The sequence below is a fragment of the Triticum aestivum genome, chromosome 6B (assembly GCF_018294505.1).
Source record: "Triticum aestivum cultivar Chinese Spring chromosome 6B, IWGSC CS RefSeq v2.1, whole genome shotgun sequence".
In the NCBI taxonomy this organism is placed as follows: Eukaryota; Viridiplantae; Streptophyta; class Magnoliopsida; order Poales; family Poaceae; genus Triticum; species Triticum aestivum.
In genome coordinates this window covers 280,279,994-280,424,172 of record NC_057810.1, presented here as the reverse complement: position 1 = coordinate 280,424,172, position 144,179 = coordinate 280,279,994, and the positions used below count along the sequence as shown (strand labels likewise).

The 144,179-nt window shown below is 45.9% G+C and overlaps 1 protein-coding gene and 1 pseudogene across 3 annotated transcripts; both read left to right on the top strand.

Annotated features, from left to right (window-relative positions):
• Positions 1–32,506: 32,506 nt before the first annotated feature.
• On the top strand, positions 32,507–41,118 carry LOC123136927 (peptidyl-prolyl cis-trans isomerase CYP95). 3 transcript variants are annotated; one of them, XM_044556440.1, is made up of 14 exons: positions 32,507–32,674; positions 33,573–33,694; positions 33,798–33,852; positions 34,191–34,279; positions 34,830–34,854; positions 35,991–36,029; positions 36,285–36,402; positions 37,537–37,703; positions 37,848–38,196; positions 38,266–38,378; positions 38,850–39,048; positions 39,132–39,932; positions 40,042–40,119; positions 40,570–41,118. In XM_044556440.1, the coding sequence occupies exons 2-14, from the start codon at positions 33,602–33,604 to the stop codon at positions 40,904–40,906; spliced, it is 2,463 nt and encodes an 820-aa protein (XP_044412375.1). In that variant the 5' UTR covers positions 32,507–32,674; positions 33,573–33,601; the 3' UTR covers positions 40,907–41,118. The 3 variants fall into 3 exon arrangements, with proteins under 3 accessions (XP_044412375.1, XP_044412374.1, XP_044412376.1); XM_044556439.1 differs by having other exon boundaries at positions 40,561–41,118; XM_044556441.1 differs by lacking the exons at positions 32,507–32,674; positions 33,573–33,694; positions 33,798–33,852 and adding an exon at positions 34,419–34,477 and having other exon boundaries at positions 34,188–34,279; positions 40,561–41,118.
• An 8,961-nt stretch (positions 41,119–50,079) lies between these two features.
• Positions 50,080–119,529, top strand: LOC123139169 ((6-4)DNA photolyase-like; annotated as a pseudogene).
• Positions 119,530–144,179: the final 24,650 nt, after the last annotated feature.

Sequence of the window (144,179 nt, the reverse complement as noted above, 5' to 3'; positions counted from 1 at the left end):
TCCATCTATGAGTTCATCTAAGGAATGAGTCAAGGGAGTGAGTTTGCATCTACATACCACTTGTAGATCGCGTGCGGAAGCTTGCAAGGGGATGGTGATGATGGAGTCGTACTCGACGTGATTCAGATCACCAATGTCCAAGTGCTGAACGGACAGCACCTCCGCGTTCAACACACGTACGGGACGGGAGACGTCTCCTCCTTCTTGATCCAGCAAGGGGGAAGGAGAGGTTGAGGAAGATTGCTCCAACGGCAGCACGACGGCGTGGTGGTGTTGGTGCAGCAGTACTCCGACAGGGCTTCGCAAGCACGTAACGGAGGAGGAGATGTGTTGGGGAGGGGAGGGGCTGCGCCTGGAAGATGTGTACAGCAGCCCTCCCCTCACCCCTCTATTTATAGGGGAAGGGGCAAGGGGGGCCGACCCCTCTAGATGGGATCTAGAGGGGGGGCGGCGGCCAGGGAGGGGGGACTTGCCCCCCAAGCAAGGGGGCCGCCCCCCTTAGGGTTTCCCCCCCAACCCTAGGCGCATGGGCCCAAGGTGGGGTCGCACCCAGCCCTCCAGGGGCTAGCTCCCTCCCCTTTGCGGCCCATGTGTCCCTCCGGGAGGGGTGGCCCCTCCCGGTGGACCCCCGGAACCTCTCCGGTGGCCCCGGTACAATACCGATAAGCCCCCGAAACTTTCCGGTGTCCGTACGACAACTTCCCATATATAAAACTTCACCTCCGGACCATTCCGGAACTCCTCGTGACGTCCGGGATCTCATCCGGGACTCCGAACAACATTCGGTAGTCACATACTAGTCTTCCTAATAACCCTAGCGTCACCGAACCTTAAGTGTGTAGACCCTACGGGTTCGGGAGACATGCAGACATGACCGAGACGACTCTCGGGCAATAACCAACAGCGGGATCTGGATACCCATGTTGGCTCCCACATGCTCCTCGATGATTTCATCGGTTGAACCACGATGTCGAGGATTCGATCAAACCCTGTATACAATTCCCTTTGTCAATCGGTACGTTACTTGCCCGAGACTCGATCGTCGGTATCCCAATACCTTGTTCAGTCTCGTTACCGGCAAGTCACTTTACTCGTACCGTAATGCATGATCCCGTGGCCAACACCTTGGTCACCTTGAGCTCATTATGATGATGCATTACCGAGTGGGCCCAGAGATACCTCTCCGTCATACGGAGTGACAAATCCCAGTCTCGATCCGTGTCAACCCAACAGACACTTTCGGAGATACCTGTAGTGCACCTTTATAGTCACCCAGTTACGTTGTGACGTTTGATACACCCAAAGCACTCCTACGGTATCCGGGAGTTACACGATCTCATGGTCGAAGGAAGAGATACTTGACATTGGAAAAGCTCTAGCAAACGAACTACACGATCTTTGTGCTATGCTTAGGATTGGGTCTTGTCCATCACATCATTCTCCTAATGATGTGATCCCGTTATCAACGACATCCAATGTCCATAGCCAGGAAACCATGACTATCTGTTGATCACAACGAGCTAGTCAACTAGAGGCTCACTAGGGACATATTGTGGTCTATGTATTCACACGTGTATTACGATTTCCGGATAATACAGTTATAGCATGAATAAAAGACAATTATCATGAACAATGAAATATAATAATACTTTTATTATTGCCTCTAGGGCATATTTCCAACAGTCTCCCACTTGCACTAGAGTCACCAATCTAGTTACATTGTGATGAATCGAACACCCATAGAGTTCTGGTGTTGATCATGTTTTGCTCGCGAGAGAGGTTTAGTCAACGGATCTGCGACATTCAGATCCGTATGTACTTTGCAAATATCTATGTCTCCATCTTGAACATTTTCACGGATGGAGTTGAAACGACGCTTGATGTGCCTGGTCTTCTTGTGAAACCTGGGCTCCTTGGCAAGGGCAATAGCTCCAGTGTTGTCACAGAAGAGTTTGATCGGCCCCGACGCATTGGGTATGACTCCTAGGTCGGTGATGAACTCCTTCACCCAAATCGCTTCATGCGCTGCCTCCGAGGCTGCCATGTACTCCGCTTCACACGTAGATCCCGCCACGACGCTCTGCTTGCAGCTGCACCAGCTTACTGCTCCACCATTCAACATATACACGTATCCGGTTTGTGACTTAGAGTCATCCAGATCTGAGTCGAAGCTAGCGTCGACGTAACCCTTTACGACGAGCTCTTCGTCTCCTCCATAAACGAGAAACATGTCCTTTGTCCTTTTCAGGTACTTCAGGATATTCTTGACCGCTGTCCAGTGTTCCTTGCCGGGATTACTTTGGTATCTTGCTACCAAACTTACGGCAAGGTTTACATCAGGTCTGGTACACAGCATGGCATACATAATAGATCCTATGGCTGAAGCATAGGGGATGACACTCATCTCTTCTTTATCTTTTGCCGTGGTCGGTGACTGAGCCGAGCTCAATCTCACACCTTGTAACATAGGCAAGAACCCTTTCTTGGACTGATCCATTTTGAACCTTTTCAAAATCTTATCAAGGTATGTGCTTTGTGAAAGACCTATGAGGCGTCTCGATCTATCTCTATAGATCTTGATGCCTAATATATAAGCAGCTTCTCCAAGGTCCTTCATTGAAAAACACTTATTCAAGTAGGCCTTAATGCTGTCCAGAAGTTCTATATCATTTCCCATCAAGAGTATGTCATCTACATATAATATGAGAAATGCTACAGAGCTCCCACTCACTTTCTTGTAAACGCAGGCTTCTCCATAAGTCTGCATAAACCCAAACGCTTTGATCATCTCATCAAAGCGAATGTTCCAACTCCGAGATGCTTGCACCAGCCCATAAATGGATCGCTGGAGCTTGCATACTTTGTTAGCGTTCTTAGGATCGACAAAACCTTCCGGCTGCATCATATACAGCTCTTCCTTAAGATGTCCGTTAAGGAATGCCGTTTTGACGTCCATCTGCCATATCTCATAATCATAGTATGCGGCAATTGCTAACATGATTCGGACGGACTTCAGCTTCGCTACGGGAGAGAATGTCTCGTCGTAGTCAATCCCTTGAACTTGTCGATAACCCTTAGCGACAAGTCGAGCTTTATAGATGGTAACATTACCATCCGCGTCCGTCTTCTTCTTAAAAATCCATTTGTTTTCTATCGCTCGCCGATCATCGGGCAAGTCTGTCAAAGTCCATACTTTGTTTTCATACATGGATTCTATCTCGGATTTCATGGCTTCAAGCCATTTGTTGGAATCTGGGCCCGCCATCGCTTCTTCATAGTTCGAAGGTTCACCGTTGTCTAACAACATGATTTCCAGGACAGGGTTGCCGTACCACTCTGGTGCGGAACGTGTCCTTGTGGACCTACGAAGTTCAGTAGCAACTTGATCCGAAGTACCTTGATCATCATCATTGTTTTCCTCTTCAGTTGGTGTGGGCATCACAGGAACATTTTCCTGAGCTGCACCACTTTCCCGTTCGAGAGGTAGTACTTCATCGAGTTCTACTTTCCTCCCACTTACTTCTTTCGAGAGAAACTCTTTTTCCAGAAAGCATCCGTTCTTGGCAACAAAGATCTTGCCCTCGGATCTTAAGTAGAAGGTATACCCGACAGTTTCCTTAGGGTATCCTATGAAGACGCATTTTTCCGACTTGGGTTCGAGCTTTTCAGGTTGAAGTTTCTTGACATAAGCATCGCATCCCCAAACTTTTAGAAACGACAGCTTAGGTTTCTTCCCAAACCATAATTCATACGGTGTCGTCTCAACGGATTTAGACGGTGCCCTATTTAAAGTGAATGTAGCTGTCTCTAGAGCGTATCCCCAAAATGATAGCGGTAAATCGGTAAGAGACATCATAGACCGCACCATATCCAATAGAGTGCGATTACGACGTTCGGACACACCATTTCGCTGAGGTGTTCCAGGCGGCGTGAGTTGTGAAACTATTCCACATTTCCTGAAGTGTGTGCCAAATTCGTGACTTAAATATTCTCCTCCATGATCTGATCGTAGGAACTTTATCTTTCGGTCACGTTGATTCTCTACCTCATTCTGAAATTCCTTGAACTTTTCAAAGGTCTCAGACTTGTGTTTCATTAAGTAGACATACCCATATCTACTCAAGTCATCAGTGAGAGTGAGAACATAACGATATCCTTCGCGAGCCTCAACGCTCATTGGACCGCACACATCGGTATGTATGATTTCCAACAAGTTGGTTGCTCGCTCCATTGTTCCGGAGAATGGAGTCTTGGTCATTTTGCCCATGAGGCATGGTTCGCATGTGTCAAATGATTCATAATCAAGAGACTCTAAAAGTCCATCAGCATGGAGCTTCTTCATGCGCTTGACACCAATGTGACCAAGGCGGCAGTGCCACAAGTATGTGGAACTATCGTTATCAACTTTACATCTTTTTGCATCCACACTATGAATATGTGTAACATTACGCTTGAGATTCATTAAGAATAAACCATTGACCATCGGAGCATGACCATAAAACATATCTCTCATATAAATCGAACAACCATTATTCTCGGACTTAAATGAGTAGCCATCTCGTATTAAACGAGATCCAGATACAATGTTCATGCTCAAACTTGGCACTAAATAACGATTATTAAGGTTCAAAACTAATCCCGTAGGTAAATGTAGAGGCAGCGTGCCGACGGCGATCACATCGACTCTGGAACCATTCCCGACGCGCATCGTCACCTCGTCCTTCGCCAGTCTCCGTTTATTCCGCAGCTCCTGCTGTGAGTTACAAATATGAGCAACGGCACCGGTATCAAATACCCAGGAGTTACTACGAGTACTGGTAAGGTACACATCAATTACATGTATATCAAATATACCTTTGGTGTTGCCGGCCTTCTTATCCGCTAAGTATTTGGGGCAGTTCCGCTTCCAGTGACCCTTCCCCTTGCAATAAAAGCACTCAGTCTCAGGCTTGGGTCCATTCTTTGACTTCTTCCCGGTAACTGGCTTACCGGGCGCGGCAACATCCTTGCCGTCCTTCTTGAAGTTCTTCTTGCCCTTGCCCTTCTTGAACTTAGTGGTCTTATTGACCATCAACACTTGATGTTCTTTCTTGATTTCAGCCTCTGCTGACTTCAGCATCGAGAACACTTCAGGAATGGTCTTCACCATCCCCTGCATGTTGTAGTTCATCACAAAGCTCTTGTAGCTTGGTGGGAGCGACTGGAGGATTCTGTCAATGACCGCCTCATCTGGGAGGTTAATGTTCAGCTGGGTCATACGGTTGTGCAACCCAGACATCTTGAGGATGTGCTCACTGACAGAACTGTTTTCCTCCATCTTACAACTATAGAACTTGTCGGAGACATCATATCTCTCGACCCGGGCATGAGCTTGGAAAACTAGTTTCAGCTCTTCGAACATCTCATATGCTCCGTGATGCTCAAAACGCTTTTGGAGCCCCGGTTCTAAGCTGTAAAGCATGCCGCACTGAATGAGGGAGTAATCATCAGCACGAGTTTGCCAAGCGTTCATAACGTCTTGGTTCTCTGGGACGGGAGCGTCACCTAGCGGTCCTTCTAGGACATATTGCTTCCTGGCAGCTATGAGGATGATCCTCAGGTTCCGGACCCAGTCCGTATAGTTGCTGCCATCATCTTTCAGCTTGGTTTTCTCTAGGAACGCGTTGAAGTTCATGTTGACATGAGCGTTGGCCATTTGATCTACAAGACATATTTGCAAAGGTTTTAGACTAAGTTCATGATAATTAAGTTCATCTAATCAAATTATGAACTCCCACTCAGATTAGACATCCCTCTACTCATCTAAGTGTTACACGATCCGAGTCGACTAGGCCGTGTCCGATCATCACGTGAGACGGACTAGTCATCATCGGTGAACATCTTCATGTTGATCGTATCTTCCATACGACTTGTGTTCGACCTTTCGGTCTCCGTGTTCCGAGGCCATGTCTGTACATGCTAGGCTCGTCAAGTTAACCCTAAGTGTTTTGCTGTGTAAAACTGTCTTACACCCGTTGTATGTGAACGTAAGGATCTATCACACCCGATCATCACGTGGTGCTTCGAAACGACGAACTGTAGCAACGGTGCACAGTTAGGGGAGAACACTTCTTGAAATTTTTGTAAGGGATCATCTTATTTACTACCGTCGTCCTAAGTAAACAAGATGCATAAACATAATAAACATCACATGCAATTATATAGTTGTGACATGATATGGCCAATATCATATAGCTCCATTGATCTCCATCTTCGGGGCTCCATGATCATCTTGTCACCGGCTTGACACCATGATCTCCATCATCATGATCTCCATCATCGTGTCTTCATGAAGTTGTCACGCCAACGACTACTTCTACTTCTATGGCTAACGCGTTTAGCAATAAAGTAAAGTAGTTTACATGGCGTTCTTCAATGACACGCAGGTCATACAAAAAATAAAGACAACTCCTATGGCTCCTGCCGGTTGTCATACTCATCGACATGCAAGTCGTGAATCCTATTACAAGAACATGATCTCATACATCACAATTCATCATTCATCACAACTTCTGGCCATATCACATCACATGATCAATCGCTGCAAAAACAAGTTAGACGTCCTCTAATTGTTGTTGCATCTTTTACGTGGCTGCAATTGGGTTCTAGCAAGAACGTTTTCTTACCTACGAATAACCACAACGTGATTTTGTCAACTTCTATTTACCCTTCATAAGGACCCTTTTCATCGAATCCGCTTCAACTAAAGTGGGAGAGACAGACACCCGCCAGCCACCTTATGCAACTAGTGCATGTCAATCGGTGGAACCGGTCTCACGTAAGCGTACGTGTAAGGTTGGTCCGGGCCGCTTCATCCCACAATACCGCTGAAGCAAGAAAAGACTAGTAGTGGCAAGCAAGTTGACAAGATCCACGCCCACAACAAATTGTGTTCTACTCGTGCATTAGAGAACTACGCATAGACCTAGCTCATGATGCCACTGTTGGGGAACGTTGCAGAAAATTAAAAATTTTCCTAAGGTTTCACCAAGATCCATCTATGAGTTCATCTAAGCAACGAGTCAAGGGAGTGAGTTTGCATCTACATACCACTTGTAGATCGCGTGCGGAAGCTTGCAAGGGGATGGTGATGATGGAGTCGTACTCGACGTGATTCAGATCACCGATGTCCAAGTGCTGAACGGACAGCACCTCCGCGTTCAACACACGTACGGGATAGGAGACGTCTCCTCCTTCTAGATCCAGCAAGGGGGAAGGAGAGGTTGAGGAAGATTGCTCCAACGGCAGCACGACGGCGTGGTGGTGTTGGTGCAGCAGTACTCCGACAGGGCTTCGCAAGCACGTAACGGAGGAGGAGATGTGTTGGGGAGGGGAGGGGCTGCGCCTGGAAGATGTGTACAGCAGCCCTCCCCTCACCCCTCTATTTATAGGGGAAGGGGCAAGGGGGGCCGACCCCTCTAGATGGGATCTAGAGGGGGGCGGCGGCCAGGGAGGGGGGACTTGCCCCCCAAGCAAGGGGGGCGCCCCCCTTAGGGTTTCTCCCCAACCCTAGGCGCATGGGCCCAAGGTGGGGGGCGCGCCCAGCCCTCCCGGGGCTGGCTTCCTCCCCTTTGCGGCCCATGTGGCCCTCCGGGAGGGGTGGCCCCTCCCGGTGGACCCCCGGAACCTCTCCGGTGGCCCCGGTACAATACCGATAAGCCCCCGAAACTTTCCGGTGTCCGTATGACAACTTCCCATATATAAAACTTCACCTCCGGACCATTCCGGAACTCCTCGTGACGTCCGGGATCTCATCCGGGACTCCGAACAACATTCGGTAGTCACATACTAGTCTTCCTAATAACCCTAGCGTCACCGAACCTTAAGTGTGTAGACCCTACGGGTTCGGGAGACATGCAGACATGACCGAGACGACTCTCGGGCAATAACCAACAACGGGATCTGGATACCCATGTTGGCTCCCACATGCTCCTCGATGATTTCATCAGTTGAACCACGATGTCGAGGATTCGATCAAACCCTGTATACAATTCCCTTTGTCAATCGGTACGTTACTTGCCCGAGACTCGATCATCGGTATCCCAATACCTTGTTCAGTCTCGTTACCGGCAAGTCACTTTACTCGTACCGTAATGCATGATCCCGTGACCAACACCTTGGTCACCTTGAGCTCATTATGATGATGCATTACCGAGTGGGCCCAGAGATACCTCTCCGTCATACGGAGTGACAAATCCCAGTCTCGATCCGTGTCAACCCAACAGACACTTCGGAGATACCTGTAGTGCACCTTTATAGTCACCCAGTTACGTTGTGACGTTTGATACACCCAAAGCACTCCTACGATATCCGGGAGTTACACGATCTCATGGTCGAAGGAAGAGATACTTGACATTGGAAAAGCTCTAGCAAACGAACTACACGATCTTTGTTCTATGCTTAGGATTGGGTCTTGTCCATCATGTCATTCTCCTAATGAAGTGATCCCGTTATCAACGACATCCAATGTCCATAGCCAGGAAACCATGACTATCTGTTGATCACAACGAGCTAGTCAACTAGAGGCTCACTAGGGACATATTGTGGTCTAAGTATTCACACGTGTATTACGATTTCCGGATAATACAATTATAGCATGAATAAAAGACAATTATCATGAACAGTGAAATATAATAATACTTTTATTATTGCCTCTAGGGCATATTTCCAACACAGTATGAGGCGTATCGTATGAGGCGTCGCAGGGCCCATCTCGCCCTCGCAGCATGGCATACTATGATACTATCGCAATATTTTCTTCTATTTATTTTGTGTGTTTCATCAACTAGTGCCACTATAATGTAATCACGCTTTTTCATTATCTGTGCAAACAGGGTTATTCAGCTGCATTTTGATGGAACTGCACAAATGTACATATGGAACCGTCATATATGCAGAGTGTGAGGTGTGCCAAGTAAAAATTACCGACACCAACCATGCTGCATGCACGCATTGGCATCCACCACCACCAGTGGGATGTGTGGCGCTCTCTATGGACAGATCTTTCTCGGCAGCAAATCCTCTAACCAAATACTAGTAGCTTATATTGGCAGTTTTCTGGGGAGTACTCTTTTCTGAAAGAAGCACCAATCCATTTTTCTTTATTTGTACACTGTGTCACAACTTTGACCCAAAGGTCCAGAGCTATTTTAGGGTGATTGGCATAGTACTCGGAGACTGATTGTAAGCATGATTTTCATTAGCTGTCACACTGATTGTAAGCATGAGCAGGTGGAAGATTAGGTTAGTGCAAAGCTTACCTTAAACCCTACCGCCGCCGTTGAAACGAGGCGAGCGTCGAGGGAACCGTGGGGAACGATGGGGAAGCGACGTTGCGCCATCCGGCCTCCTCTTGCGGTGGGAGAACGAATACTCTTGTGGCTCCGGCTGGCTCTGCACCCTCACAAACGGCACACCATACTCGATCGATTCGTTATCCTCTGGGTGCTCGACCTTTGACCTGTACGCCCACCACCTCCACCTGACTGTCGCCTCGGGAGAATCTGTCTGCTCCATCGCCAAGAGAAGATACTCGATGAACTCGGAGGACTGCGGCGTGACTGCCACCGAGGAGTACATGTACATCGCCGCCCTCATCGCCGCCGTCTCGCTCTTTCACATACATTGCCACATGGCCCGCACCGTCCTCGAAATCTCCCACTCATTATCAAACCAAGTAAGGATCTCCTTCAACCTGGCTAACTTTGCCTGGTCGCCGCCGGTGATCTGCCTGATTCGCTGCTGCATCCTCTCCATAGATGTCCTTCTGAGTGGTCCGGTGCTAGCTTTGGAAGATGGGAGGAGAGACCGTGGTCTTGCAATAGAGAAGAGGGAGAGGTCCGCCATCCTCTCCCTCGCCGTTCACATCGTCTCACAGGGCGGCTGTCTGCCGTCGAGGAATAGGAGGGGACTGCCCCCCCTCCCCAAGCCCAATAGTCGGGCAGGTTGTGAATTGTCAAGAGGAGTTTAGGGTTGTCAGTATTTGCAGGTTGTGAATTGTGTTTTGTGTTGTGTATTTTGAGAGTACTTTCATATATGAATGTCTTTAGAATTTCAGATTTGCAGTATTGAGCATATGAAGTATTTTATGAATTCTAGAGATCTATTTTTAGCACTTAAAAAATGTAGTTTCATAGGAGTATAAAAGTGCAGACAATGTGATTCTCAGAGAAGAAACTGCAAGTTTCAGTTTCAGATAATAAATCGCAAGTTCAGTTTCAGATAAGAAACTGCAACTTTCAGAGGCAGAGCATTTATATTAACACAGCCTTTTCAAACAGGGTTAACATCATGTTGGAAAATTTATTCATGGTCGAAAATGGAACTACCAGCTAGTTAACATCATGCTGATCAACATTAATGCATAGCACATCTTCATATGATGCACAGTCAAAATGCCCACACAATGTCGAGTGTGCGAAACACAGAGAAAACGAGGGACAAACTTTTGGCAAGTGTTGGACGTGGTGTGCGTAGATGACAATGGGGACCCACATGTCAATAAAGGCAGAGGCAAAAAAATTGGAGATATTTTCCCTGCACAGGTGAAATCGAACCCGGGCAGAACAGTTGTCGGGTAGTGTCACTTGGCCACTAGGCTAGTTCAGTAGTTTCATTAATAATAAGGCACTTCCTCAGGTGGTCGGATCCCCTCCTGCGCCTTTGTGTGCTCGCCGCGACGCCACTGTCTGCCGTTGTGAACATGCTGAACAAACGAGAGGAATATGGAGAGGACTGTACATGGAGAGGCGGACAGTCGGGACCCACCAGGTCTATGGCCGTATGCAAGCAAGTGCCTCATCGAAAAAATACTTCCTCCTAATGCTATACTGACATTGGGGCCCACGGGTTTGTCAACATAGTTACATTTTTTTAGGTTCTTCAACGTAGTTACTATAGGAGATAAATTCACAACAAAGCCGGGGAGCTGGCAGGTATCATTTATTATCACTGGGGCAGCAAGTATCAGCTGGGTTTTAGGCTGCCCCGTTTAGGCTTTCATTTTTAACATGTGCAGCCCACGACCTCGGATGGGAGGTCCATAGGCCGGTCAAGCCTATGGACCTCCCATCCGAGGTTTTATTTTTCCTGAATATCGGCAGCCCAATTTATGTATTTTTTTGAAGAAAATGCAGAGGTCTGTTCTATTTTTCTATATAAGAATAGGAACGCCAGGTCCAACTTCTGTTTCCCTTCTAACTATATTATATATATTTAAATTATTTTATATGTTATTATATGTTATTTTTATTGTCATCATATATTTAAAAGATACTTACATATGTAAGAAAACAATATCCCACATCTTATTAACTTATAAAAATATTTTCTTAACAATAAAATCCTGGATTGTTTTGGCATGAAAATCCTAGTGATTGTGTACAAAAGCTTGGTAAAATTTAAGGACGAATGTAATAATATCACTTATTATTTAAAAATATTTATAACAAAATGCTCAGTCCCTTTTTATTTTTTGATAACATTGCTGGCCCAACCCAACATTATAATTAGAATCAGCCCAGCAAAATCGTGTATTACGAGAAAGTGCAAATGGCCTATAATTTTTTAGGAAATAAAATAAATGGGCCGCATGGACGCTACATTATTTGTTCACCCAGCCCAGCTAATGGCTGTAATTCAAAAAAAAGATCAAATTGACTGTAAATTCTACCGCGCAAAAAAAGACTGTAAATTCTGAAAAATGGGTTGAATACGTGCCACATTTTTGGAGGCTGAAATGTGGGCCAATAGGTCGAAGCCAACGCAAGTTGTTGTCAATTTAGTCAACAAATGATTGTGACATGTTAGCCGTTGGATTTACATCCAACGACCGGCATCCATCTTCAATCTCTCGTCTTCTTCCTCCAGCGCCGCCGGGACCACCTCCCGCCTCCTGCTGCTAGCAGCTCTGCTTAGCACGCTTCGCTATGAAGCGCTACTCCACCGTTGGCCAGGCCATCCCTCCACCCCTCCACACCTCCTGTTCTTCTCCACCGACTGCCGAACCACACCGCACTAGAACCAGTTAACCCTCGTACACCTCTCCGTCTGCGACTCTACTCCCGTGTCTTCCCATCTCCGGCTCGTTTGCTGTCCGGGGCCTCGCCGTCGTCCACCACCTTGGATGCGCTCGGCGCGGCGTGGTCAACATGGTCAACGAACGACACCATCCGGAGTAGACTGTGCGTGGAGAGGCTGACAGCTGGGTCCACGGCCGCACACAAGGAAATGCCTCCTTATTACACGCAAAATATTGATTCCTCCACCTGACATCTGGGACCCACCGGAAGGGTCTCTGTATTTCGCGAAAAAAACGTGCCCCCCGCTGACAGGTCGGACCCACCATCTATCTTCGCACGCAAGGAAGTGCCTCCTTATTACGCACAAAAAATGAATACTCCCCCTGCCAGCTGGAACCCAGCATAGTGGGAGGCTGACTTGTGGGCCTATCAAGTTGACGGGGATGGAGGGCTTTGTCAACTTAGTCAATATGAACGATTCTAGCTCCTATTACCGTACGATGTTCATCCAACGGTCATAGTGCTTCTTCAACCTCTAGTCTTCTTGCTCTAGCCGTCCAAACCAGCGCCGGTCATGTTGCGTGCTCCTGCCTCCCATGGCCAGCTGTGATGCCGCGGAGGCCTCACCGCCCCCTACTACTCCCACCGCTGGCCAGGCAATCCCTCTACTCACACACACACCCTGTTATTCTGCGGCGACAGCAGCCTCACACCGCAGCCAAACCAGTGAACCCTCGTACTCCTCTTCGCATGGGCATCCACTGCTGCGTCTTCCCCGGCTCCGCGTCGTCCCCTTCCTAGGCCTCGCCGTCGTCCACCGCTGTGGTGCTTTCGGTGCGGCGTGGTCAATGTGGTCAACGACCGAATTCCATCGGAAGAGTACTGTACGTGGAGAGGCTAACAGCTGGGTCCACGGCAGCCACAAGGAAGTGCCTCCTTATCACGCGGAAAATAATTATTCCTCCACCTGATGGCAGGGACCCACCGGACGGGCCACCGTATTTCACGAAAAAAACGTTTCCCCCTGACTGCTGGGACCTACCAGCTACAACTTCGCACGCAAGGAAGTGCGTCCATATTATGGGCAAAAAAATGATTCGCCCCCTGACTGCTGGGACCCACCAGCTACATCTTCGTACGCAAGGAAGTGCGTCCGGGCAAAAAACGATTCGCCCCCCTGACTGTTGGGACCCACCAGCTACATCTTCGCACGCAAGGAATTGCCTGACAGTCGGGACCCACCTGGTCGAAGCGTACGTAGCATTGTCATTCTGGTCACGAACGTGTACGTACATATATACTGGTCGATGTAGAGGCGCGCACGTGTCGTAGTAGAGGCGCGCACGTAGCATGTACACGTATGTACAGCGGCCAGTGTGCAAGAAAGAAAATACGACCACGTATGTGTACATACGGGCGGGGTCTCGAACACCTACTCACGCATTCGTACGCCCAGGGCTCATGTACATGGCTGGGTCGGAACGGAGAAACCGCGTCATTGTCGTGTTCATGGGGAGGCAATGGAATGCATCGTGTTCATGGGGAGGCAACGGAATGCTCGTGTTCATCAGGAGGCAACGGAACGCGTGGGAGCCAACCGGCTTGGATGGAACATGCGATGGAAACGAGGCCTGGCGTACCGCAGAACGGAGGAAACAGTCTTGTGTTCGATCGGCCACGTTCGAAACGGGATCCTGTTCATCGGGAGGGGTCTGGCGTACCGCAAAACGGAGGAAACAGACCTCCTACAGTCGAAACGGGGGTCCTGTTGATCTGGAGGGGTGTGGCGTACCGCAAAATGGATGAAACGGACTTGTGTTGGAGCGCTACGGTCGAAACGGGGGTCCTGTTCATCGGGAGGGGTGTGGCGTACCGCAAAACGGGACTCCACGGGATACTGTTCATCTCCACCGTCGACCTCCTCCAGCCTCCACGGGCTACCGTCGACCTCCTCCAGTCTCCACGGGCTCTTGTTCATCCAGCCTCCACCGCGCGCTACTCCACCGGCTACTATTCAATCACCCCTCCACGGGCAACCCTCCACCATCTACTGTTCATCCAGCCCTCCACGTGGTCGTCCTGTTCATCCAGCCCTCCACACCACGAGGTCCTGTTCATCCAGCCCCAACCGGCTCGATCGATCGGGATCCTGTTCATCAAGAGGCAATGCCAGCGCTCACTGTTCATCCACCCCCTCCCCCCTGCAATGCTCACTGTTCATCCCAGAGGCAGCATCGATCGGCTTCAGTTAGCAGCAGTAGTGAAGGAATCACTCGATCGGGTTCAGTTAACAGTCATCAATCGATTGCTCGGGTTCAGTAACACGTAGCCTGCAGTGCAATCGCTCGGGTTCAGTTAGAGCCCAACGCCTCGCTCGGGTTCAGTTAGAGCCAATGCCTCGCACACATGCGTGTATGTGTATGAGAGAAATGTGCATCGCTCGGCCCCCGACCACCCACCGTAATCGGGAACTCCCCGAAATTTTCCTCGCCCTCGCTTCTACCACGGATTTTTTCTGTCATGGACGGCCCAAAGAATGTCATGCAGCTGCGTCACCGGCCCACCCTGGAAGAAAAGCCCATTTTCTGTCATGATTTTTTGTAATTGAAGTAGGAGCCCACCACATCTATGATGATACCGGGTTTTGTCACAATTATCGTCATAGAAGTGTCATAAGTATGACAGAAAAATTTTCGTCCGGCCCAAAATGTCACGGATGTGTCTTTTTTTGTAGTGGATATGCAATGAATCAAGAGCGACATGTATGGAAAATTATGAAAGTGGCTTTGCCACAAATACGATGTCAACTACATGATCATGCAAAAGCAATATGACAATGATGAAACGTGTCATGATGAACGGAATGGTGGAAGTTGCATGGCAATATATCTCGGAATGGCTATGGAAATGTCATAATAGGTAGGTATGGTGGCTGTTTTGAGGAAGATATAAGGAGGTTTATGTGTGATAGAGCGTATCGTATCACGGGGTTTGGATGCACTGGCGAAGTTTGCACCAACTCTCAAGGTGAGAAAGGGCAATGCACGGTACCAAAGAGGCTAGCAATGATGAAAAGTTAAGAGTGCGTATAATCCATGGACTCACATTAGTCATAAAGAACTCATATACTTACTGCAAAAGTTTTATTAGCCCTCGAAGCAAAGTACTACTACGCATGCTCCTAGGGGGGAGGTTGGTAGGAGTTAACCATCGCGCGCCCCCGACCTCCACACATAAGGAAGACAATCAAAAGAGCACCCCGTGCAACAAATTTGTTACACAACTTTTACCATACATGCATGCTACGGGGCTTGCCAACTTCAACACAAGTATTCCTCAATTTCATAATTACCCAACTAGCATGACTCTAATATCACCACCGCTATATCTCAAAACAATTATCAAGCATCAAATTGATCATAGCATCCAATTCACTTCCTATGATAGTTTTTATTATACCCAACTTGGATGGTCTAGGACCAATTTTATAACCATAGCAAATACCATGCTATTATAAAAGACTCTCAAAATAATATAAGTGAATCATGAGAGATCAACAATTTCTACAAAATAAAACCGCTATCGTGCTCTAAAAGATATAAGTGAAGTACTAGAGAAAAATTATCTAGCTCAAAAGATATAAGTGAAGCACATAGAGTATTCTAATAAATTCCAAATCATGTGTGTCTCTCCCAAAATGTATGTACAGCAAGGATGATTGTGGTAAACTAAAAAGCAAAGACCCATATCATACAAGATGCTCCAAGCAAAACACATATCATGTGATGAATAAAAATATAGCTCCAAGTAAAGTTACCGATAGAAGAAGACGAAAGAGGGGATGCCTTCTGGGGCATCCCCAAGCTTAGGCTTTTGGTTGTCCTTGGATTATCTTGGGGTGCCATGGACATCCCCAAGCTTAGGCTCTTGCCACTCCTTATTCCATAGTCCATCAAATCTTTACCCAAAACTTGAAAATTTCATGACACAAAACTCAACAGGAAATCTCATGAGCTCCATTAGAGCAAGAAAGAAAAACCACCACTTAAGGTACTGTAATGAACTCATTCTTTATTTATATTGGTGTTAAACCTACTGTATTACAGCTTCTCTATGGTTCATACCCCCCGATACTAGCCATAGATTCATCAAAATAAGCAAACAACACACGAAAAACAGAATCTGTCAAAAACAGAACAATCTGTAGCAATCTGTAACTTTCGAATACTTCTGGAACTCTAAAAATCCTACAAAAATAGGAAGTCCTAGTAAATTTGTCTATTGATCTACTGCAAAAGAATCAACTCAAATCCATGTTTCTGTGATTTATTATAATTATTCTCATGCGTGCAGAAGTTTCTGTTTTTCAGTAGAATCAAATTAACTATCACCCGAGATGATCCTATAGGTTCTACTTGGCACAAATAGTAATTAAAACATAAAACCACATCTAAAAAGAGGCCAGATGAATTATTTATTACTAAACAGAAGCAAAAAACAAGGAACAAAAATAAAATTGGGTTTCCTCCCAACAAGCACTATCGTTTAACGCCCCTAGCTAGGCATAAAAGCAAGGATAGATCTAAGTATTGTCATCTTTGGTATTCAATTCATAAGTAGCTCACGTAATAGATTCATAAGGTAATTTAATTTCCTTTCTAGGAAAGTGTTCCATGCCTTTCCTCAATGGAAATTGGAATCTAATATTTCCTTCCTTCATATCAATAATTGCACCAATCGTTCTAAGGAAAGGTCTACCAGGGATAATAGGACATGAAAGATTGCAATCTATATCAAGAATGATAAAATCTACGGGCACATAATTCCTATTTGCAACAATAAGAACATCATTAATCCTTCCCATAGGTTTCTTAATAGTGAAATCCGCAAGGTGCAAGTTTAAAGAGCAATCATCAAATTCATGGAAACCTAGCACATCACATAAAGTTTACGGAATCGTGGAAACACTAGCACCCAAATCAAACAAAGCATAGCATTCATGATCTTTAATTTTAATTTTAATAGTGGGTTCCCACTCATCATAAAGTTTTCTAGGTATAGAAACTTCCAATTCAAGTTTTTCTTCATAAGATTGCGTCAAGGCATCAACAATATGTTTGGTAAAAGCTTTATTTTGACTATAAGCATGAGGAGAATTCAACACAGATTGCAACAAGGAAATACAAGCTACTAAAGAACAATTATCATAATTAAATTTCTTGTAATCCAAAATAGTGGGTTCATTGCTAAGTAAAGTTTTGACCTCTCCAATCCCACTTTTACCAAATTTAGCATCAAGATCTAAAAACTCCGAATCATTAGGATGCCTTTTAACTAAAGTTGACTCATCTCCAGTCCCATCATTATCAAGATTCATATTGCAAAACAAAGATTTAATAGGTGACACATCAATAACTTTTAGATCTTCATCATTATTTTCATGGAAACTATAAGAACACGCTCTTACAAAGCAATCTTTCTTAGCACGCATCCTAGCGGTTCTTTCTTTGCACTCATCAATGGAAATTCTCATGGCCTTGAGAGACTCATTGATATCATGCTTAGGTGGAATAGATCTAAGTTTCAAAGAATCAACATCAAGAGAAAGTCTATCAATGTTTCTAGCCAATTCATCAACTTTAAGCAAATTTTTTTCAAGCAAAGCATTTAAATTCTTTTGAGATATCATAAATTCTTTAACACTATTCTCAAAATCAGATGACATCTTATTAAAATTTACATAAGAATTGTTGTATGAATTACCATAATTATTAGAGGAATTACTAGGAAATGGCCTAGGATTAAAGTTTCCTCTGTATGCGTTGTTACCAAAATTATTCCTACCAACAAAGTTCACATCCATAGATTCATTATTATTCTCAATCAAAGTAGACAAAGGCATATCATTGGGATCAATAGGAGCACTCTTAGTAGCAAATAATTTCATAAGTTCATCCATCTTTCCACTCAAAACATTAATCTCTTCTATCGCATGAACCTTTTTACTAGTAGATCTTTCGGTGTGCCATTGAGAATAATTAACCATAATATTATCAAGGAGTTTAGTAGCTTATCCTAAAGTGACTTCCATAAAAGTGCCTCCCGCGGCCGAATCTAAAATATTTCTAGAAGCAAAATTCAATCCGGCATAAATTTTTTGTATGATCATCCATAAATTCAAACCATGTGTAGGGAAATTGCGAATCATTAATTTCATTCTTTCCCAAGATTGGGCAACATGCTCATGATCAAGTTGTTTAAAATTCCTAATATCGTTTCTAAGAGATATGATCTTAGCGGGAGGAAAATACTTAGAGATAAAAGCATCTTTGCACTTATTCCATGAATCAATACTGTTATTAGGCAAAGACAAAAACCAAGTTTTAGCACGATCTCTAAGTGAAAACGGAAATAACTTCAATTTAACAATATCATTATCCGTATCTTTTTTCTTTTGCATATCGCACAAATCAACAAAGTTGTTTAGATGAGTAGCGGCATCTTCACTAGGAAGGCCGGAGAATTGATCTTTCATAACAAGATTCAACAAAGCAGCATTAATTTCACAAGATTCAACATTATTAAGAGGAGCAATCGGAGTGCTAAGGAAATCATTATTGTTAGTATTGGAAAAATCACACAATTTGGTATTATCTTGCGCCATCGTGACAAGCAATCCAACACACAAGCACACAAGAGGCAAGCGAAAAAGAGAGGCGAATGGGAAAGAGAGGGTGAATAAAACGGCAAGGGTGAAGTGGGAGAGATGAGTTTGTGATGGGTACTTCGTATGTCTTGACTTGAGCGAAGACTTCCCCGGCAACGGCGCCAGAAATCCTTCTTGCTACCTCTTGAGCACTGCGTTGGTTTTCCCTTGAAGAGGAAAGGGTGATGCAGCAAAGTAGCGTAAGTATTTACCTTAGTTTTTGAGAACCAAGGTATCAATCCAGTAGGAGGCTCCACAGAAGTCCCTCGTACCTACACAAACAAACAAGAACCTCACAACCAACGCGATAAAGGGGTTGTCAATCCCTTCACGGCAACTTGCAAAAGTGAGATCTGATAGCGATAATAAGATCAGATAAATATTTTTGGTATTTTTATGATATAGATTGGAAAGTAAAGATTGCAAATAAAGATAGATCGGAAACTTATATGATAAAAGATAGACCCAGGGGCCATAGGTTTCACTAGTGGCTTCTCTCGAGATAGCATAAGTATTACGGTGGGTGAACAAATTACTGTCGAGCAATTGATAGAAAAGTGCATAGTTATGAGAATATCTAGGCATGATCATGTATATAGGCATCACGTCCACAACAAGTAGATCGAAACGATCCTGCATCTACTGCTATTACTCCACACATCGACCGACTCCTGCCTGCATCTAGAGTATTAAGTTTATAAGAACAGAGTAACGCATTAAGAAAGATGACATGATGTAGAGGGATAAACTCCAGCAATATGATATAAACCCCATCTTTTTATCCTCGATGGCAACAATACAATACGTGCCTTGCTGCCCCTGCTGTCACTGGGAAAGGACACCGCAAGATTGAACCCAAAGCTAAGCACTTCTCCCATTGCAAGAAAGATCAATCTAGTAGGCCAAACCAAACTGATAATTCGAAGAGACTTGCAAAGATAACCAATCATACATAAAAGAATTTAGAGGAGATTCAAATATTTCTCATAGATAAACTTGATCATAAACCCACAATTCATCAGATCTCGACAAACACACCGCAAAAAAGACTTACATCGAATAGACCTCCAAGAAGATCGAGGAGAACTTTGTATTGAGATTCAAAGAGAGAGAAGAAGCCATCTAGCTAATAACTATGGACCCGGAGGTCTATGGTAAACTACTCACACTTTATCGGAGAGGCTATGGTGTTGATGTAGAGGCCCTCCGTGATCGATTCCCCCTCTAGCGGAGCGCCGGAAAATGCCCCAACATGGGATCTCGCGGACACAGAAGGTTGCGGTGGTGGAATTAGTTTTTCGTGGTGCTCCTGGATGTTTTCAGGGTACGTGGATATATATAGGCGAAGGAGGTAGGTCAGGGGAGCCACGAGGGGCCCACGAGGGTGGGGGCGCACCCTCCTGCCTCGTGGCTTCCTCATCTGCTGCTTGACGTCCACTCCAAGTCTCCTGGATTGCGTTTGTTCCAAAAAGTTCGATCCCGAAGGTTTCATTCCGTTTGGACTCCTTTTGATATTCCTTTTCTTCGAAACACTGAAATAGGAAAAAAACAACAATTCAGGTTGGGCCTCAGGTTAGTAGGTTAGTCCCAAAAATGATATAAAAGTGTAAAGTAAAGCCCATAAACATCCAAAACGGGTAATATAATAGCATGGAATAAAAAAAAATATAGATACGTTGGAGACGTATCATGCATCAACCCCTATGCATAGATTACCCTAATGTCACCTCGGCAATCCGCGAGTTGAGTGCCAAAACATATATCAAGTGAATCGATATAATACCCCATTGTCACCACGGGTATTCATATGCAAGACACATATCAAGTGTTCTCAAATCCATAAAAGTATTCAATCCAATAAAACAAAATCTCAAAAGGAAAACTCAATTCATCACAACAAGATAGAGAGGGAGAAACACCATATGATCCAACTATATTAACAAACCCACGATACATCAAGATCGTACCAAATCAAGAACACAAGGGAGAGAGAGAGAGATTAAACACATAGCTACTGGTACAAACCCTCAGCCCTGAGGGTGGACTACTCCCTCCTCATCATGGTGGCCACCGGGATAATGAAGTTGGCCACCAGTGATGATTTCCCCCTTCGGCAGGGTGCCAGAACGGGGTCTAGATTGGTTTTTCATGGCTACAGAGGCTTGCCGCGACGGAACTTCTGATCTAGGGTTATTTGATGGTTTCACTATTTATAGGATTTTTTTGGCATCGGTTTCACGCGAAGATGGGCCTCGAGGTGAGCACAACCCATCGGGGCAAACCAGGCCCCTCTGGCACGTCGTGGTGGGTTGTGCCCTCTTCGTGGCTCTTCTGGCCCTCCCATGAAGCTTCGGGGGTCTCTTTTGTTCCCAAAAAATCGTCAAAAAGTTTTAGCTCATTTGGAGAACTTTCATTTCTGCACAAAAAACAACACCACGGTAGTTCTGCCGAAAACAGCGTCAGTTCGGGTTAGTTCCGTGCAAATCATACCAAAACCATATAAAATTGTTGTAAACATGGCATGAATACTTCATAAATTATAGATACACTGGAGATGTATCAGCTTGATGTCTTCGTCTTGTGTAGCTCTTTGATGACTTGTCTTTCCTTTCCAAATCCTTGCTTCTACGAGAGGGTCTTCGTTCATAATGATCATCTATACACCTTCTCTCTCTTGGTGGTGATTCATCTCTTTTACTTCTCCTTTTTGGTGAATCTTCTCTTTTCTTGTAGGGAGTCCTACACTCATTGGAGTAGTGTCCGGGTCTTCCACAATTGTAGCAATTACGATCATGACTAGAAGATCTTTTATCATTGTAGGATCTTGACTTGGAGCTTCTCTCTTTGCTTCTATTCTTGTAGAACTTTTGAAGTTCTTCACCATTAAGCTTAATTCCTCATTGAGGACTTGTTTCTCACTTGATGTTGTGGGAGCATCACATGAAGCTTTGCAAGCAACACTTGACTTGTTGTGGAGCTCTTCCTTATCCTTAAGTGACATCTCATGAGCAACAATTCTATGAATGACTTCCGTGGGCTTGAGATCTTTGTAATTGGGCATCATTTGGTTCAAGGTGCACACGGTATCATATTTTCCATCCAAGGCTCTCAGGATCTTCTTAATGATGAATTTTTCGGTCATCTCTTCGCTTCCTAAGCCGGCAATCTCATTTGTGATGAGATCAAGCCTAGAGTACATTTCGACGACTCCTTCACCATCCTTCATTTTGAACTTGTCAAGTTGACTTTGAAGCACATGCAATTTGGATTCCTTAACAGACTCGGTACCTTCATGCATATCAACCAAAGTATCCCAAATTTTCTTTGCATTCTCAAGGCGGTTGATTTTGTTGAATTCTTCAGGGAACAATCCGTTGAAGAGAATATCGCAAGTTTGAGATTGTATTGCAACATCTTCATTTCTTCCGTGGACGCTTCATGATCCGATTCTTTTCCATCCTCGAAGAAATGACCTTGCAAGCCAATGCGCACAATAGCCCAAACTACGGGGTTATGACCAAGAATATGCATTTTCATCTTATGCTTCCAACTAGCAAAATTAGTACCATCAAAGTAAGGACCTTTACGGTGGTAGTTTCCCTCGCTAGATGCCATACTCTCCTAGGTTGTGAAACCAAGGCTATGATCACCAAAGCTATGGAAATCAACGCAAATGGAGACCAAAGCTCTGATACCACTTGTAAAATCTAAAGTAAGTCTAGGGGGGTGATTAGACTACTTGACCAAATAAAAATCTAACCTTTTCCCAATTTTAGTTGTGGGCAGATTTTAGCAATTTAGCACAAGTCAAGCAATCAACCTACACATGCAATTCTACGAGTTTAGCAGCGGAAAGTAAAACATTGCATATGAAGGTAAAGGGGAGGGTTTGGAGAAGGCAAACACAATGTAGACACAAAGATTTTTGGCGTGGTTCCGATAGGTGGTGCTATCGTACATCCACATTGATGGAGACTTCAACCACGAAGGGTAACGGTTGCGCGAGTCCACGGAGGGCTCCACCCACGAAGGGTCCACGAAGAAGCAACCTTGTCTATCCCACCATGGCCATCGCCCACAAAGGACTTGCCTCACTCGGATAGAACTTCACGGAGTAGGCGATCTCCTTGCCCTTACAAACTTCTTGGTTCAACTCCACAATCTTGTCAGAGGCTCCCAAGCGACACCTAACCAATATAGAAGACACCACTCTCCAAAAAGTAATAGATGGTGTGTTGATGATGAACTCCTTGCTCTTGTGCTTCAAATGATTGTCTCCTCAACCCTCAACTCTCTCACACAAATTTGGATATGGTGGAAAGATGATTTGAGTGGAAAGCAACTTGGGGAAGGCTAGAGATCAAGATTCTTGTGGTATGATTGGTATATCTTGATCTGAACACATGAGTAGGTGGTTCTCTCTCAGAAAATGGAAGCTGGAAGTGTAGGCATGTTCTAATGGCTCTCTCACATATGGAGAAGGGGGTGGAGGGGTATATATAGCCTCCACACAAAATCCAACTGTTACACACATTTGACCCAACTCGGTCAGACCGAATAGAAGAACTCGATGAGACCGATTTAGTTCAAAATGTGAACGTTAGGAATCTCGGTGGGACCGACTGGAACAACTCGGTGGGACCGATATGCTAGGGTTAGGGCAAAACCTCATCTTGGTGAAGCCAATTCCGTGAACTCGGTGAGACCGATTTCAGCAAAGAGCAAACAGAGAGTTGGTTAAGCAAACTCGATGTGACCGATCGCTCATTTCGGTGAGACCGAAATGTTACAAAGGGAAACAAAGAGTTTGCAGGGCCATCTCAGAGATACCGAGATCCGTATTGGTGTGACCGAGGTGTTAGGGTTTCTGGCAGTGGCTATGTCAAATGAACTCGGTGGCGCCGGATAGAATAGTTCGATGGGCCGAGTTTGACTTTGAGTTTTGGACATATTTGGAAATGAGAAAGTGGTTGAGGGCTTTGGAGCAATATCACTGAGCACTTTGAGAAAGTAGACCATTAAGCAACACCTCATCCCCTTTCAATAGTATTGGCTTTCCTATGGACTCAATGTGATCTTGGATCACTAAAATATAAATGAAGAGTCTTGAGCTTTTGCCAATACGTGTCCTTAGCATTTTGAGGGGTCCACATCTCTAGTCCATGTCATGCCATTCAATGAACTATCTGAAATATATTAATGGATATTGGTTCAATGAGCTACATGTTGTTATGAATTACCAAAACCACCCGAGGATTAGTTGCACTTTCAATATGCTTGCACAAAATTGAGACATTATTTAGTGCCGAGCGCTTGCATAGTAGCTTGTCAAGCCAATGTCATTAAATACATGTTGCATAGGCCAATTCTTAGTGGTAGAATTGGCAAGTGGGCTTATGCTTTGACTGAATATGATTTGTCTTATGAATCTCTAAAATCCATGAAAGGCCAAATGATTGCTAATTTTATTGTTGAGCATCGGATTAATGACAAGCATGATGTTGATATAAACCTTGTTACGTTAGTACCATGGAGACTATATTTTGATGGTTCGATTTGTAGCAATGGCCAAGGTGTTGGTATTGTTTATATATCTTCTCATGCCGCTTAGAATATTTTTGCACAAACAATCAAGTCGAATATGAAGCATTATTATTCGGCCTAGAGATGTTACTTGCTATAGGTGTTACACATATTGAGGCTTATGGTGATTCATTACTAGTGGTGCAGCAAATATCCAAAGTCTTTCAGTGTTTGGATGAATCACTTAATGTTTATCTTGATAAATGTCTAGATATAATCTCTACTTTGGACTATTTTAGCATTGCTCATATATCTAGGCATGACAATTGTAGAGCAAATGAGTTGGCACAACAAGCATCCGACTATCATGTTGATCATGTCATGTTTCATATTTGTCAAAAGCCGATGTCTTGTCTTGCCAATTTAGGAGAGGCCGGACCAGAGCTCACTGCTTCGGCCACTAACAAGCAATCTAGTGCAGGTGGAAATCAAGATTGGAGGAAGCCCATTATTGGCTACTTATGTAATCCGAGTGAAAGGGTGGATAGGGCTTTTTAGTGAATGGCTTTCAAATATACAATGAAAGATAATGATCTTTATTGCCAAACAGTTAATGATGTTCTTTTAAAGTGCTTGGACGAGGACCAAGCAAGAGTTGCTATGGGAGAGGTACATGAAGGCATTGTGGCACTCATCAGTCGGCTCCCAAGATGAAATGGTTATTGCACGTGTTGGGTTCTATTGGCCGATGATGATTAATGATTGCTTCAGATATTATAAAGGGTGTGAAGCATGTCAAAGGTTTGGTGATATTCAATTGGCTCCTGCTGCTATGTTACATCCTATTATCAAGCCATGGCCTTTCAGAGGATGGGGTTTAGACTTTATTGGAGAAATTCATCTGTCTTCCTCAAAGGGGCATCGTTTCATATTGGTGGCAACCGATTATTTCACTAAATGGTCTGAAGCAGTACCTCTCAAGAACATGACACATACGGAGGTAATTCAATTCATAACAGAGCACATTATTCATAGATTCATCATTCGTCAAACGTTAACTACAGATCAAGGTTCATCTTTCATGTCACACCAAGTCAGAGAATTTGCCGAATCTTATAACATAAAGTTTCTCAATTCCTCTCCGTATTATGCCCAAGCTAACGAACGAGCATAGTCTAGCAATAAAGTTTTAATCAAGCTCATCAAGAAGAAGATTGAGGATAATCCGAGGAGATGGCATGAGTTGTTGTCTGAAGCTTTGTGGGCACATAGAATCTCAAGGCATGGTGCGACGAAGGTGACTCCATATGAGCTAGTATATGGTCAAGAGGTTGTTTTGCCAGTGGAAGTAAATTTGAATGTTTTGAGAATAGCCAAACAAAATGATTTATTGGCAATAGACTTTTATAACTTGATGATGGACAATATTGATGAGTTTGCGGATAAATGTTTGGCTGCTTTGAAGGCCATAGAGAAAGACAAGTTTAGGGTCGCAAGAGCTTACCATAAGAAAGTCAAGTTGAAGAATTTTCAAGTTGGCGATCTCGTCTGGAAAGTGATTCCACCGATTGGTTCAAGAGATAGAAAATTCGGGAAGTGGTCTCTGAGTTGGAAGGTCCTTTTAGGATTACAAAAGTAGTTCCCGAAAACTCATATTTGTTGGAATATGTACAAGGGACATTGTTACCTCGAGCTCTCAATGGTAAGTACTTGAAGAAGTACCACCCTAGTGTGTGGCAGGAGGCCTAAGTAGGCAATGGCCGATATATGATTATCTCCCTTAGCACAAATATGGCCGATACATAATTATCACCCCGAGAGATATAAATGGCCGATGAAATGTTTACATCCTCCTTAGAACAAACACCATGCATATTATTTTTCGGCATGCAAGTTTTGCCGAAAAATAGGTGGGCATGTGTTGACATCAGATTTTGGTATGGCATAAAAGGCAAATAAGACGGCCTTGAGTAAAAGGGGTTTTAGCATGAGAAAATTTCATGTCGCCAAGTGGAACAACTTTCATGTTTAGGTTATCGCCATCCGACCTCATCTTGGGGGCCGAAACTATACTTGGAGTGGCAGAGTTTAGTGTTCCGAGTGCTTTTTGGCTGATTACGCCTCAAAGACCACCTTAGATGAAGGAGCACTCCACATGAATTGTCTTTGTCTCGTTGAGGCAATTGATTTTCATATATAAATCATCTTAATCCGAGTTCATATGCAAAAGTTAGAGGCAATACACTACAGACTGACCCTGAACGCAAAATATGGCGCGAGGTACTAACACCCACCTGGGAGATGTCTGATGGGTCACGCGAGCAATTCGGCCCTCAAGACGACCTTGAATCAGAAAACCTTCAATAGAAAAAGTTTTGTCTCGTCGAGACGGTCGATTTACATATATAAATTGTCTCGGTCCGAGGTAGTATGCAACTTGGGGAGGCAAAAGAAGATCAGGTTGTGTTTTCAGTCGGGAAATCCGAGTGAAAAGCTTACCATCCGAATGAAAGCTTACCGATCGAGTAAAAGATTGCCGCCCGAGTGAAAGTATAGTCATCTGAGTGGAAGATTGTCCTCCAGGTGAAAATATTGCCATCCGAGTGAGAATATTACAGATCCGAATGAAATATTGTCATTTGAGTGAAAGTTTGCCGTCCAAGTGAAAGTTTGTCGTCCAAGTGAAAGATTGCCGTCCGAGAGAAATTATTGCCATTCGAGTGAAAGTTTGTCGTCCGAGTGAAATTATTGCCATCTGAGTGAAAAGTTGACATCCAGGTGGAAAAATGTAGTCGGGTGATCTGAGTGAAGGGGCCTAATGTCCGAGTGGGGAGATTCAAATTCGAGTGCTCCGACCAGAAGCTGAAAATGTGCGTGAATGGTTATCTGGATAGCTTCGGATGGAAAAGTGTTCAACATGGAAGTTGTGTGTATCGTTGAAACGGTCAACTTTGGCTTGGGGTCATCATCATCTGAGATAATATACGACCTGTAAATTCACTACAATACTCAGACAGTCCATTCAGCTACATGACCAAGTCCGACTGAAGGTTAAAGATGACTTCATAGAGTGTTCAAGATGGCCTTATTTGGGAAAGTGATCATCACGAAAGTTGTTCCTCTTGTCGAGACGCACAAATTTGAATTTGGGCCATTTTTATCGGAGGTCATATACAAGTTCTACGGCCCACGCAAGTAGTAAAACAGAAATATGGGCCAGATTCAGACTGGATCTGAGTTGAACTAGAACTAGGACTCTAGGACGTGAATTGATATAATTTTTCTTGTAAGGAAAGCCTAGGTGAATCATTTTCTTGTACGGGGAGTCAGCCGCCTCATATATATATGTAAGGGGTGACGACCGATTGGACAACACACAATCGAAAAAATCAATATACTACCTATTCATCTATGTTTTATCTCTTCATCATTTTTTCTCTCTCTCATTCTTCGCTGTTCCTCGAGTTTGATAGTTGCGAATCCCGAGGCTCTAGGGGTGAGCGAATCGACTTAGGGCAGCCCATAGCCGCCGCACTCCCTGACGGGGTCCCTCCCGAGCGTGTGGGGTTTTGGGTCTGCAAAAGCGCCCGTCGACTATCCTGCGTATCACGCTGTCGGTCGGGTCTCCACGCACGTGAGTTGCGGTGCATCACCCCCGTGTCAATGGTACACGTGACGTGTTCGGATGTCAATAGAAAGCGGCTCGGCAGTTGACACGCGGCCGTAGGTGGAGATGTATATTTGCATCACGAGGTGTTATATTTTGCATCTCCGAATGACGAAGATGTAATTTTTTTCATCTACATCATCTGTTGGATAAGGGTTTCTGAACCTTAGAGATGCAGAAGTTTAGTTATTTTTGTAAGAGCATCTCTAGGCGTTGGCCCGCCTAGGAGGCTTAAAAATCGTCGCCTGGGGGCGAGCATGCGCTAAAATCGGCGCTGGGGGCGATTGGGTTCCTAGCCGCCGCCCCCAGGCGCCGATATCGGCCCATTTTGGGCACAAATGTGACCGCTTTTTGGTTCAGTTTCGGCGTAAACTCGGCCCATATTCTCCGTGGTTTGGCGCAAATTCAACTACAGTAATTTTTTATCACATAGTTCATCCCAGAAAAATCAATAGAAATCAAATAGTTCAACAACAAATAGTTCAATACAAATTATATAGTTCAACAAACAAAAACTCATATTTCATCACACGTCGAGCTAGGTGTGGCCCTTGAGCCTCCATAGGTGCTCCACCAGATCCTGCTGCAGTTTGCTAATGCACCTGTGGGTCTCGGATCTCGTGACACATATTAAGGAAGATAGTCCAGGTTGCCGGTAGCTGGTGGTCAATTTGCGCAAGAGGACCCTGCCTGTAATATGGTTTGGTGTCAAACACTGGCTCTTCCTGCTCGCCCTCAATGATCATGTTATGCAAGATGACACAACAAGTCATGATCTCCCACATTTGATCTTTCGACCAGGTCTGAGTGGGGTACCAGACAACAACAAATCGAGATTGGAGCACACCAAATGCCCGCTCAACATCCTTCCTGCAAGCCTCCCGAACCTTCGCAAAGTGGGAGTCCTTGCCTCCTGGCACAACGTTTGAGATAGTCTTCACAAATGTAGACCATCTTGGATAGATGCCATCGGCTAGGTAGTACCCCTTGTTGTAGTGCCGGCCAATGACCTCGAAGTTCACCGGAGGAGCATGACCTTCAACAAGCTTGACAAAGACAGGGGAGCACTGCAGCGTGTTGATGTCATTGTGAGTTCCTGGCATACCAAAGAAGGAGTGTCAAATCCAGAGGTCCTGTGTGGCCACTGCCTCAAGTACCACACTGTAACCGCCTTTGGCGCCTTTGTACATCCCCTTTTCAAGCAAATAAACAGTTCTTCCATTTCCAATGCATGCATTCGATGCTTCCAAGCATCCCAGGAAATCCTCTTGCTGCATTCTGTGCTAGGATCCGAGCAGCGTCTTCAACATTGGGTTATCACAAGTATTGCGATCCAAACACTGCCATCACTACCCCACATAACTTGTAGAAACACTCAATGTTCATGGACTCGACCATGCGCCCGTAGTCGTCGAGTGAATCACCGAGAGCTCCGTATGCAAGCATCCTCATAGCTGTCGTGCACTTCTGGATTGATGTGAATTCAAGTTTGCCGATGCAATCCTTCTTGCACTTGAAGTAGCTATCAAACTCCCGAATGGAATTCACAATCCCGAGAAAAAGCTTTCGGCCCATCCGATAACGGCGCCGAAATACTTTGTCGCTGTGTAATGGAGCGTCGGCAAAGTAGTCGAAGTAGAGCATGCCATAGCCTTCCAAACGATTCTGATTCTTTGCTTTCAGCCATCCCGGCGCCGAGCCTCCTCGCCGCGGCTTTTCATCGCTCGCGAGCAGGTCGGCGAGGGCGTCGAGCACCATGAGATGCTCCTTGTCCTGTACGTCGGCATCGACTTCCTCCTCCAGCAACGCCGCGAGCGCCTCCTCGTTGTCCGAGTCGATCGGCCGAGCAAGCAAATCGCCGAACACCTGGCGGGCACGGCGGGCGCAGAGCCGTCAGTGTGCCGCCCTGCGTGGTCGGAGCGCCGGAAAACTCGCCCGGAAGGTGGTGGAGAGGTTGCTGCGGCGAAACCTTCTGTCTTTTTCGGCGGGCGATGGCCTATCTAGCGGTGCTGGGCGTTGGGCGACACCGGGATCGATAGGGTGGTGCCCGAGCGCGCGAGGGTGGGGGCGAATCTGGACGATTGCCTTGACTTTTCGCCTGACAGCATGACCCAGGCGTGTTTTCCCCTTTCGCCGGAGTCCCCGAGCGCCCTCCAGTGCGCTGGGTTCGGCCTGGGATCGTCGGGCCCAAAAAAGGGGTCGAGCCGGCGAATTTTGTCGTCTTGGGAGCGCGATTCGGGAGTTTTTTCGACGCCAGCGCGAAAAAGTCGTCCGGAGGGCCTGTTGGTGGCGCGGCCAGAGATGCTCTAAGAGCATCTCCAACAGCCGCGCTAAACTAGCGCCGCGCCGCAAATAAGTCCGTTTTAGCGCGCGCGCAACGCGGCGGGTCGCTCCAGCGGGCACGCCAAAATGGCGCGCGCGCTATAACGAGTTGGGCGCGCTGTCGGAAACACTGTCCCGCGCGGTGTATTTCGGGCGCCCGCTACAGCGCGCGGCACACTCGAGCGCTCGCGCCCGCACTTCCTTTCCCACTTCCACCCCCATCCTGCCGCGGCGCCGCCGCCGCCCGCGCCCCCCGGCGACCGTTCAGGCGCTTCCCCGGCCTATCCCCACGCCGCCGCGCTTCCGCCCCATCCCCTCCTAGTCCCGCCGGCACTCGCGCGCCTCCGTCGTACGAGGAACAGCGCCCGAGCGCTCGCTGCCACGCCGCGCCCGCAAGGTGTTCGACAAAACGCCTACAAGGTATGTATTGCTCAAACTTCATGAATTTGGTGCATGTTTTGAATTGTAGTTTTTATAGTATAGTATTGAACATTGTAGATGAGTTCGTCGTTTGATTCTTCCGAAGAAGAATTTGATATGGAAGAGGAGGAGGATCTTGCAATGATCCTAGCTATGCATATCAATAAAAAACCGAAGCACGGTGGTTCGGTTATGGGTCGGGAGAAAATTTGGAGAGATAGGATTGATGCCCATAACAGATTGATGAAGAACTATTTCGTGAAGAATCCCACATACCCGGAGTCGTATTTTCGTCGCCGGTTTAGGATGAGCACCGACTTGTTCAGGCGCATTGCAGAGAAACTAGCGAGCCATGACCGGTTTTTCCAGCAAAAGAGGAATGCCGCCGGAGAGCTCGGGCATAGCACCTTTCTGAAGGTGACAGCCGCTTTGCGTATGTTGGCATACGGTATCCCGGCTGATCTAGTTGATGATCACTTGGCTATGGGTGAGAGCCAAGCCATCATGTGTGTCAAGCGCTTTGTAGTGGGAATTGTGCAAGTGTTTGGCGAGGAATATTTGAGATCTCCCACTGCTGAAGACGCCGCAAGGCTATTGACGATGAACAAAGTGCGCGGCTTTCCTGGCATGCTTGGCTCAATAGATTGCATGCATTGGAGTTGGAAGAATTGTCCAAATGCATGGCATGGGCAATTCCACAGCCAAAAAAAGGGTTCCACTATAATCCTTGAAGCGGTGGCCGATCAGGAGACTTGGATTTAGCATGCATTCTTTGGAATGCCTGGATCTTTGAATGACATCAATATTGTCAACCGGTCACCACTGATGAATAACATTGCAAACGGTGAGTTGCCACCTGTGCAGTTTGTAGTAAATGACCGTACGTACAACTATGGCTATTATCTAGCGGATGGCATCTATCCAAAGTGGCAAACCTTCGTGAACCGTTGAAAAAGCCGGAAAGTAAGAAAAATCTTGATTTCCACAATGCTCAGGCGGCGGCTAGAAAAGATGTGGAGAGAGCATTTGGGATTTTGCAAGCCCAATTTGCTATTGTGAGAGGACCGCCTAGATTTTGGGATCAAAAAATGCTTTGGTACATCATGCACGCTTGTGTGATCATGCACAACATGATCATCGAGAATGAGCGTGGCCAAGATTTAGACTACTCACAGTATGAGCTCTTGGGACATCCCGTGCGAGTGCGACGGAGGGCTGAAAGGGTAGCCCGTTTTATTGCCTCCTATCATGCCATTCGGCGTCCCGCAACGCACAATGAACTTTAGAATGATCTGATTGAAAAGCGGTGAGCATGACATGGACGACAAAGAGCATGATGATTTCTGCATTCGACTTTGTATTGTTCATAAACTATTTGTTGTGTTTATTAGTTGTTGTACTGAACGATAAACTATTTGTTTGAGTTGTAATGATAACGAAATTGAACTATTTGTTGTTGAATTATTTTGTTTGTTTGATCATTTTTGCTCCTTTTCTTGAAATGTATATGTTGTTTGTGCGGCGCGCGCGCTCTATTTTTACGCTCTGCTGAAGCGGCGCGCGCGCTGCATTATAGCGCGGCTACTGGAGCCAGCGCTGACGGCCGCGCTAAACCAGTCGAAGCGTGCGCGGCAAACAGGTTTTTTATGCGCGGCGTTTAGCGCGGCTGTTGGAGATGCTCTAAGTACATGAGCTATTGAAGATCTCAGGCGCCGTGAGCATAGCAAATATGGAGTACCATCGTGGCGTCGACCCCGCCGCAGGGGCAAAATCGTACTTTAGCCCCGCGAAACGCAGGGGTAGGTTAATACTGGGCCGCTGCTCCCCCTCCGCCCCCCCTCCTATCCCCACCTCACTCCGCTTGTGCGGCCGCGTGGTGCTGCTGCTGCGGAGTTGCGGCCGCGCTCCCCCCTCCCTTCCCCCGCAGAGCTTTCGCTCCGGTAGGATCGAAGCTCCGGCAGCCCGAATCTCCTCACGGTTCGTGCCCCTCCCCTGCCCCCCGCCGCCTCCTCATTCGGTCTGGACGTTCCGCCGCGCGCCGGATCGCGGGCCGCGCGCGCTTGCGGATTTAGGGCCGCTTCACGTTTCGATCTGCGTGGTCGATCGAGTGTCTCGTGCTGGTCAAGTTGCGCTGATTGAGTTGGGTCTTTGGGTTTGAGACGCGGTAGGGTTTTGGCGGGTTTTAGGGTTGCGTGGGCGTGCATGCCTCCTGATCTGGGTGAGGAGGAGGTTTGGATTCGTGTAATGAGCTGTGTTAGTAGGCTAAACTGCTAAAGGGCGCTTAGATCCCTGCTGGGGCGCTTCGATGGCTTTTGCATGATTAAACATGGCCGTCTAGCCTCCTGATCGATTTTATCTTCGTGGAAAAGACTTGTTGGAAGCTAGCTCACTTGTTGTGGTTGTGTGCTATATGATTGGTTCCCAGGCAAAGGCATGGGTGCATGGCGTTTCTTGATGGTTGATTTGGGCAATCATTTTGTTTTCTCTAACCTAGCTGCTTGTTTCTTGCTCTTTTGAACGGTAAAATCTGGCTTTCAGGTTAAAAAACTAGATGCTTGGTTAGTAGGGATGGAACAACTCAGTTAGAGAATGCTATGGAACCAATGCCATTTATAACTTGCGCAAGTAGTAGGCAGACGGAGGTCCTGGAAACCTATTGGATAATACATGCAGCTTCAAGCTTATGTCTTATTATAGAATGATGTCAATTAAAATAGCAGACGCTCACCTGCTCTCAAATTACGGTTTACTTGGTTGTGTGCTTCTGCATGACTGATTGACTGTATGTAGAATCAGATGGTGATGGGTGCAAAATAGTTTACACGTCTCTATTTTGTCTGCGCCATTATATCTATAGCTCTTTGTTTACTCACAGCTTGAAGCATCTGTGCTGGCTCCTTGACTATGACCATCGAGAAGATGGGTAGAAAGAAGAATCCAATTGTCTTTCTGGATGTATCGATAGGTGATGGGCCTGACGAAAGAATGATATTTGAGGTACACTTTCTTTTCCTTATAACTTTACATGCGAGTTTGGGTGGTATATATGAGATGGCCTTTTGTTCCCAATATGTTGATGAAAAATTCATTTTCCTCGCAGCTGTTTGCTAATGTTGCTCCCCTTACAGCAGAGAACTTCAGAGCATTATGCACAGGTAATGCTCCTTAAACATATTTAAGTGAATAGATACAAGTGCCATCTGTGCCCAAGTTGTACTTGTGACTGTGTAAAAAATTAGCTGCAGTTCTGGTTTAGAAGGTTTATTGTGAACTTTGAACACTAGTAGGTAAATAGAATGCCAAATTGCCAATATTTGCAGATTTGCTTGTTGAAACCATGTGTTGGTGTAGTGGTTAAGGCATGCCTTTTGTTGTCCTAGGGCCCACAAGTTCAACAGGTTGATTTTATGGATTAGCTTCATTTCATGAGAAGTTCATCCTCTCCCTTGTTCCTGGTACTGTAGCTCTTGCTAATTGAGGTTCTGTGCTCCAGGTGAGATGGGAATTGGACAATCAACTAAGAAGCCATTATATTACAAGGGATCAACATTCCACCGTGTCATCAAGGGGTTCATGGCACAGGTCAGTTCTTCTTCTCTCTCTCTAGTATAATTTTATGCAGTAAATGGTTTTGCATTTGATCATCTATAATGTTTTCTCTTAGGTTAGCTTTATTTTTTCTGTTTTTAGTCAATTTCCTGTTTCCCTCTCCATGATGTAGGATGCAGGGCAGATGATCTCGACTGCTTTTCTTATCATATACTCCCTCCTTCCCAAAATGTAAGGCACGTTTGACTTTGCGCGGTTTTTGATGCATGACTTTGACCATTAATATATACCAAAATACATGGATTGAACATGTATAAATGGTATCGTCGTAATTGTCTTCCAAAACAATTTTATTTCATATGTATTTATACTAATTTTGTAAACATTGAATAAGTAAAAATCATAGTCAAAGTTATATGCGATGAAGATGAGAAAAAGTCAAGCGCGCCTTATATTTTGGGAATGAGGGAGTAGTATTTAAAGTTGTATTCATATTTCTGTGTTATCTACATTTTCAAAAAAGAAGAGGGAAATTTGATTGCTGTGTTACCACAGTTTGCTAATTCTCACTTGCTTTTTCCAGGGTGGTGACTTCTCAAATGGAGACGGTGAGTTATACTATTTGTTCTTTCTTCTCTTACATTTTGTTTGACCTATTTGTTCTTTCTTCTCTTACATTATGCACAAGACCCTACCATCACATGATCTCTTTCTTCTCCTGTATCTTCCATTGAAATAAAATTAGTGTTTCTGCGTCGGTGCTTATACAGAGCATATGTATGCAAGTATGCACAAGACGGTTGATAGATGCTAGTTTTGATAAAGCTGTTATTTGATTAACTTGAATGAATCAACTTTAGTTCACTTCACTGATTACGAGTCGAGGGACTAGTCGAGACTAGTCGATAGACTAGTCTACGAGTCGCAACTTGAGTGTCGACTACAAATCTCGTGTAGACTACTTGGTCTAGTCGAGCAGTCGACAGACTAGTCTGGACTAGTCGAGCTATTTGAGTCGAGCGACTCAAAATTTTGAGGGGATAAGTTACCCAGCCTGGCTGGAGCTCGTGCTCGGGCGGCAGCCATGGCCGTGACATGTAGGCGCGCGCGGCCCTGAGATGACAGAGAAGGAAGAGAGATAGAGGAGAGGAGAGGAGGAGGCATGGAGGTGGTCGGCGGCAGCAGCCGGGGCCGGCGGAAGGCGGCTGGAGGCGCGGGTCGCGCACGCGTGCTCCCGTGTGTGATAGTGCTGGCGGTGGCAATGGGATCGATCGGGAGCTAGGGTTCCAGTGACGGGAGCTAAGTAGGCTGGCCACTTGGGCCCAAATGGGCCAGCTGGGGGGTGTTGTGTGGTGCTGGGCTGGGCCTGGCGAGCGTTGCCTCACACTTCTGGTTTTATTGCATACTGTACTGTTTATATATACTACATACTTGTCTCAAAAAAAATACTACATACTACTACTAGTTATTAACAATAGTTGAGTACTACAGTACCATGTCGACTAGTCCAGCACTAGTCTAGACTAGTCACGATTAGTCTATGAGTCTCAACATCGGAACGACTCGTCGACTCGTAAACCTTGGTTCACTTGTAGAAATATACTTGGATAAGAACGAGATGCAGGGAAAGAGTTTCATAACAGTTCATTTCTGTGACATAAACCTCTTTTTATTCTTATATACACATAGTAGTATCCCTGCCTGTTGCTTCATATTTTCTTATTTGTGGAAGTCATGTTTTCAGGAAATGGTGGAGAAAGTATATACGGCGAACAATTTGAAGGTATTAAGCTCTGAAGCTTAGTATGGAATCTATTCATTTAAAGTCTAATGGGCATATGTTCCATATATAATGTATTTATAATTTGTAACTTTTTCAGAAGGTTGGTTATGCAGTTTAATGTTGCTAGTTGTAGACACACCTAAAAGAACTCACCAACACATTTTCTCTCGTCATTCCAATCCTCCAAATATATCACTCATCCTGTTGTGATGGTAATCAATGTATTCTAATGGCAATTTATTATTTGCATTTCAGATGAAAATTTTGTGCTACGCCATGATGACCGGGGTCTCTTGTCAATGGCAAATGCTGGACGTAATACCAATGGCTCCCAGTTCTTCATTACGTTCAAGCCTAATTCTCATCTTGACAGGTTTGTTTGGATGTGTTTCATTTGAATTGTCATGTAGGTTTCAGACTTGCACAACTTAGGACCATAAGATTTGGGCAACCCTGTGCCTTAGGTACCGTTATCAGCAAGAGATGCGAAAATAAATGTTGTCTACCCAATCACTCATGTAATTTGGTGTCAAAATTGATAAGATATGCTCTCCCATATTTTGATGTGCCTTACTATAGGCATTTAACTGTCATTCAGTCAACTGTTTTTGTTTTCAATGCTAAATAAACTTCTCATTGAAATGTCCAATTGCATATAAAATCAGGAACAAAATCATTGCAGTCTTTCATGTGGTGTTCCTAGAGGAGCACATCATTTACTTAATTTATCTATTTTGTCTGGTAAGAGTTGCCTGGCACTACTTCCTTTGTGTTGCTTGTTGGGTGCACTTGGATTTAAGTTAGTGCCTGATTGAAATCTTTCCAGTATCACTTCTTGTTGAGGAGTACTTCTTAAATATAGTTTCATTGTCCGATCTGTGTCATCGTTTTCCGTTTCCAATTTATGGGTGTTCTGATGCCATCCGCACTAGGAGATCTTGTTGATATACACATTGAGCCCTTGAAACTTTGGATAGTAAAAAAAAACCATGGATGTGACTACTAAAAATTGTAAAAAAATATGATTGAATGTGTGACACTCAGAAAAAAGAGATCAAGCTCATAGTCTTGTTTTTGTACTATATAAGTATTTGATCTTGTTTTGGCAAAACCTTTCGCATGACCACATGTTCTAACATGTTGCATATGCATTAAAATATTTTTTTCCTATTAAAATTAAGTATTAATGGGTTAAGACCGCATCCTCAATTACTTTGCATAAATCCGTTGTGTGCAATTGTGGAATGAATGTAGTTGCTTGGTTATCTCCCTGTTAATGTGAATGTGGATGCTCTCTAGTTTCTGGATTACAAAGTTGAATCTCAGGTATGGACGTATGGTACTTTTTAGGCTTCAAATATGGAGGATTACAAGTCACGGTGTACATATACTTTCCATGTATCAAATACGGCAGGATTACAAGTTAGAGCATATGTAGCAGGTTAACTATGGCAGGATCCCCATATTTTCGTATGCTTAGGAGTTCTACTATTTTCTTACCTTGCAGGAAGAACACTGTTTTTGGCAAGCTTATTCTTGGAAATGATGTGCTGAAGAGGATTGAGCATGTTGATGTGGATGGTTCTACTAATAAGCCTATTGTTCCAGTAAGAATAGTGGATTGTGGGGAGCTTGTTGATGGTAAAAGCCGGGCATCTGTCTCAACTGAAAATGGTACTGCTCAAATCAACGATAGCACTGGAGATTCTCAAATGAACTGCAATTTTGAAATTTTAACAACATACGTAGCAAGCGTGATCTAAGCATCTATAATTCTAGATCTTTTTACCATCTTTTCTATGCTACTATATCCTACAGATAAAAAGAAAGTTAAGTCAAAGTTGTCCATTGATTCATCTGAAGACGAAGGTAATGAAGAAAAACACAAGGGCCGTCGCAAGAAATCTTTGAAGAGGAGAAAGAAGAAGAGAAGATACTCTTCTTCAGAATCAGAAACCTCATCTGAGTCTGAGTCGTCAGATTCTGAGAGTGAATCAGATTACTCCAGCGAGTCGTCTGACATCAGCAGCTCAAGTGATGACAAGCGGAGACGAAGGAAGAGACACTCCAAGAAGGATAAACGCAAGCATGGGAAAAGAAGGCGAGATCGCAGGCGCGAGAAAAGACGTCGAAAGCGTGACAGGAAATCAAAGCAGAAGTCAAAAAGGTTTGTTCACATTGCCAAATTGAACATTTCAGCCTGTTTGCTGACATATAACATAAGTTCAATTACCAGGATGGTAGAGAGTGACAGTGAAACTGGAAATGCGAGTGATAGCAGCTCTGAGGATGCCAGAAGAAAGCGGCAACGTCATGGAAGGAAATCTAAGGCCACATCTCAAATTTCTGGTAATTTCCTTTTGTGGCTGATGCATGTGCTGTACATATCTATGCATATTTGTGTTGCTTCATTTCATTTGGTGTAAGCTGGAGTAGATGTTATTAAACTTGTACCAATTTCTTTCTTGGGCCATCAGCCCATGGCCCATGTACATCAAAATACTGAAAACACATTATGCACCATCTCAAATCCCTAAACATACAAAAAAGCTGCATACCGTGCCATTTAAGCCCCACAACCACAAGTGATGTGGGAGTTAGATCATGTTAGGTAGTGGTATTCAGCTACAGAATAGTTATTGTTGTCTCTGCACTCAAGCATCATTGATTACTGTCTGCATCATCGAATATGCTTGAAAGCTGGAAAATCAAGTAGTTGCATGCTTGTATTTGCGCGATATGAAACCATTGGGGTACTTTGGTGGCATTAATGCAATTACAATCTGTCAGCTATTCACCGCCTTACAATTTTCTTGCCAGCTGAAGATCACACAGCAGTAGCTGCTCTGAAGGATGCCACTTCAACTCAGGAAAAGATTGGAACACCAAGGAGTCTGGCACAAGAAGACAAATCTCAACTGGAGAATGGCGAGATGCGCACAAATGGTGTTACCGACTCCAAATCTGAAAGGAAGTCCGGTATCGTACCTGTTCTAACTGGCAACCGAAGCAAATCTAGGTTCCCTATACTCCTTCACACATCAATCATTATTTGTGCTTACTGCATCTGCAAGCAGTGTTTCATCTTACATTGATAAGCAGGAGCCAGAGCACGAGTGCTAATCACTCCATGAGCAAGAGCATGAGTGTAAGTCCCAGAAGCCCAATCAAAAGGTCAAACGTCAGCCTGGAGAGATTGGTAAGCCCGAGTCCTGTTCATCAGCGTTGTAGAAGTCCTGTCCATGCTTCCAAACAAAAAGAAAGCAGGAGCCCACCCCGACAGAGGAATATGAGCATGAGTCCTCATCGAAGAAGCCCCAGCAAGAGCCCACCTGGAAGGGCAAGCAGAAGCCCTGTTGTCCGCAGGAACAGGAGTCCTGTTGAAGTTCGGACAAGAAGCATTAGCAGGAGCCCAGCTAGGTCCTTGCAGCGAAGAAGTCCAAGTAGGAGCCCGGAAAGAACCCATGTGCGAAAAAGTGTCAGTCCAAGCCCCACACCTATGGAGAAGGGAAAAAGCATTAGCCGAACTTCTGCAAGATCTCCACTGCACAAGGGTTTTAGCCGGAGCCCTGATATGCCTCCTAGAAAGACTACAAGCAGAAGCCCTCAAAGGAATGCTCATAGAAACTTTAGCAGGAGCCCTGTGGGATCTTCTAGAAGAAGCTTGACCCCTGTACGAGGTGGTCGATCTCGCAGGAACGCCAGCAGAAGTCCTAGCCCACCTCGCAGGGCAGTATCACCACCCAATCACGGTAGGAGCCCATCTAGGAGTGTCTCTCCCGATGGATCAAAACGCATAAGAAGAGGGAGGGGCTTTACTCAACGTTACTCATTTGCAAGACAGTATCGTTCACCTTCTGTTGATCGTTCTCACCGCTATGGTGGAAGAGGTGATCGTGACAGGTAACTTATTTAACTTTATTTTCTTCCATTCTGGAGAAATTACTGTAATAACTCTGTAGATATCAGTTACCAAGACACTCTTGAAGTTACTGTTATATCTCTTCTGCAGGTATATCAGTCACAGGGGCACTCGTTATCGATCACCTCCAAGACGATACAGAAGCCCTCCAAGAAGAGCATCACCAAGGTATATTAACTATTCAGAATGGTTGCGCGTACAACAATTGGACATATGACTATCCAGAATGATTGCACGTACAACAATTGGACATGATTTTATCATGATATTTTTATCTTATAAACAATTAGGAAAAACATCTAACTTTGTTTCTCTTAATCTTCCAATTCTAACCCCACACAAATGATGTAATTGAACGTTCAGTTTCTGCATTATTACAAACTTGGAAGGAAATTTGTCGTAGTGTATCACTGTTCTCAACTATTGTGTTATCGGATAAGAGAACATCATGTTGTGCTTGCATATTCTTGACACAGATTTTGTTGATTATTGTGTTGTGTGGTGATGAACATCTTTCAACCAATTATACTGCAAGTTTATAGAACATATGTATAGCCTAGTCGAGTGTAAGGTTAAATTTCATATTTCTCTTGTTTTTCTGCTGTGGAGGTCTAGCAGGTACAGAAGGAGGAGCGGAAGCGTGTCACGCAGCCCACCAGCTTATCGAGACCGCGCAAGGGGAGGTGGCTACAGCAGGAGTCCAGTACGTAGTCGTTCGCCTCCTGGTGGGAAACCAAGTTCCCGCGGTGATCGTGCACGGTCGCTCTCCAGGAGCAGGAGCCTGTCTGGGTCAAGATCAAGGTCCCCACCACCTGTGCAGGATCGCTCCCCCCTTGCCTCCCCATCTCCAAAACGTGCAAGTAACGACAGGTCCCGGTCTATGTCGGTGAGTCCTGAAGGGAAGAAGGGTTTGGTTTCCTATGGAGATGGCTCCCCTGATTCTGCTGGGAAGTAGGGGAAAAAGAAAGAAGGCATTCACTAGCTGTTTCCCCTGCTGTTGTTCAGCTCTGTTAAAATGTTACATATGTGATTCGAGATGATTTTGAATTTGGTTGAATTATCTCTGGACAACCATAATCTGAGGTTAGTGTATGGTTTTGTTAATTGCATGCCAACATTTTCTTGTATCAATCCTTGTTAATGGTGCGAATCATGGTTTTAATCAAAGCTGCTACATGTAGTAATCTTATAGTACTTTTTACAAATATGGACACCGAGTCTCTTATGATCAGTCCGAGTTAGTCTCACGAACGATCTTGAGGTTTAGTATCTAGCACGTCCGTATGCTATATATGAACTGTCCCTATTTGTCAATTACTACAAATATACAGTATCCGATTATCACTGATGGTTTTAGGCTGCGTTCCCATTTGGTGGCTTATGATAATCTTGGTTTGGAATGATTTGTTGGATTGTTATTACATGTTTGGCGTTAGTTATCAGCTTCCGATAGATGCTTACAACTGCATGTCCACCCAATTTTTGGTATAATATTACAACTGCATGTTTGGAATGATTTGTTGGATTGTTATTACACATCCCGAAAATTTAGCAATCCTAGCAGTTCATGTGCGACCTGTCGAAGATGGGGCTTGCAACAGAAGAAGAGTTACCCTCTCGCAGTGCACTTCCGCATCCAACCGTTCGAGCAAGATTCAACCTGAACCTCACTGCTATGGCTTCAGCCGTAAAAGCATCATAACATATGTCCATTTTCTCATTTGCTGCAGCAATAAATTTCCCATTGTGGTCTGTATAGCTCTAATAGTGTCTTCCAGTGAATCAATATCAAACCGAACATCAACGTTCAATTTGACGTACCAGTTCCTTGTTTTGCCCAATCTGATCGACAAGGACGAAATTAGCAGCAAGAGCTCTCACCATCAAATTAATTTGGCTTTCCATTTTGTACTTCTGCGCTCCCACCACAAATACCAAGAAGCAGTGGCTATTGTTTCTTTGAATTTTGGTAGGCCAAGGACTTGAACATCATGGTCCGGCAAACTGAGGGACTCCAACGCTACCTTAGCAGTCATGTCAATAAGAATCGCCTTCTTAATAACATCATGCACACGTAACAAGTTTCAAACTTCAACAACCAATTGGCATTCAAACAACAGATGCCGAATATTGTCGGCGCTCAAGTTGCAGGCTGGGCAGTGCGGTTTCATTGTAATATGTCTGTCTGCTAGGATTACATGACATGGGATTGCGCTGTGCAAGGCTCTATACATAAAGATTTTGATCTTTTATGGGCAGTGAAGGCTCCACACTAAATCCCATGTCCCTGTAGATGTCGAAGAACTCGCAGCAGGCTGCAATTTGTGCCCATATTGATGTTCCCATTCCACATGAGGGCAGAATGTACAATTCATGTACTGGAAGAGGAATGGCCAAGATCCTTTGAGCATCTACATGACAAAAAGTTTGATTCATAAGCTCTTCATCCCAGTCTCCTGTTGATGGATCAATAAGGTCACAAACACGAGAGAGGAGGTGATTACCCCTATTAGTTATCACCTTTTTGGAGAGTGATTGTGGAATCGAGGCGTTGTGACGCCCGGATAATTAAGCTACAATAATTACCTGCAAATGATGCCATGTCATCATATTACTGTTGCTAACTCTCGCTTGATCCAAATCTTAGTTTGAACTCAAATTCAAATTAAAACTCCAAATTCAAAGTTCTCGAACATGCAAAATAAAAAGTTCAAAGTGTGACGAATAATCCCTAGATATTTGTCATGTTGGAATCAAACTCTTTTGGATTCCCAAAGTACCCCTGAAAATTTATTTAGTGATCCAGGAGCATTTAAATTTGGCCTTTTCAATTTCTAAAAAAGTTAGACAATTCCTTTTGGCCTCAAACTTTTTGTGACTCCTAAAAAAATTGTGATTGATTGATGTGACAAGTCTCATATAAAACAAAACCCATTTAGTTTTATAATTTAATAGAAAACAGTAGCTAAGAAGATAAAAATGTGAAAAAGGAAATAACCCCCCCCTCCCCGGCCATCCGACCCAGCTAGCCAACTGGCCGGCCCAGTCGGCAGCCCACCCCGGCCGACCCACCTCGCTCCCACCTTAACGCCCCACTCCCACGACGCAAACCCTAACCTCCCCCCACTTCCCCACTCTCCCTCGATCTCTCCTCCCTCTCACGCCCGATCTGGATCGGGGCAGCGCCCCCCCCCCCCGCGCCGCCCCGTTGCCACATCGCCGCCGCCCCGTTGCCACATCGCCGCCGCCCGAGGAACCCTCCTTGTCGCCCGGCGCCTCTGGCCACCCCTCGCCGGCATCTGCCTCTCCGTCTCCTTTCGCGCGGCGCCGCCCGACGCCGCATCGTCTCCGGTGCCCCGCCGCCTGCTCCATCCCGTCGGCGCCGCTCCATCACCTCTCCCTCGCTGGACGCCCTCGCCACCTCATCCACGACCGCGCCGACGCCGGGCTGCCTCGTCCCCGTCACCGTCGTCCGCCCCGCCTCTCCATCGCCGGCCACCCCGAGCCTCCCTCGAGCTCGCTGCCACCTCCCTACGACTCCGATGCGAGCTGCCGTTCTCCACTCCTCTCCTCTCCCCGGTAGAATGAACGCGCCTGCGCCGTCCCCAACCCCCTGTGGTCACCATGTCCATCTCCATCGCCGCTTGCGCGCACCGGACTCCCCCTGCCTTCCCGTGTGTCGCACCGCCGAGACCGCCTCTGCCCGCACACGACTCACCTCGCTCGTTGTGGCGATGCGCACGCGTGCTCCCCTGCTGCCCGCAATTTTTGCGCATCGCCCCATCCTTCTCGCCTTCACACGCCGGCGGCCGCCCTCGCCCGGCTTCGGCCGCGACCTGCTCTCCCCCTCCAATCGCTGGCCGGCCTCCTCGCCGCGGCCGGCGCCCTCCCCTGGCCGCGCCGTGGCCACAACCCCGCCCGCGCCCTCCGTCGCCTCCGTGCGGGTGTGCAGACGCCCGCACCCAATAACGCCCGTCGCCCAATTAACCCCCCTGGGCCACTGACGTTGGGGCCCCACGCCCTTGTTTACAAAAAAATGGAAAAAATATATTAATAAAAATAATTAATTAATTAGTTAAACAACTCATTAACTTAATTAATTAAACTTAATTAGCCTAACCACCTAGTTTAGTTAACTAAACTGTTAGAGTAGACTAAAACAGTCAATGACGGGGGCCCACCCTTGTTGACCAGTCAAATGTTGACTGGTCAACTGGGACCCCCTGGACCCACATGTCACCCTCTCGTACACTTCTGTGTACACAGATCTGGGTGCACCTAGCATTTACTCATTATTTTCCAAATTAAATTAAATTGCAGAATATGTTTAAAACTTTGAAAAATCATAGAAATTAAACCATAGCTCGGATCGAAAAACTTTGTACATGAAAGTTGCTCAGAACGACGAGACGAATCCGAATACACGGCCTGTTCGCCCCGCCACACATCCCTAGCATCGCAAACATGCAACCTTTCCCCTCCGGTTCATCTGTCTGACAGACGTCCGGAACCGGGAAAACTTTCTCGGATGTTTTCCCCCTTCGCCAGTATTGCCTAGCACTGCGTTAGAACACGTCTAGCTCTGCCTGTTGTCCTGTTATGCTCTTGCTTGCTATGTATTTACTATTTTCTCCCCCCTCTTCTCTTCGGTAGACCCCGTGACGGCTGCCGATGTCGCTGTGATCGACTACGTTGACGATGACCCCTCCTTCTCGCCTGAGCAACCAGGCAAGCCCCCCTTTGATCATCCCGATATCGCCCATTCTATACTCTCATGCTTGCATTAGATTTTGCTACTGTTATTGATTACTCCTATTCTCATGCATAGCCTACTTTTGTACCTGCTTATTGTTACCTACCTGCTTATCCTAACTGCTTAGTATAGGTTGGTTAGTGATCCATCAGTGCCCCCCACCTTGTCCTCGTTGCCCCTGCTTCATCATCGATGCCTCGATCAACGTGATCGACGACTAGAGCCCAACACCTCACATCACATCACGCCCCTTTAGTTGCTCGACTGTGCAGAGCTACTATCGAGTATTGAGGGTGATCCCTCATAACCCACTCCTGATGATAATTCTGTAGTGTAGCTATTCGGTCGTGGTCATCGAGGGTGATTTCCTCTTTCACCATTCCCGATATGGCTCTGTCGTTCAACACCTCAAGTGTGAACCTTGAGGGTGGTCCCTCTTACGCTCACCTTGATGATTACATTGAGTGAAATCCTCCGTGGGTGATTCCTCGGGTTTTCCCCTTGATGTTTAGACACACGGTTACCTTGAATTTACTTGAGACCATTGTTGAAGTCGGGTCGGTCCTGAGGGGTACCCGCGAGTTGATGTGAATGTCGGGCGGGCCCGTAGAGCACCCGCGAGTTTTCCACGTGGCACGGCCGGGCAGTCTGGGCCCTTGCCGTAAGTCCACGAGACGGGGCGACGGGGTCACCTTATCATGAGTCTCTGCTCGTTTCCGCAATCCCCCAATGCACTAACAGGTTTGGGTATTTGTTCTGACTTGGCCTCTGGCCTTTACGCACTAACCACCACGCGATAATAGATATGGGCCTCAGCGTCGTGGTATCAGCCGAAGCTTTGTCAGACGTCCAGTTCAGCATTGCGGCATGGCCTGGCCGGCGCCCTAGTAAAGGTGGCCTGGATCGCCCTACGCGCAATGATTAGGAGTGCAACGGGCGATGGGCCCAGACCCCGGAGTGCTTAGGATGTAGACCGGCAGGGACCTCTCTACTGAGCATAGGTAGGGCTGCGACGTGTTGATCTTCCGAGGCCGGGCATTGACCCAGAAAAGTGTGTCCAGCCAGAGTGATCAAGCATGTTGGGTAACGTGGTGCACCCTGTAGGGAAGATATATATTCGAATACCGTGTCCACGGTAATGGACTTCCAGACTTGTATCCGGATCTTATATAACTTGAAATGGATACCTGAGATATGTGATGGATATGTGGCTCCGAGATTGCTTTCTTGCAGGGAGTCGAGGAAGGATCTCTGGGCGTTGATGTTACAACATGCTTGTTTAATATTAAAATGCTATTCTTTACTCTTCCACATGCTGCAAGATGCTTGGAGCTGCTTGAAGATGCTAGTCTTTGTTAGGCTAGGCCTTCCCCTCTATTCTGGCATTCTGCAGTTCAGTCCATAGATACAAACCTTCCATTTTGATACCAATGCATACTTAGTATAGATCTAATGCTTGTGAGTACTTTGGATGAGTACTCACAGTTACTTTGCTACTCCTTTTCCCCCTTCTTTCTTCTTTCTGGTTGATGCAACCAGATGGTGGATCCCTGGAGCCAGATGCCACCGCCGATGGATGCTACTACATGAAGACCACCGACGACCAGGAGTAGTTAGGAGGTTCCAGGTAGGAGGCCTTGCCTCTTTGATCATTGTTGCTTTTGTGCTAGCCTTCTTAAGGCATCCTTGTTTAACTTATGTCTGTACTCAGATATTGTTGCTTCCGATGACTCTTGTGTATCGAGCTTGTATTCGAACCCTCGAGGCCCCTGGCTTGTAATATAAAGCTTGTATTATTTTGATTTGTGTCTAGAGTTGTGTTGTGATATCTTCCCGTGAGTCCCTGATCTTGATCGTACACATTTACGTGTATGATTAGTGTACGATTGAATCGGGGGCGTCACAAGTTGGTATCAGAGCCGACTGCCTGTAGGATCCCCCTTTCCAACTCCTTGGCCGAAGTTGAGTCTAGTATTTGAAAAACTGATTTACTAACATGGCTGTGTGGCTTACTGGCCCCACGTCGCCATTGGGTGGTATTAGGATCTTTTATTCCTCTTCTATACTCTAGGACTCTGATCTCTCTTCCGTTCGGTTTAAATGGTTTTGTTAACCCTAATTCTAGGTTCTTGTAAATACTTTCTCCCGGAGAGCCCCTCACTCCAGATGTTTGCTTGGCGCACCAGAAGATTCTGAAGATACTCTCTGAAGTTTTCTCGAGACCCTTGTGCCCTTCGCCATTGCAATCCCTACCACCAATGAATCCTTATGCGTAACTACCTACATTGTCGTTCATACCTTCATCCCTAGTTGCTCTTGTTATTACAAGATGTCCTGAAATACTCTCTGATGTTCTGAGAATCCTTTATGCTTACTACCCTGCAGTCCTTGCCGCATGAATACCCCTACGGATAATTACTCGCTCTTATCGAGTATCCATTCATCCCCAGTTATTCTTATTCTTCATAAGGTACTTTGTAATACATACTGAGCTTTCGATGACCTCTGTCGCCTATTGCTCTAGGAGGTCTTACCTGCCTACACTCTGGTTAATTCCATATGCCTAGCAGTATCCATTGACGTCCTTTGTCATTATCATCTTGAGTCTTTTGATTTGATATGTTTGTGTCGCAATCATCAGTTGATCCTTATAGATTACCTTTCTGGCTCAGACGTCTTCCTGAACATGAGCTGGTTCTCAGCCAATCAGATTGCCATCGATTGTGCCCTAAGTCTATTCAACTTATCCATCCTTGGTCAGAGCGTTTGCTTCTGATCCCTTGATTTTGGAAATCGCAAGTCCTTTGCATTTGAACTCTGAATTAGTCAGTTGCTTCTATAATCTAATATCCTTGCATTCTTTCTACTTCTAGTTGAGTACTGATGCTCACATCAGATCCCTTGTGAACCACTAGATCCTTTGTGGGGTTCTATCCGACAACATCCTTCGTATACAGTAACCTTGTGAGCTTTTCCTCGGATACATAATGCCTTTGGTAAATGGTATGTTCTGCTTCCTCAAACATGCTCTACTCTGAGCTTGAGTTATTTACTCGTGAAGTTTGACCCTACAACTTCGTCGAAGACGAGAAGTAAATGGAAGGTTATGCATTGATGAAGTGGGAGTCGACCTTGAACCTTTGTGTTCATGCCCATGGACCCGGTGTGGAACTTACCATGGAAGCTTCTTGTAATAATGATCCCCTTGTGATGAGTTCATATTGTATCTATGCTTGGTCCTTAGAAATAGTGGTTCCGACCATGACTGTTATCCTTTAATTGCTTTTCTCGGACGAGTTAAAGTACTTGTCTTCTTCAGATCATTTCACCTGTCAAGCCTCTACTTTGATCTACCTTCGAGTGTTACCCTCTGGTATCTCGAGAATATCACGGAACTACATAACTTCTTATGAGTTTTTCATCAACTAATATTCTCGCCGATTCAAATTTTCCACGGGTTCCGAGTTGTTAGGCACTCGAGAACACCGATAACTGATTCAAGTCTCCATTGCGTTGTTTAACCTTTCTTGTAACCTAACATATCCGAGCAGTGATAATTCCCTGCTTATGTAAACACCTCGGTGTACAACTCTGTCAGTAAGACCTTGTTACTACTGTTGATGACATTCCGGTAGCCATCGATGGACGAGAACTTTGCCTATTGGTCCACCTCGTCTTAACGAGCAGGAAGATGGTTCTCTTCATCCCTCGCCCTTGGTACCGATGTTGTTGCCGACAAAACTGACAGGTAATTGTCAGACATGCCTTTCTATCAAGATCGTGCAAGATGACATCACCCTTCCTACTTTTTGATCCACATGGTGGGCCCATAACCCACAGTTCCACAAGATCGAAACCTGACTCTCCTATACATCCTTGTTTTCAAAGTTATCCCTCGCGCTTGGCTTCGTATGCAATTCACGGGCCACCTTCCTTGTGTTCCGTTCTGGTATCAGCCGCAATACTTATTCCCATTGCTCTGAACCACTTTCACCCTCTGTTTCAGGCAAGGAACAATTGCCTACCTGGTTGAAGCTTCTTATTGCACCCCTTACCTTGCTCTCGACGTATTTCTTGAATTTCAACTTAAGAGGTGCCTCTATGCCATGTTCATTGAGATAGCCCCCAGGTACCTATCTTGTGTTGAGCCCCGTTCTTCCCGAGTCTTTCCCCCTTACTCCACCACTTAAATCTCGGGACGAGATTTCTTGTAGTGGAGGAGAATTGTGACGCCTGGATAATTAAGCTACAATAATTCCCTGCTAATGATGCCATGTCATCATATTACTATTGCTAACTCTCGCTTGATCCAAATCTTAGTTCGAACTCAAATTCAAATTAAAGCTCCAAATTCAAAGTTCTCGAACATGCAAAATAAAAAGTTCAAAGTGTGGCAAATAATACCTAGATATTTGTCATGTTGGAACCAAACCCTTTTGGATTCCCAAAGTGCCCCTGGAAATTTATTTAGTGATCTAGGAGCATTTAAATTTGGCCCTTTCAATTTGTAAAAAGTTAGACAATTCCTTTTGGCCTCAAACTTTTTGTGACTCCTAGAAAAATTTGTGATTGATTGATGTGACAAGTCTAATATCAAACAAAACCCATTTAGTTTTATAATTTAATAGAAAATAGTAGCAAAGAAGATAAAAATGTGAAAAAGGAAATACCCCCCGGGCCATCCGGCCCAGCTAGCCAACTGGCCGGCTTAGTCGGCAGCCCACCCCGGCCGGCCCACCTCGCTCCCACCTTAACGCCCCACTCCCACGACGCAAACCCTAACCTCCCCCACTTCCCCCACTCTCCCTCTATCTCTCCTCCCTCTCACGCCCAATCTGGATCAGGGCAGCACCCCCCCCTCCCCGCGCCGCCCCGTTGCCACATCGACGCCGCCCGAGGAACCCTCCCAGCCGCCCGGCGCCTCTGGCCACCCCTCGCCGACATCTGCCTCTCCCTCTCCTTCCGCGCGGCGCCACCCGATGCCGCACCATCTCCGGTGCCCCGCCGCCTGCTCCATCCCGTCGGCGCCGCTCCATCACCTCTCCCTCACTGGACGCCCTCGCCACCTCATCCACGACCGCACCGACGCCGGGCTGCCTCGTCCCCGTCGCCGTCGTCCACCCCGCCTCTCCATCACTGGCCACCCCGAGCCTCCCTCGAGCTCGCTGCGACCCCCCTACGGCTCCGATGTGAGCTGCCGTTCTCCACTCCTCTCCTCTCCCTGGTAGAATGAATGCGCCTGCGCCGTCCCCGACCCCCTATGGTCACCACGTCCATATCCATCGCCGCTCGCGCGCACTGGTTCCCCATGCCTTCCCGTGTGTCGCACCGCCGAGACCGCCTCTGCCCGCACATGACTCACCTCGCTTGCTGTGATGACGCGCACGCGTGCTCCCCTACTGCCAGCAGTTGTTGCGCGCCACCCCGTCCTTCCTGCCTTCACACGCCGGCGGCCGCCCTCGCCCGGCTCCGGACGCGACCCGCTCTCCCCCTCCACTCGTTGGCCGACCTCCTCGCCGCGGCCGACGCCCTCCCCTGGCCGCGCCGTGGCCACAGCCCCGCCCGTGCCCTCCGTCGCCTCCGTGCGGGTGCGCGGACGCCCGCACCCGATGACGCCCGTCGCCCGATTAACCCCCCTGGGCCACTGACGTTGGGGCCCCACGCCCCTGTTTACAACAAAATAAAAAATATATATTAATAAAAATAAATAAATAATTAGTTAAACAATTAATTAACTTAATTAATTAAACTTAAATAGCCTAACCACCTAGTTTAGTTAACTAAACTGTTAGAGTAGACTAAAATAGTCAATGACAGGGGGGCCCACCCCTGACCAGTCAAACGTTGACTGATCAACTGGGACCCCCTGGACCCACATGTCACCCTCTGGTACACTTCTGTGTACACAGATCTGGGTGCACCTAGCATTTACTCCTTATTTTTCGAATTAAATTAAATTGCAGAATATGTTTAAAACTTTGAAGAATCATAGAAATTAAATCGTAGCTCGGATCGAAAAACTTTCTACATGAAAGTTGCTCAGAACGATGAGACGAATCAGAATACACGGTCTGTTCGCTCGCCACACGTCCCTAGCATAACAAACATGCAACCTTTCCACTCTGGTTCGTTTGTTTGACAGACGTCCGGAACCGGGAAAACTTTCCTGGATGTTTTCCCCCTTCGCAAGTATCGCCTAGCACCGCGTTAGAACACGTCTAGCTCTGCCTGTTGTCTTGTTATGCTCTTGCTTGCTATGTATTTACTGTTTTCTCCCCCCTCTTCTCTTTGGTAGACTCCGTGACGGCTGCCGATGTCGCTGTGATCGACTACGTCGACGTCGACCCCTCCTTCTCACCTGAGCAACCAGGCAAGCCCACCCTTTGATCATCCCGATATCGCCCATTCTATACTCTCATGCTTGCATTAGATTTTGCTACTGTTATTGATTGCTCCTATTCTGATGCATAGCCTGCTTTTGTACCTGCTTATTATTACCTGCCTGCTTATCCTAACTGCTTAGTATAGGTTGGTTAGTGATCCATCAGTGACCCCCACCTTGTCCTTGTTGCCCCTGCTTCATCATCGATGCCTCGATCAACATGATCGACGACTAGAGCCCGATACCTCACATCACATCACGCCCCTTTAGTTGCTCGACTCTGTAGAGCTATTATCGAGTGCCGAGGGTGATCCCTCATAACGCACTCCTAATGATAATTCTATAGTGTAGCTATTCGGTCATGGTCATCGAGGGTGATTTCCTCTTTCACCATTCCCGATACGGCTCAGTCGTTCAACACCTCAAGTGTGAACCTCGAGGGTGGTCCATCTTACGTTCACCTTGATGATTACATTGAGTGGAATCCTCCGTGGGTGATTCCTCGGGTTTTCCCCTTGATGTTTAGACACACGGTTACCTTGACTTTACTTGAGACCATTGTTGAAGTCGGGTCGGCCCTGAGGGGTACCTGCGAGTTGATGTGAAAGTCGGGCGGGCCCATAGAGCACCCGCGAGTTTTCCATGTGGCACAACCGGGCAGTCTGGGCCCTTGCCGTAAGTCCACGAGACAGGGCGACAGGGTCACCTTGTCGTGAGTCTCTACTCGTTTCCGCGAGCCCCCAATGCACTAATAGGTTTGGGTATTTGTTCTGAGTTGGCCTCTGGCCTTTACGCACTAACCGCCACGCGAGAATAGATATGGGCCTCGGCGTCGTGGTATTAGCCAAGCTTTGTCAGACGTCAATTCAGCATTGCGGCACGGCCTGGTTGGCGCCCCACTGGCGGTGGCCTGGATTGCCCTGTGCGCAACGATCCGAAGTGCAACGGGCGATGGGCCCAGACCTCGGAGTGCTTAGGATGTAGACCGGCGGGGACCTCTCTGCTGAGCCTAGGTAGGGCTGCGACGTGTTGATCTTCCGAGGTCGGGTATTGACCTAGAAAAGTGTTTCCGGCCAGAGTGATCGATCGTGTTGGGTAACGTGGTGCACCCCTGCAGGGAAGATATATATTCGAATACCGTGTCCACGACCATGGACGATCAGACTTGTATCCAGATCTTATATAACTAGAAATGGATACTTGAGATATGTGATGGATATGTGGCTCCGAGATTGCTTTCTTGCAGGGAGTCGAGGAAGGATCTCTGGGCGTTGATGTTACAACATGCTTGTTTAATATTAAAATGCTATTCTTTACTCTTCCACATGCTGCAAGATGCTTGGAGCTGCTTGAATATGCTAGTCTTCATTAGGCTAGGCCTTCCCCTCTATTCTGGCATTCTGCAGTTCAGTCCACAGATACAAACCTTCCATTTTGATACCAATGCATACTTAGTATAGATCTGATGCTTGCAAGTACTTTGGATGAGTACTCATGGTTGCTTTGCTACCCCTTTTCCCCCTTCTTTCTTCTTTCGGTTGATGCAACTAGATGGTGGATCCCTGGAGCCAGATGCCACCGCCGATGGATGCTACTACGTGAAGACAGCCGAAGACCAGGAGTAGTTAGGAGGTCCCAGGCAGGAGGCCTTGCCTCTTCGATCGTTGTTGCTTTTTTGCTAGCCTTCTTAAGGCATCCTTGTTTAACTTATGTCTATACTCAGATATTGTTGCTTCCGCTGACTCTTGTGTATCGAGCTTGTATTCGAGACCTCGAGGCCCCTGGCTTGTAATATAAAGATTGTATTATTTTGATTTGTGTCTAGAGTTGTGTTGTGATATCTTCCCGTGAGTCCCTGATCTTGATCGTACACATTTGCGTGTATGATTAGTGTATGATTGAATCGGGGGCGTCACAGGCGTCCTCCCAAATTTTATTTTTTTCACCATTACTAACTCTTCAAATGTGAGCACCCTTAAAAAGACCACTCGTGCAATTATACTTTGCAATGTATAAGAAGATTTGTTCTTAATGGTAGCATTCAAAAGATCTCCATTACGATAATATCTAAATTTTGAGGATCAACACACACACACAAAGAATCAGGATCATCAATGAGATGCCAAGCCTGTTTAGCTAAAAATGCTAGATTGAAGCAATGGGTATCCCTAAATCCCATACCGCCTTTACTCTTTGGGATACACATTTTTCACCACGCGAACCAATGCATTCTCTTATGTGTTGCATCAACCCCCACCAAAACAAGACATCACATATGTGATTCCTTTGCATTTTTTAGGAATTTTAGAGGCAGACATCACGTAAGTTGGTACAGCTTGTGGATTTGATTAGAATTTCTTTACCTCCTAAAGAGGCCACTTCTCTTTCCATCCAGTGAGCCACTAAATAAGACGATCAATCAGATATTGGAAACTATCACTTTTGTCAAGGCCAAGTATAGTTGGGAGCTCCAAATACTTATCATTCATGATGTCTGTCATAATACTGAGAGTGGAACAGACCTGGGACTTCATATTCACATATGTACTAGGGCTAAAAAAGATACTTCATTTATCCACAATAACAAGTTTTCCCAATGCTCCACAATACAACTCCAGAATTTATTTCAGGCATGTGGCATTTTGAACATTGGCTTTCATCAATATTAGGGAATCATCAGTAAAAAGTAGATTTGTAACAACTAGTGTATCACGACAAACCTTACCCCCATTAACTTTCCACTTTGCTCATCATACGATAATAGTGATGTCAGCCCTTCTATACACAACATAAATAAGTATGGGGATAATGGACCCCCCTGATGAAGCCCTCTTGAAGGTTTAAATGATTCTGTCTCCACTTCATTATATCTCACTCTGTATTTCACAGAGGAAACACAAAGCATTATCATCTAAACCCAATCAACATGAAAACCCAATTGTTAAACCTTAGATTTATGTGTGTGGAAGGAAGTAAAAAGCTTGCTAATTAACTACTCAAGCAATGCTTAAGGTTTGAGTACAAAAAGTAACATTATCATTCTTTCTCACCCAAGGATGTCGTTTTGTTAAAAGGATGACTGATACTTCAGTACTCAAATTTGAACGTTCGGTTATTAGATGAAGTTGCATTGCAATTCACATGGAGAAATTTTACTTGAAGATATCATGCTTCTAACTGCTATCATGCGCTATGCGTGATTTATCATTGCAAATTTCGATGTCTAAGTATTTATCATGCCGCTTTCATGGCTGATGTGATAGGTTAATTTCCATGACCTGATGTTAGCTAGGAGAATTTTTTTGTATATATCATCAAGTATTCATAATGTATATATCTTTTCGAGTTATTTTATTGTGATTTTTGGTGTTTGTTAGTGCTTTCACAAGTTGTATTGTTTTTTCTAGAGGATCATCTACTGAATGTTGTAGGTGTGAGATTTATGGATAATTTTATTTTGGATGGATGTCGTTCTTCACATATAGCCTTGGTTTTTTCTACAGTTTGATGCAATAATTTGAGTATTTTCAACTTGTGATGATTATAAAAGATGACCGAGAAGGCTTCTATGTATTGTCAAACAAACATTCTTGAAAGAGTGAATTGCAGAGAGCATCAATTTCAGGGGAACTTATAACACTTTACACCATCCTTTTGAAATATTTCCAAAGAACCACAAGTTTTGGGCTAATAATCAACACAATCCCCAAATCAGGTTGAACTGTGTTGGAATTATTGGGCTTTAGCCCATTTATTTTATCCCCTAATTCCTAGGAAATCCGAGAGGCCTATATGGCTCATTCATGCATGACAAGGGTGTGTGGAAAGTTCAGTCCCACCACGCTAGTGGAGGATGCGTGAGACTATTAGGACCAGGACTATATCGACCAGAGCGGGCGGCGGTATGAATGGGAGATTTAAAATTTCTTCCGAAACTTCAAATCTTCCAAAATAGAACAATGGAAGAAAAAACTACAACAGAAACACTGAAACTAAATTAGACATGCACTCGAAAGAAAAAGGAACTGCACATGAGAGACTATGCATATTTTTTGATGAAAGCAATTATTATCTTTCGAATATAGTAACAAAGGGCCTTCACGATGACAATGGTAACAAACAACATAGATAATCTAAGTACACAAACCAGATCACAACGTGTAAGAACTCTACCAGGAAATACTCATCAGGGCATAACTCAGCTGAATAACAAAGTAATACCAGAGGATCAACAACCTTGCATACATGTAGATAACTTTGAGTACAACAAATTCAAACATACTGAACAATATAGGCATGTTACAGACAGAAAAAAAAGGTGAAAGTAAATGATCAGATGGATATCTATCAACTCAAAGCACTAAAAATAAACTACTGAAAGTATTGCAGCAGAATAGAATTGACCAGTGGTACTTGATAGCGGCAGATGATTTGCTAGACTAGTTCACTCCTTTGCAAAAGAGCTACACCTGGTTGGAGGGACTTGTGATTAACACAGGAAGAAACATATCTCCATCCTATTCTCCTTCAATGCGAAGCTGATCAGACTTTGGTTGATTTCATTCGGGTAGATGCTTATCGGCGACCTCCAAACCTTCGACAGACTTCTTCATGAACCACAATTACTCTTGGTCGCTGAAGACTTTGCTTGGTGAACACAATTACTCTTCGACACTCAAGAAAACACCTATCCGTCTAGAGAGTATGCAACTCTCAAGAGTAATAGGTACAAGAACACTCAACTTAGATCTGTCGCGATGCTCAACCACTATCTAAGTTTTGGCTTTTGATCTTCTCTAGGTGGATCTTAAACTCAAATCTCTCGAGAGGAGTTCTCAATCGATCTTCTCAGAATCTCAAGCGGAGTAGCCAATGAACACTGTTGGTGCAGGGTGGCTATTCATAGTCACAACCTTCCCTGATGGGAAATAACCATTTTTGACATGTGGTTTAGTCAATGGCCAACCGACACGTTTTCCAACGGTTGAATTTTGAGCACATCGTAACTTTACTTGAGGAACAAACAAAGCTGACTCCTCAGTCTGAAACATATATCTTGCAACCCAGAAGAGCAACATCTCTGGCTGGCAAGTAAAGTTTCAGAGCACAAAGAGATTTCTCTTAGTCTTTCATAGGATTCGGCTAAGCATCACAATGGACTTAAGTCTCGAATACATATACCCCTCTTAATAGTACAGTGGTCCTATGACTCAAATAAAAGAAAGAAGAACAACGAAGCAAATGCTACATCTTTGCTTCGCCTTCAAACTTCTCGACTGTAGTCATTTTCTTCAGACTCACCGAATAAAAATTGCTTTGCATCAGCAATACTTTAAGGGATCAAGTCCGTCACACAATCTTCTCGGTATAGTTTCTTCTCAAAACATGTATCTCTCTTTTTTGCAATGCAGATAATTCTCGGAGAAGTCTTCACACTTCTCATCAAAATGTAGCATTCTTCTCGATACGTCAGGGATTATTTCTCTCTGTGTGCACTAGCAAACAAATCAATCCCTTACTATTTCTGACAATAATTTCGAAAACCCAAGGGACAAGACATTGCACCAACAGAGACAACCTTATACAGTGAGTTGTCCCATGTACCACTAAGAGCTTGAGAAGAGAGCACATACATGCATGCTCCTCCTCTGCCGCCCACCTCGCCACACCTCACACGTTGTTGTGTTTCGCGATCGAGCTGAGCTGCGCTAGGACCTATGCAACGCATGCATTTTGCCTTAATTTTTGTCACGCAAGAAAAAGAAGTGGAAACATTTTTTCCCTCCAGTGGCAGACGAACCTGAATAATAGTGTGAACTGTTTCTCTTCCTCTCCCTAATGGTCACTCGTTTCTCTTCCATTGAGGGGTCAGTTGCAACTCGCCTCACATCGTCTTCCCAAACGAGAAGCAGTTCCATTCCTTTGTTCGAAAGCATTGCGCCACATACCTCTTTCCCATGTCACTTCTTGGTATGCACCAAGGGGTTAAACAACATGCCTCCATAACTCCGCCTCTTGTGATCTAGTACATGAGTGTGGCGTCAGGTTCTTGGGGAGCGCTTTCGCGTGACTGTTGGATCTTCTTCACCGTGGCTATGGAAGACGAATTCCGCAACAACAACTTCTTCCCTGATGCCGACCACTGATATGTCTCAAACGTATCTATAATTTTGATTGTTCCATGCTATTATATTATCTATTTTGGATGTTTTATATGCATATATATGCTATTTTATAGTAGTTTTGGGACTAACCTTATTAACCTAGAGCCTAGTGCTAGTTTCTATTTTTTTGCCTGTTTTAGAGTTTCGTAGAAAAGGAATACCAAATGGAGTCCAAACCGAATGAAACTTTCGCGATGATTTTCTTGGACTAGAAGCAAACCAGGAGACTTGGAGATGAAGTCGGAGACGCAATGAGGTGGCCACGAGGGTGGAGGACACGCCCAGGGGGGTAGGGCGCGCCCCCTACCTCGTGGGCCCCTCGGAGCTCTCATGACCAAATTATTTCGCCTATATATACTCTTATACCCCCAAAACATCAGGGGAGCCACGAAAACACTTTTCCACCACCGCAACCTTCTGTACCCGTGAGATCCCATCTAGGGGCCTTTTTCGGCATCCTGCCGGAGGGGGATTCATCACAGAGGGCTTCTACATCAACACCATTGCCCTTCCGATGAAGCGTGAGTAGTTTACCACAGACCTACGGGTCCATAGCTAGTAGCTAGATGGCTTCTTCTCTCTCTTTAATTCTCAATACCATGTTCTCCTTGATGTTCTTGGAGATCTATTCAATGTAATATTCTTTTGCGGTGTGTTTGCCGAGATCTGATGAATTGTGGATTTATGATCAGATTATCTATGAATATTATTTGAATCTTCTCTGAATTCTTATATGCATGATTTGATATCTTTGCAAGTCTCTTCAAATTATCGGTTTAGTTTGGCCTACTAGATTGGTTTTTCTTGCAATGGGAGAAGTGCTTAGCTTTAGGTTCAATCTTGCGGTGTCCTTTCCCAGTGATAGTAGGGGCAGCAAGGCACGTATTATATTGTTGCCATCGAGGGTAAAAATATGGGGATTTCATCATATTGCTTGAGTTAATTTCTCTAGATCATGTCATCTCACTTAATACGTACTCTGTTTTTCATGAACTTAATACTCTAGATGCAGGCAGGAGTCGGTCGATGTGTGGAGTAATAGTAGTAGATGCAGAATCGTTTCAGTCTACTTGACACGGACATGATGCCTATGTTAATGATCATTGCCTTAGATATCATCATAATTATGCGCTCTTCTATCAATTGCTCGATAGTAATTTGTTCACCCACCGTATTATTTGCTATCTTGAGAGAAGCCACTAGTGAAACCTATGGCCCCCGGGTCTCTTTTCCATCATACAAGTTCTCTTTTCCATCATACAGGTTCTGCATTTTTATCTTACTAGTTTTTGATCTACTATTTTGCAATCTTTTACTTTCCGATCTATAAACCAAAAATACCAAAAATATTTACTTTACCGTTTATCTATCTCTGTCAGATCTCACTTTTGCAAGTAACCGTGAAGGGATTGACAACCCCTTTATCGCGTTGGGTGCAAGTTGTTGATTGTTTGTGCAGGTATTTGGTGACTTGTGCGTTGTCTCCTACTGGATTGATACCTTGGTTCTCAAAACTGAGGGAAGTACTTACTCTACTTTGCTGCATCACCCTTTCCTCTTCAAGGGAAAAACCTACGCAAGCTCAAGAGGTAGCAAGAAGAATTTCTGGCGCCGTTGCCGGGGAGATCTACGTCAAGTCAAGCCATACCAAGTACCCATCATAAACTCTCCTCTCTTGCATTACATTATTCGCCATTCATCTCTTGTTTTCCTCTCCCCCACTTCTAAAATGATTTTCGAAAAGATTTTCCTTTTCTTCGCCCCTCTTTCGTTCTTCTTCCTCGCTTGCTTTTTGTGTGCTCGTTTGTTAGATTGGTTTGTTGCCACCATGATTGAAACTGGGGAGGTTGTTATTGAAAAGGTAACGATGGGGGGAACTTTGATGCTTTTGCTAATACTAATCCTCATGAAGAATCTACTATTTTGCACACTAAAAAGTTTCGCATTGGTAGCGATAATATTATTGGGAAAGGGGTTATTCAAGATTTCTTTACTTGTGTTGGTGCTTTACCCACCATGGGTGGATCTATTCTCCATAAAACTAGTAGTCTTGCGGATGCTATATCTTTGCTCGTAGTTGAACTTGAAAGACAATTTGTTCTCATGAATCCATCCATACAAAGGATTTTTCTAGAATTTTTAAACATTGAGCATTCTTCTATTAAGCGCGCATCTACCACCTTTCTAGCACATGAGTTCAGATTTATAATAAAAGAGGCTAGTGGATTTTTTGCGCATTATAGGGTAGACGCTGGTCGTCCTCCCATAGAAGCATTACTCTTTAACTAAGAAGACATAATGCACTTACGATCCTTAGATCATGTTGCTTATAATGAAAATTTAAGAAAGAGGGTTCCTACTGATGTTCTAGTTGATAGGATTTCTGAGCTTAGTGATGATTTGGCTATTCAGAACAATGGGTTGGGTTTTTCTCTTGAACAAAAGCTCATGACATTTTGCCAAAAGAACGTTTACAATGATGAGTTGGTTGTACAATATGAAGGGCCAAAGGAGGAACCAATTCCTCCCAAGCTTGATCTTGGGGATTTTATCCCATTAAATTTAGCCCTTTTGATTACTTTTGCTTTCCACAAAGAAAACTTGCTTCTGAACATAGAGAGTATGAGATGAGTTTTCAAGATTTGCCTTGTCATTATTATGACAATACTTAGATCTATTCGCGTTTTTATGCCTAGGTAAGGGCGTTAAACAAAAGCGCTTGTTGGGAGGCAACCAAATTTTATTTTTGTTCTTTGCTTTTTGTTCCTGTTTAGTAATAAATAGTTCATCTAGCCTCTGGTTAGATGAGGTTTAATGTTTTAGTTAGTGTTTGTGCCAAGTTAAACCTTTAGGATAGCTTACGGTGATAGTTGTGTTGATCTGGCTGGAAATCAGAAACTTTTGTGCCCAGGAAAATATTTTTCAAAATTCACAGAAACGTGCTTTTGATCTGATTATTTTTTATCTGGATTGGTACACAAATTGCTTAGGTCTTCCTAGTTAGAATTTTTGGAGTTACATAAGTACTCGAGAGTTACAGATTGCTACAGACTGTTCTGTTTTTGACAGATTCTGTTTTTTGCGTGTTGTTTGCTTATTTTGATGAATCTATGGGTAGTATCGGGGGGTATGAACCATGGAAAAGTTGGAATACAGTAGATATTACCCCAATATAAATAAAGAATGAGGTTGCAACAGTACTAACGGAGCTCATGAGATCTTCTGTTGAGTTTTGTGTTGTGAAGTTTCAAGTTTTGGGTAAGGATTTGATGGACTATGTAATAAGGAGTGACAAGAGCCTAAGCTTGGGGATTCCCAAGGCACCCCAAGGTAATATTCAAGGAAAACCAAAATCCTAAGCTTGGGGATGCCCCGGAAGGCATCCCCTCTTTCATCTTCGTCTATCGGTAACTTTACTTGAGGCTATATTTTTATTCACCACATGATATGTGTTTTGCTTGGAGCGTCTTGTATGATTTGAGTCTTTGCTTTTTAGTTTACCACAATCATCCTTGCTGTGCACACCTTTTGGGAGAGACACGCATGAATCATGATTTATTAGAATACTCTATGTGCTTCACTTATATCTTTTGAGCTAGGCAATATTGCTCTAGTACTTCACATATATCTTTTTAGAGCACGACAGTGGCTTTATTTTATAGAAATTTATGAACTCTCTTGCTTCACTTATATTATTTTGAGATTCTTTTAGAACAGCATGGTAATTTGCTTTGGTTATAAATTTAGTCCTTGTATGATAGGCATCCAAGAGGGATATAATAAAAACTTTCATATAAAGTGTTGGGGAACGCGGTAATTTCAAAATTTTTCCTACGATCACGCAAGATCTATCTAGGTGATGCATAGCAACGAGAGGGGAGAGTGTGTCCATGTACCCTTGTAGACTGAAAGCGGAAGCGTTTCAATAACGCGGTTGATGTAGTCGAACTTCTTCGCGGTCCAACCGATCAAGTACCGAACGCATGGCACATGCGCGTTCAGCACACGTTCAGCTCGATGACGTCCCTTGTGCTCTTGATCCATTTGAGGATGAGGGTGAGTTCTGTTAGCACGGCGGCGTGGCGACGGTGATGTTGATGCTACCGGCGCAGGGCTTCGCCTAAGCTCTGCGATGGTACGATCGAGGTGTGTAACTGTGGAGGGGGGCACCGCACACGGTTGGGAGAGAAACTTGTGTGTTCTAGGGTGCCCCCTGCCCTCGTATATAAAGGAGCAAGGGGAGGCCGGCCGGCCCTCCTAGGGCGCGCCCCACAAGGGGAGTCCTACAAGGACTACTAGTCCTAGTAGGATTCCACCAAGAGGGAGAGAGGGGGAAGGAAGGAGATGGAGAGGGAGAAGGAAAGGGGGGCGCAGCCCCCCCTTCCCTAGTCCAAATCGGATCCAAGGGGGAGGGGGCGCGCGGCCTGCCCTAGCCGCCCCTCTCTCTCTCCACCAAGGCCCATGAGGCCCATTAGTTCCACTGGGGGGTTCCGGTAACCCTCCGGCACTCCAGTTTTATCCGAAACTTCTCCAGAACACTTCCGGTGTCCGAATATAGTCGTCCAATATATCAATCTTTATGTCTCGATCATTTTGAGATTCCTTGTCACATCCGTGATCTCATCCGGGACTCCGAACAAAATTCGGTCATCAAAAACACATAACTCATAATACATATCGTCATCGATCGTTAAGCGTGCGGACCCTACGGGTTCGAGAACTATGTAGACATGACCGAGACACATCTCTGGTCAATAACAAATAGCGGAACCTGGATGCTCATATTGGCTCCTACATATTCTACAAAGATCTTTATCGGCCAAACCGCATAACAACAGACGTTGTTCCCTTTGTCATCGGTATGTTACTTGCCTGAGATTCGATTGTCGGTATCATACCTAGTTCAATCTCGTTAGCGGCAAGTCTCTTTACTTGTTCCGTAATACTTCATCCCGCAACTAACTCATTAGTCACAATGCTTGCAAGGCTTATAGTGATGAGTATTACCGAGATGGCCCAGAGATACCTCTCCGAAACACAAAATCTCGATCTATGCCAACCCAACAAACACCTTCGGAGACACCTATAGAGCACCTTTGTAATCACCCATTTACATTGTGACGTTTGGTAGCACACAAAGTGTTCCTCCGGTATTCAGGAGTTGCATAATCTCATAGTCTGAGGAACATGTATAAGTCATGAAGAAAGCAGTAGCAATGAAACTGGAATGATCATAATGCTAAGCTAACAGATGGGTCATGCCCATCACATCATTCTCTTAATGATGTGACCCGTTCATCAAATGACAACACATGTCTATGGTTAAGAAACATAACCATCTTTGATTAACGAGCTAGTCAAGTAGAGGCATACTAGGGACAATATGTTTTGTCTATGTATTCACACATGTACTAAGTTTCCGATTAATACAATTCTAGCATGAATAATAAACATATATCATGAAATAAGGAAATAAATAATAACTTTATTATTGCCTCTAGGGCATATTTCCTTCAGTCTCCCACTTGCACTAGAGTCAATAATCTAGATTACATAGTAATGATTCTAACACCCATGGAGCTTTGGTGCTGATTATGTTTTGCTCGTGGAAGAGGTTTAGTCAACGGGTCTGCAACATTCAGATCCGTATGTATCTTGCAAATCTCTATGTCCCCCTCCGATACTTGATGATGGATGGAATTGAAGCGTCTCTTGATGTGCTTGGTTCTCTTGTGAAATCTGGATTCCTTTGCCAAGGCAATTACACCAGTATTGTCACAAAAGATTTTCATTGGACCCGATGCACTAGGTATGACACCTAGATCGGATATGAACTCCTTCATCCAAACTCCTTCATTTACTGCTTCCGAAGTAGCAATGTACTCCGCTTCACACGTAGATCTCGCCACGACACTCTGCTTGGAACTACACCAACTGACACCTCTCCATTCAATAAAAATACGTATCCGGTTTGTGACTTAGAGTCATCTAGGTCAGCGTCAAAGCTTGCATCGACGTAACCGTTTACGATAAGCTCTTTTTCACCTCCATAAACGAGAAACATATCCTTAGTCCTTTTCAGGTATTTCAGGATGTTATTGACCGCTGTCCCGTGCTCCACTCCGGGATTACTTTGGTACCTCCCTGCTATGCTTATAGCAAGGCACACATCAGGTCTGGTACACAACATTGCATACATGATAGAACCTATGGCTGAAGCATAGGGAATGACTTTCATTTTCTCTCTATCTTCTGCAGTGGTCGGGCATTGAGTCTGACTCAACTTCACACCTTGTAACACATGCAAGAACCCTTTCTTTGACTGATCCATTTTGAACTTCTTCAAAACTTTATCAAGGTATGTGCTTTGTGAAAGTCCAATTAAGCGTCTTGATCTATCTCTATAGATCTTTATGCCCAATATGTAAGCAGCTTTTCCGAGGTCTTTTGTAGAAAAACTCTTATTCAGGTATCCCTTTATGCTATCCAGAAATTCTATATCATTTCCAATCAATAATATGTCATCCACATATAATATTAGAAATGCTACAGAGCTCCCACTCACTTTCTTGTAAATACAGGCTTCTCCAAAAGTCTGTATAAAACCATATGCTTTGATCACACTATCAAAGCATTTATTCCAACTCCGAGAGGCTTGCACCAGTCCATAAATGGATCGCTGGAGCTTGCACACTTTGTTAGCACCTTTTGGATTGACAAAACCTTCTGGTTGCATCATATACAACTCTTATTCCAGAAATCCATTCAGGAATGCAGTTTTGATATCCATCTGCCAAATTTCATAATCATAAAATGCGGCAATTGCTAACATGATTCGGACAGACTTAAGCATCGCTACATGTGAGAAAGTCTCATCGTAGTCAACTCCTTGAACTTGTTGAAAACCTTTCGCAACAAGTCAAGCTTTGTAGACAGTAACATTATCGTCTGCGTCGATCTTCTTCTTGAAGATCCATTTATTTTCTATGGCTTGCCGATTATCAGGCAAGTCCACCAAAGTGCACACTTTGTTCTCATACATGGATCCCATCTCAGATTTCATGGCCTCAAGCCATTTCGTGGAATATGGGCTCATCATCGCTTCCTCATAGTTCGTAGGTTCACCATGCTCTAGTAACATGACTTCCAGAACAGGATTACCGTACCACTCTGGTGCGGATCTTACTCTAGAAGATCTACGAGGTTCGGTACTAACTTGATCTAAAATTTCACGATCATCATCATTAACTTCCTCACTAATTGGTGTAGGAATCACTGCAACTGATTTCTGTGATGAACTACTTTCCAATAAGGGAGAAGGTACAATTACCTCATCAAGTTCTAATTTCCTCCTACTCACTTCTTTCGAGAGAAACTCCTTCTCTAGAAAGGATCCATTCTTTGCAACAAATATCTTGCCTTCGGATCTGTGATAGAAGGTGTACCCAATAGTTTCTTTTGGGTATCCTATGAAGATGCACTTCTCCGACTTGGGTTCGAGCTTATCAGGTTGAAGCGTTTTCACATAAGCATCGCAACCCCAAACTTTAAGAAACGACAACTTTAGTTTCTTGCCAAACCATAGTTCATAAGGCATCGTTTCAACGGATTTTGATGGAGCCCTATTTAAAGTGAATGCAACCGTCTCTAATGCATAAACCCAAAATGATAGCGGTAAATCAGTAAGAGACATCATAGATCGCACCATATCCAATAAAGTACGGTTACGCGTTCGGACACACCATTTCGTTGTGGTGTTCCAGGTGGCGTTAGTTGTGAAACTATCCCATGTTGTTTTGAATGAAGACCAAACTCGTAACTCAAATATTCTCCTCCACGATCAGATCGTATAAACTTTATTTTCTTGTTACGATGATTTTCCACTTCACTGTAAAATTCTTTGAAGTTTTCAAATGTTTCAAACTTATGTTTCATCAAGTAGATATAACCATATCTGCTCAAATCATCTGTGAAGGTAAGAAAATAATGATACCCACCACGAGCTTCAACACTCATTGGACCGCATACATCGGTATGTATTATTTTCATAAGTCAGTAGCTCGTTCCATTGTTCTGGTGAACGGAGTTTTAGTCATCTTGCCCATGAGGCACGGTTCGCAAGCATCAAGTGATTCATAATCAAGTGATTCCAAAATTCCATCAACATGGAGTTTCTTCATGCGCTTCACACCGATATGACCCAAACGGCAATGCCACAAATAAGTTGCACTATCATTATCAACTTTGCATCTTTTGGCTTCAATATTATGAATATGTGTATCATCACTATCGAGATTCAACAAAAATAGACCACTCATCAAGGGTGCATGACCATAAAAGATATTACTCATATAAATAGAACAACCATTATTCTCTGATTTAAATGAATAACCGTCTCGCATCAAACAAGATCCAGATATAATGTTCATGCTTAACGCTGACACCAAATAACAATTATTCAGGTCTAAAACTAATCCCAAAGGTAGCTGTAGAGGTAGCGTGCCGACGGCGATCACATCAACCTTGGAACCATTTCCCACGCGCATCGTCACCTCGTCCTTAGCCAATCTTCATGTAATCCATAGCCCTTGTTTCGAGTTGCAAATATGAGCAACAAAACCAGTATCAAATACCCAGGCGCTACTACGAGCATTAGTAAGGTACACATCAATAACATGTATATCAAATATACCTTTCACTTTGCCATCCTTCTTATCCGCCAAATACTTGGGGCAGTTCCTCTTCCAATGACCAGTCCCTTTGCAGTAGAAGCACTCAGTTTCAGGATTAGGTCCAGACTTGGGTTTCTTCTCTTGAGCAGCAACTTTCTTGCCGTTCTTCTTGAAGTTCCCCTTCTTCCCTTTGCCCTTTTTCTTGAAACTAGTGGTCTTGTTGACCATCAACACTTGATGCTTCTTCTTGATTTCTACCTCTGCAGCCTTTAGCATCGCGAAGAGCTCGGGAATAGTCTGGTTTATCCCTTGCATATTATAGTTCATCACGAAGCCTTTATAGCTTGGTGGCAGTGATTCAAGAACTCTATCAATGACACTATCATCAGGAAGATTAACTCCTAGCTGAGTCAAGTGGTTATGGTACCCAGACATTTTGAGTATGTGTTCACTGACAGAACTATTCTCCTCCATTTTGCAGCTGTAGAACTTGTTGGAGACTTCATTTCTCTCAACTCGGGCATTTGCTTGAAATGTTAACTTCAACTCTTGGAACATCTCATATGCTCCATGACGTTCAAAACGTCTTTGAAGTCCCGATTCTAAGCCGTAAAACATGGCACACTGAACTATCGAGTAGTCATCAACTTTCCTCTGCCAAATGTTCTTAACGTCATCAGTAGCATCCGCAGCAGACCTATCACCCAACGGTGCTTCCAAGACGTAATCCTTCTATGCAGCAATGAGGATAATCCTCAAGTTACAAACCCAATCCGTGTAGTTGATGCCATCATCTTTCAACTTAGCTTTCTTTAGGAACGCATTAAAATTCAAAGGAACGGTAGCACGGGCCATTGATCTACAATAACATAGACATGCAAAATAACTATCAGGACTAAGTTCATGATAAATTAAAGTTCAATTAATCATATTACTTAAGAACTCCCACTTAGATAGACATCCCTCTAGTCATCTAAATGATCAAGTGATCCAAATCAACTAAACCATGTCCGATCATCACGTGAGATGGAGTAGCTTTCAATGGTGAACATCACTATGTTGATCATATCTACTATATGATTCACGTTCGACCTTTCGGTCTTAGTGTTCCGAGGCCATATCTGCATATGCTAGGCTCGTCAAGTTTAACCCGAGTATTCTGCGTGTGCAAAACTGGCTTGCACCCGTTGTATGTGAACGTAGAGATTATCACACCCGATCATCACGTGGTGTCTTGGCACGACGAACCGTAGCAACGGTGCATACTCAGGGAGAACACTTATACCTTGAAATTTAGTAAGGGTTCATCTTATAATGCAACCGCCGTACTAAGCAAAATAAGATGCATAAAAGATAAACATCACATGCAATCAAAATATGTGACATGATATGGCCATCATCATCTTGTGCTCATGATCTCCATCACCGAAGCATCATCATGATCTCCATCATCACCGGCGCGACAACTTGATCTCCATCGTAGCATCGTTGTTGTCTTGCCAACTATTGTTACTACGATTATCGCTACCGCTTAGTGATAAAGTAAAACAATTACATGGCGATTGCATTGCATACAATAAAGCGACAACCATATGGCTCCTGCTAGTTGCCGATAACTTTGTTACAAAACATGATCATCTCATATAAAAATTTATATCACATCATGCCTTGACCATATCACATCACAGCAAGCCCTGCAAAAACAAGTTAGATGTCCTCTACTTTGTTGTCACAAGTTTTACATGGCTGTTACGGGCTTCTAGCAAGAACCGTTCTTGCCTACGCACCAAAACCACAACGATTTTTTGTCAAGTGTGTAGTTTTAACCTTCAACAAGGACCGGCCGTAGTCAAACTTGATTCAACTAAAGTTCGAGAAATAGACACCCGCCAGGCACCTTTGTGCAAAAGCACGTCGGTAGAACCAGTCTCATGAACGCGGTCATGTAATGTCGGTCCGGGCCGCTTCATCCAACAATACCGCTGAATCAAAGTAAGACGTTGGTGGTAAGCAGTATGACTATTATCGCCCACAATTATTTGTGTTCTACTCGTGCATATAACATCTACACATAGACCTGGCTCAGATGCCACTGTTGGGGAATGTGGTAATTCCAAAAAATTTCATACAATCATGCAAGATCTATCTAGGTGATGCATATCAATGAGAGGGGAGAGTGCGTCCACATACCCTCGTAGACCAAAAGCGGAAGCATTTCAATAACGCAGTTGATGTAGTCGAACTTCTTTGCGATCCAACCGGCCAAGTACCAAACACACGACACCTCCGCGTTCAGCACACGTTCAGCTCGATGACGTCCCTCGTGCTCTTGATCCAGTTGAGGACGAGGGTGAGTTCCATCAGAACGACAGCGTGGCGACAGTGATGACTGATAACCCACAAGTATAGTGGATCGCAACAGCTTTTGAGGGTAAAGTATTCAACCCAAATTTATTGATTCGACACAAGGGGAGCCAAAGAATATTCTTGAGTATTAGTAGTTGAGTTGTCAATTCAACCACACCTGGATAACTTAGTATCTGCAGCAAATTATTTAGTAGCAAAAGTGGTATGATAGTAATGGTAACGGTAGCAAAAGTAAAGATAAATGTTTTTGGGTTTTTGTAGTAGTTGTAACAATAGCAACAGAAAAGTAAATAAGCGAAGAACAATATGTGAAAAGCTCGTAGGCAATGGATCAGTGATGGATAATTATGCCAGATGTGATTCCTCATGTAATAGTTATAACATAGGGTGACACAGAACTAGCTCCAATTCATCAATGTAATGTAGGCATGTATTCCGTAAATAGTCATACGTGCTTATGGAAAAGAACTTGCATGGCATCTTTTGTCCTACCCTCCCGTGGAAGTGGGGTCCTAGCGGAAACTAAGGGATATTAAGGCCTCCTTTTAATAGAGAACCGGAACAAAGCATTAGCACATAGTGAATACATGAACTCCTCAAACTACGGTCATCACCGAGAAGTATCCCGATTATTGTCACTTCGGGGTTGTCGGATCATAACACATAATAGGTGACTATAGACTTGCAAGATAGGATCAAGAACACACATATATTCATGAAAACATAATAGGTTCAGATCTGAAATCATGGCACTCGGGCCCTAGTGACAAGCATTAAGCATAGCAAAGTCATAGCAACATCAATCTCAGAACATAGTGGATACTAGGGATCAAACCCTAACAAAACTAACTTGATTACATGGTAAATCTCATCCAACCCATCACCGTCCAGCAAGCCTACGATGGAATTACTCACGCACGGCGGTGAGCATCATGAAATTGGTGATGGAGGATGGTTGATGATGACGACGGCGACGAATCCCCCTCTCCGGAGCCCCGAACGGACTCCAGATCAGCCCTCCCGAGAGAGATTAGGGCTTGGCGGCGGCTCCGTGTCGTAAAACGCGATGAAACTTTCTCTCTGATTTTTTTCTCCCCGAACGTGAATATATGGAGTTGGAGTTGAGGTCGGTGGAGGTCCAGGGGGCCCACGAGATAGGGGGCGCGCCCTACAGGGGGGGCGCCCCCCTGTCTCGTGGACAGGCCCTGGGCCCCCTGGTGTATTTCTTTCGCCCAGAAATTCTTATTAATTCCAAAAAGTGCCTCCGTGGATTTTCAGGACATTCCGAGAACTTTTCTTTTCTACACATAAAACAACATCATGGCAGTTCTGCTGAAAACAGCGTCAGTCCGGGTTAGTTTCATTCAAATCATGCAAGTTAGAGTCCAAAACAAGGGCAAAAGTGTTTGGAAAAGTAGATACGTTGGAGACGTATCAACTCCCCCAAGCTTAAACCTTTGCTTGTCCTCAAGCAATTCAGTTGATAAACTGAAAGTGATAAAGAAAAACTTTTACAAACTCTGTTTGCTCTTGTTGTTGTAACATGAAAAGCCAGCATTCAAGTTTCAGCAAATATTATGAACTAACCATACTCACAATAACACTTAGGTCTCACAATTACTCATATCAATAGCATAATCAGCTAGCGAGCCATAATAATAAAACTCGGATGACAACACTTTCTCAAAATAATCATAACATGATATAACAAAATGGTATCTCGCTAGCCCTTTCTGAGACCGCAAAACATAAATGCAGAGCACCTTTAAAGATCAAGGACTGACTAAACATTGTAATTCATGGTAAAAGAGATCCAGTCAAGTCATACCCAATATAAACCAATAGTAATGAATGCAAATGACAGTGTGCTCTCCAGCGGGTGCTTTTAATAAGAAGGGTGATGACTCAACATAAAAGTAAATAGATAGGCCCTTCGCAGAGGGAAGCAGGGATTTGTAGAGGTGCCAGAGCTCGATTTTAAAATAGAGATTGAATAACATTTTGAGCGGCATACTTTCGCTGTCAACGCAACAACTATGAGATGGCTGTATCTTCCATACTACATGCATTATAGGCAGTTCCCAAACAGAATGGTAAAGGTTTATACTCCCCCAACCACCAACAAGCATCAATCCATGGCTTGCTCGAAACAACGAGTGCCTCCAACTAACAACAGCCCTGGGGGAGTTTTGTTTAATTATTTTGATTTGCTTTGATCTTTTTGGATCATGGGACTGGGCATCCCGGTTACCGGCCCTTTCTCGTGAATGAGGAGCGGAGTCCACTCCTCTTGAGAATAACCCACCTAGCATGGAAGATATAGGCAGCCCTAGTTGTAACATGAGCTGCTCGAGCATACAAAACAGAATTTCATTTGAAGGTTTGGAGTTTGGCACATACAAATTTACTTGGAACGGCAGGTAAATACCGCATATAGGAAGGTATAGTGGACTCATATGGAACAACTTTGGGGTTTAAGGAGTTTGGATGCACAAGCAGTATTCCCGCTTAGTACAGGTGAAGGCTAGCAAAAGACTGGGAAGCGACCAACTGAGAGAGTGACAACAGTCATAAACATGCATTAAAATTAATTCACACCAAGTACAAGCATGAGTAGGATATAATCCACCATGAACATAAATATCATGAAGGCTATGTTGATTTGATTCAACTACATGCGTGAACATGTGCCAAGTCGAGTCACTCAATTCATTCAAAGGAGGATACCATCCCATCATATCACATCATAATCATTCTAATAGCATGTTGGCACGCAAGGTAAACCATTATAACTCATAGCTAATCAAGCATGGCACAAGCAACTATAATCTCTAAATGTCATTGCAAATATGTTTACTTCATAATAGCTGACTCAGAAACGATGAACTCATCATATTTACAAAAACAAGAGAGGTCGAGTTCATACCAGCTTTTCTCATCTCAATAAGTCCATCATATATCGTCATTATTGCCTTTCACTTGCACGACCGAACGATGTGTATAATAATAAGAGTGCACGTGCATTGGACTAAGCTGGAATCTGCAAGCATTCAACTCAAGAGAGAAGACAAGGTAATATGGGCTCTAAGTTAAATAAACAATCATGCATATGAGAGCCACTAAGCATTTTCAATATGGTCTTCTCGACCCCCAAAGGAAAGAAAAGAAAATAAAACTATTTACACGGGAAAGCTCCCAACAAGTAAGAAGAAGAACTAGAAATCTTTTTGGGTTTTCATTTTAATTTTTACTAAAAGCATGAAAATTAAACTAACTAATTTTTTTGGTTTTTCTTAAGGTTTATCAAACACACAAGAAGAAAACTAGAAAAAGAAATTTAAACTAGCATGGATAATACAATGAAAGAGTATGAGCACCGACGACTAGTGTGTGAACATGAATGTAAACTCGGTGAGAAATACGTACTCCCCCAAGCTTAGGCTTTTGGCCTAAGTTGGTCTAGTACCAAGGACCGCCTGGCTGATATCCATAAGTGAAACCGGGGTTGTACTGAGATGCAGCGGCAACCGCCTCCTGAGCCGCAGCGTGTTGGCGAGCTGCCTCCACTCCCCTCTCGTATTCAGCTGCTTCCTCCCTGGTGACAACATATCTTCCTTTTGCCTGATAATCAAAAAGGTAGGGAGCAGGAAGAGTAACAGGGACGACGTTGCGTCTGTCATAGATTAGTCGATAATGGAGGAATTGTTCATTCCTCTCAAGAAAATGATGATTAAACATAGCTTCTTTATCCAAATAAACAGGAGGTGAAATCATATCCCCCTCTCGTGGGGCTATGTTAAGATAATTAGCCACACGGGTTGCATAAATTCCTCCAAATAAATCTCCCTTTCTACTATTATTCTGCAACCTACGTGCAACTATTGCCCCCAAGTTATAACCTTTATAACCTGAAACAGCACTCTTGAGGACACACAGATCAGGGACACACATGTGACATGCTTCGTCCTTACCGTTAATGCATCTACCAATAAAGAGAGCAAAGTAATGTATAGCAGGAAAATGAATGCTCCCTATGGTAGCTTGTGCTATGTCCCTAGATTCTCCCACAGTAATACTAGCAAGAAAATCTCTAAATTCAGATTTGCGAGGATCATTAATATTACCCCACTGCGGGAGTTTGCAAGCAGTTGTGAAATCCTCTAAATCCATGGTATAAGATGTATCATAAATATCAAACATGACACTAGGAGAATTACGCGCACAGATATATTGGAACCTCCGCACAAAGGAATCAGTCAATTGATAGTACTGAGGACACTTATCTTGTAAGAAGTCCTCCAGCTCGGCATTACGCACATACGCGTCAAATTCCTCCTTGAAGCCTGCTTCGACCATAAAATCATCGGATGGCCACTCACAAGCTCGTACATTTGCGTCCCTCGGCAATTCAACATCTTGCTCACGTATAGCAATCCTTGGCCCTTTCTTTGCCGAGGAACCACCTTGGTACATTCTTCTAAGCATAATTCTTTTTCTGAAAATTTCTGAAATTTTAGTAACTTCAAAATAAAAGTGAATAAAACTAAACAAGATTGATAGCAACTACTCCTACAAGTGCCTAGAGCCTATATCATGCATTGGAATTGCTTGGGACCTCAAAAATTTAACATGCAAGCTCAAGAACATGGTCACCTATGCAGCAAAAATTTGCAATGAATAAAGCACTAGAACAAAAACTAATTGGACCAATGGAGGAGTCACATACCAAGCAACAATCTCCCAAAGCAGTTTTGTGAATGGAGCTTTGAGCAAGGAGATCGAAAATCGCAGCAAAACGAGCTAGAACTCGTGCTTGAGCTGGATGGGGATTTTTTTGGGTAGAAGATGAAGTGTGTGGGTGCTGGCATAAGTGGAGGGGGCCACCAGGGGCCCACGAGACAGGGGGCGCGCCCTATAGGGGGGGCGCCCTCCACTCTCGTGGCCTGGTGCTTGCCCCTCCTGCAGTGTTTTCAGTGCCTAAAATCCTCAAATATTCCAGAAAAAATCATACTAAATTTGCAGGGCATTTGGAGCACTTTTATTTTCGGACTATTTTTTAATGCACGGATAATTCATAAAACAAACGGATAATACTATTTTTGTTTTTTTATTCTAAATAACAGAGAGTAAAAAGAGGGTACAGAAGGTTGTGCCTTCTAGTTTCATCCATCTCGTGATCATCAAAATGAATCCACTAACAAGGTTGATCAAGTCTTGTTAACAAACTCATTCCGAATAACACGGAACCGGAGAAATTTCGAATAACACTAAGTTACCTCAACGGGGATATGAAAATCCCCAACAATAAGAATATCATACTTTTTCTTGACAGTAGCGAGAGGAAATTCAAAACCTCCAATAATAATAGTTGGAACTTTTCCAATAGAATTGATGCTATGAACTTGAGATTGTTTCCTCGGAAAGTGTACCGTATGCTCATTACCATTAACATGAAAAGTGACATTGCCTTTGTTGCAATCAATAACAGCCCCTGCAGTATTAAGAAAAGGTCTACCAAGGATAATAGACATACTATCGTCCTCGGGAATATCAAGAATAACAAAGTCCGTTAAGATAGTGACATTTGCAACCACAACAGGCACATCCTCACAAATACCGACAGGTATAGCAGTTGATTTATCAGCCATTTGCAAAGATATTTCAGTAGGTGTCAACTTATTCAATTCAAGTCTACGATATAAAGAGAGAGGCATAACACTAACACCGGCTCCAAGATCACATAAAGCAGTTCTAACATAATTTCTTTTAATGGAGCATGGTATAGTTGGTACACCCGGATCTCCAAGTTTCTTTGGTATTCCACCCTTAAAAGTGTAATTAGCAAGCATGGTGGAAATTTCAGCTTCCGGTATCTTTCTTTTATTTGTGATGATATCCTTCATATACTTAGCATAAGGATTTACTTTCAGCATATCAGTTAAGCGCATACGTAAGAAAATAGGTCTAATCATTTCAGCAAAGCGCTCAAAATCCTCATCATCCTTTGACTTGGATGGTTTAGGAGGAAAGGGCATGGGTTTCTGAACCCATGGTTCTCTTTCTTTACCGTGCTTCCTAGCAACAAAATCTCTCTTATCATAACGTTGATTCTTTGATTGTGGGTTATCAAGATCAACAACAGGTTCAATCTCTACATCATTGTTTTTGCTAGGTTGAGCATCAACATGAACATTATCATTAACATTATCACTAGGTTCATGTTCATCACCTGATTGTGTTTCAGCATCAGAAATAGAAATATCATTGGGATTCTCAGGTGTGTCTACAGTAGGTTCACTAGAAGCATGCAAAGTTCTATCGTTTTTCTTTTTCTTCTTTTTAGAAGAACTAGGTGCCTCTAAATTATTTCTCTGAGAATCTTGCTCGATTCTCTTAGGGTGGCCTTCAGGATACAAAGGTTCCTGAGTCATTCTACCAGTTCTAGTAGCCACTCTAACAGCAAAGTCATTTTTATTATTTAATTCATCAAGCAAATCATTTTGAGCTTTAAGTACTTGCTCAGCTTGAGTAGCAACCATAGAAGCATATTTGCTAACGAGTTGAGTTCATCTTTAACTCTAGCCAGATTATCGCTTACACGTCCTATCTCGAAAGCATTATTCTTTAACTCTCTACCAACATAAGCATTAAAACTTTCTTGTCTAGCCATAAAGTCATCAAATTTATCTAAGCATGGGCTATGAAATTTAGTAGAGGGGATTTCAACTTTATCATATCTATAGAGAGAATTTACCTTTACTACCTGTGTCGGGTTATCAAGACAATATGGTTCTTCAACAGGCGGTATATTAAGACCATGTATTTCTTCAATAGGAGGTAAATTCTTAACATCTTCAGCTTTAATACCTTTTTCTTTCATTGATTTCTTTGCCTCTTGCATATCTTCAGGACTGAGAAATAAAACACCTCTCTTCTTCGGAGTGGGTTTAGGAATAGGCTCAGGAGTTGGCTCAATTGGTTCAGGAATTACTTCAGGAATTGGCTTAGGAAGAGTCCAATTATTTTCATTAGTCAACATATTATTCAATAATATTTCAGCTTCGTCGACTGTTCTTTCCCTGAAAACACAACCAGCACAACTATCCAAGTAGTCCTTGGAAGCATCGGTTAGTCCATTATAAAAGATATCAAGTATTTCATTTTTCTTAAGAGGATGATCAGGCAAAGCATTAAGTAACCGGAGAAGCCTCCCCCAAGCTTGTGGGAGACTCTCTTCTTTGATTTGCACAAAATTATATATTTCCCGCAAGGCAGCTTGTTTCTTATGAGCAGGGAAATATTTAGCAGAGAAGTAATAAATCATATCCTGGGGACTACGCACACAACCAGGAGCAAGAGAATTATACCAAGTCTTAGCATCACCCTTTAATGAGAACGGAAATATCTTAAGGATATAAAAATAGCGAGACTTCTCATCATTAGTAAACAGGGTAGCTATATCATTCAACTTGGTAAGATGTGCCACAACAGTTTCAGATTCAAGGCCATAAAAAGGATCAGATTCAACTAAAGTAATAATTTCAGGATCAACAGAGAATTCATAATCCTTATCAGTAACACAGATAGGTGAAGTAGCAAAAGCAGGGTCGGGTTTCATTCTAGCATTAAGAGACTGCTGCTTCCATTTAGCTAATAATTTCTTAAGATCATATCTATCATTGCAAGCAAAGATTTCCCTAGCAGCTTCTTCATTCATAACATAACCCTTAGGAACAACAGGCAATACATAATCATTGGGAGAACCTTCATCATCACTATCATCAGTAATAGGATCTTCAGTAATTTCATTCCCCCTAACTCTAGCAAGTTGTTCATCAAGAAATTCACCTAATGGCAAAGTAGTATCACGCACAGAAGTAGTTTCATCATGCATAGTAGAAGTGGCATCATCAATAACATGCAACATATCAGAATTCATAGCAGTAGTAGGTTTAGGTGTCGCAAGCTTACTAATACCAGAAGGAGAATCTAGTGCAGAGCTAGATGGCAGTTCCTTACCTCCCCTCGCAGTTGAGGGCAAAATCTTGGTTTTAGCGTCTTTTAAGTTCTTCATAGTAATCAACAAATATAAATCCCAAGTGACTCAGAGAATAGAGCTATGCTCCCCGGCAACGGCGCCAGAAATTAGTCTTGATAACCCACAAGTATAGGGGATCGCAACAGCTTTCGAGGGTAAAGTATTCAACCCAAATTTATTGATTCGACACAAGGGGAGCCAAAGAATATTCTTGAGTATTAGCAGTTGAGTTGTCAATTCAACCACACTTGGATAACTTAGTATCTGCAGCAAAGTATTTAGTAGCAAAAGTGGTATGATAGTAATGGTAACGGTAGCAAAAGTAAAGATAAATGTTTTTGGGTTTTTGTAGTAGTTGTAACAGTAGCAACGAAAAAGTAAATAAGCGAAGAACAATATGTGAAAAGCTCGTAGGCAATGGATCAGTGATGGATAATTATGCCAGATGCGATTCCTCATGCAATAGTTATAACATAGGGTGACACAGAACTAGCTCCAATTCATCAATGTAATGTAGGCATGTATTTCGTAAATAGTCAGACATCTTTTGTCCTACCCTCCCGTGGAAGCAGGGTCCTAGCGGAAACTAAGGGATATTAAGGCCTCCTTTTAATAGAGAACCGGAACAAAGCATTAGCACATAGTGAATACATGAACTCCTCAAACTACGGTCATCACCGAGAAGTATCCCAATTATTGTCACTTCGGGGTTGTCGGATCATAACACATAATAGGTAACTATAGACTTGCAAGATAGGATCAAGAACACACATATATTCATGAAAACATAATAGGTTCAGATCTGAAATCATGGCACTCGGGCCCTAGTGACAAGCATTAACATAGCAAAGTCATAACAACATCATTCTCAAAACATAGTGGATACTAGGGATCAAACCCTAACAAAACTAACTTGATTACATGGTAAATCTCATCCAACCCATCACCGTCCAGCAAGCCTACGATGGAATTACTCACGCACGGCGGTGAGCATCATGAAATTGGTGATGGAGGATGGTTGATGATGACGACGGCGACGAATCCCCCTCTCCGGAGCCCCGAACGGACTCCAGATCAGCCCTCCTGAGAGAGATTAGGGCTTGGCGGTGGCTCCGTGTCGCAAAAAGCAATGAAACTTTCTCTCTGATTTTTTTCTCCCCGAACGTGAATATATGGAGTTGGAGTTGAGGTCGGTGGAGGTCCAGGGGGCCCACGAGATAGGAGGGCGCGCCCTACAAGGGGGGGGGGGGGGCGCCCCCTGTCTCGTGGACAGGCCCTGGGCCCCCTGGTGTATTTCTTTTTCCCAGAAATTCATATTAATTCTAAAAAGTGCCTCCGTGGATTTTCAGGTCATTCCGAGAACTTTTCTTTTCTACACATAAAACAACATCATGGCAGTTCTGCTGAAAACAACGTCATTCCGGGTTAGTTTCATTCAAATCATGCAAGTTAGAGTCCAAAACAAGGGCAAAAGTGTTTGGAAAAGTAGATACGTTGGATACGTATCAATGACGATGCTACCGGTGCAAGGCTTCACCTAAGCTCTACGATGGTATGATCAAGGTGTGTTACTGTGGAGGGGGGCACCGCACACGGTTGGGAGAGAAACTTGTGTGTTCTAGGGTGCCCCTGCCCCTGTATATCAAGGAGCAAGGGGAGGCCGGCCGACCCTCCTAGGGCGCGCCCCACAAGGGGAGTCCTACTAGGACTACTAGTCCTAGTAGAATTCCACCAAGAGGGAGAGAGGGGGAAGGAAGGAGAGGGAAAGGGAGAAGGAAAGGGGGGGCGCCGCCCCCCTTCCCTAGTCCAATTCGGACCCAAGGGGGAGGGGGTGCACGGCCTGCCCTGGCCGCTGTCGGTGTCAAAACCAGCGGATCTCGGGTAGGGGGTCCCGAACTGTGCGTCTAAGGCTAATGGTAACAGGAGGCAGGGGACACAATGTTTTTACCCAGGTTCGGGCCCTCTCGATGGAGGTAATACCCTACTTCCTGCTTGATTGATCTTGATGGTATGAGTATTACAAGAGTTGATCTACCACGAGATCGTAGAGGCTAAACCCTAGAAGCTAGCCTATAATTATGATTGTTGTTGTTGTCCTACGGACTAAACCCACCGGTTTATATAGACACCGGAGGGGGCTAGGGTTACACAAAGTCGTTTACAGAGAAGGAGATCTACATATCCGAATTGCCAAGCTTGCCTTCCACGCAAAGGAGAGTCCCATCCGGACACGGGACGAAGTCTTCAATCTTGTATCTTCATAGTCCAACAGTCCGGTCAAAGCATATAGTCCGGCTGTCCGAGGACCCCTTAATCCAGGACTCCCTCAGTAGCCCCTGAACCAGGCTTCAATGACGATGAGTCCGCTGCATTGGAAGGCGGGTTCCTTCTCCGAATACTCCATAGAAGATTTAGAACACGAGAATCGTGTCCAGCTCTGCAAAACAAATTCCACATACCACCATAGAAAGCACAATATTCCACAAATCTAATCTGCTGACGACTTTTCATAGCGAGACGTCACACCATGGCCCGATCTTTGTTCGAACCGTTTTTCATAACCAGCCATTACACGTGATGCGAGGCGGTTCTATTGGCACGTCTTGTAGAAGCAGAGATCGTGTCCCCCTTATCCCAGGATTCTCATCAATACAGGTGTGGGTAACCCAACCGTGTTTGTTTAATATGACTCCTCGATTTTAGGCAAGTCCCAAACGGTCATACGGGGGACGCTTGATATTCGTCCTCTTTATAAAGGGGGCCAAGGCATGTCCTTTTCTTCCCACACTTGATCCTTCCCCTCCCAAACCTCGAGTTCCAACACCCAAGGCTTAAGCTAAGCGCTTCAGACCTTCAACCATGTCCGGATCCAACCTTCAAGGCCGGTGGATGGCCTCCTCCGTCACAGAGGAGGATGTCAAGAAACTTAGGGAGGCTAGGTGTCTCACCGCCGAGATTCCGCATAGGCTACCTGCTCAAGGGCAGGTCGTCCCCACTCCTGAACCCAATGAGAGTGTCATTTTTATCTCCCACTTTGTCCGAGGGCTAGGTTTTAGCATTGATCCCTTCATGAGAGGGATCATGTTCTACTACGGACTAGATTTCCACGATCTAGCTCCGGATTCCGTCCTTCACATCTCGTCGTTTATCGTCGTGTGTGAAGCCTTCCTCCGCATCACCCCCACTTCGGCCTATGGCTCAAGACCTTCAATGTGAGGCTGAGGGTGATTGACGGGCGTCACGCGGAGTGCGGAGGTGCTATAATAAGCAAAGGTGCCGACACCCCATGGCCAAAGGGTTCTTTCGCGGAAACTTCTGATTTATGGCAGCGGAAGTGGTTTTACATCACAGCTCCCCGAGGTACAAAGCGGGTGGCTGCTCCAGCGTTCCGCTCGGGCCCTCCGCCACAGTTGGCGTCATGGGTCAACAAGGGGCTTGACTGGGGGCCGATTAACGACGTGCTGACATTGCAAAGCCGCATCCGAGACCTTCTCAAGAGGGATGTAAGTCTTGTCAATATAATTCAAGTGATGCTGGTTCGTTGAGTCCTGCCCTGCCAATGTCGTCCTCTCCGTATGTGGGAGTTCAACCCGGAAGGACCGCGAATCGTTCAACAATTCTTCGGCATGACGCTCAAAGAGATGTATGGGTCATTCTTCGGATCACGAATAAAGTGTCCGGACACCACCGAGGACGCGGGTCTCAACTGCAACCATCCGGATACCCAGGTAAGTACTTCGGCTACCGAACACATCATCCTTTATGTTTATTATTGTTGGGGAACGTAGCAGAAATTCAAAATTTTCCTACGTGTCACCAAGATCTATCTATGGAGAAACCAGCTACGAGTAGAAGGAGAGTGCATCTACATACCCTTGTAGATCGCTAAGCGGAAGCGTTCAAGTGAACGGGGTTGATGGAGTCGTACTCATCGTGATTCAAATCACTGATGATCAAGTGCCGAACGCACGGCACCTCCGCGTTCAACACACGTACAGCCCGGTGACGTCTCCCACGCCTTGATCCAGCAAGGAGAGAGGGAGAGGTTGAGGAAGACTCCATCCAACAGCAGCACAATGGCGTGGTGGTGGTGGAGGAGCGTGGCAATCCCGCAGGGCTTCGCCAAGCACCATGGGAGAGGAGGAGGAGGGAGAGGGGCAGGGCTGCACCAACGAGAGATCGAATCGCGTGTTATGGGCAGCCCTATGCCTCACTAGTTATAGGGGAAGAGGGGGCTGCGCCCCCCTCTAGGGTTTCCCACCCCAAAGGGGTGCGGCCAGCCCTAGATGGCAAAGGGGGCGGCGGCCAGGAGGGGGAGGAGAGGGAGGCGCAGGGAGCATGGGCCTTAGGGCCCATCTGCCCTAGGGTTTCCCCTCTCCCCTCCTAGCTGCGCCTTGGGCAAGGGTGGGAGGCGCACCAGCCCACTCTGGGGCTGGTCCCTTTCCACTCTAGGCCCAAGCAAGCCTCCGGGGCCGGTGGCCCCACTTGGTGGACCCCCGGGACCCTCCCGGTGGTCCCGGTACAATACCGATATCGCCCGAAACTTTTCCGGTGACCAAAACAGGACTTCCCATATATAAATCTTTACCTCCGGACCATTCCGGAACTCCTCGTGACGTCCGGGATCTCATCCGGGACTCCGAACAACATTCGGTAACCACATACAAACTTCCTTTATAACCCTAGCGTCATCGAACCTTAAGTGTGTAGACCCTACGGGTTCGGGAGACATGTAGACATGACCGAGACGTTCTCCGGTCAATAACCAACAGCGGGATCTGGATACCCATGATGGCTCCCACATGTTCCACGATGATCTCATCGGATGAACCACGATGTCAAGGACTTAATCAATCCCGTATTCAATTCCCTTTGTCTAGCGGTATTTTACTTGCCCGAGATTCGATCGTCGGTATCCAATACCTTGTTCAATCTCGTTACCGGCAAGTCACTTTACTCGTTCCGCAACACATCATCCCGTGATCAACTCCTTGGTCACATTGCGCATATGATGATGTCCTACCGAGTGGGCCCAGAGATACCTCTCCGTTTACACGGAGTGACAAATCCCAGTCTCGATCCGCATAAAACAATAGATACTTTCGGAGATACCTGTAGTGCACCTTTATAGTCACCCAGTTACGTTGTGACGTTTGATACACCCAAAGCACTCCTACGGTATCCAGGAGTTACACGATCTCATGGTCGAAGGAAGAGATACTTGACATTGGCAAAGCTCTAGAAAATGGACTACACGATCTTCTGAGCTAGTCTTAGGATTGGGTCTTGTCCATCACATCATTCTCCTAATGATGTGATCCCGTTATCAACGACATCCAATGTCCATAGTCAGGAAACCATGACTATTTGTTGATCACAACGAGCTAGTCAACTAGAGGCTCACTAGGGACATATTGTGGTCTATATATTCACACGTGTATTACGATTTCCGGATAATACAGTTATAGCATGAATAAAAGACAATTATCATGAACAAGGAAATATAATAATAACACTTTTATTATTGCCTCTAGGGCATATTTCCAACAGTCTCCCACTTGCACTAGAGTCAATAATCTAGTTCACATCGCCATGTGATTAACACTCACAGGTCACATCGCCATGTGATTAATACCCAAGAGTTTACTAGAGTCAGTAGTCTAGTTCACATCACTATGTGATTAACACTCAATGAGTTTTATGTTTGATCATGTTGCTTGTGAGAGAGGTTTTAGTCAACGGGTCTGAACCTTTCAGATCCGTGTGTGCTTTACAAATCTCTATGTCATCTCCTAGATGCAGCTACCACACTCTATTTGGAGCTATTCCAAACAACTGTTCTACTTGGAGCTATTCTAAATTATTGCTCTATTATATGTATCCGGTCTCTCTACTCAGAGCTATCCGGATAGGTGTCAAGCTTGCATCGTCGTAACCTTTACGACGAACTCTTTTACCACCTTCATAATCGAGAAAATTCCTTAGTCCACTAGTTACTAAGGATAACTTTGACCGCTGTCCTGTGAGCCATTCTTGGATCACTCTTGTACCCCTTGACTGACTCATGGCAAGGCACACTTCAGGTGCGGTACACAGCATAGCATACTGAAGAGCCTACGTCTTAAGCATAGGGGACGACCTTCGTCCTTTCTCTCTTTTCTGCCATGGTCGAGCTTTAAGTCTTAACTTCGTACCTTACAACTCAGGCAAGAACTCCTTCTTTGACTGGTCCATCTTGAACACCTTCAAGATCATGTCAAGGTATGTGCTCATTTGAAAGTACCATTAAGCGTTTTTGATCTATCCTCATAGATCTTGATGCTCAATGTTCAAGTAGCTTAATCCAGGTTTTCTATTGAAAAACACCTTTCAAATAACCCTATATGCTTTCTAGAAATTCTACATCATCTCTGATCATCAATATGTCAACAACATATACTCATCAGAAATTCTATAGTGCTCCCACTCACTTCTTTGGAAATACAAGTTTCTCATAACTTTGTACAAACCCAAAATCTTTGATCATCATCAAAGCATACATTCCAACTCCGAGATGCTCACTCCAGTCCATTGAAGGATTGCTGGAGCTAGCATACCTTTTAGCATCCTTAGGATTGACAAAAACTTTCTGATTGTATTACATACAACCTTTCCTTACGAAAACTGGCAAGGAAACTTGTTTTGATATCCATCTGCCAGATTTCATAAATGCGGCTAGTGCTAACATGAATCCGACGGACTTAAGCATCGCTACGGATGAGAAAATCTCATCGTAGTCAACTCCTTGAACTTGTGAAAAACTCTTCGCCACAAGTCGTGCTTCATAGATGGTGACATTACCATCGACGTCCGTCTTCTTCTTAAAAGATCCATTTATCTCAATGGCTTGCCGATCATCGGGCAAGTCCACCAAAGTCCATGCTTTGTTCTGATACATGAATCCTATCTCGGATTTCATGGTTTCTAACCATTTGTCGGAATTTGGGCCCACCATTGCTTCTCCATAGCTCGTAGGTTCATTGTTGTCTAGCAACATGACCTTCAAGACAGGATCACCGTACCACTCTAAAGTAGTACGCATCCTTGTCATCCTACGAGGTTCGGTAGTGAATTGATCCGAAGTTTCATGATCACTATCATAAGCTTCCACTTCAATTGGTGTAGGTGCCACGGGAACAACTTCCTGTGCCCTGCTACACACTGGTTGAAGTGATGGTTCAATAACCTCATCAAGTCTCTACCATCCTCCCACTCAATTCTTTCGAGAGAAACCTTTCCTCGAGAAAGGACCTGATTCAAGAAACAATCCTTTATTGCTTTTGGATCCGAGACAGGAGGTATACCCAACTGTTTTGGGTGTCCTATGAAGATGCATTTATCCGCTTTGGGTTCTAGCTTATCAGCCTGAAACTTTTTCACATAAGCGTCGTAGCCCCAAACTTTTAAGAAACGACAACTTAGGTTTCTCTAAACCATAATTCATACGGTGTCATCTCAATGGAATTACGTGGTGCCCTATTTAAAATGAATGTGGTTGTCTCTAATGCCTAACGCATGAACGATAGTGGTAATTCGATAAGAGACATCATGGTATGCATCATATCCAATAGGGTGCAGTTATAATGTTCGGACACACCATTACACTATGGTGTTCCAGGCGGTATTAATTTCGAAACAATTTCCACAATGTCTTAATTGTGTGCCAAAACTCGTAACTCAGATATTCATCTCTATGATCATATCATAGACATTATATCCTCTTGTCACAATGATCTTCTACTTCACTCTGAAATTACTTGAACCATTCAATAATTCAGACTTGTGTTTCATCAAGTAAATATTCTCAACATCTACTCGAATCATCTGTGAAGTAAGAACATAACGATATTCACTGCATGCCTCAACACTCATTGGACTGTACACATCAAAATGTGTTACTTCCAACAAGTTGCTATCTTGTTCCATTTTACTGAAAACGAGGCTTTTCAGTCATCTTGCCCATGTGGTATGATTTGCATATCTCAAGTGATTCAAAATCAAGTGAGTCCAAACGGTCCATTTGCATGGAGTTTCTTCATGCATATGCACCAATAGACATGGTTCGCATGTCTCAAACTTTTCAAAACGAGTGAGTCCAAAGATCCATCAACAAGGAGCTTCTTCATGCGTTTTATACCATTATGACTTACATGGCAGTGCCACAAGTAAGTGGTACTATCATTACTATCTTATATCTTTTGGCATGAAAATGTGTATCACTACGATCGAGATTCAATAAACCATTCAGGTTTAATACTAATCTTGATGGTAGAGGGAGCGTGCGATGCTTGATCACATCAACCTTGGAAACACTTCCAACACATATCGTCAGCTCACCTTTAGCTAGTCTCCTTTTATTTCGTAGCTTTTATTTCGAGTTACTAACACTTAGCAACCGAACCGGTATCTTATACCCTGGTGCTACTAGGAGTACTAGTAAAGTACACATTAACATAATGTATATCCAATATACTTCTATCGACCTTGCCAGCCTTCTCATCTACCAAGTATCTAGGGTAATTCCGCTCTAGTGACTGTTCCCCTCATTACAGAAGCACTTAGTCTCGGGTTTGGGTTCAACCTTGGGTTTCTTCACTAGAGCAGCAGCTAATTTGCCGTTTCATGAAGTATCCCTTCTTGCCCTTGCCCTTCTTGAAACTAGTGGTTTCACCAACCATCAACAATTGATGCTCCTTCTTGATTTCTACTTTCGCGGTGTCAAACATCGCGGATACCTCAAAGGATCATCATATCTATCCCTGATATTTTATAGTTCATCGCGAAGCTCTAGTAGCTTGGTGGCAATGTCTTTGGAGAAACATCACTATCTCATCTGGAAGATCAACTCCCACTCGATTCAAGTGATTGTTGTGCTCAGACAATCTGAGCACAAGCTCAACGATTGAGCTTTTCTCCCTTAGTTTGCAGGCTAAGAAAATCGTCGGAGGTCTAATACCTCTTGACATGGGCACGAGCCTGAAATCCCAATTTCAGCCCTCGAAGCATCTCATATGTTTCGCGATGTTTCGAAAACGTCTTTGGTGCCTCAACTCTAAACCGTTTAACTGAACTATCACGTAGTTATCAAGACGTGTATGTCCGATGTTCACAACATCCACAAACGACGTTTGGGGTTCAGCATACTGAGCGGTGCATTAAGGACATAAGCTTTCTAGTGTCCGCATAATTGCTATTGTCAACTTTCAACTATATTTTCTCTAGGAACATATCTAAAACAGTAGAACTAAAGCGCGAGCTACGACATAATTTGCAAAAGGTCTTTTGACTATGTTCAGGATAATTAAGTTCATCTTATGAACTCCCACTCAGATAGACATCCCTCTGGTCATCTAAGTGATTATATTATCCGAGTCAACTAGGCCGTGTCCGATCATCACGTGAGACGGACTAGTCATCATCGGTGAACATCTTCATGTTGATCGTATCTACTATACGACTCATGCTCGACCTTTCGGTCTCCGTGTTCCGAGGCCATGTCTGTACATGCTAGGCTCGTCAAGTTAACCCTAAGTGTTTTCGCTGTGTAAAACTGTCTTACACCCGTTGTATGTGAACGTAAGAATCCATCACACCCGATCATCACGTGGTGCTTAGAAGCGACGAACTGTAGCAACGGTGCACAGTTAGGGGAGAACACTTCTTGAAATTGTTGTAAGGGATCATCTTATTTACTACCGTCGTTCTAAGCAAACAAGATGCATAAACATGATAAACATCACATGCAATCAAATAGAGTAGTGACATGATATGGCCAATATCATATAGCTCCTTTGATATTCATCTTCGGGGCTCCATGATCATCTTGTCACTGGCATGACACCATGATCTCCATCATCATGATCTCCATCATCGTGTCTTCATGAAGTTGTCACGCCAACGACTACTTCTACTTCTATGACTAACACGTTTAGCAATAAAGTAAAGTAGTTTACATGGCGTTCTTCAATGACACGCAGGTCATACAATAAATAAAGACAACTCCTATGGCTCCTGCCGGTTGTCACACTCATCGACATGCAAGTCGTGAATCCTATTACAAGAACATGATCAATCTCATACATCACATATATCATTCATCACATCCTTTTGGCCATATCACATCACATAGCATACCCTGCAAAAACAAGTTAGACGTCCTCTAATTGTTGTTTGCATGTTTTACGTGGCTGCTATGGGTTTCTAGCAAGAACATTTCTTACCTACGCAAAACCACAACGTGATATGCCAATTGCTATTTACCCTTCATAAGGACCCTTTTCATCGAATCCGTTCCGACTAAAGTGGGAGAGACTGACACCCGCTAGCCACCTTATGCACCAAGTGCATGTCAATCGGTGGAACCTGTCTCACGTAAGAGTACGTGTAAGGTCGGTCCGGGCCGCTTCATCCCACAATACCGTCGAAACAAGATTGGACTAGTAACGGTAAGCATATTGAACAACATCAACGCCCACAACTACTTTGTGTTCTACTCGTGCAAAGAATCTACGCAATAGACCTAGCTCATGATGCCACTGTTGGGGAACGTAGCAGAAATTCAAAATTTTCCTACGTGTCACCAAGATCTATCTATGGAGAAACCAGCTACGAGTAGAAGGAGAGTGCATCTACATACCCTTGTAGATCGCTAAGCGGAAGCGTTCAAGTGAACGGGGTTGATGGAGTCGTACTCATCGTGATTCAAATCACCGATGATCAAGTGCCGAACGCACGACACCTCCGCGTTCAACACACATACAGCCCGGTGACGTCTCCCACGCCTTGATCCAGCAAGGAGAGAGGGAGAGGTTGAGGAAGACTCCATCCAACAGCAGCACAACGGCGTGGTGGTGGTGGAGGAGCGTGGCAATCCCGCAGGGCTTCGCCAAGCACCATGGGAGAGGAGGAGGAGGGAGAGGGGCAGGGCTGCACCAACGAGAGATCGAATCGCGTGTTATGGGCAGCCCTATGCCTCACTATTTATAGGGGAAGAGGGGGCTGCGCCCCCCTCTAGGGTTTCCCACCCCAAAGGGGTGCGGCCAGCCCTAGATGGCAAAGGGGGCGGCGGCCAGGAGGGGGAGGAGAGGGAGGCGCAGGGAGCATGGGCCTTAGGGCCCATCTGCCCTAGGGTTTCCCCTCTCCCCTCCTAGCTGCGCCTTGGGCAAGGGTGGGAGGCGCACCAGCCCACTCTGGGGCTGGTCCCTTTCCACTCTAGGCCCAAGCAAGCCTCCGGGGCCGGTGGCCCCACTTGGTGGACCCCCGGGACCCTCCCGGTGGTCCCGGTACAATACCGATATCGCCCGAAACTTTTCCGGTGACCAAAACAGGACTTCCCATATATAAATCTTTACCTCCGGACCATTCCGGAACTCCTCGTGACGTCCGGGATCTCATCCGGGACTCCGAACAACATTCGGTAACCACATACAAACTTCCTTTATAACCCTAGCGTCATCGAACCTTAAGTGTGTAGACCCTACGGGTTCGGGAGACATGTAGACATGACCGAGACGTTCTCCGGTCAATAACCAACAGCGGGATCTGGACACCCATGATGGCTCCCACATGTTCCACGATGATCTCATCGGATGAACCACGATGTCAAGGACTTAATCAATCCCGTATTCAATTCCCTTTGTCTAGCGGTATTTTACTTGCCCGAGATTCGATCGTCGGTATCCAATACCTTGTTCAATCTCGTTACCGGCAAGTCACTTTACTCGTTCCGCAACACATCATCCCGTGATCAACTCCTTGGTCACATTGCGCATATGATGATGTCCTACCGAGTGGGCCCAGAGATACCTCTCCGTTTACACGGAGTGACAAATCCCAGTCTCGATCCGCATAAAACAATAGATACTTTCGGAGATACCTGTAGTGCACCTTTATAGTCACCCAGTTACGTTGTGACGTTTGATACACCCAAAGCACTCCTACGGTATCCAGGAGTTACACGATCTCATGGTCGAAGGAAGAGATACTTGACATTGGCAAAGCTCTAGCAAATGAACTACACGATCTTTTGAGCTAGTCTTAGGATTGGGTCTTGTCCATCACATCATTCTCCTAATGATGTGATCCCGTTATCAACGACATCCAATGTCCATAGTCAGGAAACCATGACTATCTGTTGATCACAACGAGCTAGTCAACTAGAGGCTCACTAGGGACATATTGTGGTCTATGTATTCACACGTGTATTACGATTTCCGGATAATACAGTTATAGCATGAATAAAAGACAATTATCATGAACAAGGAAATATAATAATAACACTTTTATTATTGCCTCTAGGGCATATTTCCAACAATTATAACATCATTCTAAAAAATTGCTCTCTGCCAGGACTGGCTAAAGAAGGCGGAGAGGATTAGGTGTCCAGCCCCTCTTCCCGAAGGCTCGCCGGATCCTTTGTTGACCAGGATGCTTGAGCGCGCGCCATATTAGGTGCCATCAGGAGAAGACGAGGGGAGGAATAGAGAAGCCACAGGTGGGCCTCACATTCTACACATCCGAATCGGAGGAGTAAGTGCCTCCGCGAAGGAGGATAATCGGGGAGGGGAACCGAAAATCCCCTCTCCTCAAGGTAAGAAAAGGGCCGCCTCTGAAGACTTGGAAATGGAGGCTTCCAAACGAGGGAAGAAACCCTCGCCAAGGGGCCCTGCCCCAGGGGGCGTCCTTACCGCGTAGTGCCCGCAAGAGGGCCAGCCCTCCAACGAGCTGTAAGTAAAAGAGTACTTTGGTAAACATATCCCGTTTTGTCTCTGAGGATAGTAACCGAAATATATTTGTTGCAATCCAGCTTGTAGCCCTTCTCCACAGAGTTCGTCTTCGGGGGATCTTCCTCCGGAGATGATGGAGAGCGAAACGCCTCCCCCTGCCTCCCCGTCCCATGGGGCGGACGACCCCGAGGTGTCGTGACGGAGGATTTCTCCCGATCCTCCGAGGCCAGAAGTTGACACTTCGGCTGCCCGTGGTTCGGGCTATTCAGCTCCCAAGGAGAACGATAGGAGGAGTCCGGGATTATCCGGCATACAGCCGGACACACTGATGGGTCTGCTGGGGCAAGCGGCCATCCCAGAGACACATTGCACCTTAATGGGTACGGTGATTGAGAGGATTTCATCTGCCAAAAGCGGATTGAATGAAGCCTTTACAAGTCTGCTGAGCGGCTTCGAGGTACGCAAAATAATATATGTATTTCTGACAGTACTGCACATGCTAGGTGTGCTCTGTATAGATAGTAGCCCCTGAGACTCTGGTCGCCGCCCAGAGGTGGAAAACAGAGGATCATAATCCTAGGTAATAATCGCGCTACTTTTTATGTGCAGGCTGCTGATTGTCTGAAGGCTGACCGGACTGCTGATTTTGCCGAACTGAAGCGGCAGCTGGATGTGGTGGATGCCGACATCGCACTTGTTAACAAGCATCTTGACGAGGTCCAGGGTATGTGTGTTCGGCATGTCAGTAAATTGTAATAGGAGCATTATGCTAGTATCTTATAATATATTGTGACTGCAGATGGGGCTGCTGCCGTAGAGACCCTTCGGGCAGAGCTTGCCCGAGCCAAGGAACAAGCTCGAAGAAGTGATGCGACCGCCCTGAAGGCGGTTGAAGAGTTAAGAGCCGAACATGCTGCTCATTGCCAGAGCAAAGAAAAGATAGCCCAGATGGCTACCGAGTTAAAAGATGCCGCCAACCGTCGTGAGCTTCTTGAAAAAGGAAAATCAAGCAAAAGCAGCTGACCTGAAGAGGGCCCTGGAGGCAGCCAAGGAAACCTGCTCTGAAATGAGAGGGATAAGGGAGGAGCTTCGTGAACCGGAGACATCGTGGCTGGGAAGCCCTATTTGTTGCGGATGAAATTCGGAGATCCGAAGTATGCCCCTCTGGATCAGTTGTGGAGCATTGCGGACGCGTATGCGGACCTGGCAAAGAGTGCTGCTGATGCGACCGAGTTTTTCAAAGATCGGAAAGACCACAAGGCTGAAAGGTTATTCTGGTTGCAGTTCAGTGCCCCGACGCGTCCGCTGCCGTTGAATGAAAAGATGGCCGCCTGGGCCGAACTCCACAGGTTGTCCGGACTTGCTATGAGGTCTGTCGTGGATCATCTTTGGCCACGTGGACCAAGGCCGGACAACTATTTTGGATTGGTGCAACAATTCCTTGGTGCTATGTCGCATATCGATGCTGTGAAGAGGTCGGCGTGCATAGAGGGTGCGCAGATGGCTCTTGCCCGTGTTAAAACATACTGGACTGGGATGGAAACCACCGCTATTGCGACCCGGGGTGCGGCGAAAGGCCAGGACCCGGCCGAGAACTATTTTGAAGAAGTCTTAGAAGGTGCCCGTTTAATAGAGGCTCAGTGCTCGAAGAGTGCCATGTTCGAATGACATGTATCTCGATTGTAAAGACAATGCTATTTTGATTATAAAGGATGTGTTTATACTTTTGCCCGGAAGTATTATAATGCCTCCTGTGCGACCGTTTATGTATGTATATAACCTGAAAGTTTGCAGTCGTCGGCTTCAGCCCCCACGCATATAATGCGGGGGTGTTCGAGAAAACGCGTAGTTACACTTGATCCAACATCTTGGTCCGTTAAGGAGGTGATAGTGCGGCGAACCAGGCAATCAGACTATATAGCTTTAACACTTTCACTTAGCCATAGGAGTTTGACAGTGGGTCTACTATATAGTCCCTGGTACTTTCGCGTTCATCCGGATATGGTGCACGTATGTACGTGACTGGGAAACCGGTCCTTCATTAATGTGGAGGAATCGTGAAGATTCCGCTGGGTCATCGAGTGGTTGACCAGTTTCGCGCTGTATCATGACAGTCAGTTTTCGGCTTTCTCTACTGAGGTGCTCATCCAGATGAACCAGGGCACAATCGCAGTAGTTCTCCCGGTGCCGCCTTAGCCGATAGAGCGGAACGTAAGGTAGCAAAACACGGGAGCCGGGTAAACCCAACATTTTACCAAAGACATGATTCAGAGCTGATGCATATAAGGCCAAACTCGCGACGCCGAACACTCCCTAAGGTATTCGGACTTTATAGTATGTATTGGGCTGAATTACGCCCTTGATAATAAGCCCTGAGTTTCCAGGTATGAGCAATAGTCTGGCGAGACAAAAATGCCGAAAACGCCAGTATCCCTCCCAGTTATATAAAGTTTCCGGGGGGGGGGGGGAGCAACAAGAGACATTAGAAAGGTTTACGCAGGGTCTTAATCTAAAAACAAACCTTTGAGCGGGGCCCTGCTGCACGTCTGCGCCTTTATCTCCATTGTGCCGTATCCTGGAAGGGTGTAGCATGATGATCATCTGTAAAAAGGAAAACCCCAGTTGAAAGACTTCGTGCGAGGAGTTCGTTAATCTGAACTATGAAAATGCAATATGTTATTGTATTTATAGGGTTGGGCCAAACTATGGGCCTCTTTTTTTTGCGAGCAGCCCCTAGCACCATTTATGGGAATATCCCAGTTTGGGCTGTTACATTTGGTGCGGCGCCGGACTCGTCTAACCGTGTTCATGGTCTTGACGACCGACCGTTTATCCTGGTTGGAGGGACCGCTCAGTGTTCGGCTGCTAAAGCCGCCACGTATTCTTCCGCGCGTAAGGAACGCTCTGTATTTCCGCTAAATGTGATCTGTATTTCCGCTAAATGTGATGACGCCGCGTGGACCGGGCATCTTAAGTTTAAGGTAGGCGTAATGCGGTACCGCATTGAAACGAGCAAAGGCCGTTCTCCCGAGTAGTGCGTGATAGCCGCTTCGGAATGGAGCGATGTCGAAGGTTAGTTCCTCGCTTCTGAAGTTGTCGGGAGAACCGAATACAACCTCTAGTACTAGAGAGCCCGTACAGTGGGCCTCGATGCCTGGTATCACTCCTTTAAAGGTAGTGTTGCTTAGGCTGATTCTTGACGGGTCTATCCCCATTTTGCGGACAGTGTCCTGGTATATCAGGTTTAGACTACCACCGCCGTCCATAAGGACTCGGTTAAGATGGTATCCATCAATTATTGGGTCGAGCACCAAGGCAGCCGATCCTCTGTGCCGTATACTAGTCGGATGATCCCTGCGATCAAAGGTGATCGGGCAGGCCAACCAGGGATTGAATTTAGGGGCAACGGGCTCCACAGTGTATATGTCTCGGAGTGCGCGTTTGCGCCTACTCTTTGGAATGTGAGTTGCGTAAATCATATTCACTGTTTTGACTTCTGGTGGGAATTTTTTCTGTCCTCTAGTGTTTGGCTGGCAAGGCTCATCCTCGTCTTCACTTGGTGTCTCCCTCCCCTTGTGTTCGGCATTTAGCTTGCCAGCCTGCTTGAAAACCCAACATTCTCTGTGGGTGTGATTTGCATGTTTTTCGGGGGTGCCGTGAATCTGACATAATTTGTCTAGAAACTTGTTTAGGCTGGACAGTCCATCTCTGCTGCCCTTAAATGGCTTCTTCCATTGACCGGGTCGAGAGCCCCTGAATCCGGCGTTGACCATCGTGTTCTCTGGGCTGTCATCATTGTTTCGACGCTTGTTTTTGTTGCGTCGCGGCTTCCCGTTGCCATCCCTGACTTCGAATGTGCCTGGGTTGCTGGTGCCGCTACGGGCCAGCCGGCTGTCCTCGCCCGCGCAAAAGCGGGTCATAAGGCTTGTTAAGGCTGCCATTGTCCTCGGCTTTTCCTGGCCGAGGTGTCTGGCGAGCCATTCGTCTCGGATACTGTGTTTGAAGGCCGCTAAGGCTTCGGCGTCCGGGCAATCGACTATTTGATTCTTCTTAGTAAGAAATCTGTTCCAGAGTTTTCGGGCCGACTCTCCGGGCTGTTGAATTATGTGACTTAGGTCGTCTGCGTACGGAGGTCGGACATAGGTCCCTTGAAAATTGGCCCTAAAAGCATCCTCATGTTCTTCCCAACTTCCAATTGAGTTTTCAGGAGGCTTTTCAACCAGTGCTGAGCTGGTCCTTTCAATTTGAGGGGTAGGTATTTAATGGCGTGGAAATCATCTCCGCGAGCCATGTGGATATGAAGGATAAAGTCCTCAATCTAGACCCCAGGGTCTGTCGTTCCGTCGTATGCCTCTATATTCACGGGTTTAAATCCTTCCGGAAATTCATGATCCAGCACCTCATCGATGAAGCACAGGGGGTGTGCGGCACCCCTGTATCTGGAAGTGTCGTGGCATGCCGTCGACGGTTGTTGTGTTCGGTGCTGATTCCTAGCTGGTATTCGATCAATGTGATCATTTCGATAGCTCTGATCCTGTGTCGAAGCGTGCTTCCTAGATCCATAGATGGATCTGGCCATAGCGGACTTTTTGTCCAGGAGCTCACGTAAATCGTGTGCTGTCTTGTGTGCGGCATCATTAGCCGTCTTGTCACGGCCACGGGGCGGTCGGTCTGGCTGATCGGTCGTTTTCGACTGAATGGGCTCTATGGCCTCGCCGTCGAATTCGGGCAGCAGCTTGCGCTTTGGATAGCTCTTTGTGTGATGATCACCGTCGTATTTTTCTTCTGTGTCGAGCACTTTGTTCCACCTGCGGTTGAGCGTATCCTGCATGGCCTTAAGCCTTTGCTTCTGCTTCTTTAGGCTCCTCGCGGTGGCAATAAGCCTTCTGTAGAGGTTCTCTTGTTCCAAGAGTTTTTCTGGGATGATGAGTGCATCATCGTCCGGGCTGTTCTCCTCTCCGGAGACAGGTTGTTGAATTTTACCCTCGGGATCGGCATTATCTGACGTTGGCTCCGGACATTTTTCACCGTCCCCTGGCTCACCCTGCTCCATCGCTGGGTCCATGGGGTCGTTGTTTCCTTTGTAGTCAACCAGGGTGTTATTATTTCTTGCGCTGTTGTCGCTGTTTTTACTGTGGCGGTATTTAGAGCGGCGTCTGCAGCGCCGCTTTGGTGGTTATCGAGGGGAGTATCCTTCGTTGCATCGTCACCATCGCCTTCTTTTGGTGTGTCCACCATATATATATCGTATGATGAGGTGGCAGTCCAGCGCCCATTGGGTGGTGGTTCCTGTTCTTCTCCTGCATCATCGTAAATACCGTCGACGTCTTCGGAGTCGAAATCGAGTGTGTCGGTTAAGTCATCGACAGTGGCTATGAAGTGGGTGGTGGGTGGGGAACGGATTTCTTTGTCGTCCGCTTCCCACTCGAGCCGGACATAGTTCGGCCAAGAATCTCTCAACAAGGAAAGAGACCTTAATGAGTCCAGCACGTCACCCAAGGGCGAGTGCTGAAAAGATCCGCGGCGGTGAACTCCATGACCGGTGCCCAACCAGATTCGATAGGCACAGGCGCACGCGGTTCGGATCCTGTAGCCGGAGACGAGTCCGAGGGTCCGATGACACCACCCTCACAGGAGGTGGGATCAGTGTTCGGCTCTAGTGCTGATGAGTGCGCGGCCTCCATGGCGGGCTCCATCCACCCGTCCTCGGAGGGCACGATCTGCTCTGGATTGATTCCCGGCGCCGCCGTAGGCGCGATTTCCTGAATAGTGTCCGATGGCAGATCAAAGTCATGTCCGTCGTGACCGTCCGACGCGCCCGGCATGGGCTCGAATCCGTCGAAGATTAAGTCTCGCGGATGCGGCAGTATAGTTCAAGCTTCCAAACCTGACCTGATGGCCAGGGGCGTAGCTATCGATCTACTCCAGATGGCCAAGCGAGTTGGCCCGCAGTACGAAGCTGCCAAATACGAAGATCTGTCCGGGAAGGAAAACCTCCCCCTGGACCGCATCGTTGAAGATGATCGAAGGAGCCATCAAGCCCTACCGCGATGACACAGTGGAACTCTCAATGAAAGCACCAATGTCGGTGTCAAAACTGGCAAATCTCGGGTAGGGGGTCTCGAACTATGCGTCTAAGGCTAATGGTAACAGGAGGCAGGGGACACAATGTTTTACCCAGGTTTGGGCCCTCTCGATGGAGGTAATACCCTACTTCCTGCTTGATTGATCTTGATGATATGAGTATTACAAGAGTTGATCTACCACGAGATTATAGAGGCTAAACCCTAGAAGCTAGCCTATGATTATGATTGTTGTTGTTGTTGTCCTACGGACTAAACCCTCCGGTTTATATAGACACCGGAGGGGGCTAAGGTTACACAGAGTCGGTTAGAGAGAAGGAGATCTACATATCCGAATTGCCAAGCTTGCCTTCCACGCAAAGGAGAGTCCCATCCGGACACGGGACGAAGTCTTCAATCTTGTATCTTCATAGTCCAACAGTCCGGCCAAAGCATATAGTCCGGCTGTCTGAGGACCCCTTAATCCAGGACTTCCTCAGCTGCCCCTCTCTCCATCAAGGCCCATGAGTCCCATTAGTTCCCCCGGGGGGTTTCGGTAACCCTCTGGCACTCCGATTTTATCTGAAACTTCTCCGGAACACTTCTGGTGTCCAAATATAGTCGTCCAATATATCAATCTTTATGTCTCGATCATTTCGAGACTCCTTGTCACTTCTGTGATCTCATCTGGAACTCCAAAAAAAATTCGGTCATCAAAAACACATAACTCATAATACATATCGTCATCGAACATTAAGCGTGCAGACCCTACGGGTTCGAGAACTATGTAGACATGACCGAGACACATCTCTAGTCAATAACCAATAGTGGAACCTTTATGCTCATATTGTCTCCTACATATTCTACGAAGATCTTTATCGGTCAAACCGCATAACAACATACATTGTTCCCTTTGTCATCGGTATGTTACTTGCCCGAGATTCGATCATCGGTATCATCATACCGAGTTCAATCTTGTTATGGGAAAGTCTCTTTACTTGTTCCGTAATACTTCATCCCTCAACTAACTCATTAGTGACAATGCTTGCAAGGCTTATAGTGATGAGTATTACCGAGAGGGCCCAAAGATACCTCTCTGAAACGCGGAGTGACAAATCCTAATCTCGATCTATGCCAACCCAACAAACACCTTCGGAGACACCTGTAGATCACCTTTATAATCACCCATTTACATTGTGAAGTTTGGTAGCACACAAAGTGTTTCTCTGGTATTCGGGAGTTGCATAATCTCATAGTCTGAGGAACATGTATAGGTCATGAAGAAAGCAGTAGCAATGAAACCGTAACGATCATAATGCTAAGCTAACGGATGGGTCATGTCCATCACATCATTCTCCTAATAATGTGATCCCGTTCAGACAACACATGTCTATGAGGAAACATAACCATCTTTGATTAACGAGCTAGTCAAGTAGAGGCATACTAGGGACAATATGTTTTGTCTATGTATTCACACATGTACTAAGTTTCTAGTTAATACAATTCTAGCATGAATAATAAACATTTATCATGAAATAAGGAAATAAATAATAACTTTATTATTGCCTCTAGGGCATATTTCCTTCATAAAGTGCATTGAATACTATGAGAAGTTTGATTTTTGTGATTGTTTTGAGATATGAAGATGGTGATATTAGAGTCATGCTAGTGGAGTAACTGTGAATTTGAGAAATATTTGTGTTGAGGTTTGTGAGCCCCATAGCATGCACGTATGGTGAACCATTGTGTAACGAAGTTGGAGCATGAAGTATTTATTGATTGTCTTCCTTATGAGTGGCGGTCGGGGATGAGAGATGGTATTTTCCTACCAATCTATCCCCCTATGAGCATGCGCGTAGTACTTCGTTAGATGACTAATAAATTTTTGCAATAAGTATGTGAGTTCTTTTTGACTAATGTTGAGTCCATGGATTATACGCACTCTCACCCTTCCACCATTGCTAGCCTCTCTTGTGCCGTGCAACTTTCGCCGGTAGCATACACCCACCATGTACCTTCCTCAAAACAGCCACCGTACTGCTTTGTGGCATAATACAATATCATGGAATTTCCATAGCCATTCCGAGGTATATTGCCATGCAACTTTCCACCGTTCCATTTATTATGACACACTTCATCATTTTCATATTGCTTTGCATGATCATGTAGTCGATATAGTATTTGTGGCAAAGCCACCTTTCATAATTCTTTCATACATGTCACTCTTGATTCATTGCACATCCCGGTACACCACCGGAGGCATTCACATAGAGTCATATTTTGTTCTAAGCATTGAATTGTAATTTTTCGAGTTGTAAGTAAATAAAAGTGTGATGATCATCATTATTAGAGCATTGTCCCATGTGAGGAAAAAAAGAGAAAGGTCGTAAAAATATAGAAAGGCCAAACAAAAAAAAGAAAAAAGAAAAAAAGAGAGAAAAAGAGAGAAGGGGAAATGTTACTATCCTTTCTCCACACTTGTGCTTGAAAGTAGCACCATGATCTTCATGATAGAGAGTCTCTTATTTTTTTCACTTTCATATACTAGTGGGAACTTTTCATTATAGAACTTGGCTTGTATATTCCAATGATGGGCTTCCTCAAATGCCCTAGGTCTTCATGAGCAAGCAAGTTGGATGCACACCCACTTAGTTTCTTTTTGAGCTTTCATACACTTATAGCTCTAGTGCATCCATTCCATGGCAATCCCTACTCACTCACATTGATATCTATTGATGGGCATCTCGCTAGCCCGTTGATACGCCTAGTTGATGTGAGACTATCTCCCTCTTTTTGTTTTCTCCACAACCACCATATTCTCTTCTACCATAGTGCTATGCCCATGGCTCACGCTCATGTATTGCGTGAAAGTTGAAAAGGTTTGAGAACATCAAAGTATGAAACAATTGCTTGGCCTGTCACCGGGGTTGTGCATGATTTGAGTATTTTGTGTGATGAAGATGGAGCATAGCTAGACTATATGATTTTGTAGGGATAAGCTTTCTTTGGCCATGTTATTTTGAGAAGACATAATTGCCTTATTAGTATGCTTGAAGTATTATTGTTTTTATGTCAATATTAAACTTTTGTTTTAAATCTTTCGGACCTGAACATTCATGCCACAATAAAGAAAATTACATGGATAAATATGTTGGGTAGCATTCCACATCAAAAATTCTGTTTTTATCATTTACCTACTCGAGGACGAGTAGGAATTAAGCTTGGGGATGCTTGATACGTCTCCAACGTATCTATATTTTTTGATTCATCCATGCTATTATATTATCTGTTTTGGATGTTTTATATGCATTTATATGCTATTTTATATTATTTTTAGGACTAACCTATTAACCTAGAGCCCAGTGCCAGTTTTTGTTTTTTGCCTGTTTTAGAGTTTCGCAGAAAAGGAATACCAAACGGAATGAAACTTTTGCGATGATCTTTCTTGGACCAGAAGCAAACCAGGAGACTTGGAGATGAAGTCGGAGACGCAACGAGGCGGCCACGAGGGTGGAGGGCGCGCCCAGGGGGGTAGGGGGTGCCCCCTACCTCGTGGGCCCCTCGGAGCTCTCCTGACCTAATTCTTTCGCCTATATATACTCTTGTACCCCAAAAACATCAGGGGAAGCCACGAAAACACTTTTCCACCGCCACAACCTTCTGTACCCGTGAGATCCCATCTAGGGGCCTTTACCGGCGTCCTGCCGGAGGGGTATTCGATCACGGAGGGCTTCTACAGCAACACCATTGCCCTTCCGATGACGCGTGAGTAGTTTACCACAGACCTACAGGTCCATAGCTAGTAGCTATATGGCTTCTTCTCTCTTTGATTCTCAATACCATGTTCTCCTCGATGTTCTTGGAGATCTATTCAATGTAATATTCTTTTGCGGTGTGTTTGCCGAGATTCGATGAATTGTGGATTTATGATCAGATTATCTATGAATATTATTTGAATCTTCTCTGAATTCTTATATGCATGATTTGATATCTTTGCAAGTCTCTTCGAATTATCGGTTTAGTTTGGCCTACTAGATTGGTTTTTCGTGCAATGGGAGAAGTGCTTAGCTTTGGGTTCAATCTTGCGGTGTCCTTTCCGAGTGACAATAGGGGCAGCAAGGCACATATTGTATTGTTATCATCGAGGGTAAAAAGATGGGGTTTTCATCATATTGCTTGAGTTAATTCCTCTACATCATGTCATCTTACTTAATGCATTACTCTATTCTTCATGAACTTAATACTCTAGATGTAGGCAGGAGTTGGTCGATGTGTGGAGTAATAGTAGTAGATGCAGAATCGTTTCGGTCTACTTGACACGGACATGATGCCTATGTTCATGATCATTGCCTTAGATATCATCATTATTATGCACTCTTCTATCAATTGCCCGATAGTAATTTGTCCACCCACCATATTATTTGCTATATTGAGAGAAGCCACTAGTGAAACCTATGGCCCCCGGATCTCTTTTCCATTCTCTTTTCCATCATACAAGTTCTATTTTCTATCTTACTAGTTTCCGATCTACTATTTTGCAATCTTTTACTTTCCGATCTATAAACCAAAAATACCAAAAATATTTACTTTACCGTTTATCCATCTATATCAGATCTCACTTTTGCTAGTAACCGTGAAGGGATTGACAACCCCTTTATCGCGTTGGGTGCAATTTGTTGATTGTTTGTGCAGGTATTCAGTGACTTGTGCGTTGTCCCCTGCTGGATTGATACCTTGGTTCTCAAATTGAGGGAAATACTTACTCTACTTTGCTGCACCACCCTTTTCTCTTCAAGGAAAAAACCAACACAAGCTCAAGAGGTAGCAACCCCCTCCTTCACAACATGATGCTCGATGAGGGTGTTGTTGCGACTGGAAACACCCCTTCTTCAGTTGTGCCACACATTTTCTTATCTCTTATGTTAGGGATTGCACCCGGTCTACAACTCTTATCTATCTATATGGATATGATGTTCTTATGTTATGTACCCAACTGCATGAATGGTTGAAACACTTTGTTTTTAGATGCGATCAATATGTGTATTATGATTATCATATTTCATCTACTATTTCTTTAGATTAAACTTAATGGAAATTTCCTCAAATATTCAACAATCCAAAAACTAAATATGTGTAGGCAATATTCTCCAATTACATTTGCTGCGACTTTCAAGCCTGCTATGTTTGAGGGTGTGAACTATAAGAGGTGCGTGCAAGGGCAGTTCTATGGCTTACCACCATGAACTGCTTTCACGCCACCAAGGGCAAGCTAGAGGGAGAGCTTACTACTAAGCAGGTGCAAGCTTTCTAGGCTACAAACGCCCTCTTCAGAGATGGTGACAAGATTGTCGATACATTCATGACCATCATGGTCGACAAGAATATGTGGGATGCACTTGAGGCCAAGTTTGGAGTCTCGCAAGAAGTGAGTTATATGTCATGGAGCAATATCATGACTACAAGATGATTGATGATCACTTTGTGGTTGAGCAGGCTCATGAGATTCAGTTACTCACTAAGGAACTTGAGCATTTTAGTTGTGTATTGTTGGACAAGTTCATTGCCAGAGGCATCATTGACAAGCTTCCTCCTTTGTGGAGGAATTTTTCTACCTCTCTGAAGCACAAGAAACATGAGTTTACAATCGTTAATCTTATTGGCACTCATGATATGTAAGAGAAGGCGAGGGAAAAAGACACACGTGCATGTTTTCATGAGAGAAATTCTAGTGCCAACTTGGTATAGAAGAAGAATTTTCAAGTCCACAAATTCAAGAACAAGAACTATGTGGCAAAGGAAAGCTTGAAGGCAAGAACAAAGCCCCACAGTCTGCTAACTTCAAGAAGAAGGAGACTTTTAAGAGGAAAGGAAGATGCCATGTCTGTGTTGTAGATGATCATTGGGCTTGAGCATGCAAGTATCGCTTTGACATGCGTCAACATGAGAATGACGGCAAGACCTTTAATGTAGTTATTGGCGACGTTGAGATGAAAGATGTCGGGTATTACTGCCATTCTTCTGATTGACGGATTAACATGAGTGCCAATATACATGTGTGTACTAATATATATCCATGTTTTCTTCTTATTAGCTTGCAAGAATGACACCTGTGATGATGGGAAATGGGTCACATGCTTCTGTTCATGATGATGTTACGATAGATTTGAAATTTTACTTCAGGAAAGATCGTGTGGCTGAAAAACGTGCAACATGTCCCTTTTATAAATAAAAATCTTGTCAGCGGCTCTCATTTTATATCGAGATGATTATAAATTGATATTGAGTTATGTAGGGGCGCGACAAAGGTTGATGCTTCGTCGAATCACCCTTTGCCTCCCTATTTCAGCATCTGTGACGAAATCCCTCGGACCTGTGCATCGGATGGGTCCTTAGTAGGGTTAGGGTTGAGGGAGTCGCTGCCGAGGACATTGCGGCGGCATCGCGTCTGAATAGGATTCCTTGGGCTCCGCTCGTGGTCAGGTGGAGCTCTTGCCTTACTCTAGGAGTCAACGGGGGTAAGGGATCCCCAGATCTCGTCGAGGTCACGGGCTATGGTGTCTGGAGGTTGACCGACACTGGCTTGTTTGGTCATCAGATGGGTGGTGGTTGTGTGGAGACATAAATTCTTCTTCCTCATCGTCGGTATGATTTCCTGATGCGTTTCTTGCTCCTTCTTTGTGATGCTGCTAGAGGGATATCCTGCTTTGTCGAGCAGTTGGCCCGACCGCGGCGTCGAAACCTGATCTTAGTGCTCTTCCATCTGGAAGGGGCACATACATCGGTACTCAAAGCCACAGATGGTGAAGGGTGGTGTCGTGGTTCTAAGTCTGACAGTAGAGTGGGGGGTAGGTATGGAGAGGCAAGGTCCTAGCTATGGAGAGGTTGTAAACACAAGAGATATACGAGTTCAGGCCCTTCTCGGAGGAAGTAAAAGCCCTACGTCTCGGAGCCCGGAGGCGGTCGAGTGGATTATGTGTATATGAGTTACAGGGTGCCGAACCCTTCTGCCTGTGGAGGGGGGTGGCTTATATAGAGTGCGCCAGGACCCCAGCCAACCCACGTAATGAAGGGTTTAAGGTGTATTAAGTCTGGGGCGTTACAGGTAACGCCCCACATAAAGTGTCTTTACTATCATGAAGTCTACTTAATTACAGACCGTTGCAGTGCAGAGTGCCTCTTGACCTTCTGATGGTCGAGTGAGTCTTCGTGGTCGAGTCCTTCAAGTCAGTCGAGTGAGTCCCTCGTAGGTCGACTGGAAGGCGATCTCTCCTGAGGGTGTCCTCGGGCAAGGTACTTAGATCAGGTCTGTGACCCTACCCTAGGTACGTGACTCCATCATTAGCCCCCGAATGGATTGAGGCTTGAGTGATGAAGGAGTTGATGTTGTTTCCGATTAGCTTTCGCATACTGGTCGTGCGTTGTTTTTGAACCAAAAAATTCTCTCTGTTGATAGTGAACAACTTTTCTTCAGTCGACTCGATCCATTCTTTTTCTTCGTCGAGTGATCTTTTGGACTTCGCTGATTTCCGAGCGACGGATCGCAGGAAATCCCGCGTCTGGCAGACTGATCTGCCGTCCGCGGATTCCGCGGGATACGGAATTTGGGGGAGCGCGCGAAGCGGAGCGGACCGCGACGCTCGGATGGGACGGGGCATAGACGCCTCGATTCCCGCGCCGCTTTTTTCGCCACGTATCACGCTTGCGCAACTGTTACAGGATATGATTAGATCGACCGGGCCCACCTGTCATCCACTCGGAAGGGATCTTATAAATGCGCCCGGCGAGGGTTTTTTGAACAGTGCCTCAGCATTCTCTCTCTGCTCCCTTCGTCTCCGCCCAACGCGCTCGCTCTCGCCTCCGCACCACTTCTCCTCACGCGCCTCGCCGGTAGCCATGGTCAAGGAGAAGACGGCGGCGCTGGAGCGCGCGAAGAAGGCGTCGGCGACGGAGAAGGCGAAGGGGAGATCCACCAGCCGCGGCAGGTCTTCGTCTAGATCTCGCCTGCCGAAAGGCTGGGTCCAGGGAGATTGGATCCAGTCGACCATCACGGAGAAGGATCTCCTCGACATGGCCAACGAGGGCCTGATCCCTCATGGAGCTGCGAGGCTTCCGGGGAAAGAGTGGCAGCCCCAGCCGGAAGAGGGTGAGTGCGTGCTTCTGGCTACCCATGTCGACCGCGGATTCTCTTTGCCGCCGAGCATTTTCTTCCGTGGTTTCTTGAACTTATTTGGAGCGCAACTCCACCACTTCACCCCGAATTCTATCGCCTATCTTGCCACGTTTGTGTCCATGTGTGAGAGTTTTCTAGGCTATCGACCGCATTGGGGCTTGTTCAAGCACATATTCACATGTCGCTCTCAAACCGTGAAGAAGGCGAGCCCAGGCGACGAAAGAACCCGAGTGGTCCAAATGTGTGGAGGTCTGGGGATCCAGGTGAGGAACAAGAGCACCTTCCCAGCCATGACATTTCCCGAGTCAGTCAGAGGCTGGCAGTCGACCTGGTTCTACTGCCAGGATCAGTCGACGCCGGGGCAGTCGAGTGGACTCCCTCAATTTACCATGGACCGAGTGAACAAGCCCTCCTCTCTGAAGTTGATTCCGGAGGAGAAAGCTGACGTGAAGATGCTGATGGAGCGTGTAGTTCAGTTGGTTCGGGAGGGAGTGATGGGTATGGATCTCCTGGAGGTTTTCCTTAGGCGTCGTATCCAGCCCCTTTAGTTCCGGAGCCATTGCATGTGGTTGTACTACGGGACTGAGGATGTGACTTGGGTCAATCCAGAAACAGTCGACGATGCCACTCTGGAAAGGTGGATGGCCGCTGTTACTGGGAACAAGGATAACCCTCGCAGAGCCAGAAGGATTCCTCCACTTGACTGCCACAGTGACCCAAACAAGGTATGTCTGCTCCACTTCCCATTGTATTCTCGTCGTATTTATTTCTGTTTTCTCTGCCGATCGGTCGACTGATCTTTGTCTTGTTGTTTATCAGGCCCTCACTGAACTGTACTCGATGCCCAACGGAGCGCAGGCTCCGACTGAGGAGGGAGAAGCGAGCGGGGGCGAGAGCCAGGAGGAGGAGTGGGACTCGGACGCCGCTGAGGCCGATGACGATGATGATGACGATGATGATGATGACGATGAGGACGAGGAAGAGGAGGAGGAGGAGGAGGTCGCACCACCGCGCTCGGAAAGGCGGTCGAAACTTGTCCATGACCCTGCGACCGAACGCGGCGAGGGGGTTGCGACTGTTACACAGTCGACCAAGCGCCCTCGGACCACCTCTCCGGCGCCGACTGAAAAGGCTTCGAAGCAGCCCAGGGCGGCCCCGTCGAAGCCGACCAAGCACCTGCCGAAGATGAAGGTGTCCATCCCAACCATATCAGGGTAATCATGTTGCTTAAGTCTTCTTGTTTTGTGTGAACTTTATCTCTGGTTGGCGCTGGAGTTAGTCGACTGACTCTTTGGAGTTGCAGTGCTGCTACTTCTGAGACCTCGGCCCGGGCTGACGACCATGAGATGGAGGACGCAGCAACCTCAAACCTGGTACTATACTCTTAACACCGTCTTTAGTTGACTGACTCATGATCTAATCCTGATACTTTTCTGTAGCTCCATCCAATGTTGTTATCACTCTCCCTGATGATGATGAAGATGAGGAACCGCTGAAGTACAAAAGGAGTAGGAAAGCGTCTGCCAGCAGGGTGACCCAGGATGTAACGGTGCCTGAGACTCTGGTCGCGGAGGAGGAGAACACCACTCGACACACCGTGTCCTTCGCAGATCCACTGACGAGTGCTCCGCAGCCCTCCCTCTTCACGACGCACCACGTCCCAGAGGACCAAGCTGGCGCAGCAAAGGAGGCGATACGCCAGGCAGGGATCATGATGGAGCAGTTGAAGACCATCTGGGACACGAGCCAGGCAGCTTACGACGCCAGTTCCGCCCTCCAAAGCAATGTTCAGGTCAGTCGACCACCGTTTGTTCTGTTAGGATATGCTATCAAAAACTTTTCTTTCCAGAATTTATAGTAGTCACCCAGTGGGTGTGTCAAGTTAAACTCCGTGTTAGCGGGGGCACGCTGAGTGCACCCGCTGGGTGTAGTCCCCAAGGCTAAGGTCGACTGCTGGCAGTCGGCCTTAGGCTTTATAATTTCAGTCTTTCCGTCATTCGACTATGGCGACTGGATTTCGCAAACCGGTCGACTGGTCGACTCTGTCTCCAAGGCTAAGGTCTTAGGCTTCATAAGTTTAGTCTTTCCGTCATTCGACTATGTCGAACGGATTTCGCAAACCGGTGGGGGCACGCTGAGTGCACCCACTGGGTGTAGTCCCCGAGACTGTGGTCGACTGCTGGCAGTCGATTACAGTCTTAAAGAATATATCTCTTTTTTGAGGTCGACTGGTCGACTCTATCTTCAATAGGATTAGTGGGGGCACGCTGAGTGCACCCACTGGGTGTAGTCCCCGAGACTACGGTCGAATGCTTGTATTCGGCTATAGTCTTAGAAACGCGTGATTTTTCCTTTTTCACTCAGAAGTGAATTATATTTGACATTTAGTCGATTGGTTCTTCGCAGAACTCCTGTGATCTTGTGGCTCGCTACTCTGAGCTGGAAAACAAGCACATTCAGCTCGAGCTGAATTTGAAGCTGGTTCAGGAGAATCTGACGAAGGCAAAGGAGGAGACCGAAGGTATGTCTGGTGAGACCTTGACGACTGTTTTTTCCCTTCATTTGTTTCACAATCTGATCTTGCTGTAACTTGCAGGTAAGGTGAGGGAGGCCCAACGGAAGAAAGACCTTGAACTAGCTGAGAAGATCAAGCTTGTTGACGAGAAGTTAGCTTCAGTCGCCAAGCTTGAGCAAGAAAATACCAATCTGAAAGCTGCTCTTGGGAAGAAAAAAAGATCTGGAGGCCTTCCTGAATGGTCTTGCCAAAAAGCTGTTTCTTATGCTTGAAGGTAAATCTCTATGCTCGGTAATCATTTCCAACCGTGGTTTTTCCATTCGACCATTGCCTTGACTCGGTGATCGTCCTTACAGAATTTTGTCAAAACTTTGAAGAAGAAACTAGCCGGCTGGAACCAAACCTTGACCCCGTCAATTCTCCGGTGAACGACGAAGTTGCCATGAATGTTTTCCGACTGGAGTCCCGTGTTGCAGCTGTCGTGGACTATCTTGCAAGGCTGAAGGTCGCCACATCTCGCATCGACTCGACGCTCTGGCCCGGGGAGACACTCCAGAACGACCTCGAGTCGCTGATGGCTCGCTTGAACACAGTCCCTGGTCGAGTGCAGGAGTGGAAAAAGTCCTCGGCTCGGTGCGGTCCAGATGTTGCTCTGTGTCTGGCCCGAGTCCACTGCAAAGATGCGCGAGAAGACAAGCTGGCGGCCCTCCAGGTGGCCAACACCAAGAAACACGACTTCAGGTCCTTTATGGAAACTTTCCTTGCGGATGCCACTCGGATCGCAGATGGAATTGATCTTGATGAGTTTGTTGCACCTTCCAGCCCTCCACAGGAGGGGTAAAAAACTTCTTCTAAGCTCGACGCTTTAAATTTGCCTCGGTATGCCGAGTGGAGTTGTAACCGATAAACCTTAACGGGCTTAGCGCCTGAGCACTTTTGGTTCCTTTAGGTATCGATCCGAACTTGAATTTGGTGTTTGAATATGATTGCTTTTGGCTCGAAATGTCTTTTGCAGGTTCAAAGCAGGGCGCTTACTGCAATCGACTTATTCCTTAGTCCACTTAGGTGAGCGCTGGGCTGCAGCTAAGCCTCCCGAGTGAGAGGTTTGCTCTTCACTCGGTAGGATTTCTATATCTTAGGCGAGCACTGGGCTGCAGCTAAGCCCCCGAGTGAGAGGTTTGCTCTTCACTCGGTAGGATTTTGATAACTTAGGCGAGCACTGGGCTGCAGCTAAGCCTCCGAGTGAGAGGTTTGCTCTACACTCGGTAGGATTTTTATATCTTAGGCGAGCACTGGGCTGCAGCTAAGCCCCCGAGTGAGAGGTTTGCTCTTCACTCGGTAGGATTTTGATAACTTAGGCGAGCACTGGGTTGCAGCTAAGCCTCCGAGTGAGAGGTTTGCTCTTCACTCGGTAGGATTTTGATAACTTAGGCGAGCACTGGGCTGCAGCTAAGCCCCCGAGGGAGAGGTTTGCTCTTCACTCGGTAGGACTTTGATAACTTAGGCGAGTACTTGGACTGCAGCTAAGCCCCCGAGTGAGAGGTCTGCTCTTCACTCGGTAGGATTTTCATATCTTAGGCGAGCACTGGGCTGCATCTAAGCCCCTGAGTGAGAGGTTTGCTCTTCACTCGGTAGGATTTTTATATCTTAGGCGAGTACTGGGCTGCAGCTAAGCCCCCGAGTGAGAGGTCTGCTCTTCACTCGGTAGGATTTCTATATCTTAGGCGAGCACTGGGCTGCAGCTAAGCCTCCGAGTGAGAGGTTTGCTCTTCACTCGGTAGGATTTCTATATCTTAGGCGAGCACTGGGCTGCAGCTAAGCCTCCGAGTGAGAGGTTTGCTCTTCACTCGGTAGGATTTTTATATCTTAGGTGAGCACTGGGCTGTAGCTAAGCCCCCGAGTGAGAGGTTTTCTCTTCACTCGGTAGGATTTTCATATCTTAGGCGAGTACTTGGACTGCAGCTAAGCCTCTGAGTGGAAGTCTGGCTTACCACTCGGTAGGATTTTCATAACTTAGGCGAGTACTTGGACTGCAGCTAAGCCTCCGAGTGGAAGTCTGGCTTACCACTCGGTAGGATTTTATTTAATCTTAGGCGAAACGGATTCGCAGCTAAGCCTCCGAGTGGGAGTCTGGCTCACCACTCGGTAGGATTTTATTTAATCTTAGGCGAAACGGATTCGCAACTAAGCCTCCGAGTGGGAGTCTGGCTCACCACTCGGTAGGATTTTTACAAACTTAGGTGAAACGGATTCGCAGCTAAGTCACCCACTGAGGGGAAAATTTTATTGGACAAAAATAAAAAGTGACAAAAATTATGGAGGAACTATGACACTATTATTTTGAGATCCATGAACTACAGAAGTACTTTATTGCAACTCATCCGAGTGATTAAACTTAAGTGTAAAATGGGCGGAGTAGTTCCGCGTTCCAAGCTCGGGGCTCGTCGATATTATGTTCGACGTTGTAAAGACGGTACGCCCCGTTGTGGAGAACTTTGGTGACGATGAAGGGTCCTTCCCAAGAAGGAGCAAGCTTGTGTTGTTTCTTCTGATTCACTCGGAGAACTAAATCTCCTTCCTGGAAGGCTCGACCCCTCACATTTCTGGCATGGAAACGACGCAAATCTTGTTGGTAGATGGTCGACCGGATCAGAGCCATCTCCCTTTCCTCCTCTAAAAGGTCGACTGCGTCCTGCCGCGCTTGTTCAGCTTCTGCTTCGTTGTAGATTTCAACTCGAGGAGCATTGTGGAGAAGATCACTTGGCAAGACTGCTTCAGCTCCATAGACCAAGAAGAATGGAGTTCTTCCGGTCGACCGATTAGGTGTGGTCCGCAGTCCCCAAAGCACCGAGGGAAGCTCGTCGACCCAAGCTCCAGCTGCATGCTTGAGATCACGCATCAGTCGGGGTTTCAATCCCTTGAGAATCAGGCCATTGGCTCGCTCTGCTTGTCCATTCGACTGCGGATGGGCGACTGAAGCGTAGTCGACTCGTGTGCCTTGAGAGTTGCAGAAATCCCTGAATTCCTCCGAGTCGAAGTTCGACCCATTATCCGTAATGATGCTGTGCGAGACTCCATATCTGAATATCAGTTCCCTGATGAAGCTAACAGCAGCACCGGCGTCAAGGTTCTTGATGGGTTTAGCCTCAATCCACTTGGTGAACTTGTCGACTGCTACCAGTACATGCGTGAAGCCACTTCGACCTGTTCTCAAAGGACCGACCATGTCCAACCCCCATACTGCGAAAGGCCAGACGAGTGGAATGGTCTTCAGAGCTGATGCAGGCTTGTGTGACATATTCGAGTAGAACTGACATCCTTCGCACTTATCCACTATTTCCTTTGCCATCTCATTCGCCTTTGGCCAGTAAAATCCGGCTCGGTATGCTTTGGCCACGATGGTCCGAGAGGACGCATGATGACCACAGGTCCCCGAGTGGATATCATTAAGGATGATTCGACCTTCTTCTGGTGTTATGCACTTCTGACCAACTCTAGTCGCGCTTTCTCTGTATAATTGTCCTTTGATTACGGTAAAGGCCTTAGATCGACGGACGATCTGTCGAGCCTCTTCCTCATCCTCCGGGAGCTCTTTTCTCAGGATATACGCGATATATGGAACTGTCCAGTCGGGAATGACCACCAAGACCTCCATGACCAAGTCGACCACTGCTGGGACTTCAACCTCAGTCGGATCTGTGGCACTCTTGGGCTGTGGAGCTTCTTCGGTGAAAGGATCTTCTTTGACTGACGGAGTGTGTATATGCTCCAAGAACACACCACTCGGAATGGCTTCTCTCTTGGAACCTATCTTTGCTAGATCATCAGCTGCTTGATTTTTCAGTCGGGGTATATGATGGAGTTCCAACCCCTCGAACTTCTTTCCAGCTTCCTCACTGCACTGCAGTATCTAGTCATGGCTGGGCTTCTCACGTCCCACTCCTTCATCACTTGGTTGACCACTAAATCCGAGTCGCCATAGACCATCAGGCGACGGACGCCGAGTGAAATGGCCATGCGCAATCCGTATAAGAGGGCCTCATATTCTGCCTCATTGTTGGAGGAATCAAAGTGAATCTGGAGCACATATCTGAGCTTATCTCCTCTGGGGGAAACCAGGACAACCCCAGCACCGGAACCATTCAACATCTTAGAGCCATCAAAGAACATGGTCCAATGCTCCGAGTGAACTTCAGTCGGCTGCTGCTGTTCAATCCACTCGGCGAGGAAATCTGCTATTGCCTGGGACTTAATGGCTTTCTTTGCCTCAAACTTGATATCAAGGGGAAGAAGTTCAATCGCCCATTTCGCCACTCGACCAGTTGCATCTCTGTTGTGCAAGATCTCTGATAGTGGAGCGTCGCTGACGACTGTGATGGAATGATCAGAGAAATAGTGAGCAACCTTCTTTGTGGTCATGTATATTCCGTACACAAGCTTCTGATAATGAGGATATCTTTGCTTGGATGGAGTCAAGACTTCAGACAAATAATACACTGGGCGCTGAACTTTGAAAGCTTTTCCTTCTTCTTCCCGCTCGACCGTAAGCACAGTACTGACGACTTGTCCTGTGGCTGCGATATAAAGCAACAAAGGCTCTTTGCTGATTGGAGCAGCAAGCACCGGCTGGGTGGAGAGCAGAGCTTTTAGCTCGGCAAATGCTGCATCAGCTTCTGGAGTCCACTCGAACTTGTCTGCCTTCTTCATCAGTCGGTAAAGAGGCAATGCCTTTTCACCGAGTCGTGAGATGAATCGACTTAATGCGGCCAAGCATCCAGTAAGCTTCTGGACATCGTGCACTCGCACAGGGCGTTTCATTCGGAGAATAGTGCCGATCTTCTCTGGATTAGCGTCGATCCCTCGCTCGGAAACGAGAAAACTGAGTAACTTGCCACCAGGAACTCCGAATGTGCACTTTGATGGATTGAGCTTGATACATACCTTCTGAGGTTGGCAAATGTTTCGGCGAGGTCAGCGAGCAGGTCGGAACCTTTTCGTGACTTGACGACGATATCATCCATATACGCTTCCACATTCCGACTGATTTGAGTGAGTAGACACTTCTGAATCATTCGCATAAATGTGGCTCCGGCATTCTTGAGGCCGAATGGCATGGTGATATAGCAGAAGCACCCGAATGGAGTGATGAAAGCTGTTTTTACCTCGTCGGGTCCGTATAGACGGATCTGGTGGTACCCGGAGTAGGCGTCTAGAAAAGACAATCTCTCGCATCCCGCGGTCGAGTCAACAATTTGATCTATGCGAGGGAGAGGAAAATGATCTTTCGGGCAGGCCCGGTTGATGTGCTTGAAATCAATGCACATTCGGAGTGATTTGTCCTTCTTAGGAACCATGACGACATTAGCGAGCCACTCGGAGTGGTATATCTCTCGGACAAATGCTGCCGCCAACAGTCGAGCCACTTCCTCACCAATGGCTTTTCTCTTCTGGACGGCGGACCGCCGAAGATGCTCTTTGACTGGTTTTGCTGATGAGTCGACTCTTAGGCGATGCTCAGCCAGTCCCCTGGGAACACCTGGCATGTCAGTGGGCTTCCATGCAAAAATGTCCCAGTTCTCACGGAGGAACTGGATGAGCGCTTCTTCCTATTTCGGGTCGAGTGTTGTGGAGATGTGGGTCGGAGCTGCATCGGGGTCAGTCGGGTGAATGTGAACAGGCTTCGTCTCACCGAACGACTGAAATGCAGATTCTGTGGCGGGTTTCTTGGATCGCAGCAAGTCACTCGGATCTGCGTTTTGCTTGTGTTCTTCGAACTCGACCGCTGTCACCTGGGAATCAGCAATCTTTGAGCCCTTCTGAAAGCACTCTTCTGCCTTTTTCCGATCACCGGTGACAGTGATCACTCCTTTGGGGCCGAGCATCTTCAATTTGAGGTACACGTAACATGGTCGAGCCATGAACCGTGCATAAGCTGGTCTCCCCAAAATGGCATGATATGCACTTTGAAAATCCACGACCTCGAACGTCAACTTCTCTTTGCAAAAATGTTTCGAATCACCAAACACCACGTCCAGAGCTATTTGGCCGAGTGACTCAGCTTTCTTCCCTGGTATAACTCCATGAAAGCTCATGTTACTGGTGCTCAGTCGGGACATTGGAATACCCATTCCTTTCAGTGTGTCTGCATACAACAAATTCAGCCCACTACCACCGTCCATCAGCACTTTTGTCAGTCGAGTGCCTTCGACAACTGGATCGACCACCAAAGCTTGCCTCCCAGGGGTGGCAATATGAGTCGGGTGATCAGATTGGTCGAATGTGATGGGTGTTTGGGACCATCTCAGATAATTTGCTTTTGCTGGGGCAACCATGTTCACCTCACGGTTAATAACTTTCAATCGACTCTTGCTTTCCACATCTGCAAAGATCATCAGAGTGGAGTTGATATGCGAATATCCTTCCTCACTGTCCTCCTTGTCTTCGGCCTTGTCCGACTCCTTCTCCTTGTCTTTAGACTGTTTTCCCTGAAACTGCTGGATCAGGAGTCGACATTGGCGAGTGGTATGCTTCGGGTAAATGATATTTCCCTCTTCGTCTTTCTTCGTGTGGATGTGACACGGCATATCCATCACGTCGTTCCCTTCTTTATCCTTTACCTTCTTAGGGTTCCAGGATCCTTTTGGTTTCCCTTTAACCTTTCCTTGAGTCACGGCCAGAGCCTCTCCAGGAGCTGCCGGTTCAGCCTTCCGCTTCTGTTTCCGACTGGTGTTTCCCTTCTCCGACGGACTCGGCTTGTGCTTGCCGCTTCGGAGTCGGTCTTCTTCTTCACCGTTGGCGTACTTGGTAGCAATTTCCATCATCCGACTCAAGGTCATGTCACCGGTTCGACCAAATTTCAAACTCAATTCTCTGTTCTTGACGCCATCCTTGAAGGCGCAGACTGCCTGATGATCAGACACATTCTCCACTGTATGGTGCAAAGTGATCCATCTCTGAATATACTCCCTGAGAGTCTCATTGGTCTTCTGCACGCAGACTTGCAGCTCCGTCAATCCAGCCGGTCGCTTGCAAGTTCCTTCAAACGTTCTAACGAACACTCGGGACAGATCTTCCCAAGTGTAAATGCTGCTAGGAGGTAACTGAGTCAACCATGCCCTGGCAGAACCTTCCAGCATGAGGGGCAAATGCTTCATGGCCACCTCGTCGTTCCCACCACCAATCTGAACCGCCACTCGGTAGTCCTCAAGCCAAGTTTCAGGCTTAGACTCACCAGTGAACTTGCTGACTCCTGTTGCCAACCTGAAATTGGGAGGGATCACTGCGGCTCTGATAGCTCTGCTGAAACATTCAGGACCAGAAACATCCACTCGACTGCTTGTGGGCGCATCTCTGTCGAGTCCACCTCGATGGGCTCTGTTCCGGTCGACCAAGCCTTGCACGATAATGGATCGCGCGTCGAAGCCTGGTTCTCGGGGGTCGACTGGAACTCTTCGCCCCGCACTGAGCTGACGTCTGTCATCTTGCTGCCGAGGAGCGTAAGACCCACCCCTCGGAGGGGAATTGGGCACTCGACGCCTATCATCTCGGTCGAGTCGGTCTCCATATTGGTCTCGCCGATTCTCGTGCCCTTCACGCCGCGGAGGTGATCTGGGGCTGTGAGCCGACTGCACCGTATTCGCAGCGACGGATCGACTGTGAATTCTGTTGCGCGACTACGACACGGCCGAATTCTGATCGCCTGCTGCCCGGAGCAGATCCCTGATCTGTATCAAGCCTCTGCCAGCTTCCGACTGAGAGGGCTGGATGGACTCTGCAATACGGGTCGCAGCTGCTAAATTCTGGACTGGGGTTCGATATACCTGAGTCGGCGGAAAGAGTTGACATCGACTGGTGTCGGGAACTCGTTGCCGCGCGCACTCGTCGAGTGCTTGCTGAAGATTCTCCAGTCGAGTGCGTTTGGCCAAATTGGCTAAACGTGCCTCCTCCAAGGCGCGAGCCTCGGGGGTTTCTCCTGCGATGGGAGTACGCAGGACATCCACGTTCCTGCGGCGAAGTTCCTCTCTTTGCAGAGAGTCGAGTGGCTCGGGTTGGTACTCTTCGTGGTCTCGTGCGGGGTCGCCTCCGTCGCCTGCCCCACCATCACGGGCGAAGCCAGGGGGACTGCGGGGCCCGTCGACCATCAGGATTTCCGCCGCTGGATCACTGCTATCGCACTCGGATGCAGTCTCTACGGAGCCAGTCGACAGATCGAATAGGCCGTAGAGAGATTCGTCGGGCTCGATTGCCGCAACTTGGGTGGTGGCCGTCTGGCGAGCCACCGCGTGCCTCACCCACCGCTGAAGCCTCGACCGGCCCGAGCGCTTGCGCTGGCGGGAGACCGGGAGGGTGGCCGATGGGGAAGTCGACCGATACGGGGTCGACGGTTGCCGCAGCAGAACGCCGCGGACACATGCGCGAAAATGCGTCGCACCGCGGACGGGGAGCGCATCGACGTCGAGAGGAGCCTCCTGGAGCCAGGCGGAGTCGTCGGCGACGAAGGTGAGGGCACCGAGACGGATCTCTCGACCCTCAACCAAAACTCCAGCAGCCACCATGATGAAAGTACTCGGAAGAATCGCAACTTCTCCACAAAATCGCTAAAACACCCGCCCCACGGTGGGCGCCAACTGTCGTGGTTCTAAGTCTGACAGTAGAGTGGGGGGTAGGTATGGAGAGGCAAGGTCCTAGCTATGGAGAGGTTGTAAACACAAGAGATATACGAGTTCAGGCCCTTCTCGGAGGAAGTAAAAGCCCTACGTCTCGGAGCCCGGAGGCGGTCGAGTGGATTATGTGTATATGAGTTACAGGGTGCCGAACCCTTCTGCCTGTGGAGGGGGGTGGCTTATATAGAGTGCGCCAGGACCCCAGCCAACCCACGTAATGAAGGGTTTAAGGTGTATTAAGTACGGGGCGTTACAGGTAACGCCCGACATAAAGTGTCTTTACTATCATGAAGTCTACTTAATTACAGACCGTTGCAGTGCAGAGTGCCTCTTGACCTTCTGATGGTCGAGTGAGTCTTCGTGGTCGAGTCCTTCAAGTCAGTCGAGTGAATCCCTCGTAGGTCGACTGGAAGGCGATCTCTCCTGAGGGTGTCCTCGGGCAAGGTACTTAGATCAGGTCTGTGACCCTACCTTAGGTACGTGACTCCATCAGGTGGTGCAGGCGTGTTGGATGCATATATGTGTCCTTGTCTTTTCGGTGCTGGAGTGAAGAAAAGGGGGAGCAGCGTGACGACGATTATCCCGTGGTTGAAGATGATGACCTGCTTAGGTCTGGTTCTAGATGCTTGTGTTGCAGGAGTCTTTTTGCAAGGTTTAGTGATGATGACGCAGAGCTCCGGAGATCTTCGTATTTTACTGGTTGTTTTAGGATGCTCTTTGTTATTCTGATTATATGTGCGTGTGTTAGAGTGTGCTTGTACGGATAACTTTATACTATATGTCTAGATACATCACTTTTTATTCATTTTGATGACAAGTATTTCCGGACGAAGGGAGTGTTATTTTGTGATTTTACACAAGCATACTTTCTCAAAAAAAAAAAAAGAGTCCCCACCGAAACCGACGTGGTCGCTGCCGCGCCACCCGCCGCCTCTACCCCTCGCGGTTCAAACTTCCACCATCAGATCCCTGATCAACGCTCCATACCCACGCTTCACTCCATAATAACTTCCCGATTAGGAGCGGCGGCGGCGCTGGTCTGGTTCCGGAAGGGCCTGCGTGTGCACGACAACCCGGCGCTCGACGCGGCCCGGCGCAGCGCCGCACGGGTCTACCCGGTGTTCGTGCTCGACCCGCGGTACCTCCGCCCGGACCCGGCTGCGCCCTCCCCGGGCTCCGCGCGCGCCGGAGTCGCGCGCGTCCGCTTCCTCCTCGAGAGCCTCCGCGACCTGGACGCCCGCCTCCGCCGCCTCGGCTCACGCCTCCTCGTCCTGCGCGCCCGCGAGGACGTCTCGGACGCCGTCTGTGCAGCCCTCAAGGACGTACGTAGCCAGACGCTTTAACTACCTACCACGCCTTTCTGGCAATCTCGCAAGCATTTCGGAGCCTAATTGGCGACATTCTTCTGTTCTTCCGTGGCGGCAGTGGAACATCGGCAAGCTGTGCTTCGAGTCCGACACCGAGCCGTACGCCCTGGCCCGCGACAAGAGAGTCACGGTAAGAAGGGTAGTGATCACTCCCCAAGTACTAGTTTTTGACTAGAACATTACCAAATTACTCTGATTGTTCAAGGATTTTGCTGCTGCGTCGGGGATCGAGGTGTTCTCGCCTGTCAGCCACACCCTTTTTGACCCAGCAGAAATCATAGAGAAGGTAGGCAGCACTGTTGTTCGTTTCTTGATAGAATGTTTGGAGTCATATGCTTAATTATGGGATGCTTTTTATTTTCGCCTGCAAACCTGAAGAATGGGGGCCGGCCACCGTTGACATACCAATCGTTTGTGGCCACCGCTGGAGAGCCGCCCAAGCCAGTGATGGAGGAATACTCTGAGCTCCCGCCAATCGGCGATACCGGAGGATATGAGTTGTTGCCTGTGCCCAAACTGGAAGAGCTTGGGTATGGTGATCTCAGCCAGGTTAGAGCAGAACATTGCATACAATGTACTACTTTTGATCAGATTTCAGTTTCCATTAACTAAATGACTATCCATATGTAGGAGTACATTCCGCCATTCCGCGGCGGCGAGACAGAAGCTCTGAAGAGGATGAGAGAGTCACTCCAGGATAAGGTGCTGCTTCTGAAAAGTGACCACATTTCTGATTTATTGCACCCATATCTTCTGGACTCTGAAATTCTGAATGTTTAATTTGGAAATGAAAGTCACCAGTTACTTTTACAGTCACACTATTAACAATTCCAAATTCCTTTTCCCAGGAGTGGGTTGCCAAGTTTGAGAAACCTAAGGGTGACCCTTCTGCCTTCTTGAAACCTGCAACAACGGTCTTGTCACCGTATCTGAAAGTGAGCCTTGTCAGCCACTCTTATCGACTTCGTTCATTGCCATTTGCTTTAGGTTACTGTTGAAATTGAATGGTTCGTTATGTCAGTTCGGTTGCCTGTCGGCGAGGTATTTTTACCACTGCATTCAAGATGTCTACAGGAGTACCAAAACGCATACAAAACCACCTGTTTCGTTGGCTGGCCAGGTGAGTTCATTTGTAACTGCATTGGTCGGTTTGTTCTGAAGGCAAAAAACCCTGAATTGTAGATTTCTACTTTTTTTGACAGTTGCTGTGGAGGGATTTCTTCTACACAGTGTCTTTTGGCACTCCTAATTTCGATCAGATGGAAGGGAACAAAATATGCAAACAGGTCTGCTGACCCGATCACCTCCTTTTCTATCTGCAACCCTCTTCTTATCATAATCGGAGTCCCTTTAAGTCCAGATCCCATGGAGAGAGAACGAGGAGCTGTTTGTTGCATGCAGAGATGGCCGGACAGGATATCCATGGATTGATACCATCATGATTCAGGTTTGCCCTGAAAAACGTGCAACAACTTTATGCCTATCTGAGTGCCTTGTTTTTCTGTTCTCCACGGAGCCTGGTATTTTCAAAAATACCAAATGTATGTTCGGAAGTAAAAAAAGTTTTTTAACATATAAATATAGATGTGTTCTACATATCTGTAACTTTTAACTTCAAATATGTTAATTCGTAATCTACGCAAAAAAGACAAAATTTATCTTTTTTTGCAGACCACAAATCAAAATATGCATTGACTATTTATAAATACATAGTTCGCATCTGTATGTACATGCACAACGTTTTTTTTCGTATTTTTTTAGATTTTAAAGCGCTGTTCCAATTTTTTTTAAGTATCAGGCTCCATGAAACCCAGTATATATCCTACTCCTAATAAGCATTTCGTTATCTTCCCCTTTTCTGTTTCCTCTTTCTGTTTGCATCACTTATAACTTCCAGATCATGTGAGTGTTTTTGCTCATTTTTTTGGTTGCCAGCTGAGGAAGTGGGGTTGGATGCATCATCTTGCACGCCACTCTGTTGCTTGTTTCCTGACGCGGGGTGATCTGGTATGTATGATCTACACAGTAGCAAGATGTATATTGTTTGTTTGAAAATTTGTTAGCAAGTTAGCATGGTAGTTGTTCTATTCATCGATTTGTGTATACATTCTGAAGGTAAATTTTCAACCCTGCTACTCTTAGGAAATAACCTGAAGGTAGTTAAAATTTGTAAAAGGAAAAAGTTAGTGGCGACACATCATTTAGGGACGTCAACATTCACATCCACTTTGAGAAGCACTAGCTAAGACTACAAAAGCTTGGCTGCGAGGTAAATCCATAACAATAAATTGTGTATTGCTAAAGTATTTGTTGTGGTCCATATTATGAAGGTGACCCCTAAAACAATAAGACGCTCAACTACCTAACCGTATCTGATAAGGACATACCTTTTTGAAAGCAACATGGAATTAGTATTTTTTTCATAAGCGATTCCTTTTCTTTTGAAAGATCTACTTTATTTTTTATAGCAGACGGGAAGAAATCACTTCATACAAGGAAATAAGAGTTTATTTCACCTCTGATTCCATTTTCTCGAAGAGAAAGAAAAAGCCCAATTCAAAGATTAAGTTGTTTTGCTTTACCTCAATTTGTCAACTTGTCTTTGACATGAAGTACGTCCACTGGGAGCAAGGCCGTGACGTCTTCGAAAGGCTACTGATAGATTAGGACTGGGCCATTAACAATGGCAATTGGCTATGGCTCTCCTGTTCATCATTCTTCTACCAGGTCAGCAATCAAACAGTCCCTTGAGGCACTAGTTGTAAGTTGTAACTAGATTTTGATCAGTCTAATAGCTTGTTTAACATTTGATTCCACGTATTTGTCTGCACAGTATCACAGAATTTACTCCCCAATCTCATTTGGAAAGAAGTACGACCCCAACGGAGACTACATCAGGCATTTCATCCCGGTGCTAAAAGGTACTCCCTCTGTAAAGAAATAGTACAGTATAAGAGCGTTAAGATCACTAGCTTAGTGATCTAAACTCTCTTATAATTTCAGCATCGGAAAGCGACATCTCGTCTGTGACTACAGAACTAATTGATCCTCCATCTTTTTATTTATTTTGTAGACATGCCCAAGGAGTACATCTACGAGCCTTGGACTGCACCCTTGAGCGTGCAGGAGAAAGCCAGGTGCATCGTCGGCAAAGACTACCCAAAACCAGGTGAAAAGAAAGAAGTACTCGATCTTTTCTCAGGTGTAGAAGGCACTTGAAATGCAATGTCCGGACCTTGAGTAAGCATCTTCTCTTTTCGCACTTTCAGTGGTTGACCATGAAGCTGCAAGCAAAGAATGCAGGAAGAGGATGGGGGAAGCTTATGCGTCTAATCGCCTAGGGGGCAACCCTGTCAAAGGAAATTCCTCAAATTCATCGCGAAGGAAGTTTTCTGATGGTGGCCAAGATGTCCCCGACTCATCCATGTCCAAGCAACCGAGGAAGAGAAGCTGACCCCAGAGTAGAAAAGTCTTAACAAGAGTTATCTGACTATTTTTTTTAGGGAACTGTAGTATCTGACTTAATTTAGTGGGTCTTCTCAACTCTTCAATCCGGAGTCTAACTTCCTGCCTTAATCCATCTGATAGTACACTGATGGTAGGACGGAAGGCAAGTATTGGTTGGCTGGTTGGTTGCTTGCTTGTATGGTAATACCAAAACACATATAACAAAAGAAACACGTGAAGCCGGTTCCGAGATCATGCCCTCATCGATCCTAGTCAGGCTGCCCATGACGGGGGTTGGCACGTAGGCGCTCTGATCTACCAAAGCGGGGATTGCGATAAGCTCCATATTGGCGCACCAATGAAACAAAGGAGATAGAATCAAGTTTGCTAACAGAAAATAACGCAGGACGCACTAGATGAAGCATAGACAGCACAAGACTCTGGACTGTTTAAGGCTAAGTTGCGCATGTATCTACGTCTGAGCAAGATGGTGTTAGACAAAAGTTCACAAGGTTTCTTCAACGTGGACCCTTAAGCTGTCCTGACCAAGCAGTTTGGACGTAGTTTGCCATCCAACGCGGTACCCGTCGGCCTACGGATCAGTCTGGATGTCTGATTTCCCACAAACCGGACGCAAACCAAAGTGGGTCTTGCAGACGTTCGGACCGCATCCACATGCACGTCCGTCATCCCGGTCCCACTCAAAACCCTCACCACTAAAAAAATCCTCTATACGCGAAGCTGTTCTAGCGAATTCATACCGGTCAGCGCCGCTCCAGAGGAGACATGACTCTGAACATTATTGTGTGGCTCCGTATGTGGTACTATTCCAAATGTAGACCCTAGTGGCCCATTTCTAGAATAGAAGCGCATATAGTGCCCATCGTAAGCATATGACTTCATAACATACCTGCACTATTATATGCTACGGCCTTTACAAATCGAATATCACAACAATTTCACTGCCAAAGAGGTAGCATAGATATATAAGTATGAATAGGGCATACAAGTGCCAAGATCTAAATTTATTACACAAAGAGACCACGTGGTCCAACATTTATCATCACAACTGAAGTCTCAAATGGACTGAGTATACAAGATCAAATGATGCCTAAGAGGCGGAAACATAAAGCAAACGGTCCCATCCCATCTGTTAAACGTTGCCAGCCGGAATCCGCTAATTTACTCGTCATCACTCGAGAAACTCCATGTCGTGACATCTCAACATCCCAGTTGAAGTAGTAATCTGTACCTGTTGTTGTTATTGTGGCAAGGTTGAGTACTTTTGGTACTCAGAAAGTGTCATTACCATTGGTACTATAACTATCAATACTTTTAGGTGAGATAGGGTTAAGAGGTGAAGTTGCAACAAGCGGGTAAACAATGTTCCACACTTACGTCTATTCAATTTAAGATGAGAGAAACACGCGTGAGGGATCGTAAGCTAGTCATCTATTCACTTACCTACGCCATCGTAACACTACGTTGTCCTCCCCTTCAGATTATCCCCTCAAAGAAGAGGCAGTCAAGTGTGACATCCCGGCTTAGTTGGAACGATATACTACTCATATCAACAAGGTGCACCTTCTTTTCTAGGAGCCCATCAGAAAGGAACCTCAAAGTTAAGCATGCTTGACTTGAAGCAATTTGAGGATGAGTGACCGACTGGGAAGTTGACCTCGGGTGCATACGAGTGAGGACAAAATGCGCAGAAAAGACTAGTATTGGTCAGTGGGTCTCCTGGCGCAACGATCGGGACACGGTGGGCGAACCAGAGGGTTTGGCCCGGGCGTTACAATTGGTATCAGAGCTCACCCTCGTGGTCACACGGCCGTGTGTGGGTAAGTGATGCATACGTGGGGCACATGTGGATGCTGGCATTGGCACACATAGGCGTGTGCCGATAGGGAACGTTCCTGCTAGGACGACAGGGACGTCGGTTCCTTTGAGGGGGTTGTATGTGACATAACTGCTTAATTGGAATGATAGATTACTCATGTCAACAAGGCGCACCTTCTTTTTTGAGAGCCCGTCTGAAAGGAACCTTAAAGTTAAGTGTGCTTGACTTGGAGCAACTTGAGAATGGGTGACCGACCAGGAAGTTGATCCCGAGTGCGCATGAGTGAGGACAAAGTGCACATGAAATACTAGTGTTGGTTTGTGGGGGCCAATCTAAATATCACATGCAATGACCAGTAATCGATGCGTGAATCGGTTTGGCCGGAGTGTTATATCAAGGCACTCACACGTTGGCAAGTTTTAGGTATGTATGTTAAAGTTATCGATGAACCAACATTAAGTTCCATGTCAGCCATGATCATGGACATGGCTTTTCAAAAAGATTTAACCTTGCAGGGGTACTCCAATGACCCATTATAGGTATCTGTACACATCCTCTCCGGTCGACTGACGAACTAGAAGATTTGTAATGACAAGAACCCTCTAACTAACATCAAACAAATCCAGACGGCAACCGGTTAGTCGATACCCAAATCAAGAACCGACTGTATCTCTGAATTAGACTCTATCATATTGAGGGAGAGACAAGGTGGCTAGTACTGCTTTTCAGGCAACCACTCGCAACTGCGTAGGTACAGACCAACAGGGAGTTCCACCCCACTGACCCAAGTTATTTTGAAAGATCCACGGGGGCAGGCACCCCAACAAACAAAACACAAGGTTTGTGAATGTAAAACCAGCTTGGGCCACCCAAAATGTTTGAAGCTAGTTTGGTAAGCCAAGGGGGGCACACAACCTCCCAGGAGCAGTTGGTGCGCTAAACACAAAACATAATAACCAGATTCGGCACTTAGGGAAACACGAATGGAACAAAATACTAAGGCATAAGGTCCAGCCTAGCCCACAAGTGTAGGGGATCGCAACAATCTTCGAGGGAATTATTACAACCAAAATTTATTGATTCGACACAAGGGGATCCAAATAATATTTATAAGCCTTAGAAATTGAGTTGTCAATGGAACCACACCTGAAAAACAAGTTCTTGCCTGGCAGAATATATTAGTGGCAAAAGCGATGAAGTGAATGAAGTTGTGATTGCACAATTGTAACGAAAGCAACAATTCTCAGCAGTTGCCAAGAATAAAAATAACACGAAGAAGGTAGCAAGGATGATAAGCCTAGGCATAGCAGTGATTATCAGATGTTGCATTGATGGAATAATTACTTCTACAAGATGCTAGAGTACCCGCCTCCCTGGGGATTTTGAGGGCTGAGAGAGCCTCCGCCACGTTGTTTTCAGCTGGCACGCCGTGAGGGCTTCTCGGGGCTCTCCATGCCGTCTCATCTGTCCGAAAGACATGCACCCAACAACCTGACTTGGCGGTCCATCACGGGTGGACTGTGGTGGTGCGCCTGGGGCCATCGTCATTGGGTGGTTTAGAGCCTTTCTTGCGGTGAATTGCATGCGACAGACCAGTCGGACCCGCCTGTCGGCGCCTTCAGCCCCCAGCGGCCCTCCAGTCGTACCATGGTGGGTGCGCGGGCCCACGACCGCGCACGTCGGTTTGGTCTCACCAAACGGGCTAGTCTAGTGTGACCAAGTTGGGTTTCTCATCGGCTTGCCTATTAACACCGACCTCCAACACGCCTGCTCGAAAGGTAGATGTTGGCGGGTGATGCGGACCTGTTGGGGAACGTAGTAATTTCAAAAAATTTCCTACGCACACGCAAGATCATGGTGACGTATAGCAACGAGAGGGGAGAGTGTTGTCTACATACCCTTGTAGACCGTAAGCGGAAGCGTTAGCACAACGCGGTTGATGTAGTCATACGTCTTCACGGCCCGACCGATCAAGCACCGAAACTACGGCACCTCCGAGTTCTAGCACACGTTCAGCTCGATGACGTCCCTCGAACTCCGATCCAGCCGAGTGTCGAGGGAGAGTTCCGTCAACACGACGGCGTGGTGACGATCTTGATGTTGTACCGTCGCAGGGCTTCACCTAAGCATCGCTACGATATTATCGAGGTGGACTATGGTGGAGGGGGGCACCGCACACGGCTAAGAGATCCAAGGGATCAATTGTTGTGTCTTTGGTGCCAGCCCTGCCCCTCTATTTATATGTTGAGCCCCGGGGTCGAAACTTGGAGCAAAAGCCTCCTCAAAGTCGGTTTTGCCCGAAAGGCAAGAGTCCCACTCGGACTCCAGGACCAAACACCACAATCATTGGCGTCTGGCCCAGACGCCATGGGCCTCGGCGTCTGGCCCAGGGCCAGACGCCAGGGTCTCCGGCGTTTGGCCCCCTGGCCTCCTTTAAACTCCTTTTGCACCGACCTAAAGCCTCATGGGCTTGACCCCTTGGCCTAACCATATCATCCAATATATGAATCTTTACGTCTCGACCATTTTGAGACTCCTCGTCATGTCCCCGATATCATCCGGGACTCTGAACTCCTTTGGTACATCAAAACATGTAAACTCATAATATAACTGTCATCGAAACCTTAAGCGTGCGGACCCTACGGGTTCAAGAACAATGTAGACATGACCGAAACACGTTTCCGGTCAATAACCAATAGCGGAACCTGGATGCTCATATTGGCTCCCACATATTCTACGAAGATCTTTATCAGTCAGACCGCATAACAACATACGTTGTTCCCTTTGTCATCGGTATGTTACTTGCCCGAGATTCGATCGTCGGTATCTCAATACCTAGTTCAATCTCGTTACCGGCAAGTCTCTTTACTCGTTACGTAATGCATCATCCCGTAACTAACTCATTAGCTACATTGCTTGCAAGGCTTATAGTGATGTGCATTACCGAGAGGGCCCAGAGATACCTCTCCGACAATCGGAGTGACAAAACCTAATCTCGAAATACGCCAACCCAACATGTACCTTCGGTGACACCTGTAGAGCTCCTTTATAATCACCCAGTTACGTTGTGACGTTTGGTAGCACACAAAGTGTTCCTCCGGTAAACGGGAGTTGCATAATCTCATAGTTACAGGAACATGTATAAGTCATGAAGAAAGCAATAGCAACATACTAAACGATCAAGTGCTAAGCTAACGGAATGGGTCAAGTCAATCACATCATTCTCCTAATGATGTGATCCCGTTAATCAAATGACAACTCATGTCTATGGTTAGGAAACTTAACCATCTTTGATTAACGAGCTAGTCAAGTAGAGGCATACTAGTGACACTATATTTGTCTATGTATTCACACATGTATTATGTTTCCGGTTAATACAATTCTAGCATGAATAATAAACATTTATCATGAAATAAGGAAATAAATAATAACTTTATTATTGCCTCTAGGGCATATTTCCTTTAGTCTCCCACTTGCACTAGAGTCAATAATCTGGTTCACATCGCCATGTGATTTAACACCAATATTCATATCTGTATATGATTAACACCCATATTTCACATCGTCATGTGACCAACACCCAAAGGGTTTACTAGAGTCAATAATCTAGTTCACATCGCTATGTGATTGACACCCAAAAGAGTACTAAGGTGTGATCATGTTTTGCTCGTGAGAGAGGCTTAGTCAACGGGCCTGTCACATTCAGAGCCATATGTATTTTACAAATATACTATGTCTACAATGCTCTGCACGGAGCTACTATAGCTAATTGCTCCCACTTTCAATATGTATCCAGATTAAGACTTAGAGTCATCTGGATCAGTGCCAAAACTTGTATCGACGTAACCCTTTACGATGAACCTTTTTTGTCACCTCCATAATCGAGAAACATATCCTTATTCCACTAAGGATAATTTTGACCAATGTCCAGTGATCTACTCCTAGATCACTATTGTACTCCCTTGCCAAAACAGGGCAGAGTATACAATAGGTCTGGTCCATAGCATAGCATACTTTTATAGAAACTATGACTGATGCATAGGGAATGACTTTCATTCTCTTTCTATTTTCTGCTGTGGTCGGGATTTGAGTCTTACTCAATTTCATAAATTTGCAACACAGGCAAGAACTCTTTCTTTGACTGTTCCATTTTGAACTACTTCAAAATCTTGTCAAGGTCTGTACTCATTGAAAATATTATCAAGCGTCTTGATCTATCTCAATAGATCTTGATGCTCAATATGTAAGTAGCTTTACTGAAGTCTTTCTTTTAAAGAACTTCTTTCAAACACTCCTTTATGCTTTGCAGAATAATTCTACATTATTTCCGATCAACAATATGTCATTCACAGATACTTATCAGAAATGTTGTAGTACTCCCACTCACTTTCTTGTAAATACAGGCTTCACCGTAAGTCTGTACAAAACTATATGCTTTGATCAACTTATCAAAGCGTATATTCCAACTCTGAGATGCTTGCACCATTCCATAGACGGATCGCTGGAGCATGCACACTTTGTTAGCACCTTTAGGATTGACAAAAATTTCTGGTTGTATCATATACAACTCTTCTTTAGTAAATCCATTAAGGACTGTAGTTTTGTTTATCCATTTGCCAGATTTCATAAAATGTGACAATTGCCAACATGATTCGGGCAGACTTAAGCATCGCTACAGTTGAGAAAATCTCATCATAGTCAACATCTTGAACTTTGTCAAAAACCCTTTTCGACAAGTCTAGCTTTGTAGATAGTAACACTACTATCAACGTCCGTCTTCCTCTTGAAGATCCATTTATTTTCTATGGCTTTGCCAATCATCGGGCAAGTCAATCAAAGTCCACACTTTGTTCTCATACATGGATCCCATCTCAGATTTCATGGCCTACAAGCCATTTCACGGAATCTGGGCTCATCATCGCTTCCTCATGGTTCGTAGGTTCATCATGGTCTAGTAACATGACTTCCAGAATAGGATTACCGTAGCACACTGGTGCGGATCGTACTCTGGAAGACCTACGAGGTTTTGTAGTAACTTAATCTGAAGTTTCATGATCATCATCATTAGCTTCCTCACTAATTGGTGTAGGAATCATTGGAACTGATTTCTATGATGAACTACTTTCCAATTCGGGAGAAGGCACAAATTACCTTATCAAGCTCTACTCTCCTCCCACTCACTTCTTTCGAGAGAAACTCCTTCTCTAGAAAGGATCCATTTTTTTAGCAACGAATATCTAGCCTTCGGATCTGTGATAGAAGGTGTACCCAACAGTTTCCTTTGGGTATTCTATGAATATGCACTTCTCCAATTTGGGTTTGAGCTTATCAGGATGAAACTTTTTCACACAAGCATCGCAACCCCAAACTTTAAGAAATGACAACTTGGGTTTCTTGCTAAACCATAGTTCATATGCTGTCGTCTCAACGGATTTAGATGGTGCCCTTTTAACGTGAATGCAGCTGTCTATAATGCATAACCCCAAAACAATAGTGGTAAATCAGTAAGAGACATCATAGATCGCACCATATCAAATAAAGTGCGGTTATGACGTTCGGACACACCATAACGTTGTGGTGTTGCAGGTGGCGTGAGTTGTGAAACTATTCCAGATTGTTTTAATTGAAGACCAAACTCGTAACTCAAATATTCGTCTCCGCGATCAGATCGCAGAAACTTTATTTTCTTGTTACAATGATTTTTCCACTTCACTCTGAAATTCTTTGAACCTTTCAACTATTTCAGACTTATGTTTCATCAAGTAGATATACCCATATCTGCTCAAATCATCTTGTGAAGGTCAGAAAATAACAATACTTGCCACGAGCATCAACACTCATTGGATCGCATACATCGGTATGTATTATTTCCAATAAGTCAGTAGCTTGTTCCGTTGTTCCGAAGAACGGAGTTTTAGTCATCTTGCCCAAAAGGCACGGTTCGCAAGCATCAAATGATTCATAACCAAGTGATTCTGAAAATCCATCTTTATGGAGTTTCTTCATGCGCTTTACACCGATATGACCCAAACGGCAGTGCCACAAATAAGTTGCACTATCATTATTAACTTTGCATCTTTTGGCATTAATATTATGAATATGTGTATCACTACGATCGAGATCCAACAAACTATTTTCATTGGGTGTATAACCATCGAAGGTCTTATTCATGAAAATAGAATAACAATTATTCTTTAACTTCAGATGAATAACCGTATCGCAATAAACATGATCAAATCATATTCATGCTCAACGCAAACGCTAAATAACATTTATTTAGGTTTAACACCAATCTCGAATATATAGGGAGTGTGTGATGATGATCATATCAATCTTGGAACTATTTCCAACACTCATCGTCACTTCCCCTCAACTAGTCTCTGTTTATTATGTAACTCCTGTTTCGAGTTACTAATCTTAGAAACCGAACAAGTATCAAATACTCAGGGGCTACTATAAACACTAGTAAGGCACACATCAATAACCTGTATATCAAATATACCCTTGTTCAATTTGCCATCCTTCTTATCCACCAAATATTTAGGGCATTTCCGCTTCCAGTGACCATTTCCTTTGCAGTGTAAGCACTCAGTTTCAGGCTATGGTCCAGCTTTGGGCTTCTTCGCAGGAGTGACAACTTGCTTGTCTTTCCACTTGAAGTTCCCTTTCTTTCCCTTTTCCCTTCTCTTGAAACTAGCGGTCTTGTCAATCATCAACACTTGATGCTCTTTCTTGATTTCTACCTCCGTCGATTTCAACATCACGAAGACCTCGGGAATCATTTTTGTCATCCCTTGCATACTATAGTTCATCACGAAGTTCTAGTAACTTAGTGATGGTGACTAGAGAATTCTGTCAATCACTATCTTATCTGGAAGATTAACTCCCACTTGATTCAAGCGATTGAAGTACCCAGACAATCTGAGCACATGCTCACTAGTTGAGTGATTCTCCTCCATCTTTTAGCTATAGAACTTGTTGGAGACTTCATATCTCTCAACTCGGGTATTTGCTTGAAATATTAACTTCAATTCCTGGAATATCTCATATGGTCCATGACGTTCAAAACATCTTTGAAGTCCCGATTCTAAGCCGTTAAGCATGGTGCACTAAACTATCAAGTAGTCATCATATTGAGCTAGCCAAACGTTCATAACGTCTGCATCTGCTCCTGCAATAGGTTTGTCACCTAGCGGTGCATCGAGGACATAATTCCTCTGTGCAGCAATGAGGATAAACCTCAGATCACGGATCCAATCCGCATCATTGCTACTAACAACTTTCAGCACAGTTTTCTCTAGGAACATATCAAAATAAATATATGAAAGCAACAACGCGAGCTATTGATCTATAACATAATTTGCAAAATACTACCAGGACTAAGTTCATGATAAATTAAAGTTCAAATAATCATATTACTTAAGAACTCCCACTTGGACAGACATCTCTCTAGTCATCTAAGTGATCACGTGATCCAAATCAACTAAACCATGTCCGATCATCACGTGAGATGGAGTAGTTTTCAATGTTGAACATCACTATGTTGATCATATCTTCTATATGATTCACGTTCGACCTTTCGGTCTCCGTGTTCCGAGGCCATATCTGTATATGCTAGGCTTGTCAAGTTTAACCTGAGTATTCCGCGTGTGCAACTGTTTTGGACCCATTGTATTTGAACGTAGAGCCTATCACACCCGATCATCACGTGGTGTCTCAGCACGAAGAACTTTCGCAATGGTGCATACTCAGGGAGAACACTTCTTGATAATTAGTGAGAGATCATCTTAAAATGCTACCGTCAAACAAAACAAAATAAGATGTATAACAGAGAAACATCATATGCAATCAACATATGAGATATGATATGGCCATGATCATCTTGCGCCTTTGATCTCCATCTCCAAAGTACTGCCATGATCTCTATCGTCACCGGCACGACACCATGATCTTCATCATCTTGATCTATATCAATGTGTCGTCACATGGTCGTCTCGCCAACTATTGCTCTTGCAACTATTGCTATCGCATAGCGATAAAGTAAAGCAATTATTTGGCACTTGCATCTTTATGCAACAAAGAGACAACCATAGGGCTTCTGCCAGTTGCCGATAACTTCAACAAAACATGATCATCTCATACAACAACTTATATCTCATCACGTCTTGACCATATCACATCACAACATGCCCTGCAAAAACAAGTTAGACGTCCTCTACTTTGTTGTTGCAAATTTTACGTGGCTGCTACGGGCTGAGCAAGAACCGTTCTTACCTACGCATCAAAACCACAACGATAGTTTGTCAAGTTGGTGCTGTTTTAACCTTCGCAAGGACCGGGCGTAGCCACACTCGGTTCAACTTAAGTTGGAGAAACTGACACTGAGGGAGTCCTGGACTAGGGGGTGTCCGGACAGCCGGACTATCATCGTCCGCCGGACTCCAAGACTACGAAGATGCAAGATTGAAGACTCCGTCCCGTGTCCGGATGGGACTTTCCTTGGCGTGGAAGGCAAGCTTGGCAATACGGATATGTAGATCTCCTACCATTGTAAACCGACTCTGTGTAACCCTAGCCTTCTCCAGTGTCTATATAAACCGGAGGGCTTTAGTCCGTAGGACATAACCTCCATTACAACAATCATACCATAGGCTAGCTTTAGGGTTTATCCTCCTTGATCTCGTGGTAGATCCACTCTTGTACTACCCATATCATCAATATTAATCAAGCAGGACGTAGGGTTTTGCCTCCATCAAGAGGGCCCGAACCTGGGTAAAACATCATGTCCCTTGTCTCCTGTTATCATCCGCCTAGACGCACAGTTCGGGACCCCCTACCCGAGATCTGCCGGTTTTGACACCGACATTGGTGCTCTCGTTGAGAGTTCCTCTGTGTCGTCACCGATAGGCTCGATGGCATCTTCAATCAACAACGCTGTCCAGGGTGAGATTTTTCTCCCCGGATAGATCTTCGTATTCGGCGGCTTCGCACTACGGGCTAATTCACTTGGCCATCTGGAGCAGATCGAAAGCTACACCCCTGGCCATCAGGTCAGATTCGGAAGCCTAAACTTCACAGCCGACATCCGCGGGGACTTGATCTTCGACGGGCTCGAGCCAAAGCCAAGCGTGCCGCACTGTTACGATGGGCATGATCTAGCTCTACCGCCGAACAGTGCCTTGGTGGCCGCACACGAATCCGCTCCGGCCCTTAGTCCGGAGCCGATCGCCCAGATCGAGGACCGGTGGATGGACACCACCTCGGGGGCTTCAACTTCCACGGCGATGGAGCCGAACACTAGCCTTGTCCCTTGCGAAGCGCGTGACTCCGAGGTGCCGGACTCCTTGCCAGACTCCGGACCTCCCACGCCCCTGCCAATCGAATCTGATTGAGCGCCGGTTATGGAATTCACCACCGCGAACATCTTCCAACACTCGCCCTTTGGCGACATCCTAAATTCATTAAAACACCTCTCGCTATCTGGAGAGACCTGGCCGGACTACGGCCAGGACGGTTGGGATTTGGGCGATGAAGAAATTCAAAACCCACCCACCACCCACTTTGTAGCCACTGTCGACGATCTAGCCGACATGCTAGACTATGACTCCGAAGACATCGACGGTATGGACGACGATGCCGGAGACGAACAAGAACCAGCGCCTACAGGGCACTGGAAGACCACCTCGTCATACGGCGTATACATGGTGGATACCCCAAAAGGAAGCGATAACGAGGACCAACGGGCCGCGGCAGAAGATAATCCCGCCGACAAACAACCAAAACAGCAACGCAGACGCCGCCCTAAATCCCGCCTCGACAACAATAGCGCTCCTAATGACCCAGCAATACAGCAGGGCAAACCAATGGACGACGAGCACGCAGACAAGCAATCGGTCGAACAGGACGAGTCAGATAATCAGTCCGGGCCCGGCAAAAACAACAGTCAAGACGACCTCACGCTGTACACGTCGCCGGAGAACAAAGACCTTCGGAAAAGACTCGTCGCCACAGCAAGAAGCTTGAAGAAAGAAAAACGGAAGCTCAAAACAGCGGAAGATACACTCAGAATGAGGTGGAGCAAAGTGCTCAAAACCGCAGACAAATACGGCAATGGCCATCAATCAAAGAGCTACCCGAAGCGCAAGCTACTGCCAGAATTTGATGAGGAGGCCATAGAGCCCCCACAGTCAAAAAACAAAGAGGCCGCCTGGTTGGATAGACGGCCAGATGGTAGGCCAAAATCTGAAAGCGGCGCCACATATAAACCGACTAATGACCCTGGGAGGACAGATGGCCCAGCCAGGTCCATTTACGGGCCAAAGAAGAGGGCCTCAGGAAGCAATACAACACGCCAAGTGTCCGAAGACAGCGGTACACCCAAATACAGGGGCGCCGCACACCCACTATGTTTCACCAGCGAGGTGCTGGATCATGAATTCCCAGCAGGATTTAAACCCATAAACATAGAGGCCTACGACGGAACAACAGACCCTGGAGTCTGGATAGAAGATTATATACTACACATACACATGGCTAGAGGAGATGATCTCCACGCCATAAAATACCTACCCCTCAAGCTCAAAGGGCCAGCCCGTCATTGGCTCAAAAGCCTCCCGGAAAACACTATTGGAAGTTGGGAAGAGCTCGAGGACGCGTTTAGAGCAAATTTTCAAGGAACTTATGTCCGCCCTCCGGATGCAGATGATCTAAGTCATATAACTCAACAGCCCGGAGAGTCAGCGCGCAAATTCTGGAACAGGTTCCTCACCAAAAACAACCAAATAGTCGACTGTCCGGACGCCGAAGCCTTAGGAGCTTTTAAACACAACGTCCGAGACGAATGGCTCGCCAGACACCTCGGCCAAGAGAAGCCGAGGACAATGTCCGCGCTAACAAGCCTCATGACCCGCTTTTGTGCGGGAGAGGATAGCTGGCTAGCAAGATGCAGCACCAGCGACCCAAGTACATCAGAGATCAGAGATGGAAACGGAAAGTCACAGCGCAGAAAAGAGCAGCACCAGAATAAAGAGAAAAGCCCGAAGAGCACGACAGTCAACGCCGGATTCAAAAGCTCGCGGCCAAACAACAAAACACCGCCTCTCAAGGATAACAGCGATGAGCTATCCAACTTAAACAAGATTTTGGGTCGGATATGTCAAATTCATAGTACCCCCGGAAGGCCTGCAAACCACACCCACCGAGATTGTTGGGTTTTCAAACAGTCCGGCCGACTAAACGCCGAAAACAAGGGGCTCGACGCATCAAGCGAAGATGATAAACCCCACCAGCAGAGCACTGGAAAACAAAAGAATTTCCCACAAGAGGTCAAAGCAGTAAATTCACTTCATGTGATAATACGGAAAAACAGTGCGGCACCCGTTAAAATGGGTCTTGCACGGTCCAACCCAGCGGAACATAGAGATTGGATATCAAAACCAATCACTTTCGACCACCTGGATTATTCCAGAAGCATTCGAAATGCAGGATGGACTGCCCTGATATTGGATCCTATAATCGACGGACTGCAATTTACACAAGTCCTGATGGACGAAGGCAGTGACTTAAACCTGCTGTATCCAAACACAATCCGCAAGTTGGGGATATACCTTACTAAAATTCGACACAGCCGCACTTCCTTTAAAGGAGTGACGCCAGGCCCTTACGCCAAGTGCACAGGCTCCTCATTACTAGAAGTTGTGTTCGGATCACCGAACAACTTTCAACGTGAAAAACTAATCTTTCATATCGTCCCATTTAAAAGTAGCTATCAAGCACTCTTGGGACGAGAAGCTTTTGTTCGCTTCAACGCCATACCACATTACGCGTCTCTTACACTTAAGATGCCCGGTCTACGTGGCATCATTTCAGTGCGAGGGTCATTTAAAGACCCCGGACACGGTCAGACGAGTCCGGCATAAATAAGCTAGGGGCTCCCTAGCCGCACATCCCTTCACAAGGGGCTGCGCGCACAAGCAACATCGAGCTCATACAGACTCCACTTTACTTATTTATATTTCTTCTTTCGTATATATTCTTTTCGCACGAGTTCCTTTCAAACTAAGTTCCTCTCCTTTTTACAGATGAACAACATGTGCACCCATCCTGGATAACGGCACAACGGAGACACAGGCGCAGACGTGCAGTAGGGAATCCGTCGCGAGGATTCTTTTCAGATTAAGACCCTGCGTAAACCTTTTTTACTGTTTCTTGTTGTTATAATCCCTTGGTTTCTCATTATAACCAAAGCGGAGCCTGACGTTTTGGCATCGGCCGCGTCAGAGGAGCATGCCTGTACCTGGACACTAGGGGCTTAGGGCATTGTTCTGCCCATTATTATAAAGACCGAACACCTTAGGGAGTGTTCGGCGTCTCGAGTTAGGCCTTATATGCATCAGCTCCGAATCATGTCTTTGGTCAAATGTTGGGTTTGCCCGGCTCCTGTGTTTTGCTGCCTTACGTTCCATATCATCGGCTAACGCAGCACCAGGAGAACTACTGCGATTGTGCCCCAGTTCGGCTGGGCGAGCACCTCAGTAGAGAAAGCCGAAAACTGACTGTCATGATACAACGAGAGACTGGTCAACCACTCGATCGACTACCGGAATGTTTAGAATTCCCCGCTTTGGCGAAGGACCGTTTACCGGTCAGGCACACACGCGCCCCGAATTCGGAGAAGCGCGGTGCCCCAAGGGGCTATATCGTAGCCCCACCCTCGAACTCCAATGGCTAAGTGAAAGTGATAAAGCATCATAGTCCGGATTGCCTCGTTTGCTACGCTACCACCTCCTTAAGAGGACCGAGACGTCGGATTAAGTGTGAAAACGTGCTATTTTTTGCGAACACCCCCGCACCTTGTGCGTGGGGGCTGAAACCGAAGACTGCAATCTTTCAGGTTATACAAATGTATGCATAAACGGCCGCATAGGAGATATTCTAATACTTGGAACGCACAAGTATAAAAAACGGTTACAACATAATTATTGTTTTACAAGATAAAACGTTCATTTGAACGTGACATTTTTCAAGCACTACGACTCTATTACACGAGCGCCACGCATAACTTCCCCAAAATAGTGCTCGGCGGGTAACCGGCTCTCATCCGAACCCTGGGCTGCAATAACGGTGGCATCCATCTCTGTCCAATGTGTCTTCACACGGGCAAGGGCCATCCGCGCACCTTCTATGCAGGCCGATCGCTTCATCTCCTTGATATGCGGCACCGCGCCAAGAAATTGCTGCAATAAGCCGAAATAGCTCGTCGCCTTGGGCCTCTCTGGCCAGATATGAGCCACGATATCAGTCATGGCGAGTCCGGACAACCTGTTCAGCTCAGCCCATTCGGCCAACCGATCGGTCAACGGAAGTGAACGGTCCGGACTATGGAATTGAGACCAAAATAGCTCTTCCGTCTTGTGATCCTTCTGGCTCCGGAAGTGCACAATGGCATCAGCCGCACTTGCCTTTAAGTCCATATATGGATCCTCCGGACCCCACAGCTGGCCAAGTTGAGCATACTTTGGATCCGTAAACCGGCGACGCAGCAGAAAAGGCCTGCCAGCCACAATATCTCCGGCCTGGCGCAGCTCCTCCTTCATAGCCCGCATTGCAGAACGAGCATCCTTGGCCTCGGCGGTGGCCTTCCCCAGGTCTTCCCGCTCTGATAGGCGCTCCTTTTCAAGAGCCTCATTGCGGTCGGCAGCATCCTTCAATTTCATGGCCAATTCGGCCATCTTTTCCCTGCTTAGGCAGTGTGCAGCCTTCTCGGCTTTCAACTCCTCGGCCGCCCTCGAGGCAGCCGCATCACTCCTTCGGGCTTGCTCCTTAGCTTGAGCAAGCTCGGCCCGAAGGCTCTCCACAGCAGCAGCACTGTCTGTATCACACAATATATATTGTCAGAAGCGGGCTTTGACTCCCTTAAATAAGGGACTGCGGAGAATTCATTTACCTTGCGACTCGTCAAGTCGCCGGTTGACAAGCGCGGTGTCCGCATCCGCCACATCGAGTTGCCGCATTAACTCGACAACTCCACTAGTCCGGCTAGCCCCCGGACTATCCGCCACCTGCATAGGAATGGCGACATTCATTACCTGCGATTTTGATCCTCGGCACGCTGTCGCTTTCGACAACCTACCGAGTCTCAGGGGCTACTATCTATATAGGGCGCACTTCTATGTGCCAAACTGTCAAAAAGGTGCGTCGTTCTTACGTACCTCAAATCCCGCCACCAAACTCCTGACGGCACTATGCAATCCGCTTTCGGCGGACGAAATTCTTCCAATCACCATACTCATCAAAGCACGGTGATCTTCTGAGATGGACGCCCTCTCAAGCAGATCCTTCAGCTCCCCCGGCCGGACACTAGTTGGCGCCGCACTCTCCGGCCCCACCGGACTCTGGGATACCCTCCGCGACGATACTTCAGGCTCGTCTGCCCTGTTCGATGGCGCAGCAGACGGAGGCGTTTCGCTCTCCATCATCTCCGGACGAAGATCCCCCGAAGACGAACTCATCTGAGAAGGCCGCAGATCCGAACTGTAAGGTAAAAATTTCGGTTATCCACAGAAGCACAAATAGGGGTATTTTCTTATTTATGAACCCCCTTTTCCTACTCACGGCTCGCTGGGGGGCTGATCCTTTAGAGACGATTGTACGTCCGGGTTCTCCCCGGACGCAGGACCCTCCGGTAAAGATTTCTTCCCCCGCTTAGGGGCTTTGGCCTCCGGGTCTTCGGAGGCGGTCCTCTTCTCCCCCTGGAAGGAGGGATTTTCGATCCCCCCCTCTTCAGGCGCCCCCTTGGGCGAGGTGATAGCTCTTCTATTTTCCCCATCGCCCCCTTCTACGGGCGCGACCTCCAACATTCTGAGCAGCACGGGCTCTGGTGCGGTCTCTGGGATGGGGGCCGGACACCTTATCAGCTTCGATCGCGCTACCCACTCCTGATGAAGAATAATGGGTTAGAAGGCGAATTTCAGAAAAGCAAACAGAACGTCCGGACTCTGAGCTACTTACCTGTGTATCCGGGCGATTGCAGCTTAGGCCTGCGTCCTCGGTCAATTCCGGACACGCCGCCTGCGGTCCGAAGAACAACTTGTACATCTCCACGGGCGTCATACCCATGAAGTGTTGGAGAGTTCGTGGTCCCTCCGGATTAAACTGCCATAACCGGAGAGGACGACGTTTGCCGGGCAGAAGACGCCTGATTAGCATGACCTGCATCACCACAACCAGATTGATCTCCCTCGCTTGGAGGTCTCGAATCCGGCCCTGCAACAAAGGCACGTCTTCGGCCGGCCCCCAATTGAGCCCTTGGTTGACCCACGACATCAATCGGCGTGGAGGTCCCGGGCGGAATGAAGGCGGCGGCTTTTGCTTGCTGCCCTTTGGAGCGGTGATATAGAACCACTCCTGCTGCCACAAGCCGAGCTCCTCTTGGAAGGAGCCCTCGGGCCACGGGGCATCGGCCCTCTTGCTTATGGCCGCCCGGCCGCACTCCGCTTGACGCCCCCCGATCATCTTCGGCTCCACATTGAAGGTCTTCAGCCACATGCCGAAGTGGGGGGTGACGCGGAGGAAGGCTTCGCAGACAATAATGAATGCGGAAATATGGAGGATGGACTCCGGAGCCAAGTCGTGAAAATCCAGCCCGTAGTAGAACATGAGCCCTCTCACGAAGGGGTCCGTCGAGAAGCCTAAACCCCGACGGAGGTGGGATACGAAGATGACGTACTCACCGGGCTCGGGAGTGGGTACGGCCTGCCCTTGGGCGGGCAACCTGTGCGAAATCTCGTAGGACAGGTACTTGGCCTCACGCAGCTTTAGCACGTCCTCATCCGTGACGGAGGAGGGCATCCACCGACCCTGAAGGTCGAAGCCGGACATTGTTGAAGATCCGAAGCGCTCGAATCTGGGGCTCTGGGTGTTGGGACTTGGAGCAAGGAGAAGATTCGATGGAAGATTGAAGAAAAGAAACGAGCCTTGGTCCTCTTATAAAGGGGGAAAATACCAAGAGCCGTCTCCGTGACCGTTCGGGATTCACCTTCGATAGAGGAGGCGTGGCGACGGGCACGGTTGGGTTACCCACGCTCGTATTGATGAGAATCCCGGAATAAGGGGAGCATGGTCTCTGCTTCAACAAGACGTGCCAAGGAAACCGCTTCGCTAAACGTGCTGAGGTGGTATAATAAAAAACAATTCAAGTAAAGGCTTGGTAGTGGTGTGACGTCATGCCGCAAAATACGTCAGCAGAGTGAACTTATGTGCATTTTATTTTCTCTACGGTGGAATGTGGAATTTATTTTGCAGAGCCGGACACTATCCTGGTGTTCATGATCTTCTCTGGATTATTCAAAGGAGGAACTGCCTTGCAATGCCGAACATTATGCGCGCCGGACTTATCGTCATTGAAGCCTGGTTCAGGGGCTACTGAGGGAGTCCTGGACTAGGGGGTGTCCAGACAGCCGGACTATCATCGTCCGCCGGACTCCAAGACTACGAAGATGCAAGATTGAAGACTCCATCCCGTGTCCGGATGGGACTTTCCTTGGCGTGGAAGGCAAGCTTGGCAATACGGATATGTAGATCTCCTACCATTGTAAACCGACTCTGTGTAACCCTAGCCTTCTCCGGTGTCTATATAAACCGGAGGGCTTTAGTCCGTAGGACATAACCTCCATTACAACAATCATACCATAGGCTAGCTTTAGGGTTTAGCCTCCTTGATCTCGTGGTAGATCCACTCTTGTACTACCCATATCATCAATATTAATCAAGCAGGACGTAGGGTTTTACCTCCATCAAGAGGGCCCGAACCTGGGTAAAACATCGTGTCCCTTGTCTCCTGTTACCATCCGCCTAGACGCACAGTTCGGGACCCCCTACCCGAGATCCTCCGGTTTTGACACCGATAGACACCCGCTAGTCACCTGTGTGCAAAGCACGGCGGTAAAACCAGTCTCGCGTAAGCGTACGCGTAATGTCGGTCCGGGCCGCTTCATCCAACAATACCGCCGAACCAAAGTATGACATGCTGGTAAGCAGTATGACTTGTATCGCCCACAACTCACTTGTGTTCTACTCGTGCATATAACATCTACACATAAAACCTAGGCTCTGATACCACTGTTGGGGAACGTAGTAATTTCAAAAAATTTCCTACGCACACGCAAGATCATGGTGACGTATAGCAACGAGAGGGGAGAGTGTTGTCTACATACCCTTGTAGACCGTAAGCGGAAGCGTTAGCACAACACGGTTGATGTAGTCATACGTCTTCACGACCCAACCAATCAAGCACCGAAACTACGACACCTCCGAGTTCTAGCACACATTCAGCTCGATGACGTCCCTCGAACTCCGATCCAGCCGAGTGTCGAGGGAGAGTTCCGTCAACACGATGGCGTGGTGACGATCTTGATGTTCTACCGTCATAGGGCTTCACCTAAGCACCGCTATGATATTATCGAGGTGGACTATGGTGGAGGGGGCACCGCACACGGCTAAGAGATCCAAGGGATCAATTGTTGTGTCTTTGGTGCTAGCCCCGCCCCTCTATTTATATGTTGAGCCCCGGGGTCGAAACTTGGAGCAAAAGCCTCCTCAAAGTCGGTTTTACCCAAAAGGCAAGAGTCCCACTCGGACTCCAGGACTAAACGCCACAATCCTTGGCGTCTGGCACAGACGCCATGGGCCTCGGCGTCTGGCCCAGGGCTAGACGCCAGGGTCTTCGGCGTTTGGCCCCCTGGCCTCCGCAAAACTCCTTTTGCACCGACCTAAAGCCTCATGGGCTTGACCCCTTGGCCTAACCATATCATCCAATATATGAATCTTTACATCTCGACCATTTTGAGACTCCTCGTCATGTCCCCGATCTCATCCGGGACTCCGAACTCCTTCGGTACATCAAAACATGTAAACTCATAATATAACTGTCATCGAAACCTTAAGCGTGCGGACCCTACGGGTTCGAGAACAATGTAGACATGACCGAAACACGTTTCCGGTCAATAACCAATAGCGGAACCTGGATGCTCATATTGGCTCCCACATATTCTACGAAGATCTTTATTGGTCAGACCGCATAACAACATACGTTGTTCCCTTTGTCATCGGTATGTTACTTACCCGAGATTCGATCATCGGTATCTCAATACCTAGTTCAATCTCGTTACCGGCAAGTCTCTTTACTCGTTACGTAATGCATCATCCCGTAACTAACTCATTAGCTACATTGCTTGCGTAGCTTATAGTGATGTGCATTACCGAGAGGGCCCAGAGATACCTCTCCGACAATCGGAGTGACAAAACCTAATCTCGAAATACGCCAACCCAACATGTACCTTCGGAGACACCTGTAGAGCTCCTTTATAATCACCCAGTTACGTTGTGACGTTTGGTAGCACACAAAGTGTTCCTCCGGTAAACGGGAGTTGCATAATCTCATAGTTACAGGAACATGTATAAGTCATGAAGAAAGCAATAGCAACATACTAAACGATCAAGTGCTAAGCTAACGGAATGGGTCAAGTCAATCACATCATTCTCCTAATGATGTGATCCCGTTAATCAAATGAAAACTCATGTCTATGGTTAGGAAACTTAACCATCTTTGATTAACGAGCTAGTCAAGTAGAGGCATACTAGTGACACTATGTTTTTCTATGTATTCACACATGTATTATGTTTCCGGTTAATACAATTCTAGCATGAATAATAAACATTTATCATGAAATAAGGAAATAAATAATAACTTTATTATTGCCTCTAGGGCATATTTCCTTCAGGACCATCCTTAGATCATCCCCATGGACACTACACCGACCCATCAAGCCCCACGTGGACCTATCACAAGAGCTCGTGCATGTGCCATTGAACACAAGGTGAACTCACTCCTCTTTGAGTTTGACACGGATATGAATGGAACTTGGATGCTACCTTACCATGAAATCATGTGCATCATTAGGTACGAGGACGACCCCCATGAAGGAGCTAGGGAGCCCCACCAAGCCCAAGGAGAAGAACACGAAGGGCGCAAGGAAGACAGAGGCCAGTAGCTAGAAGAAGAAGACATGCCCAGGTGACCCTGTGCCCACGGGCCAGTTGGACCTCGTGCGCACGACTTGCCTAGAAAGTCTCTTGGAACCCCATGTGCATGGGCCCCCTCACTGTAGCTGCTGCTAGCCCGTGCGCACGCGCATGGACCTCACTTACTCCGTGCGCATGGGCTCAACAGGGAGCCAATCGTGTTTTGCCTACTTTGCCCCTCCACTTGTCCCTAACCTCCATTCATCTACATAACTTGTGGCTAGGTCATTTGTTAGGGTTAGCTGAAGGAAATATGCCCCAGAGGCAATAATAAAATTATTATTTATTTCCCTATTTCATGATAATTTTTTTTCATTCATGCTAGAATTGTATTAACCGGAAACTTAGTACATGTGTGAATACATAGACAAAACATATAGTCCCTAGTATGCCTCTACTTGAATAGCTCGTTAATCAAAGATGGTTATGTTTCCTAACCATAGACATGTGTTGTCATTTCATGAACGAGATCACATCATTAGGAGAATGATGTGATGGACATGACCCATCCGTTAGCTTAGCATTATGATCGTGTCAGTTTCATTGCTACTGATTTCTTCATGACTTATACAAGTTCCTAAGACTATGAGATTATGCAACTCCCGAATACCGGAGGAACACTTTGTGTGCTACCAAACGTCACAACGTAAATGGGTGATTATAAAGGTGCTCTACTGGTGTCTCCGAAGGTGTTTGTTGGGTTGGCTTAGATCGAGATTAGGATTTGTCACTCCGTGTTTCGGAGTGGTATCTCTGGGCCCTCTCGGTAATACTCATCACTATAAGCCTTGCAAGCATTGTGACCAATGAGTTAGTTGCGGGACGAAGTATTACAGAACGAGTAAAGAGACTTGCTAGTAACGAGATTGAACTAGGTATTGAGATACTGACGATCAAATCTCGGGCAAGTAACATACCGATGACAAAGGGAACAATGCATGTTGTTATGCAGTTTGACCGATAAAGATCTTCATAGAATATGTAGGAACCAATATGAGCATCCAGGTTCCGCTATTGGTGTTGGAAATATGCCCTAGAGGCAATAATAAAAGTGTTATTATTATATTTCTTTGTTCATGATAATAGTCTTTTATTCATGCTATAACTGTATTATCCGGAAATCGTAATACACGTGTGAATACATAGACCACAATATGTCCCTAGTAAGCCTCTAGTTGACTAGCTCGTTGTGATCAACAGATAGTCATGGTTTCCTGGCTATGGACATTGGATGTTGTTGATAACGGGACCACATCATTAGGAGAATGATGTGATGGACAAGACCCAATCCTAAGCCTAGCATAGAGATCGTGTAGTTCGTATGCTAAAGCTTTTCTAATGTCAAGTATCTTTTCCTTAGACCATGAGATTGTGCAACTCCCGGATACCGTAGGAGTGCTTTGGGTGTACCAAATGTCACAACGTAACTGGGTGGCTATAAAGGTGCATTATAGGTATCTCCGAAAGTGTCTGTTGGGTTGGCACGAATCGAGACTGGGATTTGTCACTCCGTGTAAACGGAGAGGTATCTCTGGGCCCACTCGGTAGGACATCATCATAATGTGCACAATGTGACCAAGGGGTTGATCACGGGATGATGTGTTACGGAACGAGTAAAGAGACTTGCCGGTAACGAGATTGAACAAGGTATCGGTATACCGACGATCGAATCTCGGGCAAGTAAAATACCGATAGACAAAGGGAATTGAATACGGGATTGATTAAGTCCTTGACATCGTGGTTCGTCCGATGAGATCATCGTGGAACATGTGGGAGCCATCATGGGTATCCAGATCCCGCTGTTGGTTATTGACCGGAGAACGTCTCGGTCATGTCTACATGTCTCCCGAACCCGTAGGGTCTACACACTTAAGGTTCGATGACGCTAGGGTTATAAAGGAAGCTTGTATGTGGTTACCGAATGTTGTTCGGAGTCCCGGATGAGATCCAGGACGTCACGAGGAGTTCCGGAATGGTCCAGTGGTAAAGATTTATATATGGGAAGTCCTGTTTTGGTCACCGGAAAAGTTTCGGGCGATATCGGTATTGTACCGGGACCACCGGGAGGGTCCCGGGGGTCCACCAAGTGGGGCCACCTGCCCCAGAAGGTTGCGTGGGCCAAGTGTGGGAGGGGACCAGCCCCTAGGAGGGCTGGTGCGCCCCCCACAAGGGGGCCAAGGCGCAAGGGAGAGTGGGAGGGGGCAAACCCTAGTCCAGATGGGCCTTAAGGCCCATATTGGTGCGCCTCCCTCTCCTCCCCCCTCTTGGCCGCCACCCCCTTTGCCATCTAGGGCTAGCCGCACCCCTTGGGGGTGGGAAACCCTAAAGGGGGCGCAGCCCCCCCTTCCCCCTATATATAGTTGAGGTTTGGGGCTGCCATACACATGAGTTCTCTCCCTCTTGGTGCAGCCCTACCTCTCTCCCTACTCATCCTCTCCCATGGTGCTTGGCGAAGCCCTGCGGGATTGCCACGCTCCTCCACCACCACTACGCCGTTGTGCTGCTGCTGGATGGAGTCTTCCTCAACCTCTCCCTCTCTCCTTGCTGGATCAAGGCGTGGGAGACGTCACCGGGCTGTACGTGTGTTGAACGCGGAGGTGCCGTACGTTCGGCACTTGATCATCGGTGATTTGAATCACGACGAGTACGACTCCATCAACCCCGTTCACTTGAACGCTTCCGCTTTGCGATCTACAAGGGTATGTAGATGCACTCTCCTTCTACTCGTAGCTGGTTTCTCCATAGATAGATCTTGGTGACACGTAGGAAAATTTTGAATTTCTGCTACGTTCCCCAACAGTGGTATCAGAGCTAGGTCTATTGCGTAGATTCTTTGCACGAGTAGAACACAAAGTAGTTGTGGGCGTTGATGTTGTTCAATATGCTTACCGTTACTAGTCCAATCTTGTTTCGACGGTATTGTGGGATGAAGCGGCCCGGACCGACCTTACACGTACTCTTACGTGAGACAGGTTCCACCGATTGACATGCACTTGGTGCATAAGGTGGCTAGCGGGTGCCAGTCTCTCCCACTTTAGTCGGAACGGATTCGATGAAAAGGGTCCTTATGAAGGGTAAATAGCAATTGGCATATCACGTTGTGGTTTTGCGTAGGTAAGAAACGTTCTTGCTAGAAACCCATAGCAGCCACGTAAAACATGCAAACAACAATTAGAGGACGTCTAACTTGTTTTTGCAGGGTATGCTATGTGATGTGATATGGCCAAGAAGAATGTGATGAATGATATGTGATGTATGAGATTGATCATGTTCTTGTAATAGGAATCACGACTTGCATGTCGATGAGTATGACAACTGGCAGGAGCCATAGGAGTTGTCTTTATTTATTGTATGACCTGCGTGTCATTGAAGAACGCCATGTAACTTACTTTACTTTATTGCTAAACGCGTTAGCCATAGAAGTAGAAGTAGTCGTTGGCATGACAACTTCATGAAGACACGATGATGGAGATCATGATGATGGAGATCATGGTGTCAAGCCGGTGACAAGATGATCATGGAGCCCCGAAGATGGAGATCAATGGAGCTATATGATATTGGCCATATCATGTCACAACTATATAATTGCATGTGATGTTTATTATGATTATGCATCTTGTTTACTTTAGGACGACGGTAGTAAATAAGATGATCCCTTACAAAATTTCAAGAAGTGTTCTCCCCTAACTGTGCACCGTTGCTACAGTTCGTCGCTTCTAAGCACCACGTGATGATCGGGTGTGATGGATTCTTACGTTCACATACAACGGGTGTAAGACAGTTTTACACGGCGAAAACACTTAGGGTTAACTTGACGAGCCTAGCATGTACAGACATGGCCTCGGAACACAGAGACCGAAAGGTCGAGCATGAGTCGTATAGTAGATACGATCAACATGAAGATGTTCACCGATGATGACTAGTCCGTCTCACATGATGATCGG

What these genes read in the sequence shown, in the direction of transcription:
- LOC123136927 (XM_044556439.1), top strand. Translation starts at nt 33,602, where the DNA reads ATGACCATCGAGAAGATGGGTAGAAAGAAGAATCCAATTGTCTTTCTG. An exon ending in ATCTGTCTCAACTGAAAATG is followed by an intron (nt 37,704 to 37,847) that starts GTACTGCTCAAA and finishes TATATCCTACAG; the next exon opens with ATAAAAAGAAAGTTAAGTCA. An exon ending in TCAAAGCAGAAGTCAAAAAG is followed by an intron (nt 38,197 to 38,265) that starts GTTTGTTCACAT and finishes TTCAATTACCAG; the next exon opens with GATGGTAGAGAGTGACAGTG.